Below are 128275 nucleotides of genomic sequence, written 5' to 3' on the forward strand. Positions count from 1 at the left end.
AAGGTAATATTGTGGAATTTGCATTGAATCCAATTTGCAGATTTGGAAGCAATTTTGCCACTAGAAACACCCTGGCAATATCTCAGGTCTTAGCTCGCCGATGATATTCTACCTGTGTCACTTGTAAATCTAAGCCTACGATCAAATGGAACCGCAGGTTTACTGGCAAAAGATACTATATCAAGTAATTTTTTAAATTTACAAAACTAACCCAATAAATCAACCAAAGTAGAATATAGATTAAAATTCGGAATTTTTTTTATCAAGGGAATGAAGAAAGTGGATACGATCGCTTCATCACGCGACAAGCCATGGCTTCGTCTGAAATTTTTATTTGCCAAGTTAGATCGAAACAGCTAACGGGTCCGATCGAACGCTGGAATACGAGTGTTTTTATTCGTCTTGGTGGTCTAAAAAGCATTTTGGGCTACGAAAAATTGCTATCTATGATACAGAAAAATGATTTCATTTTTTTTACATTTTAAAAGGGGGGTCGACCCGCAAAACCACCCCGCTGGCTACGCCACTGCTCGATTGTCTCCGTCTTTTGTTTTTTTTATCTCCGATCTTTTCAGCAAACTCGGTTCTCTCAGGCCTTATCGTACCAAAGCGAGACCTTCACATCCATATATGTGAGCATTGTTGTATCCTATTCACTGAGGTCACGTTATCCAAACGGGTAGGGAATTCCCCCCATGGAGGAATTTTGTAGTTTTTGGGGAGGAATTTTGCTTTGTATTTAGATACTATACTTATACTTTGTATACGCACACAAGCACACTTAAACTGTACAAAAGCGCGCAAGTGAATTGTGCATGAATAACACTAGCCAAAGATCCTTCAAAGATTGAGTGAATAAAGTAGACTTTATGCATAGTGAGAGAGGAATAAAACTACGCCTACAAGTACAATATTATCTGTTATAGAACACTCTAATCACTAATGTTCAAGATTTTCAACTTTATCCGATCGTTGGATTAGGCCAGCAAACTGAAATGCAGATAACTCTTCCCCAAGAAATTCGCATTCCTAACTTTACGCGACCTATCTGTCACTAGTTGTCACTCGGAATTTTGATCCAATTTATCCTAGTACACCGTTCACCATTTCCACATTGTCTTCATCCTTGTTTTTTTCGCCCATAGTGACTATAAATTGAATTAAAATTATCCTTTTACTTCTTTAAATCTTCAATCTATTCCAAGTTTCACAAAAAAGATTTCATAATAGTTTGAAATAATCGTATCAAAATAAGAATAAGAATAAAAACATAAATAAATTCAGCACTATATCGACTATGTATGTGCCTTATGTTAGATAGCAAATCAATATTTGGTAAAAAAAAAAATAGTAGAAACAAGTCCACCAATAACGAGTAATTCTAGTAACTACACACGGTATATAAAAATCGCTGGCATTACCCATATATATTATAGAAGTGTATTTATTTATCATTAATATCGTACATTTAACACCGGTCGGGTCGCAGTAAATAAGATACAGTAAGAAGTCTAGTAATAAAGTACCTATGGCACACACCTATAGTCCGCCAATATATAATGTCACTGGTGTAAGCTGATAGGCAATTGAAATAATAAATTACCGCATTTATATCTTTTTTTGTGTCAGCTCAATACTGCGAGACTTTCCAAAGAATTAGATCATATCCTTGGCTCGTGAGATTTTGGCAAATATTGGCAATGCACCAGGCATGTGCATAATAAAAAGTAAAAATATGAACACCCCAAAACGAAGCCTTTTCACTGCCAATGACATATAATAATATTTGTAACTTTTTGTGTTATACTAAACGTTTTCAGATGTAGCATTAACTGGTTTCATCCTCTTTCTGTATTTTCAAATACCGTACATATAATTCAGTTTCACCGACTCGTTGTAGTCTTTAAATACAAAAACACTACATGCAAAAATGTTACCCAAAAAAGTTATTAAAATATAAATAAACAACATTTACCAATAAATTGTAATTGACGATAAATAATGGTACAATCCCACTGTTAAATCAATACTCATTTTTTGATTAAAAAAAGTTTTAAAAACAACTGCAAACATTAATATATCGAAATTGTTAATACAAATTATTCAGTGAAAATGGAACATAATATACCAACCATTCTTATCTTCAAAATTATAAAATTCTAGCGATAACTAACACTATAAGGCTATTTAGTACAAACAGTGAAATATTTCAAACATTAATAACATCAAACAAAAACATAAGTACTTACAATGGCTTTAACAGCAACTAAATAATGTTTGAATGAATATTTATTAGTAGTGTTTTAAATATGTCTTGCCCACTTTTGCTTTTCTAGTAAGATTTAGGATTTTCAAATTTAAACCAGGGGAGGGGGAGCTGATAAGACAACTGAATCATATACATGACAAATCACAGTTCCTTTGCGGCTACTAGTCAATTTCGGGCGGGGAAGAGTTAACCAGTCATTCATTTCTGATGCATGGACTTGTTCCCAATTTAATGAATGCTTACTCTATCATTCAGATCTAAGTATTATATATTCTAAACCAGAACACAAATCTGACTTCATATACTTACTGTAATCATCAGCCCAACAACATGCGTCTACCCAAACTCAGAACATTAGGATAGGCGGGAGAAGTGTGGGACAAGTTTTAGACAAGTGGGATTTAAAATTGAGACACCATTTATTTAAGACGATGATAGAAAAAATAACAGTATGTGTTAATATTTAATCCTGAGGCAGGTAAAACGTACAAAGACAGGGACCCGAAGAAAGCAGCAATAAGATGGCAATATTGTCTATTTTCTTTAAAGTGATCATGGCCTCATTCCTTTCAAGTTGTTTTATGATGAATCCCGAGTTTTATTTATAAAATGATATTCAAAATATATCGTCAAATTGAAATATTTGATTGTAAAGGTTGAAAATAATATGAATCAATCGTCACGACTTTTTAAGTAATAAAAACAATATCATTCTACATCAAAGAGTGGAATATCTTCAAGAAATTGATACTCACATGATTTTTTCATATTTAATTATTATTGATGGCATTTATCCCTGCAACTTCAATCTTACCAGGCTCTAGTATTCGATACATGATTCACAATTCAGCCCAGATAGAAATAAAGCTCTTGAGTTATGAGATCACAATTGGTACCACTTTGGTATGCAATTGGAATCACATTAAGCAAATTATCTCATACTGAAGTGGCACCAATTATGGTTTACAAGCAAAAGTTAATTTGTTTAACGGAATTCATACTTGGTCTGACCATATAAGAAACAAACAAAAAACTGAACGTAGAAATGATATCAAAGAAAAAGATGTAATAAATATAAAGTTTATATCCATAAGGCATAATTTAAAAAAATTGGAAACATTAATTTAAACATAAGTTGGAATATTTACTCTGGGATTTTCGTGTTCAGAAGAATGATGACTTTCATTGTCATCATCGGTATAATTTGAGGTGAAAAGTTGTCTAGAATAGGAATAAGTTTCTTGGCTTGTTTCATCGTCACTGCATGGTCTTTCTTCGCCGAAAGTGCGACTAGATTCAAGAGAATCAAATACTTTCATAGGAGTCGTTGTTTCAGACAAATCATCTGATATATTATCACTGGTTGAAGCTAATGAGTTTTGCATATCATTTTGATTTAAGAGTCGTTGATGATCTCTCGTTTGCATAAGAGAATAAGATGTTCGAGCTTGTGTAAATGTTGGAGAATCTTCACTTGATGTGTCTCCAAGCCCCTGTAAATTTGAGAATATTAGAAATCCCATTTCCTTATGTGATTAGAATTGTGACTGGCATAAGTGGCATTAATGAACTGAAGTTCAAATTAGCATATTTCAATCTAATTTTGAATTTATACACATTACCGATGATTTGTTATAATTTAGTTGTTGACGAAAAATGATAAAATCTCTTTATCTCACAAAAATTCAAATGGATTCAATTTCTGATGAAACGTGCATAATTTAATTTATCTGTTTGTTTTACCTTATATGGTCGATCAGAATCTTGTCAATTTGTTCAGAAATGAGTCACATTATGGTTACATCAATGATTTTATCTGATTTCCAGATTTAGCTTATGGTTAGCTTATGGAGAAGATAGTGAGATAAACTATGATGATGATGATATTCATTTTGCAAATAATAGTATCTTAGAAACTGGATGCTTCACCACAGAGATTATTTATCAAAGTTATCACAATGATCCCTGCATCTCTTTTGATTTTTTTCAATTTTAGTTTCTTTTAGTTCTGAGTGAAGGCGAAGTTGTATCATCCTCAATAGCTTAGGCCTCCTTGCGTAAATAATATTTTATCCATGACTTCCATTAAATTTGTTGATTTTATCATTTGAAATGATAATTTAACAATTTATATTTCAAACCTCTTCCATTCGAAGTCTTCTTTGTCTATTCCATTGTTGTTTTCGCATTAGTCTTTCTTCGTCAGTTATTGGAAGATCTCCGATATAAGGCAGTAAATAATCAGGCTGACGTGAATAATGCGAATCAGAATTCGAACATGAAGGCAATGATTGTGTATTTCCAACTTCTGGAGAGAATCTGTTTAGTTCAGATAAAGAAGTGATGATTGAGCAATTAGATTAAAAAGATGTGTAAGATCTGTAAGTCATGATGAAAAATTTCCCAAAGCACCATACATTGGGCCGTAGGTATAGTGAGTCCAAGTCACAACGTTGCGACTTTTAGTGGAGTAGTAGCTATGGTCAGTTGACCCTTTAGATTGGCTAGTTTGCCAGTTGAGAACGGGCATAGGAATAGAGCTAATCAGTGTAATATTTAAGACATGGTTTAATATAATGCATGTTAAATGAGGTTTTTTCAGACATTGCGCAACAAACTTGTATAAGTCTTTCGCCTTTTTTGCTTGAACTAGTAAGTATTTGTTTCATAATAGGTGGTTCGATGCAGCAAACATAACCAATCATTGGTTTCCAACTTTTATCTATAACTTTGTGGTAAATTCTAGTCAAAATATAAAACTTGAATTACGGTGTCATTATTGAGCAAACTTTGTTGAACCAAACAAGGGGATGTGACACTTGCACATAAATCGTACCTTGAAGAAGTAGGAATAGGTTGCTTTCCATTTGTGGAAAAATTCAGCATTGCACAATTTAAAATATCATCATTTGCATCCTCGGAATCCTCTTCATCCTAATCCGATAAAAATATAACTTTAAAAATAATCAAACATGGAACAAACACAATGCTGTTCCATGCAAGTAGATATTGTGATTATGAGTACTGGAATCCTTGAAGTTGAAGACAATATTTCGTACAATATGCAAACAATTTTGGACTTATAAAAAAATATTTAAAGTAATATATGGGAATTCAATATTTTGAAATTTGACTAAGAGTATACTATATGTTATATAGTCATATATAAATAAGAAAATAGCCACGAGTCAAGCCAAAGGCAAGGATCATCCGAGTAGCGAGACAAGCCGGATTCATGGGTCATCCGAGTTGAGGGTCAAGTTGAGTCATGGGTCATCTGAGTCAACAGTCAGATTGAGTCATGGATTATCAGAGTCGAGAGTCAAGTTTAGCCATGGTCATTAAAGTCGAAAGTCAAGTTAAGTCATGGGTCATCAGAGTTGAGAGTCAAGTTGAGTCACGGGTCATCAGAGTTGAGTCATAGGTCATCCGAGTCGAGAGTAGAGTTGAGTCATGGGTCATCTCAGGGGAGAGTCAAGCCAAAGTCATGGGTCATTTTGGTCTGGAGTCAATCTGAAGTCATGGGTCATCCGAGTGGTGAGTCATACATAATCCAAGTCTCAGGTGAAGTTGTTCACTTAGTTGAATCTCTCTGGCATTTAATTGAATATGTGTACAATTTATTTCATCAGAATGTTTCGAGTCTTTGATAAATGGTAATTCCACTCCAACTAAAGTCAAGTTAATAACTCGAACATTTCTAGCACTACTCACTGATACATATATTTGTTGCTATATGAAGAAATCTTACTTGGAATCCAATGTTTATTTCTCCTTGAGACAGGGGTTGCCGTTCATTGAATTCCATATCTTGGGTAGACATCAATAAATAATTACTTCCTAAATTGATATCGTTTGGCGAGGGAAGGAAAGAATAAGCAGGAATATCATCCATCGATACATCTGCAACCTCATTGTCAGAATCAAGCTCAGTTGCCATTGGGTCTCCTCTACTTGAAGCTAGAATTTTGAAGGAAAATAGAATAAACTGATTACTTAATTGAGGAACAATACAGACATATCTTCTAGTCAGCATGTAAGTCTGTCAGAGTTAGTCCAATTTATGAACTATGCAAGTCTATTTTAGTGACCTGATCAACTCTGTTAAACTCTGCAACCATGTATTGAGGGGTGTTAAAAATGTCATGACCGACTTGTGCTTGTACTCTCTTAAACTTGTCCAAATTGTATGAATTTCACTTCATGTGAATACTTGAACCTTCTGTCAAAGTGTTATTTCTATCCTAAACCCTAACATATCAGAATACAATACTTGATATACATACATTCATGGAGCTCAAAGCCTTCATTATCAAATCCCTCAATATCAGGGAGAATGTGTATTTGTGGTTGTGGGTGAACATTTGCAATCACTATTTCTTCATCTGCTGTTGCCAGATCTTCTTCGGATGACGTTATATTTGTAAGATCAAATCTATAATTGTCTTCTTCATTTGCAGAAGCAACATTTCGATCCTGAATAATTAATACTTGCAATTACGATATATTTATTCATCATGATTGTTATCAATAGTAAAGCATTATTTCAATATTATTATTTCAGATACCATGGCTATGATGAAGTAAGAAACTGGTAATTATATTCCAAAGTTTTAGTGAAATGTGGCATTAGACCACAGTTTAGGGTGTTTCAATCAGGTAGGAGTCAATGTCCAATAGAATAAGTATATATAAGCAGTATATAACACCTAATTCGTAAAAATGTATTATATTTACAACACAGAAATTTTTGTCTGTCCTAAGATACAGCCGAAGAGTTACATTAAAATAAGAAGAAATTATTTGAAATATGTCTGTTTAAAATGACAAGTAAATTTATAGCAATTCAATACAAATGTTAATCTTAAGTCAAAAATAACTTTGCAATGTTCCTGTTATTATAAAAAATAAACAAGAGAAATATCATAATAGGAAGGTATAGGAAGAATGTTCCCGGGGTCAAAGGTCAAGGAAACATCCATTACATTTTACGGCCGTACTAGTTATTTGTCTACCATGATGTAAAAATATTTATGAAACAACAAACCGTACAGTAACTACGGTAAGTTCACCAGAGAAACTAAATTTTCTATGACTTTCAATTTTATTTCAACAACAGGAGCGCAAACGATATAAAATAATCAACAACAGAAACGGCGCTCCAACTACAGCTCACCACTGCATACAAGTATGTATATAAGTACGATATATTCAATGATTGGGAATAGAATAATACTATTTGTATACTATTTATATTTTACAAAAATTAAATCAAGGCTTTTTTGATTTAACTGTTAGATTTCAAATGAAAAAATAATAATTTTTTAAAGAAAACTATCTAAATTATTCCCAAAACCAAATTTTAAGATATTGCATATATTATATATAAATTTGAATCGATTTGAACAGTCAATTAATTTTGCTCTCCCTGGCTTACGATGTCAAATTGCCATAGCTTATCTATTATTTAGAAACAGAAAATAAAGAAACTCTCAGACATATTTCAAATATACCAATAAATTCAAGGTTATTGAGTAATATCAGTTTAACTTTGTGTGAGATTGCTTGTTTTTAACATTTATCGCTATGTGGTTCTGAATAGTTTATACTAAACTAATAGTTTGCTGTTAGGATTCTGAAATGGATCTTGCTCCAAGAGAATGAGAATGATGTAGCAAAGAGAAAAAAAAATGAAATGGATTCCAACCTTGAATTGTTGTAACCATTTGACAGCCCAGCTGAATGAAGGGCGAAGAGTAGGAGTATTGTGCCAACATTTGATCATCAATGAATAGCTGAAAAGTATTAGCAAATTAATTATTACTTATAAATTAGAACAAGTTTTCATAAGGAAGAAAATTTCAAATTTGGCTCCTTCTAGATTTTTGAAAATTAGATTGACTGTCTCCACGAATGTCCAAGGTTTGAATCGTGTTAGAATGATTGTATGAGATACATTTACTTGCTCATTAGCTCTTTTAAGTTCATGTTACCATTGATTTCGATTTTCCTATCACCAATGAATTTTCAAAGTTAAACTGGTTAGCTATTCTCATAATTGGTCTGAAAAATGACAAAAATACAAAAGACCGAACCTAAATTTGGTATAGAAATATGCTGTTTTATTAAGTTTACTCTACCTAACATAAATATCCAATCTAATCTCATCCTGAATCAATAATAATAAAGTTGACTCATTTGAGAAAAATTTTCCCTGAGAGTTTCTTATTGAAATTGATAATATTGAGCAATTGCTTTCATAAATATGTGGTATTTTACTTTAAATCACATAATTAGCCATCTTTGTATATGGTATAAGTACCGTTATGTATTACTGCATATGTGAGAACATGTAGCAATAATAGCGACGAGGTTGCTTAGTTTTTACTCTCTTGTTTATCTGAAACCATATGGACAAAACCTAAAAATTGACTATGCTGAAATAATATTTTTTTTTGTGAAATGAAACATCGAAGATATTCAGATTTGGGTTATGTTTAACAAATAACACAGAAAAGACAATGTTAATGAGTTTTAATTAGGAAATGCAGAAAATTTGACATAAACAATTGTTTCATTGAATTTCTGGATGGCACGATGGAATAGTGCTTAAAGCGCTAGACCTACCTCAGTGGGGTCACAGATTAAATCTCTTGGGTTCAAATCCCATGCCCCCCATCTCACCCAGGGTGTAGTAAATTGGGTAGACATTGCTAAACTGGAAAGATTTCGATTCTTCTAAGTAAAAGTATCCCCATATATATTGCTTGGCCTTGTTAGGAGCAAAGGTCATGATAAGCTTCATAGAAAAACTCCCTCTTTTTACAGTTTGCAAAAATTTATATTTTGAAACCTCAATTTAACACAGTTATAATATTTTCACATATGAAATTAATCTAAATTATTCATAAACTTTAAAATATTACATACAATTGATTTCAAATTGATTGGACTATTTAATTTGCTTTGGACATATCTAGCTTTCTTGCTCCCACAGGCATGTATAAATCATTACTTACAAATCATCTGGGCAATCATGAGGTTTTTTAAGTCTTCCACCATTTCTGACGTATTGTAACACTTCAATGTTTGTGCGAGCTGGATAAGGTTGTTGTCCAAATGTCAAAATCTCCCACAACAGAACTCCGAACGACCTTTTAAAACAGATTGAAATATGATAATAAAAACTGTCAGAACTAATGAATACTGCGGTCTTACCGAAAGAGCTTATAGAGATGTAGTCCGATAACGAAATATTAATGTTTCATATTACAAAATTGTGTATTATACTTGAAGTATTTTAGAAAATGAACTTTATGCACACAAATAATGAAGTTATCTGATTTTTAGGTTTGTGGATTTTTATATATTTATCATGGCAACGATGTATGTTTAGACATATTTTTTTTTACAAAATAAGCAAGTTTAAGTTAATACTGACGAAAATTTGACATTAGCAACTTTATGATCAAAAGTGAGCAAAAATTGGGTGTATTAGACTTAACTTTGGTGGCATCACAGATTAAACATCACGGGTTCAAATCCCATGCTCTCCGACTCGCCTAATAAATTGGGTAAGCAATGCTGAATCAAATCACAGGGTACTTGTATGAGGCCTTGTTCAGAGCAAACGACATGTACAAGCATCAAATAATACAAATAAAGATTTCATTTTGACTGGAAAAGTGATGATTTATTTTCATAAAACTTATATTTGAACTTCCAGTTCTGCAACCCAGAAATACGAATGCCAGAGTGTTTCTTATTTTCGTCCAAGAGAATTTGGTCAATATAAAGAAGCATGAACTAACAGAGACCAACCTCTGAGTACTTTTACGAGCAACCACAGAATGTCAAGGCTACTGAAGTTAAATAGATGTATATGATTGTGTATTACGCTCTTACCCCTTGATACCCAGGCTTGAAACAGTTCGAACTAATATGATACAGAAAACAGTCGAGAAAGGAAATTTCACATAGGTTGGAAAAAGTGCTTGGAAAAATAAATATAAAATCCTAATATGATTTCAATACAGAGATACAAGAAAACTCAAAAAATCATAGTGTATTACTACTCACCAAACATCACTCTGTGATGTATAAATATTATCAACTAGAGACTCAGGAGCCATCCAACGTACAGGAAGAAGTCCTTCCCCAGCCTTATGATAATAATCACTTTTATAAATATCCCTGGCAAGACCAAAGTCACCAATTTTAACAATTCTCGTCTCGTCTGTACGATATTCTTTTGTTGAAACCAAACAATTTCTTGCAGCAAGATCTCTGGAATATACATGAAAATGAACATGTTTAAAAAAGTAAAATGACAATCAACTATTCCAATACCGTAATCGAAACTGTTACAACCGGACCAAAGGTAATCGAATCCATATTGATAAGACTATACAATTTCCTATAAAATATTCTATATTAATATACGGTCTTATAAATATTCAATCTACTACCAGAAGATAACAAAATTAACTTTCAAGTTTAAAATCTAAAACGTCCTTCAAGATGTGAGAAAAGTATATGTAAAAGAAATGGATAGTTTTACTTTTTATGGATATTTTAAATAGAAAATTTGATTTATCTAAATTATATATCTAAAATTCTGAATAGCCATTTACCATATTAATTTATCCTATTATCCATTTATAATTTTGATAATAAACTTAGCAATATATAAATACCTGTGGACAAACCTTTGTTCTTCTAAGTATTTACAACCCGCTGCGACATCCAGAGATATATCAAGTAGATCTGCCATGGTGAGTTTTAGGCTGATGAGCTGACAATAATACATGATATTTGATAAGGAGAGATATTAATTTTTTCATTAAACATTTTTCAAACATTTATGCTAAAAACAACTAGCCAAAAAGAACCGATGAGCGACTTATTTTCTCTGAAACGGCTAGAATTTAAAATCATTTGAAACTCTTCATGTGCGTGCATTCAATATAGAATATATATACAGACAGTGGAAGAATTTGAAAAGTTTGTGATAACTAGTTGAGACTGGAGTGATTGCGCATGATTTATTTCCAGTTTCACAGAGTAGTACGATAGTGAAGAATAGTATGATAGTATTAAAATTATGATGACATTTTGTATCAATTTTATCAACTAAAGAATTTTCATATGAATTATAGAAATGCCACAAAACCTAAACTGAAATTTACCTATAACATATTATAAATACAATCAACCAAAAAAGTTTTTAAGGACATCCGTTTCTTTGAAAAGACAGAACATATAGAGATGAATTAAAATTTAAAGGGATAATGAATTAATTATTTGCAACTGGCTTAAAACAAATATATACCAACTCAAAGCATGACCATAAGGGTGAAATTCCCTGCAATGCTGCATGCATCTAAAACATAGATAATTTGCAAAGACAAAAATGTAATGACTCACAGAATCAGATCTGGCATCTCTGAGATAATGCAATAAGTCTCCTCCTTCCATTAATTCCAATAATAAATACTGAGGTTCATTGTCCAGACATACTCCGATCAGAGATAATATATTCTCGTGATTGAATGTGCTAAAAAAAGAATTATAAATATGCACCAAAGGAATAAAGAAATTTAAATTGACAACACAGCTAGGATGAAACCATCTTGTCTTATGACAAACAGAGACCTTCACAGTGTATAGGTTAAAACGTGAGCAAAATTTCATATCACAAAAAGTACACCAACCCATTTGGTAAACTTAATGGAATGACAAAATGATGAGGTAGAAATGGGATTTTGAAATTTATTCTGAGAAAGAGACCATATCATATGGAAAATCAATGGTCTTTCATTTAATTACCAGACAATATTAGGAGAGAGAATAGCAAACCAGTTATGTTTTCAAAATGGATTGGAGAACAATAACAAACTAATCAACGGTTATGGTACCAAGTCTCAGTATCCAATATTCGCAGGATTCAATCATACAAATATAACACAGGGCAAGTAGCAAAGCGAGGAGATGTACCGTAACTTTTAAAATTTTGAATCGAAGTGATTCAAATACCACCAATTTGAATTGATTCAAAACAACCTCAGAAAATATGATTCGATTCCATATGAAAAAATAATAATTGAGATAACTCGAGGTGACGGCACGACACATGGTTTTACAAATAAGGTCATATCATTATAATGAAAACATCATTGCATTATTCCTCAATAAAACATAACTTCGTAATCATGGTTTCTTTCAATATCATGGCACAAACAGTACTAATGCACATTCAACTGGCGTTCATCATTGGGATGAAATTGTCCAATTTTAGAAGAAAACAATCGCTATAAATACAGCATGTTTTCGAACACAAATTTATTTAATAAAAAATGGTGCTCCCGAAGTATGTGCACCAAGATGGCGCACAACCTGAACATAGTATGTGTACCAGGTTAGGGTTCAGGTTGTGCACCATCTTGATGCACATACTTCGGGAGCTCCTATAAAATAAATAAGGAACTGAGTGTAGCTCAATTCAACAATAAATAAATTTTCTCAGACTAATTTATTGTGTATCCAAAGCATCTATTGACGGTATTTTTCCTACTAACTTTATTCATTCTTTGGTTCATTAATACTATTTGAGCACAATTTATCTTGGAATAATTTAAATTTAAAGACAGTTAACTATAATATGATGTTGTAATAAATTGATTCAGAATCGGAAATATTCTGATTCGAAGATAAAATATTCGAAACTTACATCCCTAGCAAAGAGTGATGACATGCACATATAATATAAATAAAAGAATACATATAATATGAAATATATTTGTCCTGAATTTTCCTGAGATTAAATACAAAAACATATATGTTTTTCTGTAGTGTTTGAAGTTCATAGTTATTAATAAACAAATTATCAACAAAACGAAGTTATGAAAAATAGGATTTACATATTTATCCCGGGGAAGACGAAAGCCTCTAAGACAGCTTAATCATATGATAAACCACTTCATAAGGGTTCCAGTCCAAGTGAGGTATAGGATTAGTTAGCCAGTTATTTGTATCAGATTCATGAACCTGATGGGGGAAGAAGCCGTAGAGTAGAACAAATAGTTATTTGGTTAAATGTCGATTGTATTAATATCACATGCTCGTGGAGAATTCGAAACAAACATTTCGCCTAAGGCTGATAGATAAATATGATAAACAATGTTGAATAAGCTTATCAAATTTGAATTTTCAAAAATTATGTAATATTTCAATTTATCAAGTGTTTTTTAGGAGATCGTCATAACAATAGAATAAGGATGCCAACAAATAATATGAAATGCCTCAGGGTAAAATGAACACTGATGAACCTAAGATAAGTTCATTTAGTAAAATTGTGATCATTAATAGAATAGAAAAGAATGCCTTGTGGCAAAACTACGCAAGGCTATCCGCACACAGGAAAATATAAAACCACTTAATTATAGTATTACGTGAATGCAATGTAATAATTTACTCTCAAAATGAATCTATTAATATGGAATCTAGAGATGTAGATACCGTAATTCAAACCTATGGTATCATTATATCACACAATTGTATTAGGGAGAAAATATATACTTATACCGGCTAAAATGTATTGAATGTATAAGATTATGAACAAATGTATTTTCCTAAAGTTTTATTCGAGCCAAATTTAACATTTATATTTGAATTTTTATTATCTCAGTTTTTTTTTTGTTTGGTCATAAAACATGATATACCATTATCCTATTAGGATTTCAAAATCATTCTAGAGAAAAATAAATGAAAAAATGTCGTAATCAAATTATGTGAGGAACACAATCAGTTACCAGTCTAGTTCAGTTATAGGATTTATTATAGAATTTGATGTCTTTCAAATATATTATGTACAATGAAAAGTTTGTGATGATGAGTATCGGCTCTACTGAATACAATGAGAATTTTATATTTTTGTATCATCAGTGAATTAAAATTCTATATCATAGTGAATGAGTATATCATGAAGTATCAACCTACAAAAAGTCTGCCATTTTGAATCCATTACATCATATCGGAATTTGCAAATAAAGATATTTCAATATCTCGGTCCTTTGCTGTTGAAATAGATTCCTTACCCATATTCATAACAAAAGAATTTATATAAGAATTTAACCAAACATTGATTGCAATCTATGTGGCGGTATTACTAAAAAACTGAACGCACCTCATAAAATAAGCTTCCATCAAAAATTCACATTTTTCGCTATCAGTTGAACCCTCTTGCAACGTCTTTACGGCTACTTTCTTTTCAATATTGATGCCTCCGACTGATTCTATAGCAATTCCTTTGAAAACCTATCAGACAAAAACGATATTTCAATGAAGTTGAAGTGTATAACCTAAAGATGTTAAAATTAAAATTAGAGGATCTATATGAATGTATTGTTTTATAAAAAAACTTTATAAATAATACTTTTCGCATTTTAAACATAACAAATTTGCTAAAATTTTTCGCAATGAATTGTGCAGTAAGAATTAATAAAATTGTTGAAATTGAAACTGGCAAATGACATTAGATTATAATCGATGTTGTATTTCTCAATGTTGTATTTTTGGTACAAATGTATTTTAACATCACTACTTTAGTATATATGCCATCTGTGTTTTCGAATAAGAAACATTTCAAATAGCCGAGAAAAGAATTTACCTCTCCAAATGCTCCCTTCCCAAGAAAATCTGTAAGGCTCAACTTCTCTCTCGGGAAGAGTGGTAAAAGGTCCATATAATCTGGTGGAACACCTTCCACTCCTCTATAATTTGCAATTTCTGTCATATGGCGTAGTTGTGCGAGTTGTAGATCGGCTCCATAACTCAGATGGATTGTTGTGATATCAGATGAAGGTGGGGTCTGATAGGTGACTGCCATTTGGCCACATCTTCTACAGGCTGTATAACATGATTTGATTTTTCAGAATGACTTGTTCTTTTATGGATAGTGTGCGAACAAATTTTATGACAGAGTGAATAGCATCAATTTCAATTGATCGGTATCTACTATACAGTTTCAGCAAGCAATTTATCAGAAGAAAAAACTACGGTAAATAATTTCTGAGTGAACAGACTGAGGCCAATAAATCTTCCATTGCTGTGATGCTGATTACATTGTGTTGAGTCAATCAAATTTGTAGAATGTAGTATCTGAAGACTTATCATGCATTGTTTGAAATGATTACGGGTTTATAAGGTATATCTACAAAATACGATGACTGACTACGAAATAAAATAAAGTTATTAGACAATGTACATAAAAAACACCTTACCAACAAAGGTAATGATGATGAGAATAATCATAACCAGACCACCAGTTCCACCAATAATTATCCAGAGTTCAAAATCACCTGGAATACATATTGAACTAAAAATTAAATATTCCTAAATTAAAAAAATATACAAATTGAATGAAAATGATGAAAAAGTACTTTCAATAAAATCTTATACATTTTTAAAAGGTTAGATCAGTGATGATTATTATCAATGTTCCGTCTAATTTTTGTAGTATGTGTGCGCAGAAATTTTGGTGTGTGCGCACTTTTTTGGAAATGACTAATATTTGTGCAAAAACCAATGAAGAAATTTTGGCGTTCTAACTGGGTAATGGGTGGGCCAACAACAAACTTTCTCAACCTGCCAACCGAGAACATTGTTACATTACATCGAAATATGTCTATTAAGCGATATCTTTTCAAGTCAATCAGAATTCGGGAAATGAGAAATCAAGATCTTTCTAAAATCATTATCATGGATAGGCCCAATGCCCTAATGAGTTTTTTTTCATAAATATGATATAGCTGGCATATTTCAATTATAAATATTTATCACACAAATCCAAAACAGCTGTACATTTCATATTGTGAATAAGTAAACCAAAGTATAATTGTCAAATATTGAAATATGAAATAACCAATAGTTTTTTATTTTACTATTTTTTTCCAATATATGAAAATAAAATACATAACATGCCTTGGAAATCTTGGCTAGGAATAAATTGAAATGGTGATGATGGTTTACTGGCATCCCCCTCACCCACTGAATTTACTGCAGAAACCTGTAATAAATATAAAGGGATTATAGGAGACAAAATTAAACATGGTTTTATAAACTATCATATTTTACGGACCATAAGGTGCACCAGGTTATAAGCCTTCAAGCACATTCAATAAATTGCCCAAATTGGGGTTTTGTACAGAGATCGAACATATAATAAATGTTTCGAAATACCGGTAAGATGTATAATGCAGTGTCGGTATTTATATGGGATAACAGACCAAATTTTTGTACTATTTGAATTTGTTCTCATATTCAAGTCTATTATTGTTAGTTTGCTCATTGAAGAATATTCTATAAATTTGATTGAAAATATACGAATGTAACAACTAACAAGGATAATCTTGGTGTCTGTTCCTCTATCAGGAATGGGCAAATGTTTTGATTGTGGAGGTATCACAAAGAATGTTATTAGGTAAAAAAAACTCTTTTCATTCTTGTAATCCAGTGTTTATTAGTTATAACGAACATCCTCTTTAGAATCTGAAAATTTAAAAAATGAGACTACGGTACTTACCCTGAACTCATACCATGAGTTAGGCACAAAATTTAAACTATCATCATAAATTTCCCAAGCTGTTGATAAGGGTGCAACATGCAGTTCGGATGACCAAGTACCGAATAACATGCGGGTTGCATTTGGTGAAGATCGATTTCTATAATATAAAGTTGAAATTTGTGAAAGTTAATATTCTGTATATTTAAACGACTTTAAAGTTGTAGTGGAATTGTATCACAGGATGAACTCTATTGAGCTCTGCTTAATTCTAAAAACGGGAAAATTGAGTATCTAAAAATATTTTAGTAATAGATTTTTATTAGGTAGGTATTAAGTATTTTTTATTTTCATTGAGTGGTCATGTTAAGTACGATCTATTCTATCACAGAATTTGGTGTACCAAAATAACATTAAGACAACTCAGGTTCATGTATACCACAAAATAGGGTCATGTGAAAAAGAACTGCTGATTTTCATCAGCACTGATTAGTTGTAACTCCTTCTACTGCTAATTAACATACTGTAGCAAATCGAACTAATCCAAAATAACACAAAAGAAAAACACCTAACAGTACAACAGGTATTGAGTACACAGTTTGATCTCTCTTAGAAATACATATATGGTATTATTGTAGTTTATGTTTCTGTTTTCAAAAGTTTACAGCAACAAACGGGCGACATATATATACTCAACATACCGGTATGTAAGATTTTGTCAAAAAAGATAATCTAAACATGATCAACTAATCTCCAACTAGAACATACTATAATATTAGTACCGGTAAGTATTACGCAAATGAATTTCTTCTTTTTTTTTATCACTAAAATACTTTTAACAACATAGTGAAATAGAATCTTATAACATGTCATAAGTTTTTTGTCTGCTTATAAATAAGGATAATGATTTGAAAAAATTTAAAAATTTATTGTCTAGCTCAAACACAGAGATATCCTATATCCATTAAAATTTATATACATAAATGGTTGGTATGTAAGCCTTATGTTCATTCAACTTCATTCAACTGTTTAAATAATAAATTCAATACTAACCTATATTGTATTATATAATATTCCAGTGGAGCCCCATGATCATTTGGTGGCTCCCAACTCAAGAAATTAATGTCACGATCCTTCACAACGCGAACATTACGTGGGTGATCTGGTATGGATGGCATAGTCCTACCATTTACTGGCGCAGAATATAACCAGCCTTCATTGCCATTATAACCAACATATCTTAAACAAAATAATAAAAATTGTTTCAAAATGCTTAAAGTCACTAATATTTCCATATATCATAAAACAAGAAACCTTCAGTATTAATTGAATAAAACTTTCAAGACAAAAGCAAGATAACAACGAATAAGAATGAAACCTCACTGCATATGTATATCTAATTGTATCGTGTTCATAAATATTATATATTGACTGAAAATACGTAGAGCATAGGATCTTATATGAAATTCTGGTGTCAAGACTTGATCAGTATGGTCCACAATGCTAGGTGTAAAACTGATTTTACTTTTCACTTTACAAGAATTTCCACTTTTCCTCGTTTCATTGCTTAATATTAAGATTATTTTTCAGGGTGTTTTAACTTTGTTGAGCCTGAATTGTTTGATCATATTAGGATTTGGAATCTACCAATCATAATAACACTCTAAATACCACTAGAATGAACAGGGCGCCATAAGTGTTCAAAAGCCTTCAGAAGGGGCCATGAGCCATAAAAGGCTGAGAACCACTGTTCCAATGTAACAAGAAACATCTTTACCTATTAGACATTTTCAATGTGTTTGACAATGTGACACTAAATCAATAATGAGCACAATGCTTTATATTTCAATCAAGATGCCTATCTAAAAATAAATTTACTGATATATATCTAATCTATGACAGTCTCATCTATCTAATCTAAGTCTGTGACATCTATCTCGCTTGACAAAAATTACTATTGAAAAAAGCATAAAATCTATTGAAACTCACTGTTGTTTTGTTCGGAAAGAATATCCAGTATTTGGTTCTAAATCAGTTACTGTATAAAAAAATGATACATTTCCACTGATTAGGGAACTTTGGCTCCATTTTTCGAATCCATTTTGATGCTAAAATTAGTAAATTTAGTAATAATTAGTTGTCACATGTATGTCCAGGAAAACTGCTTAAAAAAATTATCCTAAGAAATTTTACTCAGTTGGAAAAGTCATATATAGGAAACAAACAGATGACTAAAAAACACTATGACATATACGGTACCAGTAAGTTAAGAATGCCAGAATCAATTTCAAATTCGAGAATACCCAAATAAAAATGATTTCCATCATAAGAATTAATTTATTACTGTTGAAAGTGCTACATTTTGTACTCTTTTATTTATATTTCAACATTATTGTTGTTTGTTGAAATATATGTGTTAAAATAATATATGGGGAGAGGAATTCCTATAGGTTGCCTTATTGCTATGGCAAGCCATGGTCCACGAGCCACTGTCATCTGGTTATCAGCCCATTTTGAGGGTATTCCTAGCACTTAGCAAATTGCGCCACAATAATTCATTACAAATTTAAAGAAAAATATTACACATTAAATCACTGAAAATGGGGCCTATTTAAAATATTTCAGCATAATGTGGATACAATTCAATAAAACTGGAATATTATTCACCTCAAGTACAATCCATTCAACTATGACACACTGGACACCTTCATCATCCGGCGCTTTCCATAAGACAGTGGCATGTCTACAAGTTGTGTTTTCCACAGTTAGATGTACAGGAGGTTGGTATGGTTTACATCCTGTTATTTCTGATTGGCTAAAATGCTGAGAATTGGCTGGGCAATTGTATGATGATACTTTGATCTGTAAAAATATGAAAGTCAAAACTGAAATCAAACAGATAAATCATACTTTTCTAATTTTTGCACTATTTGTAACAAAAATGCCAGCAGTGTAAAATAGGTAAATTAAAATGGATTATCCCTAATTGCCTTCCTGTAAGTTGGAAAGATCAGAGCTGGATCTGTATTCGTACATTGACACCTAACTATTTCCAAGATCAACTACTAAATTCAACTAAATTTATGTGATGGATCAAGAATATTGGTAGCTAAGTCAATCGAAATAAGAGGAAAAAAACTTTTGTTTCATGACTATATATTTTCGATCATAGGACCGTCTTACTCTGTAAAGATAATGTTAAGATTAGCTCTTATTTCACACAATGTCACAAGACTACTCAATTTTAAAACTCATTAAATTAGTCCCACATGACCAAATGTAACAATTAAATTTTAAACTAAAAAAATGAAGAAAAAAAACCGAACCGTGTAATTATTGCTGCCATAGTCTATTCCATTGTGGATAAATCTGGTTTTGTCCCCATTTTTATACAATATTTTATCAACTTTGTTTGTGTTGTTGACAATAATTTCATATGAAAGTTGAGCAGAATTTTTAACATTTGGTTCTTTCCATGATAACATCAATGAAGAATTATTTAAACTTCTGCATGCCAAGTTTACAGGATGAGCAGGAACTAAAAACATTGTTAAAAAATTAATTGCCAAAGATGTGGATATCTTGAACCATATATCTCAACAATAGAACACCAAGTTAATTAAAACATGATAAATGAAATTTTTTTATTTGTCGCTAACTTTACTCTATACTAGATTATTCTAATGAGACACCTTTTTTTAAATTCAATGTTATTCTAATTAGTAGATAAAGTATATCTGTGAACTATTAGAAGCTTAATTTTTTGAGGTAAATAATCATAATAAACAAGAGAGCTACGCCCAAATATATGGACACGTCTGTTTGCAGTACAGAACGGTTTACCGTACCGTCAGATCACAGTCTACAAATATATTCACACCAAGCGAAGCAGTACATTAGGACACAAAATGGCGTCCGATGTCCGCAGAACGTTTAATGACGTCATAGCAAACAAAAACAAATCTCACAGAGCTAACAGAAATATTTAAAATGAATAAAAGTAATAGCCTTCTGGGGAAAAATTTTATCTTCAACCACTGAAAATTTCAAAGCAATTGGTCCAGTGTTCGAAGAGAAAAGCGGTTTTTTAATATTTCCACTAGGTGTGTTATTCTGTGTCAAACAACAAGAACAACATAATATTGAAACGATCGTTATGTCCACTACGTGTCCAATTAACTGGAGATTCCTAACAAGTGATATTAAAATATTGATATATGTATACAAATTGACCAGATAGAATGGTTTGAGAATTTGAAGATACTGGTACATGGTATATATTTGGATGGAAAATGAGTATTAAATGAGTAGTATAATGAATCTTCATTTAACTGATACAGGTAACATTTCTATTATAATTTTATTTCAGTTTTTATAAACCATTTTTCAAATTTCGAATGAATGAAAACAATTTAACCAAATTGAATAAACAAACATCAAGCTGAATAAACTACGATAAATAAAAATGTACGGGACAAAGAGTAGAAAGACTTGGTGGTGTTTCTAAAACTGACTAGCTACAGCTTAGAGTAAGTCATTTTAAAATATTATGTATTAAATACTCTAAAAAATAGTGTCCATCAAAATGCATCATCCAGTTTTTAGATTTAAGTATATTTGGTATTTTAATTATGCTCAATTAAAACTACCTATATGGGTTTCATATTAAAAATGCAGATTAATAAGACAATGAAATTATTATTATATTATATCAGCATAGATTCAGTACCTGTACATGACGTATGAAAATTGATTGCTGGTGAAATAATTGCAGATTTATGAGCACTTGATTCACTATATATAATTAAATGAACAAAATATTCTGCGTTCGGTGACAAATTCCCCAATCTTACATTGCCAAGTGATGCTGTACTGCTTATTCGCTAAAAATTAAAATAAGAGTAAGTATTATTTCATGCACAATAATTTAATTTACAAATTCAAATCTAGACCTGCTCAAGGTATTATTGGCTAATTTTCAATTTTCCATTGTTGATTATATAAATCTAAATGAATAACCTAGTTTTTTAGTGGAATAAATTGAAATTACACATTTATCAAATTATTTCATTTTTATCTTATAAAATATTATTCATGAAAGTTAGAAATAATAATTAAATTAATAAGTATAAAATATATAAAGTGACTTTCAAATTACCTTGTAAAAGCAATCGGACATTTGAAAACATGATTTCGGTGAAGTGTCAGAACTTTTCTTATAAAGAAATGCAAAACTTATATTTGGATTCAATTCATTCATACATATCGCTGAATTGAACCATTTATGTTGTTTTTCTTCTATAGATGATAGATTAAAGAACGCATAGTTATCAGATATTTTGACTGGAAATGGTACATCAGGTATGTATGAAGGTATCCGACAAGCAGCATCTAAAATGAAATATTAATGTTACACATTGATGTAACTAAACAACATTTGATTTTTTATCAAATTTTCTACCCAACATTTCATGCATCTAAGAATGTTTACTAGACATATCACAAATTAGACTTCATGCTATGTGAAGGATGATTGTAGAACTTTTCGATGACACAAGGTTGCTCACCTAACAGCACAACTAATCAATGTTAGCCATGCCTATAAATCAGAAACAATTATTGAAATAGTTTTGCCAATACTCCCCTATAACTAACAACCAGACACCATTTATTAAACCATCTTAAATTATTACTTCCTAAATTTTATGATATCAACTACCAACAAAACAAATAAAAGGGTGATGAATATTTTTCTGGGACCTCATTCAAACCCTAGAGTCTAATATATGTTTGTTGTTCAAATGTAATCAAATTATTATTGGGCTTGCCACTATTATTAAATTTTCTGAATTTTGAAAATCATTTTGTTTTGTCAATATTATGTTTATATATAATTATAGTTTATATAGTTCTGACAATTAAAAGCAATTAAACTCTTATACAGGGGTTCTTTGGGTCGCTCGTTTGTTTCATAGGGGTTCGGTGCCACCAAAAAGGCTGAAAACCACTAAACTAAAAAGTCATTACCTAAACACACTGCCACACAAAAAATTTCAGAATTTTTTGCTCAAAAATGTATTTGTTCATATACTGAGTAAATTTTCATGCATTTCTGTTTTTCACCAGTTGTTTACGAACATAATAGTTAGAAAATGAACGTATGAAAAATATGAGAGAAAATATAGGAAGAAAACAAAACACTCACAATGAAATTGTTTATCTTCAGCGAGCATTTCTGGACGAAGAAGTTTAGATAAAGGTAGAGAGTTGTCAGAATCAATTGGTACAAACATGACCTCGGTACTTTCTTCACCCAACCAATAAATATAATTGTCATCCATCACAATAGAAAGAACTGTTTAAATTATTGGATCTTGTAAGCATGCACATTACTTGCCAAATGAATAAGAAGGAATAGATGTTGTAATGATAAATTTAAATATACTTGGAATATATTTGAAATATTGCTACTACCACATATAATTCAGCTGTCATACACCACCAAATATAAAATTGCGCACAATTTTGAGAGAATTATATTGATTCGTAATGGAAACTCCCATGCACCGAGCTTTTTTCCCATTTCTATTAGGATATTTAAACGAATTTTTATATATTGTATGTTATATTATATTATGAAATGAAGATTTTTTTTAGTTTAGCGATATTTCTAATGAAATCACACCTTTCACCTAAAATTTTAAAATTTTTGTTACAAAATGATTTGTTCACCTCTTGCAATATTTCATAAGTATTAACCCTCAAATATTTTGTACTCAACATTTTGTATCTATGAATGATATTCTTCACTTAAAACATATGGTACATATGTCCATCCATCGCAAAAATTGATTACATTTAATGATACAGCAATATTTAATAGTGCATCGTTTTGGCACCAAAGGTTGGATAGTACATAATAATACTTTGCGGAAAAAGAATAAAAGAGACAATAGAGCTAGAAACAACAAAATAATTTATTTGTAAGACAATTTTCAATTTCCAATCTTTAATTGCAAAGACAATAATGAAAATAATGAAGACACTCGAGAGAAAAATTACACATAAAAGGTTTCTGAATTTTAATGTCATTTGTTTTACGGTAAGTCATTTTTTGAAAATTTCAGACAATCAGAAATTTCTCAACTTGCACAATTTAAAAATTCAAATTCTTCTGTTTAGAATCAAGAAAATTCTTGACAAATTTAAATCTAATATAAGTATTCACAAAGAGATACAGTTAGCAGTGGAAGACCCAGAAGTGAGAGAAAATGAGATTTTTGATAGAATTTTTCAAAAAACACTCCCTATAACCAGGATATTTCAGTAAAACATGGTGCAAATGAAACATAAAAATTTTCAAAAAAGCTATACTCTATAGTTAATAAAATGGAAATATGAAGCAATCACAATTTGATCTATTTTACAAAAATGTATGCTGAATAATCGGACTCGTATAATTGGTATTTCGTCCATGTCTATTCTTTGATTAAGTAAATTAATAAATAATCGGTCGTAAAGTTGTTTTAGGATAAATTTTATATTTTGCAATGCATTTTAAAATGAAATACAAAAATATTGCAGTGACAATTTTGAAAGTATATTAAATTCTACACAAGGGTAAGACTCACCTGGTACATTTCCGTCCAGAACGACAGTGCATACACAGACCGGATTCAACTCACTTCCCAATCTCACTTTCAATATTCTTGTGGGGGTAGCGACATAAAATGCTATAGAAACAAAAAAACTAGGATAGGATTTACATATTTATCTCAAGGTAGAGGAAAGTCGATAAGACGGCGAACCACAGCCTCTCTTCCGATGCCAGTCCATGTCAGGTATGGAATCAGTTAGCCGGTTATTTATTTCAGGTGCATGGAATTAATGGTGGAGGAAGCTGTTATGTCCTCTCGCACATAATTATCCCTACAGGATTCGAACCTAAGAACCAACGCAGGGTAATCAGAGTATGGTGGCAAGCATATTCCTAACGCTTGACACGATGTGCCATATCGTCGAGTAGAACAAATGTAATAAAATTTCAGATTTTAATATCTCACCTTATTTTGAGATAATATAAAAGTGAGAAATCAACACCCAATCAAATTCATAGGAAAAATATAAATATCAAAACAAGAAGAGGTCAAAATTCACCAAAATATAACAATTTTACTTCAAGTATTGATGTTTACCTATTTTCATAGTAATGTAAAAGTAATTCATTTGGTTTGAAAATAATTACACCCCTGCACTCATAGTAATAAGTCAAAAATGTTTGAAATCAACTTACTATTTCCAGTTCCTGACGCTGTACTTGTCATATTCCTGATACTAGAACAACTAGATTGAGATAAACAGCCATCATATTGCTTTACAAACAGTGGAGAAGGAATCTGACGTCTAATTCTCACTTTATCAACCAAGTTGAGAAAAAAAAAATTCAATGTTCATTTGTGGACAATAAATCAAATGTGACTCTATGTCCATTAACCACTCAAAGTCATGTTTATGATTAACGGAGAGTTGTAAAAAAGACCAGTTATATCGATATTATAATTACAATCACATTTATGCAAACATTTTAGGGTTACAAATAATTAGAAAAAAGTATGTCTGAAAAATATTGATAGAGGATATTAATTTACCAAAGATGATAATAGTAATTGAGTGTTATATAGTATAACAAGTTTGTAAGATTGCTCAGAAGACAGGAAAGAAACAAGCACCGTAGGTAACAAGATAAAGTCAATGAATAAATACTTACTTGAATTTGATGTAATATGAAGTTCGTTATATAATTTCTTTGTCTGTAACACAGATAAGACATCAAATGATAATTACAATTTCTAAACTCATCAAATAAGTTAAGAACATAAAAGTATAATGAAAATCCATCATAATCATTATTTGGATAATATGACATGGGTACATTGCTCCAACAATCATACCCTATATAACTGGTGGTGCATTGATCATTGGCATGGAATCATTTTGTTTGCAGTACAAGCTGTATTACTAGTGACCTTAACATAGTACAAAAACGATTTACAGAAATACTAATTTTTGTATGAAAAAACAAAATTTGGTGCTACTTTGGTACACAATATCAGCAGTTGTGTGATCTCAACAATTTTGCTTAGGGTTAGGAACTGAATTGTATGGAAATATCTTTAAGAGATTAAACACATAGCAAAGCACAATTGGTGCCACTTTGGTATGTGATTGAGATCATATTAAGCAATCGAGATCACATACCAAAGTGGCACCAAAAATTGTTCACCAAGTAAAATTGGTTTACCCAAAAATGACGCTGTGATGCAATAGCTCCATATGTGCAGTCAGTGACATCTGGAATATATGCCATAGAGATAAACCAAAATAAATTCCAGATAATACTTTTATTGATAGCTTTCATAGCAAGATTTCCTTCTTTGAAATCGTTGAATGTGGCGCAGTAGATTCATCCCAGTATACATGATACACACTAAAAGCTCAATATGTTCCTGCATTCAGTTTTTATAAAAACAAATCCAATATATATTGTTTTTTTCAGAATTTATTCAAAAGATTGTCATTGAATGGTGACTTATTTATTAACACAGATATGAAAAAATTAAAATACTTTATAGAAAATCTCTTTCAAATACAGAATGATAATACTGAAGAATAAAAAAGACTTGAGAGCTCCATTTTATTTTTATTCCTTTTCATAATAAAATACCATACCAATAAGTTTCAACAATGAAAAATGTTATAGAAAAACTCATTTCATAGATAAATAAGATTACAAAAAATAATCACATACATGCCAAAATGTCAATTTGTCATGATTTTCTCAATACCCAATAGCCACATCATTTTCCTGCTCTAATTACTGAATTGAAAGAAAAACAATAATCCTTATGAGTTACTTGCTGACTGATTTTTTATCACTGCTTTTTATTATTTCACATTAAAAATCTTGAAACATGATTTAAAATAATATTCTTAAATAAATTTATTTATTAATATGACCATGCTCTGATCAAAGTTCAAAGTTTAGAAATATATCTTCTTTACCAATTAGTTATGATGATATTGAAATTTTCACTGTTTTGGATTTATATCGCCAGGTCAACTGGTCAAGCATATGGTATTCAACAATGACGTGTTGCTGTAAAATATCCAAACTAAAATGACCATAGGTAACAACTGAAAAGAAGTGCATTTGTATCCATCTGTCCACAAATTATACTACAACCCTGGCAGACTGGTAAAAATCGACTTTCAACAACTTACAGATGTAAATAATCTAGATACCTTCTAACAGTCTAAAGTATTGACCTTATAACTTATTTGATTTTTTTCTATAAACGTATCTTATAATTTTCTTATATTATCGTAACTGTAGACTCAGAAATTGCTACTACACAGATTCTTCAGTTTACTTCCAGGCTATTAGCTTAGCCACATTAAATTTCGGTGATATTCTGATATTAAGGCCGTCTTGCCAATTATCGTCAGTCGCATAAACCCCGCAGGGCCTTTAGATCAGGCACTGCAGCGCACGAAGATTTCAACTTATCAAAAACGGTGTCGCACAACCTGTGTGAGAATGCTTCGAATCGCACACGCCAGCGGCATTGGGGCACGGATGAAGTCACTTGACTCAAAAATTTCATAAATGTCCATCACAAGCTCGGCGATTTGACGCATCGTGCCAAGCGTTAGTGATATGCTTGCCACCGCACCTCTGACTATCATGCGTGGATTCGCAGGGTCGAAATCCGGTGGGGAATATTTATGTGTCAGAGGAAGTCTAGATTCCTAGCCTCCGCATGGTGGTTCACGTGGTCGCTGGTCGGTTATGACTTTCTCCACCATCAAGTCCTTGCACCTAAACACAATAACTGCTAACTAATCCCATACCTGATATGGACTGGTAACCAGACGAGAGGCCGTGGTTTGCCATTTGATTGAGCCGTCTTATCTCTTTTTCGCTCCCCGGGATAAATATGCAAATCCTCTTCTATCCCGATTCAAAACTCCGACTAAATGGTCGAAATTGGCGTAGTAATTTTTCAATTTCTGTATTATTGAAAGTAGTCACAAGTGAATATTTTTCGATCTGCCTGGATAGCATATTATTGCTTTTCCAAGTAAATATTTAATATAAATACAGTAGAATACGGTATCTATACAAATATCTATCTATCTGATGATGCCTTCTGTCCTATTGGTTGGCGCGTTCGTATTGAATAGTTTGCGCAGAAAATTATAAAATCTTTGGTTCAAATCTAATGTTTGTGACCACGGCCATTCGATAAGATCAATCATTGCTGAACACACAATAAGCAGCCTCCTACGTATCTACAGCATGTCCAGAGCCTTCAACATTGCGAGGCATTATGAATGCGATTAAAAAATGTTGGATTGAAATTGATACAAAAATAGCTTGATGTTGCAGTAAATTTTCTTTGACTCCGCATTTCGGTGTATCAACTAGTTTTCAAAACATATATACTAAGTCAAGGTAATGAAAGTAGCGCAGACACAAAATGATGAGATCCTAATTGAAGACAATCAAAATATTGAAAATGTAGAAGATTTCAACTACCTGGGTGCAGTTTCCACAAACAAAGTAGATGACACCAAAGTAGCAAGACAACAATGATTGCGCTAACTAATATCTGGAAAGTAAGATCCATTTCACAATGCATAAAAGCTGACTTCTGCAAGTGTCGTTATTTTCAATAGCAACATATGGAGCAGAATGTTTGGTATCGAAGAAAGTCGACAGGAGAAAAATTGCTGCTTTTGAATTGCGGTGCTACCGCGTAGACCCCTAAGCGTAAGCTGGGTGGATAAACGTACAAACGAAGGAGTTCTGGACCATGCCGAAGACTGCTGACATAAAAAATTGCGATTGTAGGGGACATTTGGGCAGAACAGACGCCAACAAAAGATCAGCTCGTTGGTACAATCCGTGGCAAAATAGGACGTGGAAGACCAAAACAAGAATGTCAGACAACGTGAAAGACATCGCGGATATTATCATGGCTGAGCTGCTCACATTTGCGGATAACAGGAGTCAATGGCGACGATTCGTGTCGCCGCAGATCGTCAGTGATGACCATTCCGTAAAAGAGAGAGGGTGATCCTGTGACTTTTATTTTTGATTTGCTTAGCGATTTCAAAGTAGACGATCAACTGCAATCAAGGTTTGGTTACTATATTTTGTTTTTATATTGTGATGTTTACTCGATGTATGTATGCGTGTAATATGTAACAGAACAGCATAGAACTTTTATCCGATTATCTGGACAAGACAGCACGAACGGCTGGGCACGTATGGACGTGAGTCATATTTTTTTTGCATACTATTATAGCCATATATCGACAGCATCCACTAACGGATAAAAAACGAGCAGATGAGTTTAGGAATCAATAAAATTATTTATTTTTATATTTGTTCTCCTGATAATCGCGAATTGTCGGACCAATGACATTAAACAATGTCATTGGTCGGACTTAGTTGTCCTCAACATTTCAATTGAGATAAATATTGTATAACCAGTATATAGTGCTGTAAACCCATTAACAAACAATATTTCGCAGTAATCTAAGTATGCGGTATGGCGCATCGTGCCAAGCGTTAGGAATATGGTCGCCACTTTATCTCTGGAAAATTTCGACATGCATCTCACGAAATGTGTATTTCCAAATTATAATTATTGTAAATGAAGTGTACACAGGGATCGCTTTATTATTAGATTGTTTTTGTTCATTTCTTTGTTAGTATTTTTATTGTTATAAAAAAATAGCTTCCTCATTAACTAATGGACTAATTGCTTTCAAATTTTCAGAGTTTTTAGAATTTTCAGTTGAAAATTGTATTTTTGCTAGAAGGCTATTCCTTTTATTTATTTCAAAAAATTTCTTGGCTCTATGGGATTTGTTTCTTTTATGCGTGACGTCATCAAAAGTTAAAATTTTGCATTTTGTCGCGTGACAGATTGCATACCCAGATACTTTCGTTTTGCCTTTCGTGTCCATATATTTGATCATCGCTCAAAGCAAATTTAGGGAAAATTCTCGATAGTCGTTCACGAGGTCTCAAATTTGTCATTCAATGAAAATTTAACCTTGACTCCTAACCAAAAGTGATTCTTCGTGTTAATTCGCCCTTTCTTCAAGGATGTAGTCATGTTTTACGTTTAATTCTCCCTCCCATTTGAACCCCCTAAAAATTCACACCATATTTAACTTACTTTAATTATAAATGTATTAGCGAGAGGGTAAGATATTTAGTATTTTGTGAATCAGTAAACAAACATTGCAACAACAAGATAGCGATGCTAAAATATATGGACACGAAATCCAAAAAATGGCCTATTTTTCGTACCGTATCTGCTGGTATTAATCTCCGAGTTTTGCGTAGCGTGGCGTCAAATCGAAAATGGCAATTACGCTGGGGGGATTGAAAACCGTGTGAATGGAAAACCTATGAAAAATAAAAATATAGCAAAATTCCGAATGAAATATCAGATCTTACAGTATCCGTGGACAAATTTAGAAATAATAGCCTTCTAGCGAAAAATACAATCTATAGCCACTGAAAATTTCGAAGTAATTGGACCATTTGTGAATGAGAAAAGCGATTTTTCACAACAACAAGAAGAAAAATACCAACAATATTAATAACAACAACATGATAGCAAAACGATCCATTGGTTCATTTAGTGTCCAATAATAAAAATATACAACATAAACAAAGTTGTTCGGTATAGACTGGGGAAGCGATACGACTATATATACATACGGTGGCCAGAATCAGCAACCCCCGCCCAATTCACTATTTTGTAATATGTATAAGATTATCGGTTATTTTAAGTAAATGATGTAAATAAGGGCTAATTGTTAGATATTGTCTAGTTCTTCTACACTCTACAGCAGTGTTTCCCAAGCCACGTAACATTTCGAGGTTATATGCAGTGCTCACGTACCACCTACATAAGTTACGCGCACCGAAGGCTGTCAAAAATTCCCACCTTTACATGACGTCATAATCACGTATTTGATCTGTGGTAGGTGTAATATTAAATTCAATTAAACATGGGCTAGGGCTCCACTGGTTTTCAAACAGTGGGCCATGGCCCATCTCTGGGTCACAGAAACATATCAGGTGGGCCACAAACCCATTAAAAATTGCTAGAGTTATTGATAAATTAGTTAATTAGAGTTTTTTAAAATTAGTTAAGCAGAGGTTGAGGCCCCCCCCCCCCCATTCACGGGAAGCAATTTATTCAATGTGTCGGCTGCATTTGTTTATTTTTGACTATCTGGTCGATGTATCGCATATATTTGCTCACGGCGCATCGAAAGCCTGCACGGGCGCAACGTTTCGTTTCTTCGACTTGATAGTCATCAGGGATGAAAATCCTTGCCTGCACTCCCACATAAAAGGGTAATTAGCGGTTGGAAATAGCGCGAGCCCGAAGTTTATAAGAGAACAATCTTTGTGTTTCGTCTTTGCTGTTCACAAATCAGCTTTGCCGCTCACAGTCAACTATTTAAAGCTGATGCTTTGACGAAATTTGTCATTTGGTAATTTGGTTTGGGCACAAAAATAACTTCGGTGGAAGCACCTTAGCGCTAAGGGCGAATATCGTGCGCGCATTTGACCTAGATGTTATATGTCGTCATAGTGGCGAGAAAAAAGCCGTTCCTCACCACGACGGCTTCAAAAAACTCAAAATCAACCCCACCTCAACTAAGAACTCTTTTTAGTCGATTAGAAAACAGAATGTACTCGCGTACCACTAGTGGTACGCGTACCACAGGTTGGGAACCACTGCTCTACAGGATATTTTCAGATTCAGCTATATATTTCTTGGAGCGTTGTAACCAATTCGTTACCGTAATATAGGATATAGATCCGGAGTTTGAACCTCTGAAAAGTCCATCACTCCACCAATGTTGGAATATTTTTTTTATTACAGAAGATACTCTTATTGGTAAAAATTGTCCGAGGATATCAACATTTCTTTTGGACTAAATTACTGTAGTACAACTACGGTTCTTTCATTTATATAGTTTTGGCAAAAGCTTCACATTAGAAAAGGTAACATTACACGTGATATTACTCAACATTTATAGAATTTTTCGGGTTTCACTGCAGTCATCGACTTTGCATAGGAAAACTTTGGCCACTGATATTGGCAATTACTCCCATTTATTTTGCACCCAGGAAGAAAATATTGATACATTTTTCTGATCTACGAGAATACACTGCTGCATGATATGCGAGCAAGAAAATTATAATTTCCGTTTATCCAATAATATTTATTTTTTATGGTTCTTTCTAATTCTAATCATGGAAATTTCCATTATTATGGGTTTTTGTTTATCCGTTCCACACGAGGGCACTGCTCTTTTAGCTGTTTTTCCGAAACCTTGCTCGATTATCCGGGACCGGTTGCAGTTGCACCATTTTATTTTCCGTTTCGTTCTTATCGATACAGGTATAGTAACGTTGGGATGGCCTTTGATTTCGCGAAGCATAACGGTACCGGTATATGCCTTATATTTCCATTATTACATTATAAAACTGTTTGATGTCGCCGAGACACAGGTACGGTTCTGTGGTACAGTTACCGGTGTCATACCGGTACCGTTAACTGGTTTCTCATTCCAGCATTCTGGGTTTGCAGGTTTGTGGTAAGACTTTCGAGCTGCCGAGCATAGGTCATTGTTTTTTTCTGTATTGGCAAATTGGTAAGTACGAATTCATACTTTTTTATTAGCGCATGTACCAATACAAGTAAATAGGCCTACTGCAGTTAACTTGATCGTTTTTCTTATTCCTGTAATGTGTTGTTGCTCTGTCTGTCTCTTGCTATTCTTTTAATTTTTAGCCTATAAACTCTGGAACTGATAAAAACAAATACGCAATCCGTATGGCCAGTCTCTCGGTGTAACGAATGCGTAGGAGTTGCTCTCGACATTCGCAGTGTCGTACTACTGTACTACAGTACAGATACCGTATTTTTGACTAAAAGGTCAGATAGAAAGGCAATCCATATTCTTGTATTCGAGGACATCTTGAAAATGATAAACCTTTTTTTAGATCTTGCGAGATCAGAATATGGAAAATAATACACTGCGTCGCTTATCTGCCAGTCTGCTCATGCTATTGTAGTATTGTGCCAACAAAAAAATAATTTGATTCGTGATAAAAGATTTAAATTCTTATGGGTAGCATTCCTACAAATAAACAGGGACTATTGTTAGATAGCCTTATATCTTTATATCACCATCAAAATTTGGTTCTCACGCACTTTGTCTATACTCATCATCTTACTGTTTTAGGCAGTACTGATAAACGTGGAACAAATGGTTTTGAATATTGACAACCAATAATCTCTTGTAATCAAGCTCGAGACGATTGCTGGACTTCAAAACGCAGTATGGTTTCCACGAATGATGTTCAACGACCTAAATTTCGTACAATATCCATGCTTATGTGTTTAGAAAGTTGTACTGATTTGCCAAACTGCTTTTTGTGTTATGGATTGGCAGTAGGGCACAGTTCTCTTATTCTAAGATGTCTCGACATTTGATCTGGCACGATCGCAGTTGCTTCAGATTGTGCTAAGCTTGTTTTGTAATAATTTAATCAAGTGTGACTTGCGTCAGTCATCGCGTGACTAAAATTGTAGTTTTTTGCTAAAAGCTTTTGAATGCTACAATATTTTTTTTTTCATTCGATAAGATACCGGTAGGTTATTTTTTTCTGAAAAAACTGATGCTGACGTTTTTAAGTTACACTTCCTTTTAGTTTATTGCGCAGTGCCAGTTTGTCGTATTGAGTCGATATGGGGTCCGGACTATTGTCATAAAGGAGGGGTTGGCACTCACTGTTATAATGGATTTATTGTGATTTTTATTTTTGAAATCAAAGATAGGTGCGTACTGATTGGTAATCGAATCGCTGTTCTTGTCGATAATTTAGGAGTTTTGGTTTTCTAAATGTGACATTTTATTCCATCATGAGTAGATATATCGCTAACCGACAATTCTGTAATTCAATTTTAGCATTTTCTTTAATATGCCTGATATCCATTAGACATTATAATAACTTTACAACCTTTTTGCGACTGTCTACAGCTCGAGTACATGTTACTAAATGTCAGATAAAATATGATTATTACTTATCATTTTGTTCCATCTTATAAAACAAGACAAACATTTTTATTATGGAAATATTGCAACTATTTTAATTTTCAATTCCTCAAATTTTCAAAATTCCTCATTACCTAAATAGATGGCTGGTAAATATTCAGTAAATTTGCTGTTGCAATTGCAATTAGATGAAACATTACCATAAGTGCATGATGCTATGTGTAGAATACAAGGGTGCATAGAAACAGAATTAATTTTAATATTGTCAGTAAACTGTGACGAAATTCGAAAGTCTTAATTTTGACGGTATCTATCTGCACAAATAAAAGATAATAATAATTGAGTAGCTTGTACTTCTTAGTAATAAATCGATGACTGATTATTTTGTAGATATTTTGATCATTCCCAACCATCATAGCATTTGTCCTTTACTCTACATTTACTGAATCCTCAAATGAGACTGTATTGATAATATCAGTCTTATGCAAAATTCATTATCCTCAGACCCAATCAGTACTAATCATTTAATTATCAGTCCGGTCTATCTAACCTATACTTTACTACAGTATATAAACGTAGTCGAATAAGTTACCTATTTCATGAAGATCTCTTTAGTTGATAACAAAGTTTTCAATGCTTGTTACTGTTTTAGTTGATCAAGTTATAAAAAGAGAGTTTTGAGTCTATGACTTCAATGTACCATGAGGGGCATATTAGTTGTATTTAGCCTAAACTGTTTGATGAAATGATTTTTAAGATTTTAAATAATCTATTTTTCTGGTATTCTGTGTCATTCATCTGAATTGATTTCCTTGGCTGTTGTAATTTGAATTAATTACAAAACAAATCTTTTTGAATATGAATGAACATATTAACATATATTAGTTGTCTGTCTAGTTAACACTCGTTATAACCTATTTATGTACTTACTACATAGGGATTTTAACGGATTACCTTAGTCAGACTTTATTCAGTTTACTAACAGTCAATAAAAGCTTTATTCATATTAGCATTATTATCATTTTGCTGTTAGAATTAATTTCAGACTTCTTTTATATAGAAATTTTCAAGTCTTTTCAAAGTCTCGGTAAGCTATCATTTTCTGTGTGGTTTTGTAATTTAAAGTCATAATTCACCAATTGCTTTTCTAATATTGTCAGCCAATTATTGTGTACTCTATTCATGGTTAGGCTGGCAAAAAAGGCCTTTGAATGCTATTTTGTATGTAATCAGTTTAGGAAGAAGTTTGATCACAGATAGAAATTAGTCTATCTTACTAGAGTAAATATGTACCGGTATAGAATTGTTCTTGTGGATGTTGTTGTTGCTAAGGTGTCAGCAGCCTTCCACCATTAAATGCTTTACTTTCATTATATAATGAGACATACAAATTTCTCCCGTTTTAATCTGACATTTGAATTGTTGGACATATACATACAGCTTGTGATTAATTATTTAATTTGAGCAGGTGGATCGCAATCATCAAATTAACATAAACAAACAATTTTCTCCTATGCATTTGTTTACTAATTCATACACCCAATATGAGAATTGTCCAAAATATCATTATCTCACATTTTTGTTAGAATATAAGCCATGATTGGTAGGTATTCCAAGGCAACTGCTTGGGAAATGTTAAAAATCCCCTCATTTGTAGTAAACTACAAAAGCTTTATGATTACTTTGAATATTTGCTTGAGTGGACCTACTATATATGATTATTTGGCACTCCCGTAGTGTGTGTACCAGGTTAGGGTTAGGCCATAGTTTTATTCCGATTTTCCTTATTTCAGTTCTATTACGAGTTCGGGAACTGTCTGTGTTAGCCAAGTGAATATACCCCCTTTCCATAGGTTTCAGTCCCTGTTCACAACTTAATTAGTTACCTCAATATTGGTACACACACTTCTGGAGCGCCGATTATTGGACATGAAGTGGACACATGGATCACTTTTTAAAAGTCTTGTTATTAGGGTTATTGTTGGGATAAAATCTTTTATCTTTGCAACTATTGAACCAAGTGTTTTTTAGATTTTCAGTACTTGAAGATAGAAGAAGTCGTGACGGCGCTTTCACTTTTTTTTTTGGTATTTCACCATAAATTTTACAGTTTTGTTCAAATTCAGTGCCGTGACCTCTACCAATACTAATGCATGACCTTCATGTCCATATGTTTAAACGTTGTTATCTTGTTTGTTTATAAACTTTATCTGGTTAATGTATTAAATTTGCAGTTGAAAATTATTTTAGGATTAATTGGCATAAAAGTATGGAAGGGAGGATAGATTGTTTAGCCAAGTAATGTTTCACTATCTAATGATAGTAATAATAAGCGAATACTCAGCCACTGCTTTTTAATATCCCATTCAATTTTTGTTGATGTTTTGATCATTAAATATTATTTTATCTGATCAATGTTTATTGTTGTTTCAGAGATGTTTGAGCGTTTACATTCTTTAATAATAGTGTCATATCATTTGAGAAATAAAGAGAATTAAATCTTATTTTCCTTATAATTTCATTTGTTAGGTAATGAAGTTTTTGAAATTATTTTGACTCAGGGTTTCTAATACTATGGTTTTATAATAGAAAGTATTCCAGACAATTAATCCGAATGATGTCATAATATCACTGAATATCTCATGAAATTACCGTAAATGCTCGCTTTTTATAAATACTCCTAATCATCTATATATATCTTTCATTGTACATTCTATATTAGTATTTCAACTGATTTAATTTGATGTTCCAGATTTTATGAGTAGGGCTATGCTTTGGCGGAGCAAAATAAATGTATTAACTACCGGTAATAATACCTACTCTATAACATAAAGCAATGTTTTATCTATACTTTTAGTTTTTTAACTAGTTTTTTAACTCACCCAAATTTGTAATGTGGGAAATTGTAACATTAACCTGTACATAAAGCTTGAACGCAGCATAGTATAAATAAAATAACCTTCAATATTACTGTTGTACGTATTTGCTATGAAATGTTCGATTAGTTTCTAGACTAAATAGTACAGTATTCTAGAATTCTGTTCTGCTATCTGCTTTGTTTTGTATAACTAACAATTTACTGTCTAATAAAACCGATAGAAAAAGTTGCTTGCTGGGAATGGTATTTTCTGCTTCTTCATTCGGTGTATATCAAGTTTGAAAAATATATTGAGGAGACCTAACGTTACTCATTGTTTGGCATAACTTTATCAAATTCGTATTTGATTTGCAATGGTTAACTGATGATCCCTCACACAGTTATGTGGCCGAACTTTATTTTTAGGAACAGTTTTCAAGTGCCTGTACACAACAACTGTATGGTATAAAAAAAATCGAATGAAATGCCATATGAATAAGGCAATATCCGTGCATACGTAAATTCAATATATAATCAATTTTTATATTAAACTCTTTTATCAATTGTTGTAATAAAAAACTCTTACCGGTATATCTCAATGGATCACAAATTATTGCCATTGTCAGGCGCGGGACTGCTGTTTCTCCCATTCACAAGTTTATTAGCTTTCAGAATATTGAACTTCCTGTTCAGTTGGTCTGCAAATTATAGGAATACCATAAACAAATTTAAATTGCTAACATATTATCAGCAGTTGAGTCATCATGCCAAGAGTAAACTCATCATAATTCATGTGAGGGCTGGTAAGTTACGGCATCCTCCACCATCAAGTCCATACATCTGAAAGAAATAACTGGTTAGCTATTTCCATATTCGATATGAACTGGCAACCGAAAGTGAGTCGTGGATCGGCATATGATTAAGCCGTCTTACCTCCTTCAGGATAAGTTTGAAAATTTTATCCTACAAATGTGATTTCATCTATTAGAAAAACCACTGAAAAACAGTTGTACTGTATTGTTGACGATTGTCCACTGCAACCAAAATTAAATAGGGTCCAGTAAATATGAATTCATATAGGAAATCATAATAATAATTTCATTGAAAAGGAATTTTTTTTCTAGGATATCGAAACTATTTTTCATTGGAGGCTAAAGTTTTATTTTTGATCTTTTTATGGCATACTGGAAGTTTTCATTTCTTATATATAGAAATATGCTTGTGTTTTCTAAGCATTGTAAGCATATCATTGGGTGTTTTTCAATTATTTTGTTTGTTAGATCCAATTGTTGATTAATGTTTTTAATTAGTAGGTATTCTACTGTTCGTCCAAGCTATATATGGAGATTATTATTTGGCCAATTATCCGATTAGTTCCGTAATCAATAAAGGTTATTACCTCCTTACCCATGATATAACAAATTATATAAGCCAGAGTGTCGCAAAATATCAATCCATATTTTTAAAAATTATAGTTCATGTGCCCTCATTTAAAATTTAATAAACAATAAAATTCGTTAAAATTAGTGTTGAGAAAGAACTACAACTTGCAGATATCTGTTTCCAGTTGTATTAATATCGTTTATATGAATAAAAACTAGCTCACATGTAGCATCGATTTAATGTGAAGAATTGTAAGACTCTTCTTTGTCGTAGATTAATGAAGTCAATTTTTTTCAATGCATCATGGCCTGTGATAGATAACTTTTTGAGCCTTTGATATAGGCTATGTTAAATTTCTCTTGTATGTTTTTTTGCCTCAAACTTGATATGTAAAATCAAATGAGAAAAAAAAATTAATAGTTACGTCAGTTCAAAGCATTTTTCTTGATAAATGTGTAAAGTTGCTAATGTTCAGTTTTCAAATAATATGGTGATTAATTTCAACTTTTTTCAACAGATTTAGAATAATTTTTTAGACATGTTTTCTGAAAGTTGGTATGCTGATCATGCGTTCTATGATTTTGTGATAGAATGACTTCTGGCACTGACTGGCAGACGAAATATAATAGTAACGAATCTTCTCTTACAAACGCAGGTTGGGGGGCTGCTCCATCAGGCACAGTCAGCTCTCCTGTTTTGCATCCGGAAAGTTGGCCACAGTTGGGTTCAGAGCAAGAAGTAGTACAAGGACAAGAAATGCATCAACAACCGAGTCAGAGCTTTGGGGGTAATTTACAACAACCCGATCCTGGAGGTTGGGGTGGTGGGGGTATTTCAGGCGATACTAACACCACAACGACAAGCAATGGTTGGGGTACTCCTCAACAAAGTACTACTGGGTGGGGGGTCCCAGATAGTGGGGGAAATAATTGGTCCAGACAGCCCCAGGTAGACAACGGAACTGCTGTTTGGGGAAAGCCAAGTAACACTGGAGGCTCATCAGGTGGTTGGGGAGCTCCATCTAATCAAAGTCCTGCTCAATCAGCTTGGAATATCCCACCTCAAACAACTCCATCTGCTGCGGCACAAATTTCATCACAGCCCGAACAACAACTTCAGACTGGGCCATCACAACACCATAATTCAATACCGCAACAGCCCGAATCTTGGGCAGCTGCCGCTGCTGCACCACCCGCACAAGGACAAGCGAGTCATCAACCTCCTGTTTCACAACAAAATGTACTGAAGGATACAGAAACAGATCAGGCACAAACACAGTTACAACAGGCTCAAAGCCCATCAGATTCTCAAGATGCTCCTCCTAATGGTGACGTGGATCCAAATGACCCTGTACAAAAGCTTGTCAATTCCCATGAAGGTTGGGGGAAGAAGCCTATCCTACAAAACACATCCTGGGATATATCAGAATCACCGAACTTTGTCAGGCAGCCTCCAAATAAGACAGGCACAGAAGCTTGGGGTAAGACTGCTGCGGGTCAGCCTGCCAGTGGGGGATGGCAAGGTAATAATAACGTTGCTACTGGTACCCCTAGCGTACGTGGTTGGGGACCTAATTCCAATCCAATACCACAACAACCCCGACCATCATGGGGTGGTGCAACGCAACCAACTCAAGCACAACCGGGATGGGGTGAGGCTCGTTTACCTCCCCCAATGCCAACGGCTAATGTCAATCGCTGGAACACGCCTCCAACAGCTATGCCAAATTCAAATCAAGGTTGGGGCGCTTCTGGTGTGCAACAGGGTAACAATCCTTCGGGTAATTGGGGGAATACTACTCCTACAGATGGTGGCAGTTGGGGTAATGCCGCACAAAGAAACCCCCAATCTAATTGGGGGAACACTAGACCTGGACCAGAGAGTAGTTGGAACCAAACACAAAACATGCAACGTCAATCCAGTCAAGTTGATGATGGAACCTCGGCATGGGGAGATCCAACCGCATACAAAAGCGTGAATATGTGGGATAAAAAACAGGGTATGGGAATGAACATGGGGGGTATGGGTGACGCTAGCAAAACAAAAGCAGAACCTACTGGCTGGGGTGCACAGCCAGGATCACAAAATTTGTCAAACAAACCACCTTCACCCACTGGATGGGGCGATGGGAACCCACCAGTCAGGCAACCTAATGTAGACAATGGGACTTCTAACTGGGGAAAACCACCACCAGTTAATTCAGGTTCGAGCTAGATATTTGGTTGTATTAAAGCACAGTGTTTCTTCTTATTGTAGAAGTCTATCTTATTTCATATAAATGTGAATCATGAAGAATGAGTGGACTAACAATTATTACCTACATGAATGTATTAAAGCTAAGAAATGTTCACATTTAGAATCCAATTCATTTAACATTCTAAAGAGAGCGTAACTATTGTGCAAAGCATCCTGGATTACTGGACCCTTTTTTTCGAGTCGCTCTGGTAACATTTGGAATGTTCATTTCCAAAGGCATTTGGAGCTTGTCATGAGCAAAGAGAAATATGCCAATTTGAAAAAAATTTAAACAACTTCATACTAGTGTACGAATTTGAAGGAATTTTGGTTCTTTGTTTCTAAATTTCACGAGTTCCATTTCACAGTTATGACAACTTGCACAGCCTTCAATTACGTAGCTTCATGTTCACCTCATTTCACGAAAATATTCATCAGCATTTATCAATATTTTTTCAGGATCTAACTGGGACCAAAATAGCAATTGGGGCAACAAACCAAGCGCCGGTAACACAAGTGGATGGGGTAACACCCCAGAACAACCCGGACAACAGTGGGGCCAAACAGATGCAAATTCTGGTTGGAATCAAACATCAATCAAGGTAATAATCAAAACACCATGTAGGCTAACATTATTTTGTAATATTGTAATTGTTATTCTTTCTGGGATTCTTTAGTTTGTTGTCATGAAAATTGTCCTTGTCACTGCAACTAACTTAATTGAAGGTGGGAAAAGTTATTAAAGCCCATTACTTTTTCTTGGAGTCCTGGAGGTTCCACGGCTCGATATTTCACCTCAAAGCCAGTAATTTTTGCGCCCTTGTGTGGCATTCCATCAGCCATCTTTTTCAGAAACCCTGTACAAGACTAATTCTTTACCGTATATACTCGCAGATAGGTCGCAATTTTTTCATTATATTCAAAAAAAAATAATATAGGTGCAACCAAACCGCTCGACATAAGTGCAAATCGCCACCAAGTCGGAACAGCGAGTTGGTTATTCATGAAAATCGCATGGTCTGCGCTTGCGTACATGCACTTATTATCGCTCACAGGTGTTGATAAACATACTTTGATTTTAATCCCCACAAACAAACAAAAAAATAGTAAGTTATCTATGCAAAAAAGCTAGATAAAACCCTTTTAAATCCCTAGATTTTCAGTGCGACTAATGTGCAAGTCAACTCTAAATTAAACTTTTTTTAACACAAAACTAATAGTGCGACCTATACGGTGGTGCGACTTGTTGGCGAATACATACGGTAACTAATACCGCACCGGTACTTATGTGAATTGCTGTGGGACTTGAGACTCGATTTGTAATTTTGATTTGAATGATTAGACACCAGATTCTACAGAGTTAGCATGGCCTTTTGCTGTACTATGTTAGTCGTTTCACCTTAGTGTCCATATATTTGAGCATTGTTTCTTGTTATTTCCTCGTTCTTCTGCGCTTATGACTATAGTAAGATATGAATTTTAATCACAAATCTATGTCATATTGGTTAAAATTTAATTCTCTATATCTTCAAGTCTCATTATTACACACAATCACAGACGGTGTGTATCGTATTCTGGCTTAGTAAAATTAGTTTCATTCTTTATTGTTGAGCAATGGTTCATTTGCTTATATCATCACAACCAGTTACAGGATGGATGGTCTTTCATTTGCTATCGTTAGGTTTCATGGCCAAGGCTGTTATATAACGCTTATTATTTCTATTTGGTATTTTATGCTGTTTCGTAATCGAAATATTTATTTTTCAGAATGATATTGCTGGAGACAAGAACGGAAACTTTGGTAAGTTTTTAAATTTTCTTATAACACTACCTGTGAATCTGGTGATTGTTAAATTTTAATTTTAGAGTTTGCTACTCTATGACAGAGGTGGCAAACTTGTCCTTCATTATTGTTGACCAGAAAGTTTATAATAACACATGATTCTTTTACTATGAATGGGGCTTTTTATCACCAGCTCAGGGATGTTCTAAACGATTAAATGTTAAAAAAAATTCAAAATTCATTATATTCGATGTAGTGAATTTTTGAATTTAGGAATAACATTTTTATATAAAAATTAGCAATTTTGAGCCGTCAGACAAGTAGATCAAAACGTGTGATATCCCAACTGGTAAGAAACAACACTGAGAAATCGATGACTTTTTTACACATATGTCATCAACATGAAGATATATTGATTTATGTAATTTACCACATGAACTTTCCCCAAATTTAGAATTTATTCGATATTTCATATTCGAAAATATATTTCCGTAATGTATTTGAAATAGTAAAATATTTATTTTTGGCTATCCGGGATCTACTATACGAGGAATTATTTGAATTTTTCCAGTTTGGCATTGCCTACCCATTTTGTTACACCCTGGGATAGGTGGTGGGCACGGGTTTGATCAAGAAATCTTTAACCTTTGACGCCAACATAGTTAAGTTCAATCTTTAACCTCTTGCATCCACCTCTTGCCATTGCATCCACAAAATATCGCAACATAGTAAAGAGCAAAAGTAAATAGTTTTCTTATCGGATTGATTATACTGACTAAAATTCATATATTTGAAACACTATAAAAATAATTTGCTATCTTATATAAGAATAATGAGACTATTATTTTATAATTTCAATTTTGGTAAATTTAATTTGATTAACCTCCAAAAAACTGTATTTGAAACATGAATCTGCAGTAAGGTATATTCAAATAGAATTCTTCACAACAGAATTTTTTCATAATTTTTTTGTATTTCATGCTCTATGTCATAACAATGAGCATTGTTAAAGATACTGGTTCGAGCTAAGTGCTTGAGAGTTGAGTTATCAAATGATATTTGACATGTTAGGCCACTTTTTTGATGTACTAGTTATGCAATGTTATTAGACTGTACCGTAATTATTTATGGGGACTGTTTATAGTAATTAAGTGGCTTTCTATTCCACAATTGTTTAACTATTTATTTCAATTTTTAATAATCAATATGCCACAAAATGTTGATGTATTCCAAATTTTTATACTGGTATTAGTACTGAGTTAAGAATTAGTGTTTTTTTTATCTTATACAGAGTGATCCCAAAAAATATAACCCTCAAATTTCTCAATTACGAAATTAAAAAAAAAATATTTCAACTTTAACTTTCGTCTATGTATGTATGATTGTAACAAAAAGTTTCAGCGCTTCAGATAAGTGTGTGTACCAATATAGAGGTAACAAATTTTGTTCGCCTACTTTACATCAAGTTGTGTAAAGTCACTGAAACCTATGGGCAAGGGGGTATAATTAATTAGCTAATTCAGACTGTCCCCAAACTGTTAATAGAACTAGAATAAGGAAAATCGGAATAACATTATGCCCTAACCTTAATCTGGTACATATACTACGAGAGTAACGAAGTTTCGGAAACGTAAGACACAGAATTTGTTCCAAATGACCTTTTCCGTATTTCAATAAAATAAGCTACAGGTTCAACTTGTTTGTAAGGTCAACTTAATTCTACTTAAAATATAATAATTTATTGCACAGGATTTGTCGACCGGAAGCCAAGCACTGGGAGCGACAGCGTCTTCGAAGAGGGTCATATTGATGGTGGTACGTTAGGCACGGATGGGAATGGCCGTCCTGGTTGGTTTTGATGTCCTGATATAATTTAATCGATGAACACTGTTGAATTAATTACTACAATTACAATTATTACAATTAATGAAGTTGTGTAACGATTGTAATTAAGGAGTGTTAAAATAACCAATGATTTATACTCAATTTTCTATACAGCTTTCATGGTTATCGAGGTTAATATATAAAAATGTCAATTAATCATTGAGCCCTTTTTCCAATTTTTGCAAAAATACAAATCGCATTTTTAGGAATGAATTACTCCCAATTTCCTTCTGGACAATCAAATAATCTTGGAATGCCAGGTATGAACGGTCCACGTCCTGTACCTCCACAACCTCTCATGAATCCTAACTTGCAAACACAATATAGACAACAAGGTCCTCCAATGCCGCCACAACTTCAAAATCAACTTCAACAGGTTTGTTGAAACTGTTAGAATTACCATATCTTTGGCATCATTGGAATTTTAGGTAGTTTTGTGGTTGTTTTTGACAGTCCTTATTTTCAATATGTTGTTTATCGGTTTAGTGGAAACTGTTGATCTCCAAATGGACTAATAATGAAAATTGTAGATAGAGGTCATTCTATTTTATTGTTGGAGATATCTGCTTCCAATTGCCCGAATTTAGCTGGTTTTTAAGTATGATATGGTTCTTTGAATTGGCATATTCTTTAATAATTTAAAGATTCCAATTTGTAAGTGGCCTTTGGTTTGGCAAGTAAAATTTAGTTAACAAAATTCTAAGAATGAAAATTGATTGGTGTTATCGATTTCTTCTACACTTTTGCACCGGTGAATTTGTAATGCAAGGATACTGTAGCAAGAGTAAAGATAACTATTCTAAGTGATTCAAGAGTCTTGCTGCACACTAACACAAATATATTTCTGTAACCTTTTGTCTGACCAAGGTCAGACTTCCCCAGACATACATAGTTCAACTCAATAGGACTTAATAGTAGAGTAGTTGGTTCTATTAAGTTGAACTATGTATGTGTGAGAAAGTCTGACCTTGGCCAGACGAAAGGTTACAGAAATATATTTGTGTTAGTGTGCAGCAAGAATCACTTATGAAAATTGATGATTGCGTATTTGATGGCAATTAAGAATTGTTTTATAGGTATTGTAATTTTATTATTCCTAATACATTCGGACATCACATTTTCACATTATCATATATCCTTATATATTTGTTGTCATAAGATATATTAGCATATTAAAATTCTGAATTCTGAATTGGAGCATATTCAGCACATAAATTAGCGAATTAATCAATGTTAATTTATAGACAATAAATTAGGTAATGCAGAATAGTTGAAATAATGTCTGTTTTGATTATTTTATATTTTTTACATTGTTAGATGTTGAACGAAGCCTTTTTTTGATTTGCCAATCGGAAACAAAATACTGATAAAAAAATAACCTCTAACGTTTCATTCAGATTCGGCATGCAGTTATGAAAGGTGTTATCCCACAACAAATGCTAAACCCTCAGCTCATGACTCCTCAACATTTGAATTTATTGCAACAACTTGTCATGAAAACAACAGAGTATCAACAACTCACATCCAAGATGAATATGCTAAACAAGGTGAAATTTTTTCCCCCAGATTTCCTCAAAAAAAAAACTTTTTTTAAATAAAAAAATTAGTTGCTTGTAATGTTAGGTGATGTAAAACCTATTTGTGTGGGGTTCATTTGTAGGGAAAATTTTCAGATTGAGAGGAATCTAATTTTGTATATTTGTAGGTGAATAATTTATTCTGCTTTGCAATATTCTAAATCAGGGGTGTGCAACCTGCTGCCCGCTGGCCAAAGGCGGCCCACTGAAAAAAAAATTCACCTGTGCGAACCAAACAACGCATGTCATAGGTTAATAACCAAAATTTTTTAGCCTGCAATTACAAGAAAGCCTATGTCAAATAAAGGGGCAGCCCGCTGTTTCACCCAGTTATAACTTTACAGAGTAACATGAAGAATGATGAATTTTAATCAAACTATTCATTTTAATGAATTTATAAAAGTTAATTTTTCGAATGATAATTTATGACTCATTTAAAGCAAATACTATGGACATGTCTGGCAATAATTTACAGTGGATATATTTTCATACCTACAAAGCCAAGTAATCTTTAATAACGCCTTTCTCTCCTTTTTCTTTTTTCGCTATTCTCTCTTTTTCATCATTACCAATTAGGGTTAGTTATTTGACAACTTTGCTAACCATAGTCTTCTATCCAATATTTCTAGGAAAGTACCCATTGTTCAATTTCAACATCTTATCATTGTACTTTATTTAATTTGTCTGCTTTATTTAATTTGTCTGCTTACACAGTTGACTAGTTAGATGTATCATCAGAGGCTTACTGTTAGTCCAAATTTTTTGCTCTTCGAAGCAAAGTGGACATTTGTATTTCTAGCATTGTTTTAAATGATTTTACTCACTAAATAACCATAAAATTATACTTTATTTTAACTTTAAAAAGCTTCGATGTTTCCCGACATGCTTATTTTGAGAGCGCTTTAGAGAGTCGGCACAGAGTGGTTCAAAACCAAAATTTTTATTGGAATATTTAATCACATTCCGCTCGGTTATCCCAGCTTTTTCGGGATTAATTTTTGATCATTGCAACTAAACTAAGGCTTGTTGGATGACCTATTGTCAAGAAAGGTATTCGATTTACAAATAATTTTTGGAAATACAACTGGAAACTGACGAATAACATGCAAAAGCATGAAAACCAGGCTTTACAACCACGCTTGAATATCTGTCTGAGCGGAGCCCTGCACAAATTGCAAATGTTACATTATTGTTAACATATTACTGATTCGTCGTTGTTATGGAAATAAACAATGAAATCGATACTCGAGGAAACATTTCATAACTTGTCACTTGGTCTCTCTAATATGACTTTGGACTAATTTATTATTAAATTTTATTTCCAGCCTAATTTACCTCCACAACTTCGTCAGCAACATGAACAAACTGCTCTCTTGTTACGACAATGCCAACAACAGATACAGGTATGAAAATAAATTAATGGAAATTTCAGTCTCTGAATACGAGTCCCTTACTTATTAACCTATTTAGACTGGTTTTGGCCATATTTGAAACTTTCATAGCAATGCTTTCACCTTGTCAAAAACTTTCAAAATTTTTTTTTGGTTAATGGCAATTCTGTCTAATTTTGCTCATTTTGAACGTTAGAAAACTGGTTATGATGTTTCTCATCAATTTTATTAAAATTAGGAATAATAGGTTTAGAAAATATTTTTAAACTTATTTTTATGTTTTTTAAGTGATTCAAGGATCTTGCTGCAAGGATCTTAATTCAAATGCATTTCTATAACATTTCACTTGTTTTTATGTTCATTTTCAATATTTCTCTTACTTTAAACTTTTGGTCAACATTCTGGTGCAATCTTTTAAAAATTATTTTGTATTGTCCATATAACGTTTTCAATTCTATCACACCACTAGTAATACCTAATGGGAAAAGTATAAACTAATCGGTATTCCCGTAGTGTGTGTACCAGGTTAGGGTTAGGCCACAATTTTATTCAGATTTTTCTTATTTTAGTTCTATTACGAGTTCGGGGACTGTCTGTGTTAGCCAATTGAAAATACCCCCTGCCCATAGGCTTCAATCCCTTTACACAACTTGATGTAAAGTAGGCGAACATAATTAGTTATCTCCATATTGATACACACATTTCTGGAGTGCCAAATAATCAATATATATGTACATCACTAATCAATGTTTACAACTTAATTGGCAGGCTTACCAGCGTGCACTTACACAAAACATGCTGCAAAAAACAAATCCACTTCAAGCGAAATCGAACGTGGGTGCCATCGGGCCGGGGTCTGGTCTTGGTCTGGATTTTCTCCCGCCTTCATCAAGTTCAATGCCACCTGGTAATAACACAGGATTATCGTCATTCAGTATGTCAAGTATGAGCCAGAATCTACCAGGATCTGGTTTTCCTAACAGGTAGGAAAATTTTTGATCAAACAGAACTTGAGAATTTTTTTTTTTCAAATTCCAGTGGAAGTCTTATATTCTCCTATATTAGCTGATCATGAACATGAGTCGACGCCCTAAAAACGGCGAATTTAGAAAAATTCGTATATACGCCACTCTTACAAATCGTACGCTCTTATCGTGAGAATTTTGCATGGTTCGAGTTGTAGCTGTTGGAATTAGGTTAGCATAATGTCATTTCGCTTGAGTGTGATCAGAGTTATGTGCGTATAAGTCAAATTTTCAGTGCGATCAGAGTCATGTGCGTATAAGCCAGATTATCAGTGCGAGTTATGCGCGTATGAGCCAAATTTTTAGTGGGGTCACAGTTATGCGTGTATAAGAATTTTCAGTAAGATCAGAGATTTGCACGTAAGCCGACCCCTTGGTTTGGCTTAGTGGACCCCTTAGTGGAGTAAACACACATACTGCCAACGGATAGGTCGAGTATTAGGAGATATTACCTGGCAACAAGGGTTGGGAAATATCCATTGATTTCAGCAACACATTTTCAAATCCAGTTTCTTACATTGTTTTGTGATTCTGCAGGGAACAGCAATCTCGTTTACATTCGTGGAGAAGGCCTTCGCTCGGAATTGATGGACCTTCTGACACAAATCCACCTGATCAATCACCAAGTTCAATGATGCCGAGCATCAGCGATATGATAGAAGTGCAATCAGGGCTCTTGCCCCCATCTGGTGGACCAGAACCTAACGGCCAATCAAGAATAACTGGAGGTAAAAGTTGTTAAAAATTAAATGCAATTTTTGGGTATAAAGTAGATGTATGGATTTAGCTACGCACCCAGGAACGCAACTTTGAACCTTGGGGTTCTTATGCTGGAATTAAAACAATGGTTCGAAGTGTTATTCGTGATGCCGTAAGTTGTTCTTTTGCTTGAAGCGCTAAATAGAAAATATTACTTTAATTCTTTAGGTGGGTTACTTGGACTGCAACAAATGCCAGATGCAACTTCCATGCAAAACACAGAATCAAATGGTAAGTTTTGGCAATGATTCTGCAACTATTATTTCCAGTAAATTAAATTGAAATTAGGATGCGTCTTCATTTTGACAATTAGATATATAGACAATATATTAGTCTGTTTATAGTCTCGATCTCAGTGAAATATTCCAAAAAACCATGTTAGTGACTATTGTGTATCAAAGTCTCATCAAAATCAAAATATTTGATAACATTTCAAAAATATGATACCCGGGTTAAATGATATTAGTGTTGATACCTATAAAATGAAATTACTTTTTCGAATTGGCATTATAAAATTTTTATCGAACGTCTGTCGAATTAATTTATTTCGTATACATAGGGTCTGTTATATTTTGTACTAAATATCAAATTTCATTTTATGAAGTTACTTTTGTGTCGGGCAAGTAGAAGGGCTGATACCCGCGAATTTTCTGTGCTTAAAAGACTGGAGAAATTGCTACGATGCTATTACTTTTTTTAACTTCCTCTGAATATGATGGAAATAACCAGATATGTGATTTAAAATTTTGCTTTATTTTTTAATCCATGGGAACATGTTTTATGACTTATGTGAACACTTTATTCGCGCTTTTCGCGCTTATCCGCTAACCTTTTCAACAAATTCAGTGTTCAGCTTAGGCCTCTCCAATACAGATGTGATCTTCAAACCAATATATTTAATCATTGTTCATTTGCTCATTTTCATTGTTTATTTCACAGGTCCTGATCAAAACGGTTCTAACGGAATGCTGAATCAAACAGACAAAGGTTTGACAGCAGAAAATATCATGGAAGACAACTCGGATGTAAACAATGAAAGTTTGAAAAACATTCTTGCAGATATTGGTCCTCCAGAATTCATTCCTGGAAAGAAATGGGCGGGATTTCGACCGATTGATCCGGAAAACGATCCAGATATCACACCTGGGAGCGTGGCAATTGCTAAAACAATGTCGGTTAACACTGTGAAAGATGTTGATCAGGTAAAGGTTTCATCTATTTATTTTTGTAGAATTCAGGATTTTATGTTAGGAAATGACGGTAAATTAAAAAATTTTCATTTTGTCTGTTCATGTTCCTTTTCACTTTTCAAGCATCATGTTTGGGTCATAGATGGGTACTCCCGTAGTGTGTGTGCCAGGTTATGGTTAGGCCATAATTTTATTCCGATTTTTCTTGTTTTAATTCTATTACGAGTTCGGAGACTGTCTGTGTTAGCCTAGTGAATATACCCCCTGCCCATAGGTTTCAGTCCCTCTACACAACTTGATGTAAAGTAGGCGAACAAAATTAGTTACCTCCATATTGGTACACACACTTCTGGAGCACAAAAAATAGTAATGAAACATCACAGCATTCTAGAAACAAATACGTTGTAATCGGATCTAATCTCAAAAAGTTTTTTGAAAGATGTAGCCTACTCGTGATAATGGTTGACAAATGGAAATATTTGAGATGTTTTCATGTATTTTATGTTAAGCTCAATGGTTTTGGATATACAAAACTGTTATTATTCTAATATTTCTTCTAATTTTTAGGTGCTGAACAGAGACCGGTACACAAACTCACAAGTTGGGAGTCCGTCTTCTGCAAATGAAGCAAAAGTCGATGTAAATATTACTCTTTAATAAATATAAAATGTGAAACAATTATTTACAATTATTTCTCTATATTTTCAGAGCCTATCACTTGCCTCATCGTTTGCCAACACATTATCAGACAATCCTGGCATGGCAGCTCCGTCTTCAACATGGTCTACATGTATGTATGATTTTATAAAGTGCATTTGTTCCTTGCAAATGGAGTTTAAAAATGATTAAGAATTTCTGTATTTTGTGTTGTGTTCTTCGCTTACTATTGTGCAAAAATGAGATATTTGCATGGTTATCAGCTATGGTGTTTCCCCGAAAAAAAGACCTAGCCTGGATTTTAAAAGTGATTTTTATATGACCCCTCCTCCTAATAAAATAAGACCTAGCCGAAAGTGCTTTCTTTGAACTAGTCGATAGCAAGAAATCTATCCTACACGTTTCAAATGAATCATAATCTAATTTTAAAAGTTATTCTAAATAAAAAAAAACATGTTATTTATAAGTAAATGGATATCGGTTTTCATATTTTGTATACTTGAAAATCTCGTAATTCTCTACTTTGCAATTTTGTTTCTGATAAATGAAAATGAAAGCCATCCCCCAAAAATAAGCCCTTATATTATTTTTCGAAAGAAAATTGAAATAAGACATTGTCTTATTTTCGAGGAAACATGGTTTTAGTGGCACATTAGAACTTCCAATTCCACTTTTTGGGGTATATTTTCCTAAACGAAAAGTTTATCTGTTGAAAAAGTCAACTCTTTTGTGACTGTTATAATTGTGACGATTGTTTTAAAATCAGCTGCAATTTCAGTGCCATGGTATGGGAATATTAAAATTTACCTGTGGCCTTGTCAGGCATCATTTGGGAAGGTGCAGAACCAACCATGACCCCCAGTATATTGTATAGCTTAATCAAACTTGCTTCTCCTAGGTCGAAGTTATTTACCTTGGAGCCTTGTTCTGAAAATTTGTTAGTTATTGATAGCTCTTGAACGGGACTCGAACCCACTCAGCTTCTAGATCAGTGGTGGTTATCGGACTTTTCAAGCTAATGCCCCCTTTTTAGAATTTGTCATGTCTCACGCCCCACATCAAAAATAACTAGCTAACAACAAGCTACAACAGATAATAAGGCAAAAGTATGTTTTATTCGAAAAAAAACTCGCTGAAAATAAATTGATGGAACTTAAATAATCAAATAAATTGAAAGTTTTGAAAACGAATATGATGGGCAAGATCAAATCTAATGAATATTTTTATTTTCAATAAGCTTCACCCCCCCCCCCCCCTCAAAAAATTGTCTACGACCCCGTTCTCACATTTTGAGAGCCACTGTTCTATATTGTTGTTCCCTAATATATTTCAAACGATTTTGGCCACTCTCTACTTTTTATCTCAAACAACTACAAAAATTGAGTTGAACTAAAATTTTTTTTATATCTACTGTTGTTTAGTAACGCTGATAATTTATTTTCTTGTTAAAAAATATAGCGTAAAGAATTTTGGTAAATTTTTTTAGCTGGGGGTGGTACTTCTCTCGGTCATACACCAACGACTCTCACTCACGAATTGTGGAAAGTTCCTCTTCCGAAACAATCATCTAATCCAGGCAATCGACCACCTCAAGGTAAATAAATATCTGATTTCAATAAGAAAAAAAAATTCATTGCCGTGTTTTTTTCACATAGAAAAGCAGACTGCTTAACAGAAACTTGTAATAATTTTTAAATTATGGCTAAAAAATGTTTTAAATCTGTAGCTTTGAATTGAATAACTTGAATATTTATGTTTTTATTCAACCAATTAATCAATTTAGTATTCTTTCAGGATTATTATGCAGAATCTTGTGTTTTTAAAAAGATATTATTTCTTTTGTGTTATATTCAGGGTGGTCATCTGGGCCCGCAAGCTCATGGTCAACACTGCCTAACACACAAAGTTCGTCGAGATATTCTGTACCTAATGGTCCTCCTGAAGGTCAGTATCTATTTGTCTTTTTAAGGAAGCTAGAAACATATTAAATGGATCATGATAAGATAGGATGAGACGGCTTTATCATATACCGTGTTTTTCCAAAAATAAGACCTAGCTTGAAAATAAGATCTGGTTGATAACGCAAATTTTTTTGACCTAGTCGGTAGCAAGAAATTTTTCCTACACGTTTTAACGGATTTATAATCTATGTTCAGCATTTATTTTGAATAAAAACGTGTTATTTATAAGTAAATGGATATCGGTTCTTATATGTTGTATATTTAAAAATCTCATAATTCTCTACTTTGTAATTTTGTTTTTGAATAATGAAAATAAAAGACATCTCCCCAAAAAAAGTCCAAAAAATTTTTCGAAAGAAAATTAAGACACTGTCCTATTTTCGGGGAAACACGCTAGCAACTCGATGCCTCTCCACGTGGGGGCTACCATGTGACTGCGAAGGTTCAAACAGGGGCCGACCACGGGGTTCAAACCTGCGAATACATATAGACGTATGTAGAGCTGCAATGACAATCTTGTTCCTAACACTCAGTACAGTTACACTTAGTAACAGGTCATCATGTCGCTTGCCTTATTCTCGCTTTTGGTGAAAAAATGAAAAAGTAATTTCAATTTTTTGGATTTACCGTTTGTCTAATATTCTTGTAGTCATATGATGTAAGCTATCATATAAATCAGTGTTCTTCAAAATTTTTTCAGCATGTTTTTTCTGTGACTTCTTATTCTCCAGCATGTTCTTCAAACATAGAATCTTAAACAACTAGGAATTAAGTTGTGATGTAACAATAGTTTTGTCACACATGATGGCTCGTATACGTTTTTTTTTTTTTTTTGGAGAGGCGTTCTTTTTGATTCTCTAAATAAAATTTTCTCAGCCAGCTCAAGCGTATAACGTTCAGCTTCGTCACATCAAATCAGAATCTGCCTTATCTGTTTAAAATGTTTTCTTGTCAATACTGTAATAATGTTCTTGAAACGTAACGAGACCCCATTAAGCCCTTTCGCGACCTACCGGGGAGCGGAAACCCCAGCTCTGGACTAATGGTCAATAATATATGTATAACTTTTGCATGTTTTTCAGGTTCATGGGCAGACAATAAGACGTGGGTTGTGTTGACAAATCTCAATCCACAGGTTAGTATAACAAAAAGATGTGGGTGTGGCCTGTGATGTATAATATTTAACAGTAATAAAACTGTCTCAGTTTATCAATTGCTGTGAATACGTACTAGGAACGTGAATTGGAAGATAGAAAACAATTTGAAGGCTTAAACTCTGACGGCAAAAAATTGAAAAAGCTGTTTTAAGTAAATAAAAAACAGATAGCCAAGTTTTTTTCAAATGAGATTATAAATACAATGCAAGCATGTTTAGGTTCAACATACCAACTAAAACAGCAAATTTAAAACACTATCTGTATTATTTTAATTGATTCAAGTGCTGCATCAGTGCATTAATAAATGAATAGATTTGCACCAGCACAAAAGCATAGAAGAAGGACAAGTAGTTTACCATCCTACCAACCTAATTTAAAACACAATCTACATCAGGCTGGGTGATGTACCTAGCTTCTCTCTGTGAGGAGCTCTGTTTTTGGAACGACTGGAATCTTTCCTGCTCGACCTTGCTTACATTGGCTGTGGGTGAGGCAGTTGGCATGGAATTCGAAGCAGGGATTGTTAGCCTGTAATCCCAACATAGTTATTATTACCCACCGGCCTTTCCTCGATTCAATTTTAGCAGAAATTTTTAAAAATGTTTCAATTTTTAACATTTCAGATGGATTTTTCAAATCTTCGGAACCTATGCAGTATGAAAGGAAACATGCTCTCATTTCAGCAAAATTATCCAGTAGCTGGCATGGTCCTTGTGAGATACTCAAGCAGTGAGGATGCAATTCATGCCAAAAAATCACTCAATATGTCAATGACAGGGAACGTTATGCTCGTTGCTAGTATTGCAAGCGATCAAGAGGTAGAATTTTTTTGTTTTTTTGTTGTCTATTTAGTGCTATCGATTGTGTTACTGTCGGACCAACTACCTATTGGAACCAGACACATATAATGCAAGGATATCAAGAAGCAACGCTCTTGAATCACTTGGAGTAGTAAAGAGATACTAGGGATGGGATGAGCCCGCAATTAATGAAATTTGATGCATCCGAATAATTGGTCAAGGACTCTAGTAAGTTTTCGAGTTTGTGAAGTCAAAATAGGTCAACAGTTTATATAAAAGTTTTTAATTCCCAAATCAACTTAAGATTAAAAAAACTGTAAAATAATCTCATTTTTTACAGGTAAACAACTTTGTTTCTGCATCTGTCGGTGGAAACTGGAATTCTGGACCCACTGGTGGTCAGTCCCGCTTCACATCGAGACATTCATTCGGATCTTCAGGCACTCTTCTAAGCAATCAACAACAACAACAACCTAATTACGGTTCCAATCCAATGATGCACAATTCCGCTTCAACCGGCGATTTGCAACATTTATGGTCGACTGGAGGTAATAATCCGGGCATGGGAGGTTTTGCGTCTTCTCAACAGGGAACGTCTTGGTCTACTGGCGGCAATACACCTGCGGGAAGGGCACCATCTGGTGGTATGTGGGGCAATACGTCATCAACAGGGTATGATGACCCAAGCCGTATGATGAGTCCGCTACACAGTTTACTGCCTGAAAATTTGCTCGGAGAACAGCAAATGTAGTAGGTCTCTTTAACTAGAGGAGATTGAACAAATTTCACTGATTGTTTTACTAGTTTTGCTTGTCAATGCCACTTTTATGGCCACTTCAGTGCTTTTTACTTGAACCGTCATTCAAACGATTTTTGCAACAATTTCTCCATCATATATTATAGCCTACTTTATTTCGCGTTATTTCATGTATCCCTCGACGTTAAAGAGTTCTGTGCTTAACCATTTCTGCGTACACATGACTTTCTATGCTTGATTATTTTCGTTCGTATAAGAGAAGCTGTTTAACTAATACACGCATTCGTAAATACGCAGAATCATCTCATAATAATCGCTTTATTGCCAACTTGTTTGTTATTTTTTCCGCTAACTGTTAACTGCAAATTGTTGGATGATGATTTCTTGGTGGATATTTTATTGGTCTTTCGTCAGCAATATGACCAATTCATTTTTACGTAATTTAATGTCGCTAAGATATCTCTAGTAAGCTTCGGTTTTAGTCACTATGCTGCAGTATTATTGTCATAAAATTCGAATTTTGACTCAAATTAAAATAAGTGGATCTAATTATGGGGCTATGTTTACAACTGTTGGTCTTTCTTTTTTTTTTAATCTGAACAGGTGATGTGCAAAAGTTGAATTTTAAAAAAATTGGAAATTATTGCTACCTATTAATAGTTATGTTCAAAAATTAAAACACTTTTTTTCTGGAAAATTACTTTATTTTTATTTCAATTTTGCTGCAAAATCCATTAAAATACTCAAAATTATTTAGAAAACAAAATTGTGGGAATCTAAACTATATAGATATGATAATCACTAATCATTATCTGGAATCTAAAAGTGCTGATAAGGTGTCTTTGTAATCTGTATGGTACAATATTTCATTCATTTACACTTTCTGGTGCTTCGGGAAGTCCTAATTATCTGTGTATTTTTATATGGTAAAGTATGGTTCATGGTTGGAGTATGAATTTTATCTGAGATATCAACTATCACATCGGAAACAATTTCTAGATGTGTAAAAAGATTGAAAATGGCACCATTTCACACATGGCCGATCATAGTTCAGACTCTGAAAAATGAATTTAAAAATGAAAAATTTTCTAAACGATTTGGTATAAAAAAAAAGTTGGAATAATTTTATTTAAGAAGTTGATATAGAGACTAATTTTTTGAAATTAATACAAGTTCCATAAGTCATTGCTGAGTTTATAATACAAAATGATTAAGGTTGTGTATGTGCTAATCAACTAATTCATACCCATTCCGTTAAAAAGATGTCAAATTGTGCAATTCCATTCTACACATTTGGTCTGGCGTTAATAAATTCGCATATTATTGCATTTCTGTAGTCAATTGGGAAAATCTGCACTGTGATAATTTTGGTTTCGTGATTGCTATCGAGTTCCATTAAATTTGCGTTGTGTTGATTCCATTCAAACAGTTAGTGATCATAGCCCCAGTTGTGTAGTTGAAGTAATCAAGCTAAGAAAATATGAGCAGCTTGGGCCTAGTACTTGAAAATGCAATTGCGAAGCTGTACAACTAAAACTTTTTTTGTCATAGGCATATTACTTCATACTTTTGGTGATTCACAATCTTTAATAAATTTCAAATTTTTTTTATTTTTTTGTTGGAGACAGATTTTATGTTGCCCATTTCTTACATTTTTTTGTGAAAAAACTCATCATTACCACACGATTCTTTAATATAAAGCGATTAATATAAATGTTAGTGGTGACTCAATCGATATGATTTTATTTCCAGTTGTTGTCGTACATTTACTCAGTGCACAATTCTACATCTATTCTACGGACTTTTTGTTTTTATTTTATCAATTTTTTTTCACATGTTCCCATTTTTCACGTAACTTACAATTTTGCTCTTTTTTTTTGCTGTTGTTGTTTTCGCTCTCTATTTTTTTTGTGTTATGTTTTGTTCTCGTGAAGATATTTGAAATTTTTTGCTGAAGTTTGTCCGAAGCAACACGATGTATGAAGAAATAAAAATCCTACTATTTGCCAATCCCTATTTTATTTTTGCTCAGATGAAACTGTATTATTTCCTATATGTAATTATGCTTTATTGTGACTGAGTAGTAAAGGAGTTCCTAGTTTTGATATGATTGATTGCTATCGCTGAATCATACTTGATGAATTTCAATTCCCAAGTAATCACTTATTATACTTGATAATGCTAAGCCCAGACAACACTCTGATTTTGTCATGATGCATTTTATTTTGATCGAAAGTTCATTCTTATTTTGATTCATGACAGTTTTTCTTAAGGTTATAAGTCTTTTTTTTTATCCATTTAGGGACTAGATCCAGTAATATAACATACACCTTAAAATCTGAATCGATGGATGCAAAAAGTTTGATTTTTTCACTGTGTCTTGAGATAAAATGGAACATTAATTTTGTAACTGATGAAAGCGTCACCCATATTATTATGTGCCAGATACCTTCGGATGTGCAATTTTACTAGATCGCATTTTGCTTACCTCCGATCGTTTCCAGCACAATAAATGCTAGTAGATAGATACGAAGAATATGTGCATCTATGCAATGGCGGTAGAGAGTAGAAGAACTGGTCACTTCAGGAGAATAAAAATTGAGGTGAAAAAAGTGATTCCTTTGCATTGATGATTGCAATTTCATTGGTCAATGTAGTTTAAACGAGATGAACTTTACGATTGAGTTTGTTCCCGCATTAGATTTTTGATCGCATATACCTTGACTACCTTTCTACCGCCAATGCATCTTTGTAGTTATCATTTGCTTCAATCTTTTATTAAATGTTTTTTCTTGCTAGTTGCTTGTGTGATGATTATTTGGTGATTTTTTTGTCTTTATGATGATAATGTCTGTGTTATAATCAGACATCGATAAATTGCGTGACATGCATATCAATGAGCGTAAAGGCTTATTGCTTTTATTTTACTATTTTTCACCAAATGCTTGTGTTCTCGTACATTTTACTTAGTTGTTGATGAACTGTTATCTTAGTGCGCATTACTTTTGGTACCAAATACTATTTCCTTTGGTCGGAATTTGATATTGGTTTTTACATTGGTTTTTCAACGAATGAATTCTGTCGAACAAAACAGATTCCAGAATCTAGTACCATGACGGAAAGTATTGATAGTGCAGAAACAAAAGACGGAACAAAAATAAAAGTACTCTAGGACCTTTTGCCTGAATTGTCTAGAGACTTATATTTTTGTTGTCTTAGTGCTTTGCTTACAATCTTCATGCGACTCATTTTAACTTGATTTTGTTGTTGCTGTAATATTAATAACAGTCAATTCTCATCAAGTGTTTTTAACTTTCTTATTGAATGCCATTGATATTGTCACTATTCTAATTTTGCGTTTACTTAGCTCTTGTGATATGACTAAGTTTACAATTGTTATTACTAGCACTCTCTCTATTAGTCTTCTTATTTCTATTATTATTACCATTCTTATTAAAATCTTACTGTCTGTGTTGCATTCAACAAATTATTTGCTCTTCTGTTTTTTGTGGTCAATGGGGAAATGTTCAAGTACAGGAGAGGGTATGATTAGCAAAGATTTAGCACGCTAAAGGAAGTTTCATGGAATGGTCAGATAGTTTCTCACACTTATAAAGTGGAACTCGTGTAACTTGTATCAAAATTGATAGCTTATAGGATATACAGCAGTTATTAACAGTATTATATTATGGGCTATGTTAAATCTCTATGCGAACAACCCTCCAAAGGTGTAAAAGAAATTGTATAGGTCATGCTTGACCAGAAAGACTCTCATTCCTTCCAAAATATTAACTCGAAACTTGCTTGTTTGGGTCTGATGTACGAATGCCCATTATAAAAAAGAAGCTGCTGTTTGTGAGATTCGAGTGTACTGCGCTGGTTCGAATCCCTTGCTTACTGTAGAACTGTGCACGAGGGGGTTGCTGACTTCCTCGACATCGTAGGGGGATTCAAGTAACACACAATAGAAAACTGATAGACTATTATTGATTACCTTATATTTCATCATAATCCGGGGAAATATGGCGTTGTTCCAGAATGAATATAACGGCACATTCAGGGCGTGTTCGTAGGGGACCAAAGGGGCAGCTGACACATGTAGCACGGGTTAGTTTGGTGATTCAATTAGCGAGATAGCATTAAAATATATAGACACGAAAGCCAAAACGAATTTCATCATTTACAGTAAACTATCGGTACAACTTCGCAGGCATCATTACCAGAAGCTAACCCCGAGCACTATGAGTACGCTACACGCGCATTTTACTGCGTTCCATCTCTAGTGCGAGCGGCAGCATGTTTCACCTGTCTCGGGGATGTCAAAACAAAAAGGCATTTATGGTGCATTTTTCAATTGTGTATCGTGTTATCGTTTCGATCTACTAAAAAACCATAACGCCGCGACAACAAATAAAAATGGGATAACATATTATTTGCACAAATATCCAGACGTATAATGGTTGAAGCAGCACACACGATAGTCTCAGATGAACGCCTTCCATTCATGGCATAAATACCTTGCTTCGAATCAACGCATTATTTTGTAGGCTTTCGGGTTAATTAGCCTCGTCACAGGCTGCCAAGCGTGACGTTGTTAATTAAGTGAGTTTATGGTCCACTCGACCCTCGTCAGTAGCGGTAGCTCAGGGGAAGCGAATATATATGGTCAAACGTGAGGCTATATATGAAGGGTGGGCTCGAACCCCGCAAAGGTAGGCAGAATTGCATAAAAAGTCCAGCAGACAAGTGGTTGTAAGAAGAGAAGGAGCAGACGGTCCGAAGGGTGAGCGGGAGCAGCCAGCTGACGGGGAGGGGCCAGCGGAGCCGAATACAAGAGCGAGAGCGGCAGACAGGACCGCTGACAACAGCGGGACAGACATAAGAAAGATGCCCAATAACATTGGAGCCAAGCAGGAGAGACCCTGTGGGCGAAGGAAATTCAGCAAGGGAGAGAGGGAAAGGAGTAAGTTCATGTGAAAAAAGTACACAGTCCCCCCATATTATAAGTTACAAACTAAGAAAGCAGTGAGTGAATAGCAACAAGCCCGTTAAAAAGCCCAAGTCGAAGCAGCGGTAAAATGAAGAAACTGGTTATAAAGCAAGAAACAGCGACCTGTCTGGCAGGCGATAAATGAAGAAGGATAAAGCCGTCATCAAACTGCAAGAAGCAGCGAGTCTGGCAGGTAAAATGAGAAGAGAAGCAAGAGGAAGCAAAAAGAAGAGTGGCGAACTGAAAAAAGCAGCGAGCCTTCCCGACTGGGGGATAAGAAAGCCCCACCCACCGCAGAAACCAAGAAAAAGTGTGTTGTGGGATGTGAGAGAGTAGGGACTGAATAAATAACAAATCCCCAGCAAGCCGTCATCAAACTGGTAAAGCAAGTTGAAACAGCGCCTGTCCGGCAGGCGGTGAAATTGAAGAAGAGTGGAATAATAATATTAAAATCAGCGACCAAACAAGCAAGCGCAGGGATGAAAGCCGTCATCACCTGTCCGGCAGGTAAAATGAGAAGAAGAGTGGCAAACTAAAAAAGCAGCGAGCGCCTAAGGAAAGCCCACCCACCGGGTGTGAGAGAGCAGTAGGAATGAATAAACGAAGTCCCCCAGCAACAAGCCCGTTGAAAAGGAAAGCCGTCATCAAACTGGTAAAAAAGCAAGTTGAAAAGAAAAGCGACCGCCGGTAAAATGAGAAGAGTGGAATATTAAAAGATCAAAAGCAGCGACCAAACAAGCGCAAGGATAAAAGACGTCATCAAACTGGTGAAGCAAGAAGCAGCGACCTGTCCGACAGGAGTATTAAAAAAAAGTAAAAACTAATCCCGGCGAGAATATTAAAATAGGGAAAAAGCCATGTCATCATCAAACTCAAGTTGTGAATTAGCGACCTGTCCGGCAATGCGGTAAAAGCCGTCATGAAAGACTGGTGGTTGAAGTTGAAGCAGCGACCAAGCAAGCGCAGCGCGCAAGTTGTTAGTAAATATACAAATTCCGACAGGCGGTAAGAATAATTTAAAGTTCAACAAATCAGCGAACCAAGCAAGCCTACAAAGACAAAAAACGTTTGTTTATGTATACATGGCAGAAGCACCTTGACCTTGTCATCAATTGCTTAATATAACTCTTTCCCGCGCCTCAAAATAAACTCACAAGTTTTTATAATATAATCAAGTATTATAATATTCGTCACAGACCGATAAATTAGACAATATACAACAATATAAAGAGAAGGCAAACTTAAAGAATACAATATAGACGGAAAATAGGAGAGCAAACGCAAGAAACTATTAACAAATGTGATAAATACATGGTAAAAATGAGCGGTAAGACATTTTCAGATGATTCCCAAGAAGTTACTATTATTTAGACAACTCACACCCTGGGTGAGACGCCGGCACAGTTAGGTCACTTTGACCCAGTGGTTCCCAAAGTTGATTGACCGGGGGGCCAAAATTAGAAGCAGAAGGATGTAAGGGGGGCGATACCGGTACGTATGATTAAGATACCTGTATAGTTGAATTGTTACGAATATGCACATGCTTGAACTGTGATAATGCTTTACCAATTAACAATATCTAGAACGCGAAAAGGTAAAAACATAAAGTGTCAAACTATTTCACTTAAGCTTGGCCGACAATATTAAATCTTTATGCGGGCCGAAATTGGGCCGTGGTGGGAACCACTGCTCTAACCAGACTATATATAATATTTACTGTTACATTTGAGTAAGTGCAAACACGACAATGAAAAATCCCATCATGTATTTTCCTATACCCATATCTTGTTTTACTAGATAAAGATATACCGTAATTTATTTTCATTCAAAAATGAGGGTGAATATTGCGAGAACAATGTAGAAGAATTATGAAAGAAGCAGCAAATATCAATATTATATACAAATGATGTTACAAGAAGATAAAATTTACTTTTGTACATTGTTACATCACAGCACACTCAATCGATTAAGAACTTTTCAAATGCAAAGAATGTTTCAAACTGGTGTAACATAGAATGTATGTACTGGGACCCTGCAAAAAATAAAAAAACGATGTTCAACTCAAGTATGTACTCAGGTTAATATGAATAAAATTAAGGTACTTTAACAGCCAGGTAGCTTGTGGCTGTTTGTGGAAACGTTTATTGTGTGACTAATAGTTTCATTGATTCATCTATAATTTGGTCTCTTTACTAAGGAGAACATACCATTGAATACTGACTAAATGCCTGTCGACATAAGTAACACTAAAGCTGTTTCAACAAATTTACGACTCGTGTAAAACCACAGCAACAGATATAAATAATGAAATATTTACCGATGGTACAGACGTTCTTGATACCTCATGATCATCATATTTATACCAATTATTATCAATCGGACTTTTACATGATGCAACATCTGTAAAATATAGGTGAGAAATAGATGTTATTGACTACAAATAGGATGAATCAATGATCAAAATTTACATTTTCAAAACCTAATCGAAACATCAGAGCACATGGTGTTTCAAATAAAATCGCAGACTAACAATGCCAGAAATTTCTATATTCTTATTTTATAGTTGATCAGTTTCAACTTTTTTAATCAATCTGGATGTGCGAAAAGCAGCTAAAAAAAGTTTGAATAAAAATAAATGCCCAGATAAACAATGGAATTTATTTTGGGAAAGTCTTAGGAATTGTCTGAGTACCATGTATGCCTGACATTCGTTTACCAGGGTTTAAATCTAAGATTTTCAACTGGTTATGCAAATGCACATATTGGCTGTTACATAAGGAGTCCTATGTAATGTTGAAATTCATATTCAAACTTACAATGTCCACTGTCCAAACTAGCTCCATGGTGATGCTGTAAAAAAGGAAATAAAGATATTTGACGAACAGTATCGGTGCAATATTTGGTGGGTAATTCGAGTTAGTATTATAGTTCAGAATGTCAAGTATAAGGAAGGTAATTATTCTGACAAAACCTATCTAAAAACTTTTCTTTTGTCATAATAAATATAATTTTTTTATATAATAATATGTAATAACACATTTTTTAGGGTATCTTAACAGTACCACATAAAATCAAATTCAACAGGGCCAGTTTAAGAGGAATTGGTTATCGCTAAAGTATGCCCTTTTATACGGCGCTTACTCACACCATCCACTCAGAATGAGGCTCTGCACAGAGGCAAGCACTGACATCTAACAATATGTTAAGGGCTACAATTTATTGAAAGGGATAGAATCTTTGAGGTTGGCATTGCCTATTCAACTTATTTAATCCTGGAAATGGTTTTACAAACAAGCCAAAATATGAAATCATAGATTATCTCCTATAAAATTGCAATGACAAACCTAATTTAATTCAAGAAATTGATGATGAAAAGTACATACCGAAACAGCATACAACTGATAGGAGTCTTTTTTTTTCGATCCTTTCACATATTCATTTAAGTTTAAATTCTTTTCCGGAAACTTAACCGAAGTTTGCACTTTATCGCCCCAACGTCCACAGAAAGAAAATCTGAATTTTTTAGAAAAGTTTGAGAAAATGGAGGAATTTACAAAAATCAACTGGATGAAATTATTTACTGAATGTGACAACTGAAAACGTCATGAATTAGGATGGGATTCTAATATTCATTCTGAGACGGAGCACGAAGTCGATGAAGTGGATTTATCATGTAGGCTACCACAGGGGAATGCAACCTGTGGCCCGCGGGCCATATGAGGCCTCAAAAAAAAATTGTGCGGCTCGCGAAACGAGTTTTTAATTCAATTTGGTATGTGTGAGTAATTCCAATCCCTTTGTGTTGGGAGCCTATATCTGAGTCCAATTTGTTATCTATGCCTTAAAAGCTGGCTTGTGTAAACAACGCATGTCACAAGATCAATAACCAAAATTTTTGTGCCTGTGCCAACTACAAGATAGCCTATGTTAAGGTGAGGCCTGCAGTTTTACCAGTTATTTCTATCTGGCTCTCCTGTATTAAAGGTGGCACACCCCTGATGTAGCGTACCATGGCCTCTTGTCAGGTTTACCTAGTTCATGTTGGGCATGGGATCAGTTAGTCGGATATTTTTTTTTCAGATGCATTGACTTGATGGTGCAGGAAGTAGTAATTGACTAGCAGATATGTGTCGTTAGAACAAGATTTTTGAATTTTTTATGGCTAAATATGAGAGTGTTTCCAGGACACTTTGAATGGAATTATATTAAGGACCAAAATTTTCTAAAGATCAAACATATCTGGTACAAGAAATTAAGACTAAAATTGCACCAGCATGATGAATTGCTATTAAAAGCCATTTAGTCTACCTTTTGAAGTGGATAAACAGAACAGGTGGTAACTTCCAAATTTCCATTTTTCTCACAGCATCTCTCTCTGTTTTACAATTCGGACATCTCCATTTGTTATCACCTGATAGTTTCTCAACTTCCGAGAACTTCTTGATGCAGTCCTATATCAAAATTTTTATGTGAAAAAATGGTTTCTATGTTTTGTTTTGACTTCTTATGCAAATAAATACATAAAGGACAAACATATTTTGTTATGTTAGATATAAAGATTTTGAATTTATTTCCAATTAACATTTTCAATTTTTTAATTTCTGATATCTAAATTAAAATTCCTAAAAATACTTCTTTTTTGTTAAAAAAAACAATTCTAAAATCACCAACTAGTTAAAAATATTTTCACAAAATATTTGATTTACATATAGGTATATTATTGACTATCTTAGTATCTTTGATCAATTCTAAAAAAGTTTATGAAGCTAACGAAACTTGAGTAGTTTTACATTATTACTCATCTTGTGTAAGAGGTTATGATATCACTCCGAGTGATGCTATTTTAAGATGGAGAAAAAGATTCATTCTCACATGTATAGAGCAGCTATTTTGCGATGGTACAGGGAGAGACAAATACATGAAAACGTCAAATTTTCTCGAAGTTTTTTTGCAATGTAAACATTGAACTGTCGCCTTAAACTGACCCTGGAAATGTAGAAAATGAATTTTATTATTAGACATTTTAAAACTATTGACTAAAAATATACAAATGGGATTTCTATATTCAAATAATGAATGCTAATCAAATCATTTTGACAAACAGAAAATAAATCATGGTATATGCTTTCGAGAGCCATGATAGTTTCAGATATAAATTTTTACCTATTTTTTATTTGACCTGAAGTGTACTTATGCATTGTGATTGTGGGAAATTTTTCAATTTCTCTGAAAAGAACTGATAAACCTAATTCTGAATTTCAGTAGTTACAGATTGAAAAGTTTTTTTTTTTTAAACTTTTTTCAGTGTCCTACGAGCATGATAAATTTAATTCACCCAAATATTTTCTGTTTCATTCCAATTCAAGGGAATAATTTTATATGATACACTATGTGACTATAAGGTTCTATGTCTATATATTTGAGCTTTGCTCGCAATTTAAGAAATAACAGTGATACATAAGTTACCTGAAAGAGTTGAACAATAATGGATTTGTTTAAACGGTTGTGATGTTCCCACGCAATTCTTGCAGCTTTATTATCATTCATATTATCATTGTCTTCTTCTTCAACGTAACTCCTTTCCTTTATTTCATTCAGATCTTCATGGAGTCCGTCCATCAAGAACAATAACAGTTCCTGCGTTAAATTTGATGAATGGTAAGTTACAAAGCAAATTATTTTTGGAACTACTCAATTGAAAATTTATGGTCAACACTGATCGTAATCAGCTACCTATTTTAAATTGGTTGCTTGTCAAGTTCTCAGTTGAGAGCAAAGTTTATACACACATCAATTTTAGTATCGTGATAGGCAATTTCTGAACATTGATGTGCGATAAAAAATGAAAGAATGCTGAATTCCCAACTATCAAACACAGAAGAAGAATTTTTTAAGTTGTCGTATCATCCGCCAATTTTGAAAAAAAAGTAATCAAAAACTAATCATGGTTAGCAAATTAGATCTTGCTTTGCTAGAATCACAGATTATTAACAAACTTTTATTCAATCTCATGCCCGTTCAGGATTTAGCAAGTTGTGAAAGCTCTCTATACTGACGTGGAATGATATCGTTCCTTGCAATAAACAATACATTCCTGAACATTACAGCACAGTAAGTCAAAGTAGTTTATTTGATTGATTATCAGAAATGAACTTTTTGATCTTCTGTCATTATGGACCGTGGTCATCTTTTGGTCTGGGTTTTAAAGCTGTACCTGTTTAAGTTTGGATTTTAGGTATTGTCTCATTTTTTTACATTTTTACGTTTGGCTGTACAGATCTGAAAATTACAATACTGCATTTTCTCAAAACCTTAAAATGTGGCATAAGATAATTTGGTTCTACTGTGGTAAAGACAAAGACTGAAAAATTCTAATTTGAATGTTAAATAACATTGAACAAATCTTTCACCTGTGAATCCTGTTGAGTGTAGCCACCAAATCTTGAATTGAATTTAGCAATAGTATGACGAAAATCTCGAGGCGTTAAATGTCTGTACTGACCACCCCATGATGCTTTCATAAGCATCGAAAAACCATCTGTAATTTCACCTCCTGATCCCAAGAAATTTTGCCTATAAATAACCATAAATTAGATATTAACCATAATGCACTCATGGCAATGCTGATAAAGGTTAAGAATTTCCTAATTATTCCAGGGAAAAGGAAAGGTCTTTCATCCGGTTACGATTACAAGTCGGTATAGGAATAGTCAACCAGTACATCGTTTTGGATGCATGCACCGCATAAGTCCCATATTTCCTAAATACGAAAATCTTATCCCCTGTCTATTATCCGTAAGACCCAATGATTGTGGTTTAGATTTTAGACTTTTCCCGCCATCAAGTACTAAAAATTAGAGATTGATTACCAAGTTAGTTGCAAGTTAGCAAAACAATCTGTAGGTCTCATGACATGCCCAATATTGCTAGGATTTTCATGCTTATTCTGGAGTTAAAGACAGACAATCAGACAGTTCAAACATACAGCAAACAATCAAATTTACTGTAATATAAATAAAAAAAAAGGATACACACACACCTGTTAATGTGGTCTTTATATGTGTTCATTAGAAAATATTCGACGAGTAGAGTCGTATTGAACATGCATTGTAAAACCGAATTCATATAACATGTATTTCCCAGATTCATTAAACCACAAAGACCAGGGCCTGATCCACCAGGGGCAGGATGGAGTCTATCAAGTTTCAAAGCAAAAATATTCGGATCATCTGGAACAGCTTGCGATTCAGGTGCTCTGTAAGGTTGGCATAAAGATGTACGATGAAAAAAGAATACAAAATAATAGTATTAAAATTCAGTTTAGTAGATAGGTAATCAATTTTCACATTATTCAGTCTTGAAGAAAATCTAGCTAACTGCGGTGTACCCTTTTAAATTTGGATTCAAGCACTTTACCCAGGGTGTAAAAAATTGAGTAGGCAAAAAATGTTTAGCAGCACTGTAAAGTAAAATATCAATCTATTCATTAGACAAACACATTTAAGGTTTCAAAATCCAAGCAATGACGCTTTGCTTCCAACTCTAAAAGAGTATTTTTATCAATCTAAACTTGTATGATGTACCGTGTTTCAAGTTGTAAAATATAATAATAGTAAAAATCAGGTAATATAATATACCTTGGTTTGTTCTCTCTATCTGGTATTGAAGGTTTTGGTTTGGCATAGTCCGTTATTGGAGTATCGTCTTTGAGTTGAGCGATATTAGGTGAAGAGCTTGATCGTTTGAGGCCTCCATGAGCAGGAGCTTAATAATAGAGTTATAAATAATAAAAACTAACAAAATGCCATGAACAAATATGATAACAATGAATGTTGAATGGAAATTTGACTTTTAAGGATGAATGCCAAAATTGTTAAACTTGTAATTATTATGTGTATGACATCAGGATTAGGATTTACATATTTATCCTAGAAGAGCAGAGATGATAAGACAGCTCAATTGTGTGGCGAACAACGACGTCTCGTCCTGTTACCAGTCCATGTCGGTTATGGGATTAGTTATCCAGTTAGCTCTTTCAGATTCGTGGTAAATAAAAAATAGAAAGCCATTTTACTATTAATCATTAAATAACAAATGATTTGTTTGTTTTTGTGTAATGACGTATTGTAAAGACTGTTGACAAACGTTGCTGACCTCAGAACTATAATATACAGGTACCTATCGAGAATATCATTTCATGATAAACGTTTAAAATTTTTTAAAGTTCAACTCTATGAATAAGAAGTGTTGTGAAGTATAAATTGATAATTTTTAAATGTCAAGTCTTATATGCTTTCAATTTCTGGCAAGCAAAACAACAGCTTTCACGATAAAAAACACAAAATATGTACATTACAAATTGAAAAATATAAATCGACCTTACCCTGTGCATTTCGGGAAGGAATCGAACCGATGGTAAATGATAATATTATATTGTAAATCTCAAAAACTTCACTAATGGTACAGGTACATTTTGAAATACTGTAAAAATCCCAGAGTACAATCACAAAGCCAAAGTATTGGAAAATTCAATTCACAAAAGCTCCAGATATGTTTATGTAAAGCAGGGGGTGTGCAACATTTTTTGTTGGCGGGCCATATAAACATCTTCAGACATCTAAATGGGCCACACAAAAAATTTAGTTTATCCGTGTACACAAAGAATTAAAAACATTATCACAATGAAAGATTCAACGCATCGACAAGAGTAAAAAAACATGTAATTCTACCCTTGTGACTGTGAGTGCCTCTTTATTAAACATAAACTGTCAGATTATGATTTCATGTTTGATGGGGAAAAATCTGAGTGTTGACAAGGGCCACACTAAATGGCTTGGCGGGCCGGTTTGTGGCCCACGAGCCACCTGCTGCACATCCCAATCTCTAACTCTCATTATAATTTGTAACGTACCTCAATGAACAACTCAACCTTTTTTACCCGCCCACGCTTAACTTAGATAAACCGAAGAAAAATTCTGAAATAACGTTAATTCCAATTCTACAGCTATCCTTTCACCTTACACACAGTCTCTACGCAAATCCTCGCCTATCAAGTTTCGTTTCACCCTGCAAAAATATCACTGATGGCGTTGTTCCATAGACCATAATACAAATGCCAAAGAGAAGTTTCAAATCCTTACCAAAACTAACAAAGAGTATAAAGAAACAATGACTGAAACACAATGGTAACTAAAAGTGAAGATCTCACACAATAGCATCTAAAAATCATTTCAAAAATCTTTAGAATTGAACGACTATCAACTGAAACTGCAGTGCAGAAAATGCTACACTCACGACAGAATTTTAAATCAAATATTTACTAAACTACCAAATATCTTTCAAAAAAGAAGATATCTTCTAAATATAAATTCTGTTAGAATATCAGCTACCTGAACAGATAAAATGATTTTTCACATTTACTACAATATAAATATAGCATTCACTCACTCGTGAGTGAATGTTATATTTATATTGTAGTAAATTTGAGAAATTATCACTCTATCAAACAACAACCTACTACTAGTCAAACAAGGTTGTCATCAATACAGTAATGTATTATTAATAAAAGCATAACATATTGATATATTGGGGATTAGTTATTCATTGAAGCAAACATTAACGTAATACATTTTGAAATTAATAATAATTAATTGCTTTTAATACATTATCAGAAAATGGTCAATAATTGAACACCATGAAGACCAACCAGAAAGATATTTCCTATGTTAGGAATATGATTTGTTAAATAAAATTGATATTGTATTTGATATGGGTATAAGGATGCCAAAAACGATTATTGACCTACATAAGGATCGTTTTGTTAATGTGTTGTTGTTCATTATGCTAGTATTCCATATCTTGTTGTTATAATAAAAAAAAAAATCGCATTTCGCATCGCATTAACAACTGGACCAATTGCTTTAGAATTATCAGTGGTTGAAGATTGTATTTTTCGATACAAGGCTATTACTTTTAAATATTTCAAAAATTTCTGTGGGCTCTATGGGATTTGTTTTTTGTGTGCGATGACGCCATAAAAAATTGTGCATTTTGTGGGGATTCCACATTATTACTGTATTATGGTGGTCACTGGTCAGGTGAAGTCATTAAGATTGCATGCCTGCACTACTTTGTTTTGACCTTCGTGTCCATATACTTGAGCATCGTACTCTTGTTTCAACAAGGATTTCCAGAGTTGGTTCCACAGGGCGGTTCTCTGGGAACCACGAGCAAAGTCCCTCGCAAGATACCATTCGCGATAAATGCCTTAATTGTAAGTTAAATTAAATGTGATTTGTTTGATTCCTTGACGGTAATGTATTTCTGTTTGTTGGCTTTCTTCTTATTAATAGTGGCATGTGAAATAACTGACGGAAAGCAAAACTTGGTATTTTTATTAAAGGCCACAGAGTGTTGTGAGTCCCTGGAAATGGACCGCAATGAGTGGGAGTTTGAGAAATACTAGTTCAAACAAAATTAATGTGAATCGAAAAGATATTTTAGAGCAAGCGCCTGCAATTACTTTTTAATCACACAAAAAAAATTGACTCCCAAAGTCTTGCAACCTAAATATTTCAGAGCAATTTTTTATTTCAAAATTTATTTATTCAATTTGAAATATTTAAAAAAGCAATACTCGGTAGGAAGCACAAATATCAATCTGGTATACCATTGTTAGTCGTCATCCGATCTTTACTTGATGTTAATTTGCCTTTGTTTAAAACTTTTAATAACAACTAGCTCATCACATGATGTCACACTTCTTCATCTTACTAAATCTCTTCTACATCAGACTCACTCAGAATACCACCCTCAAAATTTTTAACCACACCTCCTTGAACAACTCAAATGGAAGTATCGAGGCAACAAATTTTTAAAATACAGAGAATATTAACTATCATTAAAAATATTACCAGTATTTTCATCACGAAGTGGAGCCTTTGTAATTTTCGATGCAACATTATTCGGTAACGTCCAGTGTGTAGTTTTAGTTTTATGATCCAAATAAAAATATCTTCCCGTTTGTCTGTCTAATCTCTAAAAATAGAGAAAAAGCAATGAACAATTATTGATAAATATAACTCTTAAATTTGTAAGCATATCGATGGAACAGACCACAATTAAACAAATTTCAATACTAACGGTTCATTCTTATTGAATCAGATTCCGAATTTGAAATTATGCTTTCGAGCAAGTGGATCTGTATGCATGAATTCATGATCATTCTATTTAAATCAAGAAATATTCGTGTTACTCTGTAGCAAGACTCTCGAATAATAGGTGTGGCACATCGTGGAAAGCGTTAGGAATCTGCTCGCCACCGCACCTTTTGATTGGCCTGCGTTGATTTGCAGGTTCGATTCCTGTTGGGAATAATAAAGGAATGCTGGACTTTCCATCTGAAACAAATAACTGGCTAACTAACCCCATACCCGGCATGGTAACCAGATGAGAGGATATGGTTCATCGATTTATACGATCAAGTCATCCATCGGCTTTCTTTTCCCCTGGGATGATGAATGTGTAAATCTTATCCTATCATACAATTTATGTTAAATTTTACTGAGAGAAATTTGGCAAATCAAGATGTTTTTACAAAAATAAATCTCTCCAGACTATGGTAACACCGTTCTCTACACTTTTTATACTAACCTTCTCCCAACTAAGTGGTAGATTAGTTGAACCTTGTCTTTTCAATGGATCGGACGGAGGAAGTTGAGGCAAGTCTGTGAAAAATAATAAAATATGTATTGAATAAATTACAATTATTAAGTATAGAATATTTAGAAATCCAGATGTAATGGAATGACAACTAAAATGAAAATAAAATATATTATGAGTTTATGACTTCGCTTTGTTTTCAAATGTACCTAGTTAAAAATGGAATATAAAGTTAGTTATTCATTTAGCTAAAAATATTCTAGAATTCTAAACAAGTTTTCATTAAAATAAATCTGGGCTGGAATGTATGAATATGGGCATGTTTCAATGATGCTATTGGAATCAGAGCTAAAGTCGTTTGAACTCCTCAGATTTGGAATTTTGGAAATATAATGGTGGAAATCAAAAAATCAACGAGTGGTCAAAGTTCGTTTTTTTCCTCAGAGTCTGAAATTGAAGCCGGGCCAAGTATGTTCAATCTGGAATCTGTTTTATAAATGTCTCAAATATTGAATCAGAGTTGTTTTTCAAATTTTCGATCACCGACTTCACAGCCGTAGAAAAAACTAAGTATGCTTCACAGTCAGTGGTGCTACAGAACACTGACTAGTGTAGGAGTAAAGTACTCCGACAATTTCTATATTCGCTCATAAAAATTTTATTACTGACTCTTTTCTTACAACATACCTCTGCTTATAGGAGCCTTCACTGTTGGTTTCGGTTTTGCTTTGAACTTCTCTGCTGTATCATTAGTCTTTATTAATTTTTTTTGTGGCGCGATATCCTTCGGTTTCGGTGTAATTGGTTTTGGTGTAACTTTCCGCTCTGGTTTGATTACTGCTGGCTTGTCTTCTTTGATTGTTGACGTAGGAGGAACAGTAGGCTGAGGGGCATGGGTAACGGCATCTGATTTATCGACGACCACCAATTTTTCAGGTTTATTCGTCTGTGGGATTTCATCTTTTCGAGGACCGGCGTCTAAATTTTTTTGTTGATCAGGAATTTTTATAGCATCATCTTTTTTGTTTGCAACGACACTCGCTACAGGTTTTCTACCTCTTGGAACTGCAGGTGTTGGGATTTTCTCTGGCGGCTTCACTATAACTGGTTTTGGTGTTGGTGGAGATTCTGGAGTGTTTTTATTCTGATCAACGCTATTGGTTTCCTTAGGTACATCAACAGGTGTTGTTTCCTTAACTACTTTTGTTGGCTCATTTTTGCGTATGTTCTGAAAATGAATTAAGTATATTGTTACAATTTTATCAAATAAAACGACACAAACTGAAGGTGTAGTTATACGACAACCAAGCAAGTTTCGATATTTAGTTGAAAAATCCATCTCAGATTCAATGGCTCAAAAAGCTTGCATCATATGCTACTTGATGGCAAAATATGGCCTATGTGATAATTTTGTCATGCAATCAATCAATTTAGTATAATCAAAATAAATGAAGTCATAAAATACCATATACTGTATTTTATGGATAACTTAATCCCCATTTTTATCCTAAAAATCGATTGTGCACCTAATGTGTGGATCAGGTTGTGCTTTATGCTTTATTGCCTATACTCAAACCAGGTACCAGTACCATTTTATATCCTGGTGCGCCTTTTATATGGATAAAACCCTGATTTGTTGACGACGGGAATGTCTTCAGATATGAAAGTATTCAGGCATATCAAAGCGACCAAGATTTCAATATTACTTTCACATATTGAGCTATTTGTCATTGAAATTTGGTTTACATTTTTATTTTAACATAACCTACCAAATTGACCCAAACCAATCCAAAATGAAGATAAGGACATGGAAAGATCTTTTCAAAATTTTTTCCAACTAAATCATCTTACCCTCATTAGATCTGCAACTTCCTTTTCAGCATTTTTTCTTTGTCTTTCTTGTTCTTCCGCCTCTTCTTTTAATTGTCTTTCATATGCCTCAATCTTTAGCAATCTGGGAGCAAAAATACTGTAAATTATATACAGAGAAAGATAGTGTTTTTAGATCTATTTTTTAAAATAAAACTAACATAATACCAATCAAACACAAAAACCTATCAAGACATGGATACACCAAAACAGCAGTGTGACCTACTTTGCCACATAAACGAGATATTATATTGTGTTGCATGTAGGAACATAATTTGGATAGCCAGAACATTGCATGCTCATACATTTGTATGCATTGACTGGGGTATTAGTGCCAATCGGGATAAATATTGAAAAATTTAAAAAGATTCAATTTGTCCGTAACAGTTACTGGTTATACACTGCCCCAGAAAAAAATAAATTTATCAATAGGATGTATTCAGAGGTAAGCCAATATCGTAGCTGTAAAAATTAAATTATTTTTTCGTCTGTTATTTCCCGCTAATATGTGATGGAGTTTGCAAAGTCTGCATTTATTAAGTGACATGATTTTGTTGCAACATGGTTGTACAATCGAAAAACAATCAGAGGAGAAACACTTTAAATATATTCAGAGCTAAATTTCGTCCTACAGCTGAATTCTTGATTTTACTTACTTTTTCTTGTCTTCCAATTCTTTTGTTTTCCTTTCATCTTCTTCTTTCTTTTTCTTAATCAATTCAATTCTATCGATAGATGCAGCTGCTTTAGCAGAAATTTGAGAAAACTCACTAAAAACAGATACACATATTTATCCCGGGGAGATAAAAACCGATTAGATGGCTCAATCACATGGAGAATCACGACCTCTCGTCCAGTTACTAGTCCATGTTGGATATGTGATTAGTTGCCAGTTATTTGTTTTCGAAAACATGGATTTAATGGTGGAAGAAGCCGTAACCGACTAGCAGTTATGTGAAACCCCCTAGACTTTAGGAAGAATTCAGAATATTTTCATTTCAAAAGTTTATCATTTGAAATTTAATGGTCAGGGCATAAAATGGACTCTTCCTTCAACCTATTTTATTATTTTACTATAATATGACAGATAAAAAAAAAGTGACAAAAATTTTATAGAATTTTTTAGAATTTGTTAAGTCTCAAGGCCCCCCTCAAAAATAACCAGCTAACAAAAAGATAAAAACAACAGATAGTGAGGCAAAAGCATGTTTTATTCACAAAACAGGTTGAAAATACATGGATGGAACATAAATACCCAAAATGAGAAAAAAAGAAAAAAATGAAGAATATGACGGGTAAGGTGAAATATTTTTATTTTCAATTAACTTCACGTTCCCCCCAAAATTGTCTACGCCCCCCTTTTGGGACACGCCCCACCGTTTGAAAACCACTGTCCTAGATAGTGATTCGAAAGATAGGCTATTGTAAAATATCAAGATGACTACCGGGACTATATATATATTTAGTGTTGTTACAGATAGATTTCTTTAATTTTTTTTAAATTACTTGAATGAATCATATTCCATTTATTTATTATACACTTACGGTATCTATATTGTAAACTTAATAATATATAATATATAACTTAATACTATTATACAGTAAATCTTATGATAAAAAGAAAGTATTCTTTGAAGATAATCCTATAAAATGAAACTTAGCTTTTCATACCAAATTTGTCAAAGCTAAATAACTAACTAACACTGCTACTCGAGAGATTTAGGCATCCTAAATGACAGAATTACATATTTTTAGAAAAATTCCATTACCTCTCAGAATTATACGATGATGAGGGAGTTTCCGTTCCGTTAACAAAAGAAGCAGGAGGCCAATCTTTAACCCCGACAGAACTATCAACATCCATAATGTTCTTTGCTTTACTGATTTCAGTCTGTGGCTTCAAGTTACGACTTGGCATACTAGGTTTTTTGCTTCTATCAACAGCTGGAATGTTTTTCTGTTGGAATAAAATAAACTGTGAATTAATCTAGAGAAGAGTTGGGCCCTCAAACTGTGCTCTCAAACCCCAAAGTGGATCACCGATGGCCACGAGCAAGTGCCTTTAGTCGACACTATTAGCAATGAATACATGAATTTAAGTACCGGCAAATGAACTGTGATTCGTTAAATTGTTTAATGAAAATTCATTTATTCATTTATTTTCAATTGTTGTCTTTATATCATAAAATGTGGCTATAAATACCTGATCATTAACTCGTTTTATTTTTTTCATGGAGGAGTAGGGAGGGGGTCACAGAGTGCTCACAGTCTTTGGATCATAAAAGTTTGAGTAATATTGACTAAGAGATCAATTTTAATTAGGATAAGTAGGATTTAGGAGTATTAGGTCTATTATTATTATTACTTAGGCCTACTTTTTATAATTAGTAATATTGTATATTATACGATAATTAATAATATTAGACAAGCACAGATCAATACTGAATAGATTCGGATAACAATTTTTATTAAAAGGTTGCCAGACTTCACTGAGAAGCAACAAGAAAGACAATGTCTACCATTATCAAATTCTACTAAAACGGGGGTTCAAATGGCAAATTTCACGATGCAGTGAAACACAGTCATTTGTATTCTTACGAAACAAACTCTCAACAAAATTAAATATATCGAGCATTGTTCTATTGTTTTGGAACATGAGTTATAGAAGTTGTCAAGTTTGACTGGTGGTTACCAAAAATCAGTGTGCGATAAAAATGATTCAACAAAACACACCTTCCCAATTCCATTGGCAATCGTCGATGCAGTCGGTTTAGCAGAATCTGTGATATCGTTTTGAGAATTCTCAGCGGAACTAAGAAAAGACAAAAAATTAAAATGAATCATGAACGAAACGAAACAACAAGAAGCAATGTGCAATTTACTCCTATTTTGATAAATTGTGTAGGTTATATTAACCCAAAAAAATCTGGCCTTCTTGAAACATAGCTATATGTAAATGACTGGTTACTTATAGCATGACTTCTTCAGAGAGAAGGGAATTTTTTGTCAAATATTGCAAATGAAATTTGTCATAACAAGCATAACTATTTTCAAAATCATACTGTCTTGTATGTGTTGTTAATTAAAAAAAATAAAATATCAATTATCTATGGCCAATGTCTGAAATTTACCAGTTTATTTCCCATCACAAATTTTTATAGTAAAATTTTGAAGAGCATTAGTTCTGAATCAAAGACTTTTCTACCTACCTTTCAGTTTTCTTTGATGACAGATTGACATTCTGAGGCACACTGGGATACAAGTTATTTATAGCAGGGCTTGTAGGATCAGGTGTCTATGAGATAAAGACAGAATCGTCAAAAAAAAATCGTCAAAAAAAAGAGCAAATGTCGAACAGTGTTTTCATCCTATAAAGTGGTGGGTTGCTATGAATATTATGTGGTTTAGTAGCGTTTTAGAGCTCTTTCAAAAATAAAAAGTACGGTTAATAAAACCTGCATAAACATATCAAAATAAAAATCCTGATTTTTAAATGATTTTCAAATTCACAAACCTTGACTACAGATTCCCTTTTTCCAACTTCCCCTAAAACTTCTGCATCATCCCATTCTTTACTGTCTGAATCTTGTTCCTCATTATTTATAGAACTCTTATCAACTTGCTTAGGTGGTGTCAATGGTAGTAAATCGTTGAAATGAAAATCCGCTGGAATAAAAACAAGATAACAATGCTCAAATATATGGATAGAAGCAAAATCTCAAAGTCAAGTTTAAAAAAATTGAAATGAAAGTGTAATTGTGCATTATGAAATATATGCAAAATTCAATTGAAATATCAGGCACCATATGACTCGTAGAAAATTTGGAACATAAGACCACTTTGTGTTAAAAAATTACAAAACTCACTTTTATATTTACCAATATGAGCATCATCCTTTTGTTTGACATTTTTAGTCCAGTTTAAGCCAATTTTCTACTTATAACATTAAAAATTTCAATCCATTTTCAGACCACTAACTGGCTCTACTTAGGGACTAAATAGTTTATTTATTGAAAGTAAAAATAGTGTTTTTTTACTGAGGCTTGTAACACTTGTAATTTTTCTCGTTTGTAGAGTCGGTCGAGCAACTTTTGAATTTGTTGAGAATTGTGGATAATAATCCAACCAATCAATATAACCACCAGTAAGAACAACAGGATTACGTTTCAGAAAAATTTCTTGCTCCCACTGAAATAAATATTCATAATTATTATATATTGTATTTTACAGACCATAAGGCGAACCGGGAATTTAAAGATGAGACGCATCAGGTTATGAAACGCACTGTCAATAAATTGTTCAGGTTGGATTTTTATTCATACATAAGGTGCGACGCAATGTAGTGCAACGTAGTTTATTGCAGAAAACGTCATAGACAATAAAGCATTATTACCACACATAAGACGCACAGAGTTATAAGGCGCGCGAGAGAAACATGAGAAAAAAAGGATTTAGGGATTGGGCGCACTGTCAATTAATTGCTCAGATTGGGTTTTTACCTATTCTATAAAGCAGCGGTTCCCAAACTATGGGTCGCGACCCACTGGTGGGTCGCAAAAGGAGTCATATAGTGGGTCGTGAAAAGTTTTGATTATTATACTGGTTATAAGGATCGGTGGCGACTCCAATATGTAAATCTGCAAAAAACAAAAGAAATTGAATCTGCATTCTAATCTGTGAAAGTTTCCTTTTTATGATCTTCTCAAAAAAACATAAACTTGATAAACAAAGAATGACCATGTGGCTTTTTTACGCATAGCAGTTTTGTACACTGTACAGCACTTCTTACCATGTTTCCCCGGAATTTAGACAGGATTTAGATTTATTTTCTTTTGAAGAACAACACTATGGTTTTTTTTGGAAGAGGACTTTTGTGTTCATTTATCAAAAATAAAATTACATTGTAGAAAATCTCGAAATTTTTAAATAAACATTATATATAAACCGATATCCATTGTTTTTATTTGTATTTCCTATACAAAAATCAAGTGCCAAATATCATAATTGTGATAGTGACATCGCACAATCTTGAATAGTGGTGGGATCTTGACCTCACCTCAGGCCATTGAACCTTTCCTCTACCACACATTTTAAATTTATTTTAAGGGTAGGGTTTTATTAAAATCATTTTTAAAATTCAAATTAGGTCTTATTTTCGGGCCAGGTCTTATTTTCGAGGAAACACGGTAGTTCTGCGATAATTAGCCATTGCTGTGTTTTGTGTTATGTCATAAAAAGGTAAATGGGTCGCCATAATTTGTGGTAATAAATAGTGGGTCCCAACTCTAAAAAGTTTGGGAACCACTGCTATAAAGCGTAACGTAGTTTATTGCATAAAACATCCTAGGCAATAAAGCACTCACTACCTCACTATCAGATGCGCCGGGTTATAAGAAGAGAAAAAAAGAGATTTAAAGCAAGCCTTATGGTCGGCAAAATATGGTACAGGTAAATCAAGTTGAAAAGATTACTCAAACTCATAAAGTTAACTACAAATATATTAATATCTAGTAATGCTGTTTCCTCTATCTTCATACACTATTTATATTTGAAGCTAAATCTCAAAAATCTATATGTATGCAAATCCATTATTGGAATTCTCGGGATATTTGATTACTTCATTTTAATTTTGTTTCAAATTGGTATTTGTATAAACTTATAACAGAAAAGCTTATTTTCAATGAAATTTCTTTCTTTTTATATGACCCCGATTCAGGGTGTTTGCTCCGAACATCGATATCTAATAAAACGTAAAAAGCTACTAATTGCAAAAGGACCGGAATCTTACCGGTGCAATGCCAACACAGTTAAGTCTAACACTTTTAACCACTGGGTCATGCACCTTTCTAATTCATCGAAATTAAAAACGTTTCATATGGAACAATGTTGACTTAATGTAGTTTAAATTGATATCCAAAAAGTAGCACATCACCAACCTTCACAAGAGCATCGTTTAAACTTCTGAGAGGATCTTTCAAATCATCCAAACGTTTCAAGGTCCCGTTCCAATCAATCATAACGATAATATCTGGAATTGCCCGATTTTTCCATTTATCCAAGTGGTCAATATTAGTGATTCCTTCCTCGATTCTCTTACAAACTGTGCTGTAAGTAGAAAAGAAGAAATTGTTACGAATCTGACACAAAATTACGTCATAATAAAAACTGTTTTTATTCATCATAAAATTTAATAATATCTACACTGGTCAACTGATATCGGTAGCCTACATCTCATAGCCACAGAAGCATTTAATATACACAGTCAAAACTCAAACAATTCGGTAGACGGTAGTAGACCAAAAAATGAGAGTCAAAAATGCTACTGAACTCGAACGAAAACTCAGAGCTCTCGGCTGCCTCTCGACCATTTAATAAGCATCAGTTCAAGTCAGAATGTATTATAACATGTGTTGACAATTTTATATGATTTAGTCATAATTGCTCTTTCTTGCCTTTTTTGCTGTTGATCACGGCTTTAAAGTAAAGTAGTGATAATGGCAATGAGAAGAGGAAAACAGAACTATTGAGTCCAAAAATGAAAGCATTTATAAAGTTTACTTAAGAGTGTGGCACTAGACAAGCATATAGTGAATAGGATGATGCTGACCGTTTAAACCAGGGGTGTGCAACCTTTTCCGCAGGCGGGCCAAATATCAATAACTGGGGGTTCTTGCAGAAATGATGAGTCAAAACGTATATATAAATTTCCTAAAACTGTAATTCAAATATCTTGTCACACCCAATTTCAATGAATTCAGTGAGAAATTTGCTGCTGGATATTTTTCCCGACTATTTTTATCCAAATTTGCTTATGGAAGTGCTAGCAATTCGATATGACGCCCATTTTTAGAAAAAAATATATATAACCGAATAGTGCCATATTTAAAGCCTTGACTTTTTTTTTAAATGTGGAAAGTTCTCTTGGTTGAGATGTTTTAGATAAAAATCGCCAGGATTCGTTTGCAAATAATTTGCTGTCAAATCTTATTTTATATTAGATTTAAACAAAATCAACTGATAGGCTTGGACTAAAACTTGTTTAGCTTTTGTAGCTCTTAATATTATTTTTTTCTAACTGCTTTCCAGTTGCCTAATCTTCAATTGCCCGTTTTTACAAGTTCATAAGCGTCTGCTCCTCATTTTCCTTTGAATTATTCGCTGCTCAGCAAGTGACAGCTTTGTGAATCACGTTGTTCAAACTAAATTAAAAACTAGTTTAGCTGGCCGCAAACCATTTAAAATTGGCACTTCTCCGCGGGCCGCACAATTTTCCCTCGCAGGCCGCACTTGGCCCGCGGGCCGCACTTTGCACACCCCTGGTTTAAACGAAAAGATATATAACGATATTATAAAAAGGTAATATTTACCCAGGTTTAATATGGGTTTTCGGAACATTTATGCAATCTGGGTGTCTTATACACGACTCTTGAAATTCATCAGAAGGCCTGATATCAAGCATCAACACATCCAATTTGGTTGAGAATAAAATTTCATGTAGTTTTTCACAGGAAATATCTTTTGCACCTTTCGGAACAACTGACGGATTTTGTACAACTGTATTTGATTGTTTCACAGTGCTATCAACACCATTTGATTTGGGTGTGTTAACTGATTTTGGTGAAATAGTACCCTGAAAACAGAAATGTATAGGTATTAACCATTTTATTCCTGCGGAGTTGAATATAATTCATAAACGAATCTGATTTAGGGCTACTAAAACTCATCAAAAATAAACTCGTAAAAAATTTCAACTTCCGACTCCAGCTCCCAGAAAATCAAAATTTTCATGCAAGGCTTCTTTAGTAGCCTGTTAAGAACACTTCTTTTTCGAGTTTTAGTGGGAAAAGATAGAATTTACATATTAGGGATGGGCAATATAGAATACCGAATCCGGAGGATTCGAATGCCAAAGTATTCGAATCCAATGGGATCCGATAACAGGATTCGGTTTCCGCCTCTCCGGCGCCAAGCGTCAATTTTTGTATTTCGGGTTTCTAATTTATCAATTATAGACGAGCGTTTTTCTCGCGTGGAAATCTCTCTCGTTTAATTAAACTTGCGTCTGCTCGCAAAGAACCCGTAAATCGGTAAACATCAAACACTGTAATATCAATCGGCATATTCAGGACAAGAAGTCGGTAATATAACCTCACGGCGAGGACTCGTTATTGCACCATTTTTGCGTTTTCCTTCTTTGCTATCTAGCTAGCGTCATTTGTGCCGACTTACTGGTGATATTCCGATAATCTGAATGCAATAATCTTTAATTGTTTACAGACGTGCCTTGCCTCATTTTAAATTAAATGATTTTTCGCGACCTACGAGTTTTCCCAAAAAAATGATGCACGTAAACCAAAAGCCAGGCGTTAAATGTTATAACATTACTCGCCATTAATTTAGATCAAATATTATTTACGAATAATTTTATTATACCATTTTCCGAAATACAAAGTTATATCGCAAAACGCGAACAACTGTCACACTTTAATTTCACTCACAAAAGATTACATATTTTTCGGTCCGTTTCTATCGTTCAAGATAGACGCACGTCTGGCGAAGATAGTGACGTATTGAATTTGAGTAGGGCTAAGTCTGGGTAGATAATGATTAATGATAACATTCCTATCGTTCAAGATAGACGCACGTTCGATCGAGTGTCTGTAGCATTTTAGTCGCCGATAAATTTTGAAAAAGTTGCCGCATCTGACGAAGATAGTGACGTATTGAATTTGAGTGGGGCTAAGTCTGGGTAGATAATGATCAATGATAACATTTCTATCGTCCAAGATAGACGCACGTTTGATCGGAAGTCTGTAGTGACGTATAGAATAGTGACGTATCGAATTTGAGTAGGGCCATGTCTGGGTAGATAATGATATGTAACGATAATCATAGAAAATGAGTTAGTCTTCAGATGTTATTACCTAATAACTAAGTACGAAATCGCGTTTACGGGAACTTGGTTTTACGTGTCTTGCTCTCACAGAATAAATGGTTGATTTTAATTGATAGTGGTTAAATTTAATATTTTACAACGGCGCATAGGTTGCAGTGGCCACACGCTGGTTCTCAGCGGGTATGTTTTAGTATACTTGGCAGACTTACATTAATAATGATTTAACGCCGTTTCATGTCTATTTTGTATTTAACCGCTTACTATTAAAGTGTGTAAAGCGTGTCTTAATTTAGCATATCAGTATTTATTAGTATTTAGGGATTACATACATTTGGAACGATTGGAAGGCAAAAAATATTGTAATATTCCTAAATTTTATTGTCCTGGGAACTGCCTGTTTAGTATCAAATGAAATCCAATGTTCAGGACATTTCCAAATAGATAGCCTAATACATTTATAGTAAGTAATAAATTTGCAATTTTTTACCATCTAAATCCAGCAATGTAGAAATTCCCACTATTTGAATAAGTATGAAAATAGAATAGGATTCGGTATTCTGGATTCGATTTAACTATTCTAGAATATTCTAGAATAGTAAATTATTCTACATTGCCCATCCCTATTACATATTTATCCTGGGGGTGAGAAAAGCCGATAAGATGGCTTAATCATATGGCAAACCCACAACCTCTCGTCCAGTTACCAGTCCATGTCGGGTATGGGATTAGTTAGCTAGTTATTTATATTCAGATGCATGGACATGACGATGGAGGTAACCAAACACATTTACTTGAACCACCCTGCGTAATCCAGCAATTCGCCTGTACATAAATATTGCCCATAAGAATTGAACCTGCGGACCAATGCAGGATAATCAGAGGTGACTGGCGAGCATATTCCTAATGCTTAGCACAATGCGCCACACCGTCGGGCTGTGAATTAGGAATCTAGACATTTATCACCATTAAAATTCTGCCATTCCAACACTGACTCCAGGAACTTCAGAATTTAGACTTCTACTCCAGTTGCTAGGAGTTTGAAAATCTGACTTGGGTCCAGTAAAACATCCCGAAATACCAAATCCACAGTCCTTTACCAACTCGCATGGACTCTACCTTTTTCCTATTTTGTTCCATAAGTCATCTTCATGTGCAATAATACTATATCAAAACAACTCACATTTTTTTCCCCTGAATCTTTAGATGTTTCATCAGCTTTAGATGGTTCAGAACCATTTTTTATATCTTCATATCTATGTGAATAAAATGCATGTATGGCAAGTTAAACTATATTCTAGAGGTCGGCAATCATTTTGGAATAATATTTGATTTAGGGATTAATTTAATATTCTTAATAAGGTTATTCACTTAATTATGTGACTATACTGCAATATAAATTAGAAGGGATATGTAATGATATATTTCTCTTTGATTATTTTATGAACCAAATTATATTGTGTACAAAATAAACAACGGTTTATGACGATAAATAATATTGACCTTTTTCTCAAGCTGCAAGACAGTTTTTCTGCATGATCAATAGCCTCCGCAAACTTTTTTGTTCCCAGAAGGAGAGAGTAATGTCCTGAATCTTTCTTGAAGTCTTGTGATGCTCTCACTTTTTGAAATATATCCAGGTACCTGAAAAATTAGTATGTAAAATGGGATTTTGAACTATGTTGTGAATGGAAAATTGCAGTCTGAAAATGAATCATTTTATTTATTTATCAGATAAATAGTCGTAAGTAATAATACATTAAATTATTTTCTTAAACTTAACCATGAAATTTTACCCAGAAATAGCAGAACTAGGAATGTCCGAAATTATCGACATTTTGAATTTCAGATTTTAGAGAAATTTAGAACATCTTACTCAAAAAATTCATAATTTTAACAAGCAATTGATTTATGGCCAGAAAAGACTCCATCATTGCTGAAAACTGTAAAAAATAGAAAACCAATCATATCAATGTTTATTTCAACCCTACGGAATTTCACCTCATTAAATAGAAATTGATTTCCTTCTACATGTTCCACTTTAAACATAAGCCAATTTTGAATATGTTACCGTAGATACTACATATTTGAAAATATTATATTAAAATGCATTTAAAAAAGTATGTTAATCCGTTTTAGCAATTCCAACACCAAAAAAAATTATATCAAGTTTCTCCAAACTTTTTCCTATCATTTATTTCTAATTAAACACCATATAAAAATTGATGTCAATCCCTGATACCCCGTAAAAATACTTTTTTTTGAATAGCTTAAATAATTTACCTCATGTACAAAATATATCCTCTTTCTTCATCTCCGTTCAGACGAGCTGCTTCAGCAGCTTGGAATGTTTTATCACTGTGATTTATATGGCTGAAATATGAAGTATATAATTTTGTAAAATCGAGATGACTATTTAGAACACGTTTTATTAAAGATATTGTCAATTTTAAGTATTTTTTGTACTATTAAATTTCATTTTATTTTTATTTTAGTTTTTGAGAATTACAAAAAAATTTGGCCGTGCCAAGTGGATGGATCGTGATGGAAAAGTTTGAAAAACACTGATTTAGAAGATACACTTATGTTCAATGATTATTTTATTTTAATGCGATATTACATTTTTGAATGATGCTTATAATGCTTATAGAAAATCGCCGCATTAAAAATCACTCTTTTTGCAAAATGAGCAAATTGAATTTAAAATCACTTGATATTGAGATTAGAAGGGACAAAATTTTAGAAATCAAAATTACAAATTTCCCAAGAGGAGAAGAACAAGAGAAATTGAACAACAAAAAAACTACCACTTATAGCTGTACAGACACATACGGTACTTACATTTTTATGCTTCTGCCTCTGTCAAAGTCATATTTTCCTTTTTTATTCAATTCCCCGATAGACGATCCAATGTATAGCTTTTTCTTTTCCATTTTAACAATTATTAGATAATTTCGAATTCAGTCAGAAACTAATCAGAGACTGCATATCCATTATTTGCAGTTTGAGGTTTATTAATTTACAATATAAACTAAAAAAGGCCTCGCATGTAAGTTTTATATATAATTAGTGTAAAAGAAGATTTTTTATTTCGATTCATTCGCAAAAACAAAATAAACATATATACACAAAAGATTAAGGCGAAGAATCTGGAAAGTGAACAAAACCTAATAAAATAGGTTTAAAACGTATTAAACGCGTTCACTTACCAAAGAAGAAAGAAAACGAGTCACAAACACAAACAAATAAACATGAATATTGACGGCAGTCATTACTCAGGCGTTTCACTTGGTAATCAGGTTGCGTGCAATCTTTTCAAAAACAAAACAGTGAATTAAATATCCGCTGTGCGTGTGATGCGGCATGTAAACAAACAATCCGAAAATTCCTAGAATGAGGTGCGAAGGCATGTTTCCGTTCCATACTCAAACATATATCTAGTAAAATCCACTAAAACGTTAACACACCAATGTAAAAATCGATGGGAATTTTCAAATATCAGTTCGTGCAGTTTAACCGTGGTAGTATATATTTACGGTTTGACATTTGTATATCCGGTCTTCTCCATATTTGAGCAGAGCATAATTTCGTCCATCACAAAATCTTCCATTTTGCACCCATGTTGCACATTTCCAGTTCATCATTAAAAAATCTGCTATTTCTGTTATTTGTTTATTGATGTCACTAAGTCTGGGATCCACTTCTCGAATGTATATCTTCGGCTCGAGGTAGCCACATCCGCACGCGACGGCGGTCGGTACTGTCTCGTGTAGTTTCGTACCTAACGTACTTCTAGTCGACGTAGCATAACAATTTTTTGATATGTCAATCCTAACCCCCATCTGATTACGCCATCCAAAAATCAAATCACTACGACATCACAATCACGTCGACATCACAATCACGTCATAGAGCTTGCCAAATATACTCCTGTTTCTAAGCTTACAATGACTGAAATGTCACTGTGCATAATGTTGGAGAGGAGGCGAGTGACTCTTGCACCGCTCTCCTCATTGCACCTCATTCAAAGTAGCCTACTGGGCATTGATTATCTAGACAAGCGTTTCTCAAGCCTGACTACAGGCAGACAGTGCTATACCGGTATCATTACAGCATTATGAAAATTTGAAGCTAGCTATTGTCATATCAGTATATCTGTAATATATATCAAATTTTGCTGCTTTTTAAATTTATATCGTTTTTATGCGGCTTCTTGCAACTTTTAACAGTTTGAAATTTGGCTCTGATACTAAAAAAATTGAGAACCACTCTTCTAGACTGTAAAATTATTCATTTTTTATAATGGTTCTACAATGTCAAAATGTGGATTATTCAATAACAGAATGAGTAAATATCAAATACAGAAATAAAATAATTATGAATGAAGACATACCGTAAATTGGAATGAAAAGCAAACAAACATATACATTAATACCATCAGTATATTTCCATGAGATGTTATGTCAGTACCGGTATGTGCTTGAAACGAAATTACAGAATAAAACTACCGTATTACTGTATTACCGGTATCCAACTTACCCTACAGCCCTATGCTGGTATACGGTACGGTACGGTAATGTCGCCTTGGCGCCTCTTCGTGGTCTCGATGGCATTCGAGGACATTTTTTAACGATCTCTCACTGGAAGGGCCAATTCTTTCCATCAAATCGACTTACAACAGTATATAATTATGTAAATGGAAAACAGTTTAAGGTTGCTTGTCTATTGCGAACCGTGGTGGAATTATTATAATTGCGTAACATTGTGTGTAATGCTCATTCGCCAAATACGAGGAAATACTTTTTCAAAAGATTTTTGGTTTTGGCACCCAGGGAAATCCCCTGGTGTAGAATTGAGAATTTTTTTTTTATCAAACTAAAGTTCTTTCTTTCTTTCACGGTTGTTTTGCAAGACATTTGGTTTTATGAACTTGTTGTTCAATATTTGGTGATGTGTAAGTCTGTGTTGGTAATAATTAATTTTATGTAAAATAATATATAATAAATTGTACAGGAGGATAAGTTTATCCTATCAGCTTTTTGTTTCCGTAGATAATTTCTGAATTTAGATTCTAGGACTTTGACTACGTTTTCTGATAATTACCTTGCTTGAAATTGTTCGGCTATTATTACAGTCTTTTTTGTTTTTTAAATTGTCGCAGCAATTTAACTTTCTTATCTGCTAGAGCCTTATTTACTCTTCAAAATGATTATTTCTAATACATTTTTTAAACTTGATTCAAAGAAGTTATTAAACTTTATTCAAAAGATATTTATTGAATTGTCTTATACCTGTATACTTCAGTTAAGGTTTTGCTTAATTTTTTGAATACTTCATTTTATATTTGTGTGTATTAATGTATTAGAATAACAGATTACCTCTTTTTCGATAGGCATTCACTTGCTAATTAAAGGATACCAAGTGGAAGTGGTGACTCCTCTACGGCCCATTGGCTGGGGCCACGGCCCATCAAATTGGTGCCGTCCCGCGATTTTTTTCGGTTTGAATATTGACAATTTTGTGAAAATTGAAAATTTTGGTAAGATAATTGAATTTTTCCTGATGGGGCCGCGGCCCATCAAGCTATGGGCCGCGGCCCCATCAGGAAAAATTCAATTATCTTACCAAAATTTTCAATTTTTACAAAATTGTCAATAGTGTGACCAAATTAGATGGGCCACGGCCCCGGCCCATGGGCCGTAGACGAGTCACCACTCCTGTAGCATATACCAGTATACCCTTGCACATTTTTCAAAACAAACATATCGCTCGTGTAGATATAAGATATGAAAATATTGGGATATCGAGTTTTTACCTCTTGAAATTGCAAAAAAAACAAAATTATATTGTCATTTCATCACGTTTAGTAACAAACATAGCTGTAAATAAAAATTTGAGTTATTTTTTATTTATATGGCAGCATACGCTTATTTCATACGCATACGCCTGATCAAAAAAGATGAACAACACAAAAGTAGGGAGTTTTCTTTGAAAAATTTTGACAAAGAAATGGACAGAAAATTTCGAATATTTTGGATGAAATTTGAGCTAATAATTAAATTTGCGATTTTGTTTCAGGCATTATCTTGGGGTCTTACTACTTACTGAATACAGCGCGAAACACCGCAAAGAACGCAAAACAGCGCGAAACAGCGCAAAATAGCGCGAAACAGAGGAAAGCAGCGCGAAACAGAAGGAAACCAGCGCAAAACAGAGGGAAACAGCGCAAAACAGGAGACGCAGTCATTACCACCTCCTGCCACGAAAGAACCACGGCGCCTCTCGCCATGGTTTTATGGCGCTATTTCCGGCATATTTACAAGGTTATGTACCGGATTATAGGTCATCATGCGAAATTTTATCTACCTTTGTGGTGCTCCAGAAGTATGTGCAGCAATATGTCGGACAACCTGAATCCGCTACACACACACACATACTATTTTCAGGTTGTGCGCCATCTTGGTGCACATACTTCTGGAGGTCCCTTTTTACCTAACCCTAAAGCCAACCATATCCATATGGAAAATGTTCTAAATTATGGTACCCAAAATGTGTCACCAGCAGGGGCAGACCTGCCATTACAGCATTACTGGCTACATACGTTGGTTTGTGTTTTTAATTTGCTGCCGTGGTACTCCAACTCAAAACAAGGTGCCCCGAACTCATTGCAAAATTTTTTTCTGCTTCACACTGTTTCCTTCTGTTTTGCGCTCTTTCGCGCTGTTTCCACACTGTTTTGCGCTGTTTCCCCGCTGTTTTGCGCTCTTTGCGGTGTTTCGCGCTGTATTCAGTAAGTAGTAAGACCGGCATCGGGTCTTACTACTTACTGAATACAGCGCGAAACACCGCAAAGAACGCAAAAGAGCGCGAAACAGCGCAAAATAGCGCGAAACAGAGGAAAACAGCGCGAAACAGAAGGAAACCAGCGCAAAACAGAGGGAAACAGCGCAAAACAGGAGACGCAGTCATTACCACCTCCTGCCACGAAAGAACCACGGCGCCCCTCGCCATGGTTTTATGGCGCTATTTCCGGCATATTTACAAGGTTATGTACCGGATTATAGGTCATCATGCGAAATTTTATCTACCTTTGTGGTGCTCCAGAAGTATGTGCAGCAATATGTCGCACAACCTGAATCCGCTACACACACACACACACATACTATTTTCAGGTTGTGCGCCATCTTGGTGCACATACTTCTGGAGGTCCCTTTTTACCTAACCCTAAAGCCAACCATATCCATATGGAAAATGTTCTAAATTATGGTACCCAAAATGTGTCACCAGCAGGGGCAGACCTGCCATTACAGCATTACTGGCTACATACGTTGGTTTGTGTTTTTAATTTGCTGCCGTGGTACTCCAACTCAAAACAAGGTGCCCCGAACTCATTGCAAAATTTTTTTCTGCTTCACACTGTTTCCCTCTGTTTTGCGCTGTTTCCACACTGTTTTGCGTTGTTTCCCGCTGTTTTGCGCTCTTTGCGGTGTTTCGCGCTGTATTCAGTAAGTAGTAAGACCGCATATCTTGTTTTCATAATGAAAACTATGTAATTATGTTATTTGAACTACTTATTTTTCACTTTTTATTAAGAGGGGATGTTATGGCCGCAATGGTTCTGTTTTTTTTTACTAGAAACTTTTAAGGCAGTAAATAGAAAACAATCAGATGTAAGCATGAATGTTTGAAAAATTATTTGCAGCATTCTTACTGTTTTTCAGTATCAAAGGTATGTAGCTAGCAGTGGATAGCATTTGACTATATTATATTATCTCTGTAGTTCTATTTGTGTCGATGTTTACGATTTAATATATTTTTTTAAGGGGATTGATCTTGTACGACCTCTTTCGACATTTTGTATATTTGTTTTGTAAATTTTAAACCTTGCCCAAAGTTTTTCTCTCCTTATTCTGAATCAGTTTTTCTTCATTTTCATCAATTAATTGCATGTTATGTGAATTAATCAAATTTCTTCAAACTTTTCTTACTTTTATGCTACAGAGCTCATTCCCTTGATCATGATACTTTATTTTGAGTAATAAGGCTGTACATGATAGCAAGATGTACAAGAATATCAGTCAACCATTGGACAGCAATTCTCAGTTGATGAGGGCGAGGAATGTTCTTGAGACGCAAGTTCGACATGGGTCCACAAAGCGTGATAATGTTCAACATTTAGTTGATGATCTTTTACAGTTTGATCTACCTGTTCCTGCGCGATACAAACATCTTGATGTTCTACGAATTTTGGAGGATAATTGTGGGGTAAAATAATTGTGTAGTATGATGATTATTGTATTGACACAAAGGTTGTGATGATTGAATAAATATATTCGGTAGTTCGGTAGTATAGTTGGTAGCTTCAACCCTATTCATGTACTGAAAATTTGATTCGTTTATCAGTTGAAAATAGCAATTTTTTTCCATCAACAACAATCATTCTAATAACAACAACAATTTAGCCAAACGGTGGTCAGGTATTCACAGGAGATTTTGATACTATTTTTTCATTGTCCTACAAGCAATTTTTCATCTGTTCTTTGTTAGTCTGGTTACTTAGGTTAGGCTATTGCGCTACCCCTCTCTCCGTCCTATTGATAATACTAACTTATGCTAGCCTAACTTAAAAACAGATCAGAAAATATCTAATTGGTATTAACAGTACATATTCTGTGTAAAAAATTATAAAATTTGAATTATCTGTTAAATTTTTCAGAGAAATGGTCCTGGCCTCGGAGCACTTTTGAGAGGATTGAGTATATTGGAAAGATATGGAAAAAATTTATTACGCTCAGAACGACCCGCACAATGGAGGGTTGTCAGATTATCGAACAATATATTCAAACTTGAAGTTGATATTGTTAGGGTAAAATGATAGTTTATATTAAACAACAAACGTAAATTTATATAGTCTCATACTAAAATTAATGAAGAATTTATTGCTGATACTGTATAAAAGAAAATAATCCAAATATCTTTATTTAAGTCTGAGTCACAAGTTAATTATTAATCAATATGTACGCTTTAACGACCACACTTGACTACATACCCCTTATTGTATATAACCATATGTAATTATTTGGGCTAGACATTCGAATACCTGATGATTTCAGAATTGAATTGAATACTTTTTCTGAGTCGAATCTCGAATACTTGGAAATTGTTCAATTGAATGTGACTTTTTTATTGTGATGGCCGATGGGTCCTCAATGCACATAAATTACTGAAACACAGAATCCATGACTCAGACAGTTTGAATAAGAAATATGTTTCATTAATAACTCACTAGAACAGCGTTTCCCAACCTTTTTTGGTCGAGGACTAATTTCTCACCGGCAAAAACCTTTGCGGACTCAAGGTGCGTTTATTGCAACCGTACTCTGTGTGAAGAAGCAATAAAACCAAACACAACGGAATTTGAACGAATTCCAAAATCGGAAATTCGCCGCAATTACGCGTCCGTTAAAAGAGCCGACTTTTTTTAGTGTATAATGGCCTTTTCTGTCGCACTATATTCAATCCATGACAAGGACGAGAATTTAAAATGTCTTTCTATTTTAATTGGGTTCATGGTATCTCGCGGTTGCGTCGACTTAAGACAAGATGATAGCATTACTTCTTTAAAATGCCACAGCAATCTGCTGACATATCGCCCGAATATATTTAGTCTTGATACATATTTTTAGAGATCTTGCAAATTTTTTATAGTCGTTAGAAAAATCCTACTATCTGCTATAAATTTCCAGAAAGTACAACTTGATTTAGTGCTTATTAAAATATATTTAAGGTATAATAGTAAATCAAAAATACATATTCACCGCCTTTCTTTATTATTAATTTAATGGTGATCTTTTTAATCTGCGGCTGTGTTGACGAAATAAAAGCAATATTAATCGGAAAATATCATGACAATCCGTGAACACAAAAATGCGTGATAAAGTGCCTGATTATATTTTGTTTTGATTCGTATTTTTGTGAATTCAAAAAATCTGAGCAGTTCGTAGAACACTTACGGCGCTCCAGTAGCCTACTGTACGTACTAATGTTGTTTTTAGATGAAATTTTTCGATCTAAAGAAGCGTTTTTAATCGGTCGCGTACGATCATAAAACAAAAGTTTTGGTGTTTACTGTTTTATTTTAGTATTTTGTATTGCCGCTTTTCAATTTAGAAAATTTGGGTTGCCACCATTGACACCTACTAGCAAAAAATTCATTTCTTGTTCTTGTTGTTCAAACTTGCGAGAAACACCACGCGTGTTCTCGTGTTTTCGTCGAAAATTCGCAAGTGAGTTGTGAAATTCAATCGTTTTGACCTTTCGCGTCACCTGTTACCAAATTTTCGAATAGTGAATTGCTATTCTAATAATTGAATATTCGAATATAGGCCCAGCCATACTCAGTAACTAGTAATAATTGACTTGAAAAATGTTATGTGGATAAACTTGCGTTTTATGTGAATTTTAACTTAAATCGTAACTTGGCTGATAGTTACCTTTGGCAAAAACGTTTGCGAAGATGACAGCGAAATTTTTGACAGAATCAATTTTCATAATTTGCTATATGATTTAAATTTCCGATTCGAAATGTCAAGTCCTTGTAGTTACTATTATATTCTTTTCTTCCCTATGTTGCAATTGAATTTTAGTGTCATTGGGATAACACTGTAACTGTAAGATGTCATTATAGTTGAATTTCGATTATTGTACATTTAAATTTAGAAAATTTTGAGTTATATTAAATCTGCCTGTTGTCCGTTGTTCTATACTGTAAGAAACTGCCCATGATATATAATATAGCACATTGGAGATAGCTCAGTACTCAGCAGCTCTTAACATGTTATGGCTTATCACTCAACGTTTTTTTTTTCATCTTACTTCAGGGTGCAAGAGATATTTTGAAACTTCTCGGATATACAACATTAGTACTTGATGGTCTGTCTTATCCTGAAGATATTCTTGTACCTGATGTACCTATGATCGCATCAGTTACAGCAGATATTCTTTTGCTTCGACAAGAGTTGATAATGCTAGCACATGTAAGTTTAGATTAGGGTATGCAACAGGCAGACAACGGGCCACAATTCGGCCATTTAGTGTGGCCCTTGTCAACACCCAGATTTTTCCCCACCGAGCATAAAATCCTAATTCGACAGTTATCAATCTCTTAAAGTCTAAATAGGTGCTCACATGGGTAAAAATACATAATGTTTTTTATTCTCTTGTCGATGCGTTAAATCTTTCGCCGATTTGCCTGTGGTTTTTGTACCGTAAATCTAAGTGATAGCTGCTTTCTTTCCTCTTGTCAGTTAAGGGTTGCTACAACTTCTGTAAAAGCTGATGTTAATAACAAACTTGGCAAGAACCCCAAATTTCAATTGTCCCGCTAAAATGTAGAATGAATTTTGGGAGAATCCTTTAATCCGTTGTGTACTTGGAAAAACTCAATTTTTTGTGTAGCCCAGCTAGATGTTTGAAGTTGATTATATATACGGTAGTTAAATGGTGCACACCCCTGGTTTAGGTATTTAATTTTGATTGAGCATACGGTAATTATGTTTAATGATACAGAAATATTAGAAGCATTAGCAACAACTATCATACTTTGACTATTGACCAGTGTATTTCATTCCAATTGTAATTATAACTAGGCTAATTAATTCAACTGTAACTTTTTGTGCATTTAAAATTTTGAGGTATTTTAAGACAGTTTTTTAGGGAATTTTAAAAAATCTTTTAAAGAACGGAATCTTTTACTGCAAAATGGATCTGATTATTCTAATCAAATTGTGAAAAAAAATTCTTGAATTACAAAATATTCACTTCTGATGAAAAAGTTATGACAAAATAGATATATTTTAATTTCAAAGATGTTTTTTTTCATTTTGCAGGGCGAACACAAACTCGAGAAAGATTTTTATCCCTATATTCCTAAGACGGAAATTAGAGCAATACAAACTGCTTATCAAGAAAAAGTGAAGCCCAGTACTCCTGCTGCTCCAGCTACACCAGAACCTTCCTCAAGTTCAAATGATATTTCAAATATGCCTGGTTCATTAGTAAGTTTCTTCAATTTATGCAGATTAGTGTAGACATCTTAGTTTTATGATCTCAAATAAAATGATGCAAAACTGACATGTGTTAGTTTCTAATGTCTTCTATATTGCATGTTAACACATACCTCCAACTACTGATACTGATTTTGTTGAACTGTATTTGAGCCATTTTTCAAATTTTTTGAAAATTTATAAGGTAAAGTGCTACTTCTAAAAAGTAGTCTAACTCCAATAAACATATTGTCAGGTGATGTCCTTGTGTTTTTTAAAAGATTTGCTTCCCATGATTTGGCAAAAACAAGGTTATACGCACTTTTCAAATTTCTTCTATTATACTATACTCAATTAATATCATAAAGGAAATTTCATCTAGATTTTAAAACACAATAGGTGGCCTTATAAATTTCTAATGTATTTTTTCACCTGCTTGAACCACTTTGCTACCGCAAATATGTTTATAATGCAATCAATTTATTAAGACTTATAAAAGTTTTGATTTTGTTCTAATTCTATTTTTATACTTAATTTTAAAATAATTAATATATATGTTATTTACATTTCAGCCGAACCCCCCAACATATGAAGCAGTCCTACAAGGGGCTGGTAGGAAATTCGATGAACCAATGCTTCAAGGTAACTTTAGTTTCATTCACAGGAAATAATTTGTAGATCATTCGCATACTTACAGTTCATTCAATGTCTTCAATATTAATAAATAGATTTGTACTGTATTTTACCTATATCATCACGGCAGTGATTCCAACCTTTTTCTATATATTAGGAATGTTACAAAACACGCTATTTTGTGCCAAAAAATGTAGGCATCACGTTTACTAGGTACAGTCATGTCACGTCGGAGTACCACTTTTAAACATTAATATGGATTGCCTGCAAGAGCTTAGAATTTCATTAAATTTTGACATAACTTACATATAATACACGACTATGGCCTCGAATTCAAATTTTTTCATTAGCGCATAATTTTCCCAACACCCGGAGCTTTCAAAAATTACGCTTGACTTATACGTACTGCTAATTACGGTAATGATATTGTCGATGGGCATCGATAAAATTTATAACAACACATGTATTTCTTTCTCAACTCAGAATTTGTATACTTTGTTTTATTAGGTTCTTCTAGACACAATATCTTTTGTTCTAAATTTTGTTCCATTACCTTCAAAAATAGCTGATATACAACTTGTTATTTATCGGTCTGACATTCTTGTGGCCACAGTTTTTGATTCGGCGATTGGCGTAATGATAACCTCAATGAAGAAAATTTGGCTCTCAGGCATTACAAAAATGCAGATATCTCTATAATTTTTTGACCGTTTTTTACATACTTGGTATCGTTTTCTTATTTTGACTTGTATCAATCCACTGGCGAAGTTTTTATTTAAATTGGATGAACTTTATATTTTTGGTAACATACCTAATTATATTCTGCCCTTTGTCTATCGCTGGATACCTTTATTCCCTTCTCACTATGCCTATAAACTTTGTTTATGTTATTTGTTCTATATTCAAAGGTTTCCTAGCTATTGTTACGAGGAACTCATACTCCACCCTTTGCACAGTTAGAAAAATTCATAATGTGTGGAATATCCAAAAATAAGTAGTACAATATTGTACTAAATGTGGAAATAATATTAGTAAATGTAGCTTATAAGTAGTATAAATGATTATTAAATTGGATTGAGTTTCTAATTCATAATTAAAGAAAACTGCAAAGCTGTTATTTATTTTTAGAACCTGCATCTTTCCAAGCTGTAAACCACATTGGTAATTCCATAAACAATATTTCCAATTCCGGATTCAAAAACGTTTCTGTAAAGGAACAACAGCAGCCTACAGAAATTTTAGATGAAGAACTCTGTGATATTTGTGGCCAAAAAAAGAGCACAATAAAATGTCGAAAATGTGATAAAATTTTTTGTGAAGGCTGTGATAAGATTTGGCATAATAATCCGAAAAGAAGAAACCACTCTAGAGATATTATTGAAAACGCTGCACCTCCTACTCGAGACGTGCCTGAAAGTAGCATGATGAATTCACTAAACAATGGTTATGAAAATCGCATGCCTAATGGATCAATGGGTAGTTTGGGCTATTCCCCACAGCATGGACAAATTGCTTCACAAGAGCGAGGTATAAGTTAAAAGTATTTTTTTGAGCAATATTGAATTTGATATTTAAAGTGCTAGAAACTAACAATTATCCTACTGTAAATTAATTAACTTTGCAGCTGTTACAAATACAGATTCTGTTGGGCGATTAATTTATACCACAGGATTGCCGGACTCTTTCAACGTTGGATTGAATCAAAAATAGGATTTAGGATAGATCTACTTATTTATCCTGAGGAAGAGGAATTCTTGACTGTATATTTGATTCGTGGACCAAACTGTTTACCGATTTGTTAATTTTTGACAAATCAGTTTTCCAATGTATTAATCTTATTTAGCAGGGCTGGGCAATCACAGCAATCAACCAACATTATCTGGTGAGAGACTTCGTCCCACAATGTACAGCAGAACTTCCACACTTTCAGAAGATACTGAATGGACAAGAAAGGTATTGTTTGTATACTTAATTCATAACATTTTGAGACAACGAAAAAAAAAAAAATTCATTAAAATATGTTTTGCATTTTGGAATGTACGTTATCTTGATGACTTTGACCCATGCAAGAGGGGATTTCTGGACTTCTCATCGTAGCGGGGTGGTCAACGTAACTGCGAATTGGTTATAGATACTTAAAATGGTGAAATTATTTCTTGACTAGTAACTGGACAACTAATGGACGCATAGTTAATTGTATTTCACTATCAAGCGTGTACATTCATGATTATGTGAAAGTTATGCATCGCACCAGACATGATTCATGCTATCCGGTATGGACCTGATCTGGGAGGTCATCAAGCATCGTCCCAGTGATGTGGTTGGCAGTACTGATTTTCCCTAATTTGTAGACTATCTTTCAGGTGGTCCAAGAATTCATGAGTTGTTGAGTATATTTCTTGCTGATTTCCAATTTTAGGTTTCTGAATTTTGATATTTTATATGGTGATAATATATTTTCATTTTATTGTTTTGATAACTTGAGTCTTTGTGACAGCATAACTTTATTATTTTCTTTCGATCAAAGTAATGTGTATTTAATATTGCAGGTAAATCGAATGGCTACTGAATTGATGGACATTGAAAATCCAATGGCAAAACGAGAAAAGTTATTTCAATGTTTAAAAGATTTAGATAAAGAGGCATCTAAGTATCAAAGCGGAATTAATCAGCTCTTAAGTAAAGCAGATAAAAAACCATCATTGGCAAATCATTTTCAAGAAAAAATTGATAAAATCGAAGACATTAAGACACAGTTTAAAACTCTGTGTGGATACGAAGATCCACCACCAAGCTCTCAAAGTCAAGAGGCATCAATGGAAGTGCCAATTCAGAGTATGGAATTCGGTAATTTTTCAAACTTACCAAGCGAGGGCGGTTGGTCATTCAAATCGAGCAGATCAGAAGTCGAATCGAATCTAGATGAGAATGTCGTTGCATCGATGCAACCAGCTTCTTCTGGACATCGCAGTAGTTCAACAAATTCTTTGCCGAAAATTTCAAAGCCAGTTGTGCCGGTAGCAAACTTGATAGACTTTTCACCTGAGGTTACTGGTGCAATTTTAATCAACCATTCTGGTTTTTCTTACCCAAGTACAAATAATGGGCCCTTGAATTTGACGTCTTCGCAATATGGAAAGGGAAACGAGAGAGCTATCTCACCTATTGATGAAACAGTAATCAAATCTCCTGGGAGTGGAGGAGATGCACAATATTTTGTACAGCCAATGAGTACTTCAGCTATGGAAGATCCAGACTTACAAAGGTGAATTTCAATTTAGTTATGTAAAATACGCAAATGGCGATATCATACAATGTTTAAAATACTGGAACAAGATAGTATGCATGGGATTTCAAAAAGCTATAACTTTTTGAACTAATAAAATTTTTCCTCAAATCAAATTTTTGTTTCAAAAATTTCAACTTTTTTTGTTAGTGTATGGTGATGGCCAAAAACTGATTGATTAGTTATTTTGAATACATTCTAAAATAATATTTTTGAAACATGATATATTGAATGTTCATGCTAATTCTTAACGAGCTTCCATACATCATTCTACATTATAAAGTTTGATGTTTTAAAGTTACACAAAGAGTTAGGTCGATCCTGTTTTGATTGGTATTATACCGTCATCATATGTTAGTAAAGATGTTTTCATTTGTCGTATCAAATGTCATCTGCGCTTCATTTTTTGAATGAAAATACTTCCAATTTTTCTAGAACCAAGAATCTGCCGTATATCCTTGCACATATGATGATCCTGCATATGAGCTGACCCCCAAAACAGGGCGCTTCAACGGTGAACTTATAAAAATTTGCATATAAGCCGATTTTATAAATCGTAATACGTCGTACTTGTATGTGGTACACGTACGTACGGGTCAGCTTATATGCACATAACTCTGATTGCACTGAAAACTTGGCTAATATGCTAGGATATACAGTAATTAGTATTTGAATGTTCAATCCATTTTGGACATCCCTTATCACATCTTCTCAGTTTGTTCATTCCTACTATGCAATTTGTTGATGTTTTGAATCATATATTGATACTTTCCTTTTTTTAAGTGTATTCAGCATACCACCGTCAACATTTGAGCCATTATCTCATGAAAGCTTGAAACGAATTTTCCCGAATGATCAAATTGGAACAACACAACCAGCTAAAGTAAATAAGAGCAGCCCTGAGCGCAAACCTTATGTACCTGAAATCGAATCAGGTTTGCATCATATGAACATTGAAACGACTATACCTAGCAAAGTGGTTGAACCAAAAAAGAAATCTTCTGAGTTGATATTAAACAAAAAATCACCCGACAGTGAAGAAGAAGACTTTCACAGTGCGGAGGAGGGTGATATACCTCTGAAAGCAAATATTGTTGGGAATCGACTCGAAGAACCGATTCTAAGCACATCAACTGTATTTCTCCCCAACATATCTCCGGAAGATTTAAGAAATCGGATGAAGAAGGAGGAAAATAGATTTCAAACTACGCAATTCTTGGACTTGATAAGGGTATGTACATACTATCTCAGGAATTGTATTCAATAAAAAAAAATGTTTCTCCAAGATAGAAATTGGCATTTTTTCTATAAAATTTGCCATCATTGTTGTTGAGTTTGGATTATTCGAAACGAATAGTCTTAAAGTAGAACCAAATCACATGGTAAGACATGAATTTCCTGAGTTAATTGGTTATTTCAATGTCCAGTAATTTGGATTGAACTTCGTTATTTTTAATCTAAAATTTTTAATTTATTACTTATGAGTGTTTGTCGAATTTGTATTTTTGCTCATTCATTAGTTCTATTAGTCCATTGAAGTGGTAATTGAATCAAGCATAATGCACAATTAGTTTCGTCAATGTTTATTATTAGGGATTACATTTTTTGCTAAACCCAACACAGCCGGATGGCATACTCAGTATTATTATGCCTAGTCCAGCTCTAAATAGTATTAATGGTGTTTTACAGTCAATGTTCTATAGTAGAGTCGTATATTCCACGAAAAAAAGATCCCAGCCGTGACGCAAAGTGCGAATCGTATAAATAGCGTTGATTTCAAAATCGCCATTCAGATGTGTGAAATTGTTGACGCAACTCGGACAGGAAATCAATACCATTAACTCCTTTATAATGACTCAGTATTGGTTTAGCATGTATTTTCAGTCATACATATCATCCCTGGCGCTGTGATGTTTTGATAAATATGATTTCGACTGCACCATACTTGGCAGAGGTATCGAGATTTTTCAAACGTGAAAAAAACTTGAAATTAATGGTAATTTTCATGCGTAACAGTGGCATTAGAATGTTTACGGCTTTCTACGCGCATTTCCGTCGGAAAAAGTAACATTTTTTGCATTGAGGGGGGCGTGTGCACTAATAATTAGAGGTGTGACGTCATCAAAATTGTCAATTGAAGCCTTGAACTTAAAAATTCTGTAAATACAATCGTGAATTTTAGAGTCACCATTCTTGCTATAATAGTGGTTTTGGTGTTGTTTTGTTGGAGAATAACACAAGAAAACGTTGAAATAAAAATTAATTGATTGGGAATAATTATTAACCCTCTACTACACACAAAATCTCGCAAGTTCAATAGAAAGTTTGGAAATTTGGGGTGAAAATTTTTTTTTTTTAGATGAGTGCGTTTTGCATATATTGCTGAATAGGGCTCTATCACACGCTAATAAAAAGCCATGAGTGAAGCTTTAGGGCCTAATGGTTGATCAAAAAATAACCCATGTAAAATGGCACCGGACCGATCGGTTGGGGAGGGTTAAACTCAAATGGGTGCTTATCAGATATAAGCTGGTTGTACATCAAAATATTTATAATACTCAAACCTTGCATATTTTTTTTGATTCCATAATCTGTTTTCTTGCGTTTTAATAAAAGGTGTTCATAAAGTTTTTAAGAATTTTTTTAATTTTGCAGAGGAAATTTATCGATACCGTATATTGTTTTGGCCCTCACAGATGTATTAAATGAACAATTACTGATTAAAAAACAACAAACCGGTTAACATATATTGAAAACTGACTTCATAACAAAATTGAAAATTGTAAAGGAACTTTATCGACACCCTGTATTATTTATTTTTGAGTGGAACAAACATTTTGTAGTTTTTGAAATCTCATTCGTACACAATTCATAGGGTTGCTTGATACCCATTCATTCTTCGACAAATCTTACATGAAAACATATTTTTCAGGCTGGGGATTTGGAAATGTTTCGTCCCGATCAAGTACAAGTTGCAATAAAGGAATTAGAGAAGGAAAAAAATGATATGAGGTTTACACCTAATTCCTGGTTGGAAAGAAATTGGAAAAATCATGTCATGTCGTTTATTGTTTTCGTGAAGGTGAATTTCTTATTTTATTTTTTTTAATTTCATTAGTTTTTAAGGAAACTTTTGGTTTTATTCTGGTCTCAAATGTCTGTGTGAGTGGGATTATGAGAGCAACACAGCTTATAGCTATATATAAGGTAATTTTGTAACATTGTATTGACTAAATAGTAAAAAATAAAATTTGTATTCAGGAAAAAGGATACAAAATATCAGCGGAAAGTGCTGAAGATGTTTTATTAGAAGGAGAGTACAATTTTGAAAAAGCTTTTGAATTAATTGTTGATGCTCAACATGAAAAGGTAATCGCTATTCATATCTTTATAAAGTTTCGTGTATGAGAGACAGGAAACTTCTTCTTGTTTAGGAGGATGAGAACCCTCCAGGGCCACAGACCACCCAAAGTAGGTGTAATGGTATTGGTTGAAACTTTAATCCACAGATCACAAGTTGAAAATCTTGTGCTCAAATCTCATGCTAAGGTGTAGTATATTGCATAGGCCTGGGCTTCTCTAATATTTTTTACCAAAGATCCGTAAACAAAACTTCAAAACTACTGGAATCCGGCCTTTCCAGAAATTATATTTCGACATCCTTGAACGCGCACTTTCTCAACGTTACAGTTCTTTTCATATTTAGTCAGACGCAAATATAAGCAAATTATAGAACAATCTTTGAAAATTTGAAAATCAATTAATGAAAGGAAACCTTCACATATCCAAAGTTAGGCATTTATTGATCAGAAACAAAGTAGCGGTCCGAATTGAAAACTCGGAAGGTCCTGATTCGAATCACGGTCCGCCAGTTGAATAGCTGTGGCACAGGCTATTCAAAAAGGGGAGGATTTTGGTCTTTTCGTAATATAATATCTCCTAATATATCAGTACAAGATTATACATGCAGAGAGGATTGTCTGGAGTGAAAGACATGCTAATACATATTAAAAAATTATGGGTCTGGTCAACTGAGAAGCAATTTGATTTGGCTCAAATCTCTGTCTACATGTTAATATACTTCAGACAAGATATAAACCACCACGCCCATGGTGTTATTCACTATTGTTAGTTAAATTGACAATTTCCATTTGACATTGACGAGATGGAAATAGGTTTAGGTTTAAAACTTAATATCGTTATTCTCAATACTGCCTATTTTTTGCATCGGAAGTTTTTAAAAGTTAAGGTTGTTGTTTGTTGATAGTTCTCAATGTTGTTTGTATTCATTAAAACTATATCTCTTCTAATTTGAGAAAATTTTCAGGTGAGAGATCTCGGGGAAGAATTTGGTTTCGAAGCTGCTCAGAAAGCAATGTCTGCTAATAAAGGGGATAGATATCTGGCAAGAACCTCTTTACAGAAAGATCATTTACAGGATATTTACAAAGAATTCATTGAGAAAGAAGGTTTTTTAATTTGATTTTTGTAAGATGATGTTAAAAAATTATTAATACAAAAGTACAGAGACCTAGTTCTCCAATCCCCAGCATTTTCGCCTAAAGCAATGTTATGCGCACTCATTCAGTAATAATGAATGTTATTTCTGAGCAAGTAACTGGTTAACCCTGAAGCCAAGCTCAAATAATAGTACCGGTAAGCTGTATTATCAGCAATTATTAATCAATTTGTTAATAATATTATATCATTACAACATTTACAAGCAACTAAAAATTAGAGAACACTCTCAAATGCATCATAATTTAACCAAATCTTGATGTCAAAAAATCAGGTGTTCATGTTTATGTATTACGTTAAGATATTCTCCAAGGGTATGGTATCCCATTCATTGGACATATTATAATGTAAAACTTTCAGAAACTGGCATGCTTATGATTGTTTCTGTTTATACTCCGTTATATCAAGTAGGTTCGTTTCCTATCGTAACTTTAGCAAATGTACTCGGCTCGACGGTGTGGTAAATAGGGCTCAGTGTTAGAAATACTTTTGTCACCCCACCTCTGATTACTCTGCAGGCCCAGGGGTTCGAATCCTGGGGGGGATAATTATGTGCAAGGCGATTGCTGGACTCCTTCCTGCCATAGGGTGGTTCACATAACCGCTGGTCAATTAGGGCTTCCTCCGTCATCAAGTTCATGCATCTGAATCCTGTGTTTTCACTAATTTATTTCTTTTTTGTTTTGAAGCTGATGATGAACCTGATGTTGTGACGTTTAAACGTGCGCTAGAAATTGACAAAAACGAAGTAAGATTTTACACCTAATATTTGTTGTTCTCAACAACTAATTCAGAAATTTTAGCAGTTTGATAAGCGCTAGTTCATTTCCAAAGGATTGAAAATTTTCTGGTGGTGGGCATGGGATTTTAACCTGTTGTGCCGTTATATTTAAGTCTGAAAGTTTTAATAATCACCTGTCAACCATCCCCATCCACATAGTTGGTGCAGGAGATTCAATCAGCGATAGCATGATCCAAATTTTTGGATTCGAAGGGTGGCATGGCGGTGTGGCTCACCGCTTGCCACCGCACCTCTGATTACTCTGCTAGGTTCGTAGGTTCGAATTCCATGCAGGATAGGTATGTGCGAGAGGATTGCTGGACTCCTCGTCGACGTAGGGTGGTTCACGTAACCGCTGGTCGGTTACGGCTCCCTCCACCATGAAGTCCATGCTTCCGAATACAAATATAACTAACTAATCCCCTACTAGACATGGAATGGTAACCGAACAAGAGGCTGTGGTTCGCCATATGGTTAAGCCGTCTTATCGCCTTTCCTTCTCCCCCGGTATAAATGGGTAACTTCTATCCTAAGTTGCACTTTTAATGTAAGCTAATGGTGATAATGTGTATATCTTTACATCTATTTATAATTGTTTTCTATTTGTTTTCCCAGTTGTTGAAAAACCATGCATTTGTAGCCATATTTGATTTCAAGCAAGTGCCTCGTGCCGAAACGTTGAATGCATTGTTGGAAATCTTACCAGATGAACTTCTGTCTACCTTACTACAAGACGCAATTGAAGCTATCTCCAGTGATAATGATATGATAGATGTTGATAATGCCATTCGTTATCTTGATAATGAATGCATGATATGTACGGAGAAGTTCCCTCAAAGTAAAGTAAGTATTTTTCTTCTATGATTTTCAAAAGACTTGTTTCATAACCGATATAATCAATCTTTAATCAAGCTTCATGACTGCAATACTGTCAAATGTCATATAAAATTGTTCCAGTGAATTAGAAAATGTTGGTTTAGATATTGGATCATGTAGAACGAGATGTAAACGTAATAGCCTTCTAGTAGATTTAACCATATTTAGGTGGGGAATATTACCCCATCCATGTAGTGGTATGATATCTCTTTCATATAATTTCTAATAACTATCTAAGGAATGGCAAACCAATGACCCACCATGTTTTTTCGATCATCCGTCAAATCGTAATAAAACTGGCATTGATTCATTCTTTCAATAAATTAACTGCTGTACTATAATAGTATAAATCTACCGGCAACAAAGCTCAAAACTACACAATACCAACTAATGATTATGGGACTTGCAAAAAAGTTGCAATTTCGTATTGATGCAGAACTTTATCGAGTATCTATGATCAACAGTCTTCCGTAATACCCACTCATCTGAAAAGGTTATCACCCCTGATCTATCTTTAGATTACAATGCTGGTTGGTCAATTTGTCAAAACCATTCTTGACTAGAATAACACAAGTGTGAAACTGAAACCCCCATTTTTTTTGATTTTAGATTATATGTTAGAACCTTGGATGTAGCTGCTTGATAGCCAGCTTTGATTCCCAACAGCTTCCCTTCCCCAGTAAAACTATGTGGTTACTTTTTTTCTCATTCTCTGTACAATTGATTTTGACTAACTGGAAAAAAATCAACTTAACATAAGTGATAAAACTTTAAAAATGATTGGCCACCAGTTGTGAGGAGAAGCATTCGCTTACTATAAACAGAAATTTTAATTTTCTGTATATTTTTTTGATATTTCTGATACAAGAACTTGTTTTCAATTTTCCAGATTACATGCCTGCCAACCTGTGGTGACAATGGATGTAATTATTGTAGATCTTGTTTGGAGCAACATCTAGCCATATGCGTCACAGATAAAAACATAAGGGATATTGTCTGTCCTGTGTGCTCACAGCCTGAAACAAACAGTGATGAAGAAACATTGTTAAATTTTTTCAGCCATGTTGATGCTATTGTAAGTAATTTTGTTTCTCAGTAGCAACTCAAATAAAATAATAATGTATATCGAATCATCGTCATTTAGTATGAAATAGGTATGCATATTATAAGTATGTATTTCAGTTTTCCCAACATATGGGTCGGGTCGCCTAGAAATCCTCTTGGGTCGCTCATTTTTTTGACAAAATATTCATTTTCTAGAATTTTTCTTATTTATTTTTCATTTGGCATTGAAGCGTTGCCCAATTGTATATGTCAGAAATATCACAGTGTAAAAACTTGGTGGTGTCTATTTTTCCCAAATAAAGCCTTGCTACGAAATATGAACTCGCTGATGGCAAACTAGCGCAACTTTTTCTCTTTGAAATGATTTGTGGTGAAATAAATGTTATGTAAAAAACGATTGTAATAATTTGATTTTGCAGCCGTAAAAGTGCTACATTTGTATTTGTCGCAAGTTTTTATAAAAATAGTTTTTAACTTTGTGTCTCTTGAAAAGTGTTAACTATGTTTCTCTTAACATTTTGATAAATGATACCACCAATATACGTATTTTGAATCCATAACATCCTTTTTTTAATTGTCATTCTTGGAAACATCCTTTTTTTAATTGTCATTCTTGGAAACAGCAAAATTTGAAGGGACTTAAAAATCTATGTTACGAAGTTTGGTGACAATATGGAGTTGATATGAGAAACATTATGAATAAATAGTATTGATCCTATTGGACCTAAATTTAGTTTATTGGAGAAAACCATTTTTTTCATGAATAATAATTGGTATATAATTGGAATAATAATAATTAATAATTGGAATAATAATTAGAAAGTTTGGCAATAATATGGAGTTGGTATGAGAAACATTATGAATAAATAGTATTGGTCCTATGCCCGCCCCTTGCGGTAGACCTGAATTTAGTTTCTTTATTGGAGAAAACGATTATTTTCGTAAATAATAAGTATTTATTATATTTAGCTTCGGCATATGCCAGACAAGAAATATCATGATATTTTTTTACAAAAATCTCGCGATTTTACTTTGATGAGATTGCCAAACTTCAGATGGTGTTCACATGTAAGTTGGTCACTCAGCTTCTTGTTATATTGTGGAAAATAAAGAAAGAATTTGAAAATAAAGAATAATACTAAATTACTAAATACTAAATTACTAAAAATAAAGTTTTAGTTTTTGTCTACTCAGATGTTTCAATCTATTTATTTTTTTTTACCAACGGAATATAAATATTTGTCAATTATATAGGGCTTGTTTAGATATCGTTGCCTGTACAACTTATAAAATCTGAGAGCTCTTTTCTACTACCGTTAAATGAGTAGCATATGATATTGTGCAAAATTATACTTCTTGAAATCTGACAAAATTTTTGATCAAATAGGGTTTCATGGATGCTGTGCAATACATTTCATAACCTTATAATCTTCAAATCAAAATATTAATTTGTGCACACGATGTTTTGCTTGATAGAATTTTTTTTTATTTAGGACACTCCCTAATTTATCTTAATCTAATTACAGTGCAGCGGTGGATTTCAATATGAATATGACGCTGAAAATAATAATTTAAAGATGGTTTGTCCATTTTGCAGAAAGGTAATTATATTTACTTTTTTTTTCACTCATTTTTGAATGAGAGTCATTGCTCGAGCAAAGTTTGTGGGGACGAAAATTTAGATTTACAAAGACACTAACCAACAGTTGGTTTATTGTAATAAGCATTTAGAACATGCCTGTCATCGCAAATAACAATGCAAGGATTGAATATCAATAGGTATGTGGTTTGAGATGCTCTGTGCAAACAGCTGCTGGTATATAAGAAGCTGTTATACATTGAAGCCTTCAAGGGAACACAATCTTGTGGTTTGTCATTGCCAACGCTAATTATTGCACCCTATATTAGCCTGTGCGCGTGGAATTTGACCCTGATATTTGAACCTTTAATGTCAGCATAGCTAAATCCAACTATTAAAGATGATTACATATTTTTTCATTGATCATGATCTGGCTACTACTGTGTTTCCCCAAAAATAAGACCTAGTCTAAAGCGCTGAATATTTTTACCTAGTTGATGGCAAGAAATCTCTCCTACAAGTTGATCAATTATTAATCTAAAATGTGTGATGGAAAACGTCTTATTTATAAGTAAATTAATATCGGTTTCATATTTTGTATATTTGAAAATCTCATAATTCTCTACCTTTTCATATTCTTTTTGATAAATGAAAAAAGACATCCCCCCAAAATAAGCCCTAGTGTTATTTTTCGGAAGAAAATTGAAATAAGATCCGGTCTTATTTTCGGAAAAACACGGTAAATGACCATCATTTGCCAAATGAGATGAAGTAATTGGATATTGATGTTGACCGATAATCGAGTGAAAACTTATTTCAGGGAACATGTTACAAATGTAAAAAGAACTGGGAATCCCAACATGATGGTATCACTTGTGAACAATTCCAGCGTTGGAAAGAACAAAACGATCCAGAGTTTCAAGCAGTTGGTCTTGCTCGTCATCTAAAAGAAAATGGAATAGGTTTGTTTTCACATATACCTACTTTATAAACTGTGATAATATAATTTGATTGGCTTAATAAAACAATTAAATAGTTATAAGTGTTAAATTAAAAAATGAATAAAATGGGACTTGTTTGCGTTGAGTTCAAATTTATTTTCTTTTACTCTATTTAAATTTCGCTATTATTAAAATTATTATATTTAGATTTTTAGAAATTATATCTTAATATTGTCAAAAATTGAAATGTATTTGTTATTCACATTTGTTGTTCACATTAAATATTCTGCAGACCAGACAATGAGTTTCAATTTTTTTAGGTGAATATATAAAAAATTTGTGCTTTTCCTCCCACTTTGTATCATATTTGAAAGGGTTGCACAATTTGTATTTATCTAAATCTTAGTACACCCATCACTCATTTATTGGTATTCACACAGGAATTTGAAAGTTTATCATACCAATCCATGGGGAAGTGCCACATGATATCCCCAGGAAAATTATTTTTATTGTTAGGCAACCTATTATGTTGTTCAGACCTCACTCTGTTGTCAAGTTATTGATCCTGTATCAAATATTGTTTGAATCCATCATTGATGTAACTTTAAATTGGCATATTTTAATTTTGTGAGCAGCGAGTATCTCTATCGCAAAAATTTTATACAATTTGTTGCACGTTAGACCAATACCCGTGGTGCATTACCTCATCTAAGGGTCGCAGTCTTTCTCGCATTCTAAAGAGATTTTATTAATACTATTTTTGCAGATTGTCCCGACTGCAATTTCCGTTATGCTCTTGCAAAAGGAGGATGTATGCATTTCAAATGCACTCAGTGTTCACATGAATTCTGTAGTGGATGTGCAAGTGCTTTCAAAAATGGAAAAGTAAGTCCTGTTGAGTTATATCTAGAATATGATGACATAGGATCGTCAAGTATGTAGTAATGTTGGGGAGACTGTGGGCTAGTGATTTGACTTAAGTCATCATGTTCGCATATTGCTTCGCTTATATATGGAAATGACATATTTATTTTATCTTAATTTTTTCTCCTAGATCAGGGGTCTCCAACTCAAAACATGTCGCGGGCCACTTTTCGAAATTTATTGACCACGCGGGCCGCAAATCATGAAATTAGGTACAAAATGGGTATCTCAATTTATTGTGTTGAAATTACACTTGAATCTTACAACAAACGAGACATGAAACATATTCATTCACTTGTGCTGGATATTTGGTCTCGATGTTTGGCCTTATTTTGCGTTGGTGCGCTAGTCTTAAGACAACATGCAAATGCTCGTCCGTTAGTCATGTGCGAAGGGCTGATTTGCCAACTTTCTTTCATAGTCGAAAAAAACAGCTCGCAAATATAAGAACTGCCAAAAATCGCAGGTATGCGAAGTGAATGTGCAATTAGCTTTGCAAACCTTTCTTCGGGCACAATGGACTGACCGAAACTCGTTTGTTTCGTCACAATGAACATGCGAAATGAAATTATTGCATTTATAATTGCATTATAACAATTAACAATATAATAAAACATGAACGTGGACAACAGGGGGGAATTTTGCTTCACTTTTTGCAGTTTGTCGGGCCGGACTCTTGATGATAAATGACACGATAATACCTAATAATAGTTCACATCGTACTATTTTAGTTTTTTGTGGAAAAATCCCAACCATGACGAGGGCCGCAAAAAATTGGCTGCGGGCTGGAGACCCCTGTCCTAGATATTAGACTGTGAATAAATTAAAGCTTACAAATATACTCGCTATTTCGTTGAAAGAGATTGTATTATTCCAATTTATCACTTCTTATATTGTCTCACAACCTTAGATCTAAAGTAGGAAGTAAAAAAGGATTTGCAGTTAGTTCAATACACAATTCATAGTAGTCCCTCTATAAATAATTTTGATTAGCGCAGTTCATTAATTTTCTATTCTACACAGAAATGTGGTAAATTTCCAACATGTCATTCAAGAGGACTACATGCTCACCATCCTCGTGATTGCTTGTTTTACTTGAGAGATTACAATCCATCTCAACTTCAAAAACTTTTACGCGATAATAACATACAATACAACACAAAAGGAGGGAATCAAAAAACGTGTGAGGTTATGGAACAGAAAGATACTCCCGATGGACTGAAAGATGATGCTTGTGGACGTAATGTAATGAATAATTGTGCTGGGTTGTGCAAGCTTCATTATATTGAATATCTGGTAAGTTCCATATTTTCTCACAAGTCGTACAAAAAATCAGCAGTAATTTAATGGATTTGTCACAGAGATCAGGGTATTTTTTTAATGCGATATTCAGAACTGTGACAATGGTATCCAGCTGTTCAGGGCAAGTAATGGGCGTAGAACTTTCTGACCAAGTTTGGTTTACACATCAATAGGAGGTAAAACTCACAAATTAAATGGGCAGGCCATTAACGCCTTTCATTTTGTAATTGAGATACAATATTGGAATATATTTGGCGGACTGGCAGGAAGGTTGAAGCCGACCAGCGGTTGAAAACCACTGTCTTAGACTATTCATTCAATAAAAATTTGTCCTATAATTCACTGATGCAAAATTTTTGTTGCTCATTTTGAGTGTTTTATTGAGGATGGTATGTAAACAGGTTCAAACACACATTTTTTTTCAAATTATTCAAGTACCTGTCAAGTAAAAAGTGCTGGCATTGTAGATTGTAGATGCAGATTGTACCCTAACTAACTATAACTCTTTCGAAGACAAAATGACTATTGTTGGGAATTGTCATATATCAGAAAAATTCTGATGAATACAAGTTTCAAAAAACAATGATTGCTGCTTGTTGGGTAAAAGGGGGTTAAACTTAGGGGTTAAAGTATTAGACTTGACAGACAATGTTGGCATTGCAGGTTAAAACCTTTGGTTAAAATAACCCTACCTATGGTGTGTAGGTAATGCAGGACCTGAAAAAGTTCAGTCTTTCCAAACTATCCTTACCAGCAGTGGTTGCATGTGTAGAGACTTGTTCGGAGCGAAATAAATATAAATACGTTGTATGAAAATGCTCAGGAATCCAGTGTCGAGAAGCTTATTGTAACTTATTATTTCTTTTACAGGTTAATCTTGTTAACATTCATCGTCTGGATCCAGCAGATATTTTTACGGTTGATGAGTTGAAAACTTGCTTGAGAAGAGAAGATATTGATATCCCACAGAAAAAGGCAAGGGAAAGTGAAGATACTTATCGTAAAACTCTGCTTGCGGAAGTTAAAAAATTGCCATTGAAAAGACAAGGTTTGTTCTATCATTTCTGTTTAGAAATTAGAGTCTTTGTAATTAATAAAAAGAAATTTTAGGTTGAAATGACAATTTTGTTGAAATTGTGATGATTAATCCAAGGTATTAGGTGTTTTGACCAACTAACTGTCACGCACATTTTGTATACTTTACCTGCTTTATCTTAGGTACCAGGCCAGAAACCTTTACCTGACATAGACCGGTGATCGAACGAGAGGTGTTCAATTGTGCACCTCAGATGCACTATTCTGAATAAAACTGTAGTGCGAAATGGTTATAAATTCAATGGTTGGGAATTGGAGATATTGTTCCTAAAGTATATTTATTGAGTATTTCAAGAATTTTAATAAGGTCAAATAAATTGGTATTGACTGGAGGACCGACCATAACGAAATATGAAGGAACGAACAAAAATATTTTTTGAGCGCAATGGCTTTCATTAATCACAATTTCTACTTATTTAAAATTAAATCAAAAGTATATCTTAACACAATTTTTTGAAAATTTGTCTCTATATAGGTGAGAATGAAGATGTTGAAATGGACAAATGAATCTTGACAGAGATATTTACGTAATACAACAAATGCAACAGTTCATTTTTGCACCAGTAATGATATAAGATTCAGTCTGCGTGTTATATTCTATGCTGTTTGAATATACTAGGAATCTGTGAAGTTTAACTATGTAATAAGGAATGTTATTTTTATTATAAAGCAAAGATTTTTAAACCAGCTAAAAAAAATTTCAAGAAAATAATAGCCTAAGTATTTGTATCAAATTTGTTTGAAGAAAGTTTGCGAAACCTCAATTGAAAAAAGGAAATATCGATGAAAGGAATGTCATAAATTACCACTGAAGTATCAAGAATTACATTTTAACATACAATTCAACATGACAAATAATATGTCAGTAGTTATGGGTTGATAATAACAAGTGGTCCATTTGTTTGCTTCATTATCATTAGTGAAAAACTCCTATATGATCACTACTGTACTGTATGGAAAAAAGCACAGTGCAACCAAGATCAAGGTTTTCCATCCTTATTCCCTTCACAAATTTCGAAAGGAAAATTCCCCTTGTTATTCATTTATTTTGCAACAGATGATGTTGTAACTTCCATGGTGTTGCAATTTTCTATTTGATCATGTAATCGAGTCCAAGCCATATGTTTATCGAGTGTTCTCGCTCCCAGGATAAATATGTAATGAATTGAAATGATCCACCTGCAAAGCTGGTCGAATTCACCTCCGAGTGTTTAAATCACCATGCGATTAAAAACCCCTGTCCTGAACGCTATTTGTTCTCATCTAGCAGAAAAAAATATAATATTCTCTCAATTTTAAAGTCCAACTATTTGTAAATAATTTAAATTTTTTTTTTTTTTATCCCGCTAAGCTGGTGAATTTTAATTGGTCTAGTCCAGCACCATGCCAATGTGACTTGTGTTCCCTTCGCTGTATGTACTTTTTGCTATATATATACCCTATGCATTGATTCAGTGTGTTATATTTGTCGACATGGTCCTAGTTTGCTATCTCATGCATGGTTTATGAATGTATCGGTAATTCATAAGTACATTAAATTCACTCATAAAATTGGTCTTTATATATTATTCCAGATTCGGATTTAATACGATAACACGCGACTATATCAGCTTAGCCATTCAGTTTGTTACTTGAGGTCCATGCATCTGGAACAAATACTTGGCTAGGTAACCCCATGCTCGATATGGACTGGTAACGTGGTTCGTCGTATGATTAAGTCGTAATTTTCGAGTAGGATAGGATAGGATTTACATATTTATCCCGGGGGAGAGGAAAGCCGATAAGACGGCTTATCCATATGGCGAACCACGGCCTCTCGTCCGGTTACCATTCCAAGTCGGGTATGGGATTAGTTTTACTGTTTTGTTTTCGGAAGCATGGACTTGGTGGTGGAGGAAGCCGTAACCGACCAGCGGTTACGTGAACCACCCAAAGACGGCGAGGAGTCCAGCAATCCTCTCGCACATAACCATCCCTGCATGGGACTCGAACCTGCATACCCACGCAGAGTGATTAGAGGTGCGGTGGCGAGCGTATTCCTAACGCTTAGCCCGTTGAGCCACACCGCCGCGCCTGAGTATGTGATGATTTCAGAATCGAATGGAATATTTTTTCGAATCGAATCTCGAATACTTCTGAGATATGTTGTATTGACTGTTTAATTGTAATATGAGTCCTCCAGGCACATTAATTGGTGAGAACGCGCAGTCGATCACTCAAACAAGTTCGCTGAGTGCTCACACACCATGAGAAACATGTTTCATCAACAACTCGCTCGGAAGAATAGAGTCACATGTCAGAATTTCATTTTAAAAATATGACTTGAATAAAAATAATTAGGAATTCCATTTCGACCCGCGGGCGAGCAAAAAAAAAACCAAGATAGCGGCAAATCGAAATTCCCGTCTGAACTGATTCGAATATTTGATTCAAAATGTCCAGCCCGACGCGTGGGTCACAATATGGACACCGAAGTTAGCTACGTGCTGTACTTTTCAATGAGCGCATTTTGTATTCGAATGATAGGAATCATTTCCACCAAATTTCACAGATGATATCTTGAGCAGAAATCAATAGGGTTTACATATTAATTTTTTTTTTTGGGGGGGGGGGGGGGGGGGAGCTTAAGAGAGACAGCTTCACCATATGTCGAAACACGGGCTCTCCTCCGGTTACCAGTCCATGTCGGGTACCTCTTTCAGGGGTATTGAGTAATGTTTTATGTAACATAATAATCTTAGTCCTAATCTATTAAATTCGTCACTGGGATCAGGTTGGCCACCTTTGCTCTGAGGTATTAATTTTTACTCCTCATTCGAGAGTTCGAATCGCGTGATTGAGCGATGATGTGAACGATTTATTTTATGATTGATTGTTGGACTTCTCATCGCGGGGTGGTTCACTGGTCGATTGTGGCTTCATCCAAGTTCATTTGAATGTAACAATTAATTGGTTAGCTATCGATTCCTTTACCCGAATTGTTTCTTAACTACAATTTTCTCCCCAGCATAAATCCTATCCTGTGTGACAAAAATAGTCGAAGCTGCTGCAATACCCCTGCTAAAAACAATGGCATTCCTGACGCCAGCGGATGATTCCCAAACTTTGAATTCCATGCGGTCTATTTTTATTACGTACGTTTTTATAACTTACATTCACTTTACACACTCACGAATGACTGCAAGTCTGACTGTCTTTGCTGTTGTCCTAATATAAATAACCACATCCCATATTAAAAAGTATTGGTGTATTTAATAAAATCACGATGTGCTTTATGTATAAAAAATCAAATCTTAACTTGGTAAAGCGTCGAATGGAACATCGTATTGTACGTAGATGGGATCTTTGACTTCTTTTGCATCAATAGGCGAACTGTAAATATCTTCCATCTCTACCATTCGTCTAGTATGGCAGCCGTTGCCGGATTTACCTGGCATGGTATGGATGTGGGTACCAAGCACATGCCGCCGCGACAAAAAGTTCGATTTTTCATCCAATGAATGGCATTTGCAAAATCCCATCGGGTGTGGATGTTTTGGGTTACACAGTGTACTTGATATGTTTGGAGCCTCGAGGGCTGAATTCTTGGTTTGGTCACTATGGATAGCTTCATTGCAAAAACCGTTACTAGTATTGTGTGCTTTCCATCGACCGCATGCATCCGATGCATTTGATAACCTGAAATGAAACAGTTACAAATATTGTTATATAAACTATGTAAAGGTAGGCACATAATACACTATGCTAGGGTTATTTACGTCTTCCCATAAAAGTTATTGTCTCAATTCGTGAATCAGTGCTTCGTAGAAAAGCCCTTGTCAAACTGAACTATTGGCTTATTTTGTTGAATAACTACACTCTTGCTTCCATGACTACGACATACTTTTAGAAAATGCTGAAACGGCTGATTGTAAAATGAATTGAATCGATAAAAACCACCGAAAGTAAAACATATGAGTGTAAAAAGGAACACCAAAAATGACCTTTGTCGTTCCAATGAACCTCGCTTGGACCAGACGAAGCGATCTTCTGATGGTGACGCTGTAAGGGCAGAATTGTACCCTGATGTTGTCACGTCCACGTTGAATGACTTCACACTGCTTGTGCCCGATGACAGACGACACGGCCATTTATTATGTCCTTGTGAGTTTTCCCGCGACTAAAACGTGCAATATGGGAAGTAAAATTAGCAAGATTTATATATATTCTTATACACCAGGGTTAGAAAATTCAAAATGACCATTTGATAGTTCAGAGCTTTGCACAGATGGAACGAATGACTAAAACGCAATGCACCTCGAAGCGAGATTTCCCCAATTATTTTTTTACATAATATATATGTAAGATGTGTTACTTAGTTTTATATGATTTCAGAATGGGTTTTGAATTAACAGTTTAACACCGTATTTGTATCCGCAAACCCAGCTACAAAGAAAAAATTCTGGGCCAATCTAATTCACTTGCATACCTTATCTAATATATGCTGGTTCAATCTGCTATCATTACTTTGAATTGATGATTCCGACTGCGTTGGTGTTCTACGGCTTCCCTCAATCCACTGAAAGTCCGAATTTGTAGCTACTTTGCTATCTTGAAATTTTTTGCCACGTAATTTAGATTTTTTCGCTAAAATTTTAGAGTAACGTGTACTGAACGCCGATTTTCGTTCATTTTCATATTCATCTTTCGAGAGTTCATCTTCGGACAAAAATACTTCGTTTTGGTCGTCGGTTAATCGCGATGATTTTGGTCTTTTTATGGATTTACGAAGTGTGTTTACAACGTCACGACCTTCGTCAGAGTCGAAAGATTTGGCTGCGTCTGCCATGATATTCGAAGGATTAGCAACAGTCAATTTCCCCGAGTCGTCTGCACCAATATTGTCTTCCTCATTACTAAATTCAGAACTTGAATATGTAGCTTCCACATCATGTTCGGTCGCTAAAGATACTGACGGCATGAAAGCGGGTATATCAGAATATACTGGATCCGCGGCGGTCCCAGCTGCGGCTGCATCCATACAATCCGTAGATTCATTATCGACTAAACTGTTTTTATTGTGGCATTCTTTGAAATAAGCATTCGGCGCCGAAGACGTATCTAATTTATTTGGAACTGTGCAATACAGTGCTTCAGCGTTTTCTGGGCGTGCATTCCCTTCTCTTTGTGTTGGCAGTGTTGAATGCGACGCTTGTACCAAAGGTGACAGTGGTATTTCCTCGTTTAGTAAGCTATGCATACTCCCAACTGCACTCCTTCCGGTTACTATGCTGTCTGAGCGTTCTACGCCCCGTGATTTATTTTTACAAAGGGAACCATGATATACAGATATAATTTTTTTTCGAAATAGTTCACGATTGAGAACAAAACAAGCTATCGCGAATATGCACGAAGCCACAACAAAGCCAACAGCCACGCCCAACAACATGTTGTCATTGACAACAGGACACGGAGGGAGCGACGTGTTCGCCATAAATGGTTCCATTATAGACGATGAATTTGTACCGTTCAAGGTGAGAGGTGTAGGATGTACAGAAGCGTTGGTGTTCTGTGTAGTGTAACTCACCATTGATTCAATAGCTGTTGTTTCTTTAACGCACTCGTGTTTGAAGCAAGGAGTGACTAAATGAGTTGATCCATTTTTTTCAAGATTTAAATACAATAATGAAGTGTCGTTTTCTTTCTCATCTACACAAGTAGATGGATGAACAACCGTTGAATTGTATACACACTGCCTTTCTAATTTCCGGGTGCAGGTTTCTATGTCGCACGAGTCGGATGTATTATTCTTAATCGTTGGCTTCCACGGTGTCCAAACTGGACATGGTCGAGTATTGCAAGGTCGTACTTCTGTGATAATCTGATATTTATCAAATTTTCTTAAATCATGAATGATTATTTTCACTCGCGCACTTTGTCCGCCTCCGCAAGTCTTATCGCATTGTTCCCAGTTGAGCCAATACCCGGAGCAGGCTGGAGTGATATAATAGGAGATAACAGATTTTTTACATGTAGGTTGTCCAAACTCACCTGGAAATACATTAGCAACATTTTAGTTAAAATGATACAGTTCGGCAATTGCAAGAACATACCACTTATCTATATATAATTACAATTTTTGTTTTCATCAATACAGATGCTATATATATAATAATAATAAAAAACATTCTATATTGACAGGCCAAATTACGAATATATATATCCTCTAAAAATCAGAGTTGTGTTTTCTTATTTATATTTTTCCTATTTTATTGCCAAATTTGGAATTGAGTAATATGATCGAAGTGAAATTTTATTTTATCTGCTTGACATTAAATCCAGCTCACTGAGAAACCATAAAACCACTCTACCTTTAGTACCGTCGTAGCAAACTGCAAAGGACGTCTTTTTGTAGAATTTACATCTTCGTCTTCTAGGCAAAGAGTACCTTTCAGAATCATTCGTACCGTTTCGAACCCAACCTTTCTCACATTCAACAGACGCTTTGCTGATAACAGCACTGTCATTAGGCAGTGATATTTTACATGATCCATCCAGTCCATCGATATAAATCCTTTTGTATAATCCAGTACTTATAGGAGCCTGTTGTGCGTTCGTCTCTATCGTTGTAATGTACACAAGTATAACAAAAAATGAACAGAGCGCAGTGCAATCCATTCTGTTGACAGCTCTTCAAAATGACTATGTGAGTAGACTATTTATTCATCATGAATCGACAGTTCTATCGCCGTTATTAATTACACGATATAACTAAAAAAATATAGAAAAAAGAAACATATATATTGAATAGTGTCATAGGATCGTTTCAAGCATTGGATTCGGGCTGTTGAATTGTAAACAGTATTTTATCAAGTAAATTGGGTCCATTATTTTTATGAAGTGTTAAAATCATTTGCTCTACGACATAGCTTCTATCCTTGAAAGCACTGTTGGCCCGCCGGCCCTACGCAAGTGGAGGTCGTAAATTTAGAAGTCGAGCTGCGAAACCTGTGTAGAACATACGGAAAAGGTATGCTACCATTTGCGAGTGGAACATTGTCTTGAAACAGAAATACAATGGCAGGGGAATTTTTCAATAGAGGAATATCCTGAATAATGTGAAAATTAAAAACGTGACGTGTGGTATACATTCATCGTGAAAAGTTGTAACAAAACAAGGAAACTCAATATTCAAATATTTGATGCAAGCTCAAAATATATGAGACAGCAACAAATCACTGACAAGTGTATTTGTCGAGCTGTTTTGCACACAACAATATATATTATTATATGCGCCCACTCAGATGTAGAGAATTACTAAATTTCGGAATTTGAATTTGAAATCCTATTAAATTGGCGTAGCGTACTATATGTTACAATCTGGATGAACAGGTTGGACTAACCGATAGACCGAATCAAATCTTAAACTTTAAACCTTTGATGTTATAATGGCTACGCCAGCGTACTATCAGCTCTGTTAACTAGTGGTGCAAATAATTTTATGTATATATATATAAAGTATAAATATATAAATAGTTAGGAAAGAGAATATTTCTTCATTCAAATACTGAACAGCATTGTTCATATGAAAAAATAAACAAACATCAAAATATTAAACAACAATTGAGTTGTTTTTTGTCGTACGCTAATTTCCTATGTCACGATTTTCACAAAAAAATATATACCGGTATATATATATATATATATTCGACTACACCAGAAAAGTCGAGTAACTTCACGAAAAGATCTTACATTCCGTTTTTGGACTTCTTCTGTTTGATATCGAGGTCTGACTCCCAGTTCATGAGGAATCAGTTTGGTCTGTTATAGAAAAAAAAATTCTACTACGAAGGTTATAGACTTTTGATGACATCATTTGACCGTCTGACCGATACAATAAATTTTGTTTCAACCCAAATAGAGATAGAGACACACTTATGCTTGATATCCACAGAAAACTCGAAATCCGTTTGATATACACTATCTGCGACGACTTTGAATATCCTATTGAATCCTATGATTTTCTATAAACGTGAAAATCAATTATTCTTAGTTAATATTTAAAAATTAAAATCAGAAAATCGGCGAAATGGGATCGAGTTTTCAGAATCAGTGATTAATATTAGTTAGAAATCATTAATCATGAATGTTTTCCCAAATGATTTAAAATTCTTAGCGTTCTATCTATATATACGATAAAGTGCCTTATGAGCTCACATGGACAACTATTTATTTATCTATCTGTATCGGACGTGCACTTGTCAACTTTCTCGAACTTTTCTCCCCTTTTTCATTACTTAAAGAGCACAAATAATCTATAATGCTCCATGGCGAATACAGAAAAATACGTTTTTTTACGTAATATAAGGAACTCACACATTAACGGATGTTTGTTTGTACACGACTTGTTCAGATGACTAAGACAAGCAATAGTTTACAACATCATCTATTCTTCTGTATGCATGTTTGCCATTTTTACATTGAGTCAGCGGAACATCTCGACAATCTAACTTCTGTTTTAGTGAGCTGAGAGTATCGATATCCCATGCATGACATACACGCCACATCTATACCCTATGCTTGGAAAAAATAACACTCTTTTAATAACTTCATAGTGCGTCACTAAACAGTGCAATTCAGCATTTACGTCTAACGTCATCTCACGGAACTGATTCAGCGGATATTTCTAACTTAATAACTTTCCTTTAGTCAGTCAGTGTTGTAACGTTATTTCCTTGCAGACTTAGGAACTCATATTGAAATACAATAGGTGAATTTAATCGACACGTTACATTTCGTAATAAATATTATAATTGAGCTTGACAACCCCTATGGGACACGTCACAATGACTCATTCTATTCCCAGTAGGTCAACTTACAAAAACATTTTTCTATTTTTCACTTCCATTATTATTGATATTTTTCTTGAGGTGGACTAAAATGCAATACACTATATTTTTGTCAACATTTTGCACAGTGCAGATGAAGTCATTCGCTCGTGATAACACGACACGTGGTATTTGTCATTAGGCAATACATGTTGCTATAAAACGTGTCTGAGCATTGAACAGCCATCCTTCACATGAATATACTACAACGTTGCAGTTGGTTTATCATTTAAGATGGCGCTTTATATTTTTCGAGTCTTCCTATATAAGCTAACAAACGCCAATATCAAAATACTATAAACGATTGTTTCGAAATATACATTTTTATAATGCGATGCTACTGATTTACAGTGAGATATCAAAACTATAATATCTAGTCCCCAAAACGGCACCGCATAGTAACGTATAACCGATCACCTTGCAATTGTCTATATCTACCCTGACACTGAACGCTTCAGGCACACAGCCACAAATAGATGATGAAATCAAATTTTTGGACCTATGCAAAATTTGACAAATCAGCTTATTTGTATATTATAACTGTTTTGAAAAAAATCTCAGATACAGTAAAATATTCAAAAATACAATGCTATTATTACGAAAGAAAGATTAGTACAAAAATTAAATTGTCCAACTTATCGAACCAAATCATCTGAGTTGCATATATTTTTATTTAAATATTTAGATTCGGCAGCTTATATTTAGAATTCACCCTTTCCTATAATATATAGCACAATGAAAATCGGATGATTAACATAAACATGAAAAAAAATCAATGATTAAAGGCAGGAAACTGAAACCCGAACCCCCCGTTCGTACGTACCACTTCCGTTCTCAGATTGTTCTTGCGTTCAGCAGTAAAAATACACATCCATCCATTCACATCCATTGATCAAAACGAGGAAAGTGTGGATGCATTGTTAATTGTTATCCGATACCTAATACTCGTAACATTTCCACTCGACGTGCGTTGTACAATTTTGCACTGAAACCCAGATTTTGAGGTGTACGAGGAGTAATGTGAGCTAACTAGATGCATTTTTATGAAGCATAATACATGAGTATATTCAAATATATTGTATATATAAAAAGTCATACATCTTTATTTAGTAAAATGTACAGACCATGCTTCCATTTCGGCAATCTTATTCCCTTGAAATGCAAACACGATTTCCAACTTTTTTGGAAAAGGTTCTGGACGTATATTATCTTATTGTTTTATCTTTTCCCCTATCAAGCATTATCGCTCTAAGGAATTCCCTTTTTGCTGTTGTTCTGATATTGTTGACTCGAATTATCCAAGACCTGTGCCAACCGTCATGTAGGCCTACTCAGTGGTGGAATTTTTGTTAGCCGGTTCCATCACAAAAGTCATTTGTTTCAGCCAGTTCTGTTGCCAAAATGTCATTGACAGTAACCAGTAATGCTAACCGGTTCGGTGATCTCATAAAATTCCGTGAGACGGTTCTATAGAAACGGTGCGAACCGGCTGAATTCCACCATTGGGCTGCTGACATCTCAGTCTCAAGATTAAACAATATGATTTTATAGCTTTACCGTTTCTGCAATTGCTTACAACTTCCGTATTAGTATTTTTTTCAATTTCAGTTGCGCGCTCAACACTATGTTGTGTGCCAAACATGTATTAAAACCAACAAACTGCTGCAAAGAGCATTAGCCAGGGCAAATTGGAAGAGTTGGAACACAGGGAAAGGTTGTTTCGCTCAAAGAGGGTTAAATAAAATTGATTGTTGTCTAACTTGCCTTCTACTAATTTTGAATCTGTTGTATAAGAGCTATGTGTTAATTGCACACTATGCACTTATCAATTATTACCGGCACAGCGCCAGATTTGTGTGACTTTTGCTGTATCAAAATTGACGATTGACCCGTTGAAGCTTTCAAAAAGCCCTTTTCTCTTTTCTATATTCTTACAGTTTCCCACTGCCATTTAAACATTTTTCTTCGACTATTCTGTTCCTATTATAACGCCGAATAACAAATCGAACGTCAGATTGGTCTCATATCCATAGACTGTTAAAAATTTGGACATAGTTACCGAAATATTCCTGTAAATCATTTCTGAGTTATGATGTCCTTAAGATATTTCAGTCAATATAAGATTAAGAGGATTCTTCGTACTTGTATCTACATAGTCGCGTTATCATCTGGCTTGCTTTTCTGATTAGCTAAAAAACTTCGTCATATTTATGAATTTCCTTTAGTGCAATACTAGGTTCGAAGGAAATTACTTGATTGTAGGCATCCGTTACACGACATTGCTGAAAACGAGTCACGTTCACCAGTTACCTCATGTTTTTGCGGCGATGATTAACGATGATTTTGTCGTGTAATTCATTATTCAGCATTGTACATTGCATGTTCTACTTCCTATATCAATATGTCAAAACATATTTTTTTATGTTCTGAAAGGAATCAATTATAGATTCAACTAAATGCACATATTGGCAGCATTTTATAAGCCAAAATGATATACTATTGGAAGTAAAAAAAAACACGAAAACAAGAAAAATATACAAAATAAATTCTTTTTAAATAAAATAAAAAAGTAGCTGATCAAAATTTCTAATTTTGCCTTTTCCTTCATGGCCTCAAGTTTTATTACAAATTTAAAAACCGATTCCGGATCTTCAGGTAAAAAAAATTAGGATTTTTCCTTTTTATTATTATTTTTGCTATAAGTCCTAAAGTAAGCCTACTGAACACTTTGTGTTATAGTTTGAAGTATGTAGTGAAAGTAACTTAATCACAAACATTACAATATCTGCATATGCTTTGAAATGACATCAACAAAACTTGTTTGTGACTGATAAATAATTGACTCCATGATTTATGACTCCATAAACGAAGGCTGGTTTAGAAATCTCTGCTAAACATCCGAGTGTCACATAGCAACTAGTTAAGACATAAATCGTGCCAAACGTTGCTGCATTATTATTGCATAATTCACGGCAACATCGTTCTAATCGAAACATACTTTTTGTTTATTCTGATCGAGCATGACCGATTGATATAACGTTATTCATCTACGGCCAATGCTAGATACGACTCGCAACGAGAGATTACTCGTGAACGAAGTGTTCGATCGTGGCATTTCACATGCATATGTCATCCGATTGTTACTTACAATTTTATTTGCTTGCATATTGACGAGAGCAGTGTTTCCCAAACTTTTTTGGTCGCGGACAATTTTCACACCAGGAAAAATCTTTGCGGACTCAACGTGCGTTAACTGTAAAACTCTATGTGAAGGAGCAATAAAAGCAAAAACAACAGAATTTCAACGAAGTCAGTTTATAGTCCATGCTTATAAAATCCAATGGAAACCATAGCGAGGGTGCTCCCATCACTGACGCACTCGAAAGATATTATGAGATCACTGTCGACGATTCGCTGAGGAAAATTATAGGAAGGAATTCGCAACTACAATTTCCAGATTAATTCATGCTAGTTTTTGTCCTTTTGTCTTCGTAAAAATTTTCAAATCCTCCAGAATGTTATTACTGCGTACCCTTTGAAATCTGATAGAATTCACCTAATGGTATTTCATATTCAAATTAATATATCCGCTCGGAAAATTTTGAAATGTTACATTTTTGTTATTTGTATTGGTGATTCGAATTTTACCCACGAATGGCCCACTGAAAAGATGTGAAATTCATGCGATATTGGTGCAAAATAATATCATTCATTATTGGAGCAATGGTGTTGCAGGAAACAAATAGATGAAAAAAACCCACCAAGTATAATACTCAATTTTAACGTACGCGAAAGTGGGGAAGATTGGAACACATATTTTGAGCCGTTTATTCTGCACATTCATTTCACTTTGCAGGACTAATGCCGAAAGGGGTAAATGTAGTTTTTATTCAGCGACTAAAAAATTCCCTTGCTATACATATCTTACCACCAAAAATGCTTTAAAAAACGTTTGTCAACTGTCCCACTATACCCCACTTGTGGGGCACATTCAGACAGACCCTGGGGCATTCTCTTAAATTCAACGAAGTATGCCCTTTTAAATAAGCAAAAAATCAGCATTATCATCTAATTCTAATCTAAAGAACGGTGGACTTCAGAAATAAATGTTCAACTAAAATATTTCAGATATTTTTCCAAAAAATTACCTAAAAAGTTGAGCTAATTCTTTTTTCAAATCTGAAACTGATAACAATTTTTGATTCTCGAATATATTCCATATTGGGCCATGGGGCAACAGATACTGTAATATTACACAAAACATAATGCATTTTTAGGCCTCTAAGCACTTAATGGATCGAACACAGTCAAATTGTACCCAGTGAACCCCGGCCCATTGTTCCCCACAGGAAACAAGGCACACCCACTCGCCAAAGTTATGAATATTTTACAGTGGACGAACTCTGAAAAATATTGTGGTTTGTCATGTTGAAAAGACTAATGTAAAAAAAAATGAAATGGTGAAATTTTAGTTTCAACCCCCCAAAACTAATTTCACTCCGTAGCTTGCGTTGCTTTTCCCGGCCGTTGCCCGCTTGCGGGGACGTAGTAACTCACTAAAGTACGGATTCAAACACCGAACCGCAGGCAGGATTCCGGATATAGTACGAGCATGAGAGCTGATTTTCCACTGTGCCCCGTGGCCCACCTTCCCCACGTGTAGACTCGTGTTTTTGTCAGAAATCCGCAAGTTCGTTGTGCAATCCAATCGTTTGATTCAGCACGATTGACGTGCTATGTCCAAGTCACATGCTACCAGTACCAGATATTCTAATAGTTTGCTGTTCGAATATTTTGCCCAGCATTACTCGATTAATTTTATGCGAAAAAACGTGCCTCTTATGTTTTATGTAAGTACTAACGTAAATCGTAACTTGGCTGGTACTTAAGTCTGTTAAAAACGTTTTCGCCCCGCAGTGAATTTCGCGACATTGAAAATGTAAGTGAAATTTACTACTACTTTAACTTGGACGTCGGATATCTATGAAGGGGTATGGAGTAGGGACTACCTCTGGTTAATGTCAATTCTTATTCGAAAAAAATCACGAGCTCTCGGAATTCAAAATTCAGCGCAAAAAATTTCGATCAAACATCAGAGACCGAATCTGAAGTATTAGATCCATTTGCAACAGTATATAATTAAAAGAACACATATGTTGTAAAATACTATCTATATTGTGACTAATAATACCTTCGCAACATTTGCATTGATTCTATGAATATGACCTAATATGTATATGACGTGATGTGACAATGTCTTGTATTGTCTTATAAATTTGCATTTTACGTCGATATCCTGTTGTTTCTTATCGTATCGCTTAATTTATGCATCGTGCTACATGTTTATATGTATAATTTCACAAAGCAAAGCCATGAATCATTAGATGTATTGCTGCGATAGTTGAAATGCATTGAGAAGTAAATTTTAATTGAAAAACAATGAATTGTGGTATTGTACAGACGTAATAATGATAATGATTTTAAATGCTGAATTAGACTACATGCGGTAATATGATTTAATAGATCAATAATTCTACAATAAAATGATTGATCATTGATTTCTTCGTCTCTGCGCCAAGTTTTTCGTTTCACTTTTAGGTCATAAATATGAACGATGGGATCAGGGATGGTAACAAAGCACATTGATGGCAGTCTAAGGAGTTGAATGTAATATATTGTAATTTTAATTAGGAATATTTTTCAGTAATATGATACACATAAATATGAATTTCTGGTTTATTAACTCCTGTTGTGAGACATATACGCATAAAAGACTTTTCATACTCGTCAGATATATTTTTGCATGAACTCAGAAGCGGCTCGAACTGAATGATAAATTGAATATCAAAATATTTTTGAAAGATATATCTCTCATGTCAAATCAGAGACAGAAATATGCCTGTGAAGTACGCGAGTTTTATGAATCAAATAAATCAGATATTTTTTAATATGTTGTTTTTATAAAAGAATGCACGAAATGTCTCAAAATAATAAAGAGATGGCGTAATCAATGGTTCTCAAACTTTTTATGCCGCGCCCCCTTTTTAAATATCGTCAAGTCGTGCGCCCCACCTCAAAAATAACCAGCTAACAAATAACAGATGGTAGGGCGAAAGTATGTTTCATGCAAAAAACTCGTTGAGAATACTTGGATGGAACATAAATAGAGGAATAAATAGAGGGTTTTAAAATTTAAATATTCAAAATAAGGCGGGCAAGATCAAATCCAACAAATATTTTACGCCCCCTAAAAAATTTCCCTACGCCTCCATTGTGAGGCGCGCCTCACCGTTTGAGAACTACTGCTCTAAATGAAGAAATTGTACAACGGCAATAAATAATAAAATAGGCTTGGGTGACATTACATGAAAACCCATACTATTGCTAATATATTTTAGTGTAAAAAGTGTAGTTTCAAGCTCTAATATAGTTGCGATAGTAGCTGCCTTTGTTTTAAGAGACAGGAAGCACGAAACCTGGCATTCACTGAAGAGAGTGAAGTTGTGTGAAATCTATTCCAAAGTCATAATTTCATTTTATATGTAGTCAATACCTGGAGACGGTATTTGAAATTTTTCATAGAAAGTTTCCTAAATTGATTCCCAAATTAAAAAATGGATAAAATAACAGAACAAAACTTCATCATCATCAGCGTTTCAGAATTCGAACTTCAATCATACACAAGACGGATTATTTTATCCATTTCCCGTTGAGTCAAAGTTATGTTTTTAAAAATCAGAAGCCGAAGAGTTTAAAAATGATTTGAAGAATTAACAGTTTTGTTTTTCAACTCCTAAACTTGTCGCGTACAATTGTTAGTCGCGATTTAAATCGTTACTGTGGCTGTGAAGATAACTCCATAATTAGTAAAAAATACGCTCATTTGCGACTGCTCACTTATTTAATTATAAATTTTAGGCAATTGAAAATCCAACTTGAATTGCTTATTTGGTATTATCTATTCTAAAGAACTAAGGCAATGACCAAGAGCAAGTGCTAATATGTTTTGAAATAATCATGTGATTTCATGGTTTATATAAATATAATGATGATAAGCATTGGAAAAATCGATAAAAACAACAAAAAGTAAATCAGCAGACTTCAATCCTAAAACTATGAACCTAAATGGAGTATCAAATTACTTTGAATATGTTTTAAGTCATCACATATGATAGCTAAACGTTTTATCACATTAATAATAAGAATTTCTAGAACCCACAACAGTCTTACATTATGTGATTTTATACGCGTGCTCTATTGAGAAGAGATAGCTACAAATCTATCATCTTCACAAAAAATACAATCGACATAGAAAGCAGGTATTGCAAAACATGTCGATTTTCGTTAAGTTAAATCTTTCAGAATTTTGCAAATGACGTCAAAGTTTGTAAGAGTGAACACTGATTATAGACGTGTGTGTCTTGAATTCATCCTTCCATCAGTTCTGGAATTTGTGGAAAAGTCAGGTGTAAAATGTAAGTGGTTTCTTCAAAGTTTTTATTTTCATAGTGAACACGGTTTATGTACGTGTATGTTTTGA

General features: G+C 33.9%; 5 protein-coding genes and 1 long non-coding RNA gene across 12 annotated transcripts in view; 2 read left to right on the top strand and 4 right to left on the bottom strand.

Moving 5' to 3' along the window:
- Positions 1 to 1187: 1187 nt before the first annotated feature.
- On the bottom strand, positions 1188 to 26837 carry LOC120337684 (proto-oncogene tyrosine-protein kinase ROS-like). 4 transcript variants are annotated; one of them, XM_078117265.1, is made up of 27 exons: positions 26638 to 26837; positions 26131 to 26335; positions 25597 to 25639; positions 25123 to 25248; positions 24461 to 24562; positions 23035 to 23184; positions 21988 to 22220; positions 21559 to 21712; positions 20156 to 20367; positions 19497 to 19691; positions 18819 to 18937; positions 17883 to 18068; positions 16851 to 16989; positions 16250 to 16334; positions 15550 to 15627; positions 14937 to 15175; positions 14454 to 14584; positions 11696 to 11825; positions 10966 to 11063; positions 10349 to 10555; positions 9289 to 9423; positions 7977 to 8064; positions 6556 to 6745; positions 6021 to 6229; positions 5106 to 5203; positions 4411 to 4588; positions 1188 to 3762 (listed from the first exon to the last, which is right to left on the bottom strand). In XM_078117265.1, the coding sequence occupies exons 2-27, from the start codon at positions 26245 to 26247 to the stop codon at positions 3394 to 3396; spliced, it is 4011 nt and encodes a 1336-aa protein (XP_077973391.1). In that variant the 5' UTR covers positions 26248 to 26335; positions 26638 to 26837; the 3' UTR covers positions 1188 to 3393. The 4 variants fall into 4 exon arrangements, with proteins under 4 accessions (XP_077973391.1, XP_077973392.1, XP_077973390.1 ...); XM_078117266.1 differs by lacking the exon at positions 26638 to 26837 and having other exon boundaries at positions 25123 to 25242; positions 26131 to 26407; XM_078117264.1 differs by lacking the exon at positions 26638 to 26837 and having other exon boundaries at positions 26131 to 26407.
- Positions 26838 to 38733: 11896 nt separating this feature from the next.
- Positions 38734 to 58901, top strand: LOC120338465 (uncharacterized). 2 transcript variants are annotated; one of them, XM_039406481.2, is made up of 18 exons: positions 38734 to 40438; positions 40930 to 41072; positions 42238 to 42271; positions 44003 to 44101; positions 44344 to 44513; positions 45535 to 45684; positions 47040 to 47117; positions 47874 to 48088; positions 48668 to 48858; positions 49058 to 49120; positions 49829 to 50091; positions 50647 to 50718; positions 50788 to 50869; positions 52223 to 52330; positions 52591 to 52680; positions 53780 to 53832; positions 54478 to 54672; positions 54995 to 58901. In XM_039406481.2, exons 1-18 carry the CDS (start codon positions 38827 to 38829, stop codon positions 55403 to 55405), a joined length of 4029 nt encoding a protein of 1342 aa, XP_039262415.2. In that variant the 5' UTR covers positions 38734 to 38826; the 3' UTR covers positions 55406 to 58901. The 2 variants fall into 2 exon arrangements, with proteins under 2 accessions (XP_039262415.2, XP_039262417.2); XM_039406483.2 differs by having other exon boundaries at positions 44003 to 44068.
- A 2676-nt stretch (positions 58902 to 61577) lies between these two features.
- Positions 61578 to 85855, bottom strand: LOC120337621 (ubiquitin carboxyl-terminal hydrolase 8-like). The gene is made up of 26 exons (XM_078116887.1): positions 85666 to 85855; positions 85108 to 85197; positions 84328 to 84468; positions 84008 to 84080; positions 81299 to 81561; positions 79868 to 80036; positions 77969 to 78119; positions 77446 to 77597; positions 77141 to 77226; positions 76665 to 76743; positions 75701 to 75888; positions 74588 to 74701; positions 73914 to 74016; positions 72750 to 73290; positions 72054 to 72127; positions 71315 to 71438; positions 68039 to 68165; positions 67441 to 67656; positions 66812 to 66974; positions 65868 to 66038; positions 65274 to 65387; positions 64710 to 64852; positions 63785 to 63914; positions 63218 to 63251; positions 62719 to 62801; positions 61578 to 62433 (listed from the first exon to the last, which is right to left on the bottom strand). Exons 1-26 carry the CDS (start codon positions 85755 to 85757, stop codon positions 62368 to 62370), a joined length of 3687 nt encoding a protein of 1228 aa, XP_077973013.1. The 5' UTR covers positions 85758 to 85855; the 3' UTR covers positions 61578 to 62367.
- A 4513-nt stretch (positions 85856 to 90368) lies between these two features.
- On the top strand, positions 90369 to 113419 carry LOC120337678 (uncharacterized). 2 transcript variants are annotated; one of them, XM_039405542.2, is made up of 22 exons: positions 90369 to 91089; positions 91541 to 91690; positions 93705 to 93860; positions 94713 to 94880; positions 95441 to 95510; positions 96630 to 97028; positions 97345 to 97454; positions 98051 to 98766; positions 99571 to 100018; positions 101720 to 101869; positions 102049 to 102156; positions 103115 to 103256; positions 103995 to 104053; positions 104702 to 104929; positions 105852 to 106037; positions 106997 to 107095; positions 107554 to 107628; positions 108427 to 108568; positions 109314 to 109432; positions 110495 to 110767; positions 111644 to 111821; positions 112344 to 113419. In XM_039405542.2, exons 1-22 carry the CDS (start codon positions 90886 to 90888, stop codon positions 112373 to 112375), a joined length of 4212 nt encoding a protein of 1403 aa, XP_039261476.2. In that variant the 5' UTR covers positions 90369 to 90885; the 3' UTR covers positions 112376 to 113419. The 2 variants fall into 2 exon arrangements, with proteins under 2 accessions (XP_039261476.2, XP_039261477.2); XM_039405543.2 differs by having other exon boundaries at positions 90370 to 91089; positions 97348 to 97454.
- A 1103-nt stretch (positions 113420 to 114522) lies between these two features.
- On the bottom strand, positions 114523 to 120625 carry LOC120338281 (uncharacterized). 2 transcript variants are annotated; one of them, XM_039406253.2, is made up of 6 exons: positions 120224 to 120625; positions 119600 to 119668; positions 118219 to 118618; positions 116337 to 117898; positions 115852 to 116027; positions 114523 to 115546 (listed from the first exon to the last, which is right to left on the bottom strand). In XM_039406253.2, exons 3-6 carry the CDS (start codon positions 118523 to 118525, stop codon positions 115162 to 115164), a joined length of 2430 nt encoding a protein of 809 aa, XP_039262187.2. In that variant the 5' UTR covers positions 118526 to 118618; positions 119600 to 119668; positions 120224 to 120625; the 3' UTR covers positions 114523 to 115161. The 2 variants fall into 2 exon arrangements, with proteins under 2 accessions (XP_039262187.2, XP_077973445.1); XM_078117319.1 differs by having other exon boundaries at positions 118219 to 119668.
- Positions 120626 to 128118: 7493 nt separating this feature from the next.
- Positions 128119 to 128275, bottom strand: part of LOC144428048 (uncharacterized) — a 2597-nt gene continuing 2440 nt past the window's right edge. The window contains exon 2 of the long non-coding RNA XR_013478021.1: positions 128119 to 128275. This exon is cut by the window's right edge and continues 181 nt beyond it. This is a non-coding gene — a long non-coding RNA (uncharacterized LOC144428048).

This window comes from Styela clava, chromosome 10, assembly GCF_964204865.1.
Source record: "Styela clava chromosome 10, kaStyClav1.hap1.2, whole genome shotgun sequence".
In the NCBI taxonomy this organism is placed as follows: Eukaryota; Metazoa; Chordata; class Ascidiacea; order Stolidobranchia; family Styelidae; genus Styela; species Styela clava.

Coding starts and splice junctions, on each gene's coding strand:
- LOC120337684 (XM_078117265.1), bottom strand. CDS start 26,247: ATGAAAGCTATCAATAAAAGTATTATCTGGAATTTATTTTGGTTTATC. Junction 25,249..25,596: donor TCATATTACATCAAATTCAA/GTAAGTATTTAT, acceptor TCAACTTGGTTG/ATAAAGTGAGAATTAGACGT. Junction 11,826..14,453: donor ATGGAAGCTTATTTTATGAG/GTGCGTTCAGTT, acceptor TTCTTTTTTTAG/CACATTCAATCACGAGAATA.
- LOC120337621 (XM_078116887.1), bottom strand. CDS start 85,757: ATGGAAAAGAAAAAGCTATACATTGGATCGTCTATCGGGGAATTGAAT. Junction 85,198..85,665: donor AGAGGCAGAAGCATAAAAAT/GTAAGTACCGTA, acceptor TTCATATTTCAG/CCATATAAATCACAGTGATA. Junction 63,915..64,709: donor CTGTTTATCCACTTCAAAAG/GTAGACTAAATG, acceptor TAAAAAATTCAG/ATTTTCTTTCTGTGGACGTT.
- LOC120338281 (XM_039406253.2), bottom strand. CDS start 118,525: ATGGATTGCACTGCGCTCTGTTCATTTTTTGTTATACTTGTGTACATT. Junction 117,899..118,218: donor TTGCTACGACGGTACTAAAG/GTAGAGTGGTTT, acceptor ATGTATTTCCAG/GTGAGTTTGGACAACCTACA. Junction 115,547..115,851: donor GGTTCATTGGAACGACAAAG/GTCATTTTTGGT, acceptor GTTTCATTTCAG/GTTATCAAATGCATCGGATG.
- LOC120337678 (XM_039405542.2), top strand. CDS start 90,886: ATGTACAAGAATATCAGTCAACCATTGGACAGCAATTCTCAGTTGATG. Junction 95,511..96,629: donor CGATGAACCAATGCTTCAAG/GTAACTTTAGTT, acceptor ATTTATTTTTAG/AACCTGCATCTTTCCAAGCT. Junction 98,767..99,570: donor GAAGATCCAGACTTACAAAG/GTGAATTTCAAT, acceptor CCTTTTTTTAAG/TGTATTCAGCATACCACCGT.
- LOC120338465 (XM_039406481.2), top strand. CDS start 38,827: ATGACTTCTGGCACTGACTGGCAGACGAAATATAATAGTAACGAATCT. Junction 50,870..52,222: donor GTCTTCAACATGGTCTACAT/GTATGTATGATT, acceptor AAATTTTTTTAG/CTGGGGGTGGTACTTCTCTC. Junction 54,673..54,994: donor GTATTGCAAGCGATCAAGAG/GTAGAATTTTTT, acceptor CATTTTTTACAG/GTAAACAACTTTGTTTCTGC.